The sequence below is a fragment of the Watersipora subatra genome, chromosome 11 (assembly GCF_963576615.1).
Source record: "Watersipora subatra chromosome 11, tzWatSuba1.1, whole genome shotgun sequence".
Lineage (NCBI taxonomy): Eukaryota > Metazoa > Bryozoa > Gymnolaemata > Cheilostomatida > Watersiporidae > Watersipora > Watersipora subatra.
The window spans coordinates 14061708-14177952 of record NC_088718.1 but is presented as its reverse complement, the minus strand read 5'-3'; the positions used below and the strand labels follow the sequence as shown (position 1 = coordinate 14177952).

The 116245-nt window shown below is 37.2% G+C and overlaps 4 protein-coding genes across 4 annotated transcripts; 1 reads left to right on the top strand and 3 right to left on the bottom strand.

The window, feature by feature from the left end:
- Positions 1 to 8437: 8437 nt before the first annotated feature.
- On the bottom strand, positions 8438 to 34227 carry LOC137408202 (deoxynucleoside kinase-like). Its single transcript, XM_068094607.1, has 9 exons — positions 34116 to 34227; positions 33836 to 33909; positions 31227 to 31358; positions 27494 to 27583; positions 17727 to 17800; positions 16787 to 16875; positions 15326 to 15405; positions 11044 to 11143; positions 8438 to 8976 (listed from the first exon to the last, which is right to left on the bottom strand). Exons 1-9 carry the CDS (start codon positions 34147 to 34149, stop codon positions 8867 to 8869), a joined length of 783 nt encoding a protein of 260 aa, XP_067950708.1. The 5' UTR covers positions 34150 to 34227; the 3' UTR covers positions 8438 to 8866.
- Positions 34228 to 44649: 10422 nt separating this feature from the next.
- On the bottom strand, positions 44650 to 73045 carry LOC137408203 (deoxynucleoside kinase-like). Its single transcript, XM_068094608.1, has 9 exons — positions 72828 to 73045; positions 70860 to 70930; positions 66960 to 67091; positions 65641 to 65730; positions 62982 to 63055; positions 51584 to 51672; positions 47379 to 47458; positions 45949 to 46048; positions 44650 to 45180 (listed from the first exon to the last, which is right to left on the bottom strand). Exons 1-9 carry the CDS (start codon positions 72853 to 72855, stop codon positions 45110 to 45112), a joined length of 735 nt encoding a protein of 244 aa, XP_067950709.1. The 5' UTR covers positions 72856 to 73045; the 3' UTR covers positions 44650 to 45109.
- Positions 73046 to 78142: 5097 nt separating this feature from the next.
- LOC137408143 (acylglycerol kinase, mitochondrial-like) lies at positions 78143 to 100396 on the top strand. Its single transcript, XM_068094531.1, has 11 exons — positions 78143 to 80273; positions 81828 to 81936; positions 82459 to 82741; positions 83615 to 83806; positions 83925 to 84009; positions 86420 to 86587; positions 92672 to 92772; positions 93320 to 93520; positions 97990 to 98092; positions 99614 to 99696; positions 99903 to 100396. Exons 1-11 carry the CDS (start codon positions 79823 to 79825, stop codon positions 100047 to 100049), a joined length of 1923 nt encoding a protein of 640 aa, XP_067950632.1. The 5' UTR covers positions 78143 to 79822; the 3' UTR covers positions 100050 to 100396.
- A 686-nt stretch (positions 100397 to 101082) lies between these two features.
- LOC137407832 (uncharacterized) lies at positions 101083 to 107327 on the bottom strand. Its single transcript, XM_068094212.1, has 4 exons — positions 107153 to 107327; positions 104855 to 104971; positions 102261 to 102356; positions 101083 to 101404 (listed from the first exon to the last, which is right to left on the bottom strand). The coding sequence occupies exons 1-4, from the start codon at positions 107325 to 107327 to the stop codon at positions 101127 to 101129; spliced, it is 666 nt and encodes a 221-aa protein (XP_067950313.1). The 3' UTR covers positions 101083 to 101126.
- Positions 107328 to 116245: the final 8918 nt, after the last annotated feature.

The following is a 116245-nucleotide window of genomic DNA, read 5'->3' as shown; positions in this document are numbered from 1 at the left end:
CTATGTTACTCTACTATAGTGTAAGGCTATAATTGTCAGTTATTCCTCACTCTTATATTGATTAAATAATTATTACATTATTTAAGTTTTATAAATTTAGAAGTTTATAATATAAGTTTGTAAAGTTTGTTTTATTATTGTTAATATTTCAGAGTTGAGTTTTTTAAGCACAATTTGAAGTGTTTTAAGGTTAAACATTGTTATTTTTCCTGTCACTGTTATTATCACTTAGTTGGTTTCCAATATTCCTTCATTAATAATATTAATTTATCATCTAACCATGTTCTTTAGACATCGTTTTAATAAAATTTCAATTACCAAGTACTTCCATAGTCAGTTATAGCTTTTACCCAAAATTAATCTGTTAAATACATGTATTCTGAAAAGTTACACATAATCTGATGTCTCCAAAGAAAAGAACCTGCAGTCGTTCAAGTCTTGGGTGGTCTGGTAATGACATATGTCTACAAGTATTCATATCTATAAATAAACAGCTTCATATAAAAGTTAAAATACTTAGTATTTTATGCGCTAAATAAAATTATGTGCAAAGGTTTTTAATTACCCGAACAATGCCGGGTGTTCAGCTAGTTGTTAGTAGATGTATCTACTATATAAACGGCAATCGTTGTCTGTCTGTCTAATTGTGTGTGCGTGCGTGTGTGTGTCCGCCTTATAGAGTACCGTACTTTACGACTATTAGGCTCTACTAGGTATCTTGGGCGCATTAACGGGAATCTCCGGTTAGTGCGCCTTTATACATAACCTATTCATCGTTTGCCGTTTTCACACAAAAATGACATAATAATTACAACTCTATGGCTTTCTTTTAGCTTCATGACACGCGATGCTTTTTTGTCCTCGACATATTAGGGCTAATTTGCTTTTGGCAAAACGATATCGACAATAGACTCTCTCGATATTAGAATTTGGCGATTAAATTTTATTAACTCTATGAAACACGATGCCATTTTTGTGAACCTCTATTTCTGGCTTTTTTGAGGTTCAATTGCTAAATCGCTGTTAAGGTCACTACTTTTCACGCGGACAATTGTATTATCTCGAGCAGGAATAGCATCTAGATTCTGTTGTATAAATATAACACTTACATGAGATTGAAGCGAAGAAAGCCCCAGTCTGGTTCTCCCCACGCTTATATACTCCTCTCGCAACTACCTGTAACTACCATGACCTCATACATTAGTGTAGCCCGAGGCCCCCCAACCCGATTATATAACATGCCCTTTTTCTTTTTGTATGGGCCACTAATCCTTCCAGAACCTAACCTGTACTGCCTTGAGCTCAGACACCAATATAGCCTGAGCCTAACAAATCCCATAATACAACACGCCCCTTTTGTTTTTTCTTTTTGTTCTGGGCCACCCCATCACTACCAACAAGCAGACGTAGTAACTTACCTTACTTGTGTTGCTTGTTACCTGACTCCGTTAGGGCAGTCTCCATAGGCTATGCCTCTGGCTTGTCTGACCCTGTGCCACCGTCTAAAATACCCTCCTCGTTACTGCCAGCTCCATTGCCAGTCTGCACTGGCTTTTACATCACCCTGACCTCCGCCGCTACCAATACTTTTACCGTGACCACTGTCACTACCAACACTACTTCCACTAACATCTCCAACACTACTTCCACCAACCCCGACTAGCCTGGAGTCTTGGTTGGATCAGTAATGACTCCTAAACCTCATCTCCGTCTCTTCCGTCTTTACCTCGCTCTCCCCAATAAGAGGCAGGCTTGACAGGCATTCTGTGAGAGGTCTCTGCCTGGGCTGTAATCGGCTGCCCAGGGGATGGCACCACAGAGCTGGGAGTTAGCATAGGCCCAGACCTATCTAGCTCGACCTTGCCTGCCACCAGTGCAGGTCTGCTACCAGTAATTCTCCTCAGAATCTCGGCTAACTTCTGCACAACTACCCTAAATGCCTTGACATTTTCCAACTCCATGACTGCTGCCTCCCGTATGGCTTGTAGCTTAGCCAATTTCTCCTTCGACTTCCTCCGCACCTCCTTTTTCTCTCTTTCAATCTCTGCTACCTTTCTCTCATGACCATCTCTGTCTAGCATTCCATTGCTGGATGCCTCAGCTAAAAAGAGCAAACCTTTTCCATTACAGATACTGGTTCAGCTGCTTTCTCAGCACCATCACTTACCTCATCATGACTGTGTTTTCTATCATACCCCATAGACACTTGCACCTCTCTGGTGCCTTGGGCTGTCCGCTCTTGACTACCAACTTCTACGTATCCGCTACTCTTTACTCCCTTGGTTTCACAAGTCTACCAATCTTGACCTGTGTGGCCTTTCTTAACATCATGCTCTCTGTCAGACTTATGTGTCAGATCTTGCAACTTGACATCATCTGAAACATAACTTGACCCAGCAATAATGGTTCTCGACGAAAACGGCTCTACTGGCTTAATACTTCTACACTCCTTAACAGGCTCAAACTTACTTTTGCATAACGCGTTTACAACAGCAAATAATTTTAGCTGCTTCAACTCAGTTATGCCCAAAAAGTTTGTTCTCAATCCTTTCACCACATGAACTTCAGCATCCATATGCTTGTCTTTACTTTCCAAATGAACTATCACACTTCCAACCACTTTTAACTCACTACCATCAGCGGTTTCTAAACTGTCAACGGTTTCTTTAACTCTAGGTTCAACTTATTGACTGTTGCCTCGGCTACTAATGACACCTCAGCCCCAGTATCAAACGTAAACTTAACCATTAACCATTAACTTCTAAATACTGCACAATTCTCTGGCCTAGTCATTGATCTTCACCATATTTATCTCTATGGCCAGCAAATCTTGCACTTCTGCCCTTACTATTATTCCGGTACCTTTCGTCATACCGACTCGTCTTGCGCCTCTCTTTATACCTCTCCCCTTCAAGCCTATCCATACTGTTGTCCCTGTACCTACTCAACTTGTCTCTCATCTTGCGGAGGCTTTCTCGGCCCCTGTACCTTTCCCTACTACTATCCCTGCTAACATATCGCTCATAGCTATTCTCACGATTACCCCCTGGCCTCCTGCTGCTACCTTGTCTGTCGTAACCTACATCTCCCTTATTCCTACAATAGCGGGATACATGTCCTCGCTGTCCACAAGAAAAACGTTTAATGGAGGGACAACTCCTCATCTCATGGCCACTACGCTTGCAATTGTAGCATACTCCATCTTCGCTGCCTTCTCTACTATTTGCTCTATATCTAGAGACATGCCTCTCCCTGCTATTGTCTCTATACTTCCTACTGTCACTGTCCTTGTTGTCTCTTGTCCCATACCTACTAGTATCACGCTCCTCACTACTATTACCACAATATCTTCTACTACTCCTAGGGCTACCTCTAGGGGAAGATCTGCCCGCTGACATGTAGCTTCTATCTCTACCATTACTCTGGTACCGCGCTCGGCTATCAAACTCTGACACCTTTGCTACCTCCTTCTTAACCTCACTTTTTAAATCAGTACTTCTACCCTCATTTCTCAAGAATCTATCCGAATTGTTTGCCATTTCATGAGCCCTCAATGCCTCATGTAACAACTCCCAAGTAAGATTGGTGTTCTTCATCAAATCTCTGCTTACTTCTCTATCCCTCAACCCTATAAGGGCAAACCTTACGCTATCATTATTATTAGTCACCTTAGCATATCTGCTCAAACTCTCTACCCGTTGTAAATATTTTCTATCACTTTCTCCAAGTGACTGCCTAGCCGTAAGAAACTTATGCCCCTTTACAAACATACTCTCATGTCTACCATAATAACCCTGCAAAACCTCCACTGCCTCTTCATAAGTAAAATTTGTACCATCTACGTTAAATCCTGCACCCCTCAATACTTCTCTACCGCTGTGCCCAATAGCTCTCAATAGTGGCACTAACCTAGCTCTACCTCTCATAATAGGCACTCTGTTGCCATCTTCATCAGCTACATAACCTCTCCTCTCGACAGCAGTCTCAATACACAAATTCATCTCTTCTATAAATCTTTCCCATGAGCCATCACCGTGCTCACCGAACACCAGCTTCGGAAAACCACTCTCCATCCCAACACAATATATTTCTCGCCACAAATTTACTCTACCCCACTCGTATAAATTTAATGTAATTCTCACCTCCGAACACTTAATAAATATCTACACCTCTCTAATACCGATGCTCCACTGCTACAAAACCTCACAGCCTCACAACACCACCCTACCTCACGTCACCCTATCTGCACGCCCGTGAAAGGGTCTAATCAAACGTTTAACTTACACCGTAACCAGAAAATTATCGCTAATGATAACGCACAAGAAAAAAATTTAGAGCTACGTCAACTGCGCCATGTTGTATAAATATAACACTTAAATGTGATTGATGTGAAGACAGCCTCAGTCTGGTTCTCCCCTCGCTTATATACTCCTCTCGCAACTACCTGTAACTACCATGACCTCAGAAATTAGCGTAGCCCGAGGCCCATCAACCCGATTATATAACAGATTCTCTCACCTTCGATCAGACAAAGACACTACAATATTTTATTTTTACATAACATATCGTTGTATCAGTATCGTCGTATTCAGAGTTTTGATGGATAGCTGTTGGTAGAACAGTAACTTTTTTATACACACACTTCTATGCAGGAATTATTATTATTAATTCAACATATTCACAAATTTTATTTTGTTTTCTCAGTTCGTATTAATTGTATCATTACCGAATCATCTCATATTGTAATCGTAGCAAAATAGACTCAATTTAGCTATTACTTACTAATTATTTCACTGTTACATCTAAACCATTTTATAGTCGTTTTATTTTTAAAATTTATTTGACTTGCACGAAATTTTTTTCATGATATGATGTTTAAAAGTTGTTTGACAAAGTAAGTTTGAAAACCTTTACAGTTGTTTTAGGTAGAATGTTGTTATATGTTAAATACAAATCAATTTTCTGTTCAGTTTTTCATTACCCGGGCAACGCTGGGTTGTACAGCTAGATGTATTACCTTACACATCTTTCCTTTTAAACCTAACCAATTAGCTTTTCGTAATTAATTTCAAATTTTACAACAAACATTTGTAAGATTACTGTAAGATTTATCGTGTAAGATTGCAAGTATCAGTTATTCTCCACTCTCTTATATTTACATATTTTGAGAAATATATATAGATATATAAATTTAAATTCTCTTATTACATTTATAGATTTCTTAGGACTTTTGGAGTTTATAATATAAGTTTTTAAAAGTTTGTTTCATCGTTGTTATTATTTCAACTTGCATTCTTTTAAACATAAATTGAGTATCGTGTTTGAAGTTTGAACATTATTCATTTTCCTATTACCGTTATTATTTCTTGATTAGTTTCTAATTTTTATTATTAATATTATTCTTTTATTCAACCATTTTTGGCAGACAATGTTCTAATAAAATTTCAACTACAAAATACTATGATATTCTGTCATATTTTTTAGTATTGTCGTATTCAAAGAATTTATGAATAGTTTCTGGTGGGACAGTAACCTTTTTATACCCACATACTTTTATGCAAGAATTGCTACTATTAATTCAACATATTCATGAATTTTATTTTGTTTTCTCTGTTTGAATTAATTGTATCATTACCGTATCATCTTTTATTGTAATTGTTGCAAAACCGGCTTAATTTAGCTATTACTTGCTAATTATTTGAAATTTACATCTAATCCCTTTTACAATTGTTTTATTTTTTTAATTTGTTAGACTGGCCGAAAACCTTTTCCTCATGATATGAAGTTTGAAAATTACTGTTGTTTGACAAAGTTTGATAAACTTTACAGTTGTTTTTATTTTCTCTCAAATTATTTCAACTAAACAAAACACTTTTCTCATGATAGGTTACCTATCATGTTTTCTCATGTTACCTATGTAGTTTGAATGTTAGAATGGCAAATGTTGTTATATATGTTAAATACAAATAGATTTTCTGTGCAAAGACTTTTTTCTTACCCGGGTACAAGTACAGCTTATGGTGTGAAATGTTGAAAAAATACTTCACCGATGTTGTTTTCTTGCCTTGGAGCGGATTAAAATTTACATAATTTTATTTTAATGGGAAAAATTGTTTCGGATCTCGAACAACTCGGTTTTCGAATTACCTTCTGGAACTGATTATGTTCGAGAACTGAGGTTCCACTATCCGTTATCAAAAGATATAGGTCGCTGAAAGTTATGAAATTTTAAATTTGTATTGGTTTGAAAACCTTTACAGTTGTTTTATTTATTTTTAAATCAGTTGTCCTGCACAAAACCTTTTCCTAATGATATGAAGTTTGAAAATTGTAGTTGTTTGAAAAGTTTGAAAACCTTTACAGTTGTTTTATTTTCTCTCCTAATTTATTTCAACTACACATAACACTTCTTTCATGATATGTAGTTAGAATGGCAAATGTTTATATATGTTAAATACAAATCAATTTTCTGTGCAAAGACGTTTTTTACTACCCGGCCAACGCCGGGTAGCACAGCTAGGCTTGGCGCCGTGGCGTCACTCGGGGATGCGCGGGAGACCTTTTTCGCCCCGAGTACAGCGAGAGTCTCCAGGTGTGGCTTTCATGATGAATGAGTTGGCTAGTGCGAGGTGATTGATTGCAAAGCGATTGAGTGCTAGGCGATTGATTGCGAGACGATTGGTTGCGAGACGATTGGTTGCGAGTGCAAGGTGATTGATTGCAAGACGAGTGCGAGGTGATTGATTGCAAGGCGAGTGCGAGGCGATTGATTGAGGCGAGTGCTAGGCAATTGAGTGCGAGGCGATTGAGTGCGAGGCGATTGATTGCGAGGCGAGTGGGAAGTGATTGCAAGGCGAGTGCGAGGCGATTGCAAGGCGAGTGCGAGGCGATTGCAAGGCGAGTGCGAGGCAATTGATTGCTAGAAGAGTGCAAGACGATTGATTGCGAGGTGGGTGCGGGCCGATTTATTGCAAGGCGATTAATTGCGAGTGCGAAGCGATTGATTGCGAGGCGAGTGCAAGAGCGCGATCGTCAACTACTCGGCGGGTAAAGACTGATCAGCCGAGGCGGGGGCTCAGCGGCAGAAGTGCACGATCGTCAACTGCAAATATAGACGGGTATGAAGGGATGCATGAATCTAGACACATGAATCTAGAATGTTTACTAGATTTTTCACACATCTAGCTGTAAGACACATTGCAGATTTCCATTGTTCTCCCCAACATTGACATGTGTATGTGCATGCATACTCTAATCAGGACAACAATTTCAGTAGACTGCATATTTGGAGTTGTTTTACAATATGAAAGACAACTCTCAATAAACCTTATGCTGCATGTGAATCTGTTCCTGTAAGCGGGTAATGCAGCTAGTACACTACTAATGGATGTATGCACTACTAATAGATGTATGCACTACTAATAGATGTATACACCACTAATAGATGTATAAACTGCTAATAGATGTATACACTACTAATAGATGTATACACTACTAATAAATGTATACACTATTAATAAATGTATACACTACTAATAAATGTATACACAACTAATAGATGTATACACTACTAATAGATGTATACACTAATAATAGATGTATACACTACTAATAGATGTATACACTACTAATAGATGTATACGCTACCAATGATTTTTAGTTAATTTTCATAGTACCTGTCTGAGTTTGTTCTAAAACAAGGTATCGCTGTTTCCGATATTTTTGGTAATTAGCAGTTTTCCCAAGATAGTCTGTTATCAACCACTAGTTGCTTTTTTGGCTAACATATTGTCTACATGTCTGTTATGTTATAAACACTGACATGCCTTTCTCACCGTTTCTGGAAAAACTCAGTCATGTTTGTTACTGGTAACACCAAACTGTTTTCCAATAATTAACACCTCCCCACATCGTAATGAGCACATGTAGAAGTTTAACACCTTTTCGAGACATCATTATGTTTTATTTGTTTGATGCCTTTTTCAAGCACTTGTTGTAGTTTGACAAGAAGAGATGTCTCCCTGACTGCTCGCAGTTTAGTTTCTACCTCAAGATGGAATTTATGGCATAATCTTCTTTGCCTCAGAGCTTTAAGACATTCAGAATGTCTGTGATCATTCATACATAGATTTTGTTGTCATATGCTTATTAGAAGCACCAAATCAAATGATATTATATATTTAGCTCTGCTGTTTAGTTTTCCTACCAGTCAGTAACATTTACCCCTTTTTTCAGTTTTTATTTGTTGGAATTGCTAACATTTTTGTCACCTTTTTTTTTCCAATAGCACAGCTATTAATCAATCTATCAAATTATTGCATTTGAACATCTAAATAAAGTTTTGCTGAGCCATTTCTTGTGCAGTAACATCGCGAGCTTTGGATTAACTCGGGACCTAACACCTTCTTAAAGAGAGCTGCAATTTGTACAATACACGTGTTCAACAAACTCTATTGAAATCATGAATCAATCGCAATGAGAAACCAAAGAAAAGGTAAAAAAACATTGTCTAAAGATGTTGTCTAAAGATTTTCTGTAAAAAATGTTACGAACTCATAAAGAAACCGTAGTTTTAAAACAAAGAGAATAAATACACTAGAATGTGGCTAATACTAAGTGTACAAAATGCAACAGAAATTGTGCTAAATCTGAAGGCTGCCGTCAAGCAATCCAAGCAGATTGAGAATTGATTGAAGCAAAATCGATTGAGATATCACAAAAATAACTAATGTATGCAGATACAATTAAAACATCAAAAATCATATTTTTGATGCCTACAGAATCTTGAGAGTTGTATACCCGTATTCATCATCTTTCTTTGTGTACTGCATTCCGAAGTTTGCTGCGTTATATGCAGAATTAAAATTCAGCCTTCAACTTGATTTGTGCAGTCCTGATGAAAACCTGAGGAGCCCGCGAGTTTACTTAAAGTATTTGGGATTGTCTCTTTCATCTCCAGCTGGAGCTCCTTTAAATCTGTAAAATAAGAGAAGACCAGAATATAATATCCTTTTATACTACATATATAATACATAGTTTTTATAGTATACTAGAAATTCCCCTGTCATACAGCCCATGACCAAAGTGATATTGGAAAAAAGAAAGGGTACTGCTGGTTGAAAAATGCAATATTAGCAGTCAAATGGCACTGCAGTGCAATATGATAACTGCAATGGTAGCTGCAATGTACTGGGTGTTATTATGTACAACAAATAGCGATAATGAAAGGAAAAGATTATATGATTATATCTCTCCCCTGCAATAGGAGAAGTGCAATATTAGAAGTAAAATGGCAAGCTGCTGTGTAATATACACAGTTTGAAAGTTGGTTGTGTTGAATGTAGAATGGTTTTGACAGCGATCTGTAACAGAAAGCAAACATTAGCATTCACGTGTGTCTGGAAGTTTTTTGCAAACTGAAGCAAAAAGAAGAAATGGGTCATGATCACAGATCATGGTTAAGTCGGGTGCGTGAGTTTTAGAGTTATCTACACTGGCAGAAGGAGAAAATTCTCAGTTATTTTGCGAAAAAATTTGATTTCAGCTTAATTACGGCAGATTTTACGGTCATTAAACTGAATGTATGTTAATCATTAGTGCGAAAACATAGTTTTGAGAAAACTGCTGTCAAAGCTTGAGAAACAAACACCAACGAAATGTACACAATTTTGTTTACATTTCAAAACGTCATAGCAACCAATATCGAGACGTGATATTTATTTAGATTTTTGAATTTATATCAAAAAAATTATGTTGAATTTAAAAATCTAAACAGATTTTAGTTGGTTGTCATAGAAATAGATGTATATCTATGAGAAAATGTAGGCCTATTACTTAATTTTCCAGATATTAAAAACGGCTTGGCAGTACCGCGATATTATTTTTAGAAAAATAATAACAGTAGCATATTGCACACCATCGGTCACTATATACTCTGATCTTGTAAATCCCAATAATTTTTCTTATAATTAAATCTTATAATAATCTTATAAAATCGAATAATTAAATCGAATAATAAGATCGGCAGAAAATAAACGATTACCTTTCTGTACTTTTGCGTTAATTACAGAAACCTCCGGCAATTAGACAATGCCATAGACTGGTGAAATGTGCACGTTTTTCTCGTGAAATGCGCATGACTTAATAGTTCTATTTGTCGCACGGCCTTGTTGGCATTTCGTTGGCCGGTCTTAATTTTGATTAGAAAAGGCTTATCAAGTTTTTATCGCGATTTTTGGCCAAATTAATCTGTCTATTTATGTATAATCCGTTTAGATGGGTTAGCTTTAAGATATTGCGGTAACCTTTCAAAGACTTGGTAACATATTTAAATAGGTTCATATGTGTTTGTATCATTATTATACATAAACGACTCTACACAAAAATGCTTAAATTTGTTGAAGAGATTTCGGTATAAGGGTTTGGTAACGGCCGTTAACGGATAATTTTTCGGGAGTTGTGTGCACATACGCACTTATCATAAATCTCCTAAACAATCGCTTTGCTCGTGTTTGGTCATGGCATAACATAACAATAATAAATATAACAACCATTATAGTTTTTATAGTTTTATGCATATATATCAACTATAATATGTTATAAGAATCATATGTTTTTTATAGTATATGTATATATAACATAACAACAATACTATATATTATAACAGCCATTATATAGTTTTATAGTATATGCACATATAACATAAAAAGAATAATATATATTAATAATCATAATAGGTGAATGAGGTTAAGCACTCCCCACAACGCTGCTACAAGAATAGGTCGTAAAAGCCTTCTTGTTCAGAGGCAAGTAGCACAAATTAGTTGAACAGAAGCAAAGTTAATCACGGCTCAACACCTGGAATATACTTACGTAGGTGCAGCAACAGCCCTAGTCTGTCGTCTGAAGTTTATTGACTCTCTCATTCTTAAAACCAGTGTTCTATAGGCACAAATACCATGACAGGAACAATTATCCGCAAGGCAAGTATTTGCTAAAATAACCTTAGCTCCAAGAATGGTATCTTAAGATGGTGATACACACCTTTGTTAGCATCAATGACTAGCACAGGAGCATCTGGGTGAACAAACTTTCTTTTGATTAGCCAGTCTTCATGAAGTTCGTCCAAGGACTCTAAATACCCCTGTATGGGTGTGAAAGTCACATGACAACCTGAATGATCCCATCTTTATTCAGCTGTTACATAAATCTATATAATGCATTTGTTTTATTATCATGCATAATTTAAAGTTTGACTTACAACAAAATTTACATTACAATTATTTGGTATCAAAATGTTCACCATGTTTTACTCTGCTGTGTTATAGGTTTAAAATATGTGGAAATGTGATTACAAGCTCTTAAAAGCTCAAAAACGAACAGTTAAAAAAACGGCCATAGGTTGGAATTCCTTTATTTTAATGATGTATTGGTTACTGTTTTAGAACATGAAATAAAAGGCCAATAAAAGGCTCAATATAGTACTTCTCGTAGCACTAGTTTATGACAAACACTTCGGGTTCCACCGAAAAGCCTTTATCAAATACAGACGCTCGCTACTTTACAGTTTCGTTCCAGCTTGGTCTAATCATCTAGTCATAATCTGATCATATGACCATGTTTTTTGCCAAATGGCGTGAACAACTTCTGCAGCATTTTTTGACCATCACAGGTGACCAACAAGCTTTTAATGTTTTTTAGAGGATTATATGCACCCCCTCCAGCTAAAGTTAAAAAGTTAAAGTAATTTCTAGGCTAGGTTTTGAGATATCAGTGCTCAAAGTGACAGTTATACAATGATGAGGAAATATACGCGCAAGGACAATAGACGTACATGTAGTTTTATTGAATGCTTGAAGTTTATTTGTGAAAATATTTCGACGAATGAGATTGCATGAAAGTGTAAACAGAAGCACACCGTGTTCAACTACGTCACATTTGAGTCGTATTGAGAGGGATTCCAACCTACAACATTTTTGTGATGGCTGCGGTTAACTGTTCGTTGTTGAGCTTTTAAGAGCTTGTAATCACATTTCCACATAATTTGTACCTACAACACAGCAGAGTAAGACATGGTGAACCGTTCAATACCAAATAACTATAATGTGAATTTTGTTGCAAGTCAACATTTAAGGTAGTCCTTAATTATCTAGGAGTTCCTAAAGGTCATTGGGCTGTGAGATGATTTAAACAATCGATAGTTACTAGAGGTCTTTGGGCTGTGAGATGATTTAAACAACTGATAGTTACTAAATGTCTTTGGGCTGTGAGATGGTTTAAACAACTAATAGTTACCAGAGGTCTTTGGGCTGTGAGATGAATTAAACAACTGATAGTTACTGGAGGTCTTTGGGCTGTGAGATGAATTAAACAACTTATAGTTACTAGAGGTCTTTGGGCTGTGAGATGGTTTAAACAACTGATAGTTATCTTAACACTGAAGTCTGGGCCTATAAAGTAAGTCAGGAATTATCCTCTAGTTTAATCTTATGTCCAAGCAAACTCGGCAGCGTGGTTTCAGGTTGGTTTTCTGTACTTCCGGTTTACATAGGATTACGAAATAATTAATTACTATTATTCCGATTACGAAATTATTAATTACGAAAATGTAATTCTGGAGTTTCAAGTCAACTGGAGCATTAGTTTTTGACATACTGGTGAAATATCAAGGGCATGTTTAACAAACCGAGAAATGAAAAATGGCTGCTGTCAGAACATCAGTTTCTAATGATACTCTAATCGAAATTCTTGGTAATGAAGAATTGAACATTAAAAAGCTATAAAGTTTTTTTTATCCGCAGCAACAAGAGCGTTAAGCTAAAATCATCTGTTTTTCTATTCATAACAAATGTATACACTCTATTAGACTCAGTCTACTGCAATCATTGTTTCTCCAGTTAAAACACCACTTCTTTGAAAAATTGTGAAAAAATATTTACTGTGAGATATTTACTATATTTAATATGAGATATTTACTATATTTGATTTCTAATTTTTGCATTGAGTTCTAGAAGCTTCTAGAAGCTTTGAGCTTTAATATGATATTCAGTTCAAAAGGAATTGTGCTATTTTAAGTACAGTGCACCCTCGAGGTACGATTACCCTGATATACGATTTTTCCACCTTATGAAGTTAAACATTGTGAGATCTTTACTTCATCATACAAATTTTATTTTACCATACGAATTCGAGAAAATTTTCACCCGAGTTACAATTTGGGGGTCGGTGTGCTCATAACCTACATCGAAATAACAAAGACGCCAAAATACAATTTGCCAAAAACAATTTCACAACATTTAGAAGAGAGACGACGACTGACTTTTTTCAGGTCAGCAATCCATGTGAGAAATTTTGTAAAAAGTACATAAGCGAGAACAAATATTCATTTTTAGCGTTATACTCCGTTTCAAGACAAAGAAAAAATGATTTTCATGGCAACAAAATCGGAGGGCGTTAAAAAAATAGGAAGAAGGCGCCCGTATTGTTAATATTGCCAAGGATATGGTCAAAACCAATCAATTGCAATTATTATTATTAAAAACAAGAAATCAAAAAGCAAGCACAAGGAGGAGCTTACGACTGACGACTTGAAGGAGTTGGAGGCCATGCATCGGATCAGCGTTAAAGAGAATCAACCATTTAGTGGTGGCGAGGAAGTAGAAGGGACAGAAAAACCTACATCAGCAGAAAAATTGTAAGTGTTTAATTTACTGATGTGGACTGGTGCATAAAAACAATGCATGTATAATGTATATCATTATTTATCTTCTTTGTGGGGCATGTTTTTCATGTTTTATTCATTTTATGTTTTATTTATTTTATTTTGATTTTATGTTTTGTTTTCTTGTTTAACCATGTCTTTGCAAGCGGGCCTGTTTTCTACTACGTAAATAAAAATCATTGTATATATGTAACTCATATATAATTAGCTACTCAAGATAGTTGACGCATCCACATCACTTTCTAGAACTTGCTAAAGCCCTACCCTTTTAGGGTATAAATAGGCACAAACTTCTGTATGTATGGTTACATTGGTTCTTGTGCACATTTCATACAAGACAAACTCCTGTACAACTTTTTCTAGATCCTTTACAAGCGTTAGCTAGCTATAAATTTTTGCATTGCAACCAGCATTTACAGTGCACCAGCAAGCGTCATCCTCAATAAGTGACCAAGTGGGCTATCTTCTACATTGCAACAAGTTAGCTTGTTTTCTTAGAGCACTCTATGCACCAGCAGGAAAGCTGTGTCTTCTTGGCCATTTCTGCTTTTCAGGACCCAAAAGTGGTAAACTTTTTTCGCTTTTAAAACCAATCAAAACAATGGACAAGGATAGACAACTTCTTTTAGCCTGCTAAAAAATTCCATTTCATCACATATTAAATTTATTTTCAAGTGTACAGTTACGTAATTAGCATTGATACGCTTTTGCCTCCTCTCTGCTCTACTCACTACATGTACCAGCTCAAGTCACGTTACTCCAAAGGTATGTACACCCTGTATAATGAATAAAATTTCATTTTTCTTTTCGATGGCCAAGTGTGGTCTTTTCAAATGGTCAAGTGTGCAAGAGGCCGCTTTTGATAATTGCATCGTTCGGCCTTTGTTGTTGAGTTAGGTTGAAAAATGTTTTAACCAACACTAAATGTGAAAGCGAAGACAGAAACTGATAAAGAATAAAATTTTCGTGATAAAAAGTTGAACTTCAATGAAATAGTTAAAAATATATACTAAAAGTTAGTTTTAAGTGTAGGTTTAGCTAAACTTATTTAAAGTGAATTCAAAGTTAATGTTATGCGTACGTCTGTTTATATGTTTACATCTGTTACAAAGTTTATATTACACGTACGTCTTGAAGGTAAGAACTTCTTACCTTACGTACTGCATTTGGTACACATATTATAATGTTGCATTTTATTGCAGATCATAACCACTAAATACATTAAATCCAATACAGTTACTGCAGGTAACTATAGTTACTAAAGTTAACATACTATTTTGTTACTAATTGTCATTATGTACAGCATTTTTATAAAATTTTGGACGATTTTTACCATTTTTATTTTGCATTGTATAATTACAATGGTTTCTATACCCCTACATACGATTTTTTTGCCATACGATGCCAACCTTGAAACGGATCAATATCGTATTCCGAGGGTGCACTGTACTTTCACGGTCAATAGAAAGTTAGTAATATGGTCTAGGGTAAGGGAAAATGCTTCTATACGCAAGATTAGGACATAGTAGGACATTGAAAATAAAGTATGTCAAACTGGATGCACCAAGTTCAAACGCACCAGTGGTGCATCAATTTCAAACCTACCGGAGGCATTCCAGCTGCTTCTGTCTTGCTACGCTTCTTTAACCGTTCAAGACAGGTGCTTGGGGATACCCTCAGGTAGACTACAAGTGTAATGTCATTCGCTTCAACAAATAATAATTCACGCAACAGTTTGGCACTTCTATGTCATTGTATTAAAATTAAATTCAGACAAAGCATCCACCAGAAAAACATTTCTGTAAAAATATAATCTTATCAAAACCGTTCCCCATCCTGCCTCTAACAAATCACCTGTAAGTACTGCTCAAAAACCGATAGAATAAAGTTTTCACATTTTTACACATTTTGTATGTGAATAGAAGTTCGTATTGACGCGAAATCAAAGCTGTGACTGCAGCCTCATCAGTGATTTATTGTTCACGTAATTATCCAAAGGATGTATTTGAACGAACTTGTGAAACGACAAAGAAACAAAAATTCTAAAAAACGTAATTTGCAGTCACTAAGGTAAGTTATGCGTTTAAAGAAATACATTGATGTACAAGCAAAGGTGATAAAAAAATGTAAGCATTGAAACAGCGTGATAAAGTCTCACCGCCATGATCCTTGTAAAGACACAGTCATTGGGTCTTAGTTTCTTAACTTCGTTTACCTATGAGTTAGTACTGTTAATTCTCTACGAGAGCGAAAAGCCACACCCTCGGTTGCCTACACGCGGTGAGTGAATACACGGCGAGATTAATGAGAAGATGTATCACAGTGACTCAGACTTATCATGGCGATTATAATGATGTGAAAATAGGAGAAGACAACTTTGACGATGTACGACGATTATGAAATGCAGATAAGAGAAGGTAACTGTAACAATGCAAGGGGATAATAATAGTATGAAGAGATATGATTCATCATCCACATGCATTTATAACAGAATTCTATAGGATTGAGCATGCAGCCAGTTGTGAAAACTAACTCATCAATACTATAATACCAATACTAACTATACTAAGACTTGTGTACTACCAATCACGTATTCCATGTATTCTATATACGATCACGTATACCAGCTCACCACATTTCCACCAATCGCATCACAAAATCTTTACACATATTATATTGCCGTATACCAAATTTGCTCGTTTCTGCATTTATGTTACAGTTTTCAAAATCTTGCGTAAACTATGCCCAGAACTTTTACATTTATTTTTCCACAGACATGACAAATTTTTTTTCAAACACCTACATACTCCATCCACCATCGTATGTTTCAGTTTATAAACTTTTTGTTACTATAACCTTTCATTCACTATCGCAACTCCTCCGCAAATCTTCGCAAATAAAAACATGTTTGTTCAGCTCACTCATTAATTCTTTATTTCTGTCTCTTCTCTTTTTGTTCTTCCTTTTGAAATGTAATAAACAAAAAATAATAAACAAAATAAAAAATTCTTTTTTTTGGTGATCATCATTGCCAACGATCAGTTATGTATAAATACATATACTCACTAATAAGGTCCACATCCAATTTCTGACTGTCCTTAAGCCATTGAAACCATTGGTCAAGTATTTCAAACTCCATGTCAGTCATCTTTCCTCTGTAATAAATCAGTTGATTTAAGGTTTCCTTATAGGAAGTTGTGCCCCCTTTCATAGCTGAACAGCATGATCACAATTATGGCAGAATGCAATCATGTCATTCCATTTGAGAGCATCGCATCTTCATATTTCACGCACCTCCTAACATATTCATCAACAGTCACCAATATTAATAATCTCAAGTTGGAATAATGTCAGATAAGTTTTACCCAATTTTAGCAACATTTCATGTCTAAAACCACAACATCAACAGCAAACTACAAATATTCTATTTTAGTCCAACATGCTTTTATCAGCTTTAAAGTTTTAAAGAAATTCTAAATTATGCTGCAATACCTACAATACAGTATCATTGTGAATTATCAGTTGGCTATGTCACAGTTTAGTTCATAATGGCTGCCCATATCACTCGCCAAACAAAGGTTACACCGTAGAAATGTTACAGAAACGTTTAGTGGCTTGTGTTACACCGCTAGTGTACCACAAGCTGTATTACCACAAGACAAAGGATTTGCCAAACTGTCCTTCGAAAAGGATAATAGATGGGGCTGAAGCAGAGGACATAAAAATTGCATTCTCTAAACACACAGTTCCTCCACCTTTTAAAAAGGTTTCTACCGAGTGCTTTCAAATGCTTTCTAACTAAAAAGCTGTAAAAAAATTTCTTTAACGCTACTAACCATGTGGCCTTCGTTCAATTGAAATTAAAATACTCAGCTTAAAAGGAACAAGTTGAAGGTACAATGGCAGCATCTTATTCCATTCCACTAGCTCTTAATATTTATGCATGACAATCATACTTTTTTCTTTACATGAGTAATTATTTTACCTTCTCCGATAACAGACTTACGTGTTATGGAAATTTCGTACAAAACAGTAATGGGCGCTAAAGATTGATCGTTCCATCATCTTCACAGGAGAAGTCTGAAAAACAATTCATAGTATATGAAATAGGAAGATCTGAATCCATCTATTAGCAGGCTTTCAGTTATTCCCGTAAAATTGATATAAAAGGGATCCAATAACCATACAGAAAATTGTGTATTGAGAGCATAACTCCATAAAACTATTTTTCTCCGGTAATGTATTATCAAGGCGTTTACATCTATTGCATGGGGAAGCTAGTGTTAAAAATCCCTGACTATATTTTTAAAATTATCAAGCACCGCTACGCACTTCAAAGGTTGACTTGCAACAAAATTCCCATTACAGTTATTTGGTATGAAAAGATTCACCATGTCTTACTCTGCTGTGTTGTAGGTACAAAATATGTGAAAATGTGATTACAAGCTCTTAAAAGCTCAAAAACAAACAGTTAGTCACAGCCATCACGAAAACGTCGTAGGTTGAAATCCCTTTTCAAAACGGCTCAATTGGGATGTAGTTGAAGACGATGGCTTCTGTTTACACTTTCATGCAACCTCATTCGTCAAAAGATTTTCACAAATATACTTCACGCATTCAATTGTTTATTGTCCTTACGCTTCTATTTCATTATCATTGTGATGCTGTCACTTTGACCACTGATATCTCAAAACCTACCATAAAAATTTGCTTAATTTTTAATCTTAGCTCGAATGAGTGCATATCATCCTCTGATAAACATGAGGAGACTGTTGGTCATCTTTGATGGTCGAAAAATGCTGTAGAAATTGTTTGCGCCATATGACAGGAAATATGGATCCCATGATCAAATTACGACTAGATGATTAGACCAAGCTGAAATGAGACTGCAAAGTAGCGAGCATCTACATTTGATAAGGGTTTTCCGGTAAAACCCGAAGTGTTTGTCATGAACTAGTGCTACAAGACGTTTTATATAGAGCCTTTAATTGGCCTTTTCACTCACGTAATAACATCACGTGTCAAAACAAGAACCGCTTCGAGTTGAGTATGTCATCAAAATAAAGTGATTCCAACTTACGGCATTTTTGTGATGGCTGCAATCAACTGTTCATTTTTGAGCTTTTAAGAGCTTGTAATCACATTTTCACATATTTTGCACCTACTACACAGCAGAGTAAGACATGGTGAATCTTTTGATACCAAATAACTGTCATGTGAAATTTTATTGCAAGTCTACCTTTAAAAGAGAGTGCAAACTTGGGGTTCACCATGTGTGTTTTTGCAAGCATTAATCAGTAGAGTTGGTGGAGAGGATTATGAGATAACTAGAAATGGGTAACGACCACCAGAAGAGCGCAAGCAATGAGTGATCATCAAACTTTACAAGCAAGAGAAGACTTAGAAAGATTGCTGAGGAGGCAGGGTGTGCGAAGAATGAGCAATATCATAACAATCATATAGACATATACATGTAGTTATTGCAACAGTTTCAAAGTCAGCAAAGATTATTATTCAGTTGACTTTTTGTTTCCTTTTCAACAAACTTATTTAAATGTTACAAAAATAAAACACGAAAAATTCTCCCTCTTTCAGCAGTAATAATAAAAGAAAATAGCCTATTTTTCAAATATGTATATTACAATTGCCCTTAGCATTTTAAGGTTCTAAAGGTCTAATTTAAATGGTTTTTAATGGTCATTTAAATAAATATTGAAAGATCTTTTAAATGACTTCTTTAATATTTATTGGCACAAAAAGCGTACCAATATAACTAGAACGCACACAAACATTAAGAAGATAGTCGTACATATGGTTGTTGAAATTCTCATGTCACAGCTTTAAAAATAACTAAGACATTCGCTGACATCTATATCAGAGGTGCTCAACCTTTTTAGAGTAGGGGCCATTATGTAAAGTCAAGCTTAGGCTAAGGGCCACACATTGCTGCTACATATATCGCAAATAATTGAATTACCATAATTTTATATATTGCAAAACATGATTTCATCCATCACATGTAATTCTCATTCTCTACAGTCAGTTTATTTATTTTAACCACATGTAATTACAAAAAACAAATATATCAATATATTGGCTTTAACTACATGTAATTACAAAATTAAAATATCAAAATATTGGTTTTAAATACATATACATGTAATTACAAAAAGCATCATATGAACTTTATGTGCAGTGTTCTTGTTGAAGAGATATTGCGGTGCTATATGTAGAGCTAAATGCTCATCGGTTAGTCGCGTGCGGTATTTGTTTTTAGTATGCTTCAGGTGACTGAAGAACTGCTCACATAAGTAGGTAGAGCCGAAGAGGCTGACCATTCGAAGAGCACTTTTATGTAGAGCTGCATATGTGCCAGCTGAAAAGAAATCATGATAAAACTCTTCATGGTTCACGGTGCATGGATGAGATGTTGTTGTTGTGAGACGTTCGTTAGCCTGCAAGTCAATGAGCTCTATCTGTAACTCGGCTGCTACACTGCTAGAGTTGACAGAAAATTGATCGGCAAATATCTTTCTCTTCTTTTCAGCTTCTGCAAACTGAAAAAATCTTCTTGCAAATTCAGCTGATAGATCTGACACGATGTTGGCGTACTGCTCAGAGTTGACCTCAACGTATTGGCCATTCTGCTGACGCTCTGAAAGAGTTTTGAAGTGAGCATAATTCTCTTCCCCGAGTTGCTGCTCTCACAACTCAAGTTTGGTCCTGAATGTACTAATGCATCTCCAGAGTTGAGATATGTACTATTTCTTTCCCTGTAGCTGAAGGTTCACTACTGACATATTCTCTGTGATATCAGCTAGAAATGCCAAATCAATGATCCAGAATTGATCTCTGAACTCACCACACTCAAGACCCTTGTTTCTCGAAATAAATAAATCTCTGGTAGCAGACTGTAAAACCTTCGCAGTGTTTTAGCGCTGCTGAGCCATATGACTTCACAGTAATATGCTACATCTTTGTATTCACATTCTATCTCCTCAAGTGTAATTTTAAATTGTCAATGGTTCAATTCTCATGATCGAATAAAGTTAACAGTGGATACAACCAGACCCATAACATGATCCATCCTTAGAGTTTGCCCTGCTAAGTTTTCTTTATGTATGACACAATGGCACACCACAAGAGGAACATCCCAGCAGTGAAAGCTGAGCAAAAGATCTATTAGTCCAGTGTTTTCCCTGCCATTGCAGGTGCTCCATCAGTACAAATGCCAGACACCTTTTCCAGTGGTAGGCTGAACTCAGCAAGTTCTTTTAAGAGACTCTCATAGACATCTTTTCCAGTTGTTGTGTCATGAAGACTACTCACTGTTAGGAAATCCTCAGTAACGTTGAACTCATCATCAACGCCCGTATCTTCATTGCAAGCTGAGAAGTGTCAGATCTGCACTCTCATCTAATGCTATGCTGAAATAAACAAACTTCTTAAACTGGGCTTTCATTGTATGCTCAATGTCCTTACTCAGATTTTCCACACTTCTTGCAACGGTGTTTCTTGACAGAGCAACACTTTCTAAATTGCTCTTTTTATCCGGGCAGAATTCATCCACAAACACTGGCAGAACCGAAAAATAATAAAGCAAGGTTAAAATAAATGTAATTGATAGTTACTAAAATATAATAACAATGACAATGGCAAACTACACAAACTTTTGTTGAAATTTTTATTTTAGCTTTAGGTATATCAGTATATGCAAGGAGTTATAACTTGCCTCTGTTTTTTAAGGTCCACAACGCCACACCTATAGTTGTTTTATGCAAATCTTATCCGACATAAATTTCAAAAAATTCTTATCTCCTTAGCAAATTCTCCATGTTGAAATGGTAGTTGTCGTTGACCAGTTAGTTGAGCAATAGCGAGACTGCATTTTGTGGCTTTTTCAATGATCTCTGCATATCTTGTACAATGTTGCTGCTGCTGCTGCTGCTGCAGATTGGATGATAGCGAGTCGTATTTCTCCTGTCTGTCACGACCTGAGTATTGCTCAAATGCGCTATGACAAGTTGTATAATGCCGCCTTATGTCGTATACTCTTTGAGCATAGCAATTACTTGATTGCATATGACACAGATTGCTTGGCTATCCCCTGGTATTTGATAAAGTATTGCAATTTTCAACTGCTATTAAAATATATTAAATACTCTTCCTTTGATGTCAACTTTTCTGCGTGTGGCCATAATTGTAACTGAGCAATATGTATTGAGCTAGCATCCAGCAAGCTGCAGAACATTTCCCAGCTCAGATTGGGGATTCCTGTTTGAGATGTTCAATCAGCTAATAGAAATAAAAGCTGTAAGGGAATTTCCAAAAAGCAGATAATTCTAAATTTTCAATAATATTAGTTGGTGCATGTTTATGTGCACTACCCATAGCTGCGGTGTTCGTTAGCTATAACCTAAGAACAAAGGTAAACTGGTAAAAAGTTTTTTTAATATGCTGGCCTTTGGGGCCTCAAAAAACCAAGCCGAGGCCCTGGTGTGGTCCCAGGGCCGCCTGTTTGACATGCCTGATCTACATTATATATAACAGCAGGTAAAATAGCCACAAAAAAGTTTTAGAAATATTATTCATGTACAAATAAATATTTATTTATTTATTATTATTAAGTTTTAGAAATAAAATTAATGTACGTACGGTAGTCACTTGTGTGCCAACACTTAAGAACTGCCTCAAAATGAGGAATGGCAAGCCATAAATAGTGTATTATGGCTCTTGGAAACTCAAAACGAACAGTTAAAAAATGGCCGTAGGTTGAAATCCCTTTATTTTGATGACGTACTCAACTCGACGCGGTTATTGTTTTAACACATGATATTATCACGGGAAATGAAAGGCCAGAAAAAGGCTCAATATAAAACATCTCGCAGCACTAGTTTATGACAAACACTTTGGGTTCTACCGGAAAGCCCTTATCAAATATAGATGCTTGCTACTTTACAGTTTTGTTTCAGCTTGGTCTAATCATTTAGTCGTAATCTGATCATGTGACCCATATTTTTGGTCAAATGACACGAACAACTTCTGCAGCATTTTTCGACCATCACGAATGAACAACAGGCTTTTCATGGTTATCAGATAATGATATGCACTCCCTCAAGCAATGGTTAAACAATGGAACTAATTTTTAGGTGAGGTTTGAGATATCAGTGCTCCAAATGACAACATTACAATGATAATAAAATAGACGCGTAAGGACAATAGACATGGTTTTATTAAATGCGTGAAGTTTATTTGTGAAAATCTTTCGACGAGTGAGGTTGCATGAAAGTGTAAACAGAAGCCATCATCTTCAACTACATATCATTTGAGCCATTTTGGAGGATTCCAATCTAAGGTGTTTTTGTGATGGCTGCAATTAATTAATTACTAGAGCTTGTAATTACATTTTCACATAATTTGAACTTACAACGCAGCAGAGTAAAACAAGATAAACTTTTTGATACCAAATAATTGTAATAGAAATTTTGTTGCAATCGACCTTTATGGAAAATATCGTTTAAGCACTTTGCAACAGCCAATTACCATGGCCAAAGTGGTGATCAATGCACAGATGTTGTGAATGCTCGGCAAAATATTGAAAAAGTTTGACAGCTGTAATATTTTCGACATATCGGCATTGCCTTGGTGATGCCATCCGTCTACAGTACACAGAGCTGACAAATAATCACCAAAAAAATCTCACAGCAATACAGTGTGTACCAGCCTCAACATATAACATACTAGCGAAATGTCCGATGTTGCACGGGTATTAAAAAATCAGCTCATAAACAAAGAGAGGTGGTAATGAAGTCGCTTGCCTGGTAGCACATTGCCAATACTGCAAGGTATTGGCAATGTGCCATTAGCCTGGCACATTGCCAATACCGCTTCTCATGACGCCATCACGTTGCATCGTGACGTGATAAAGACGATAAAGACTATAGTAGAGATAGAAGCTCTAGAGACTATAGTAGTTCATCTAGGGATTCTGTTAGAGAGAGACCACTTGAATGGCGTAGGAGAAGTAGAGACAGGTATTCCCCGAGGAGATATGATGATAGATCTAGCAAAAATTCTAGACGGTATCCATGTCCAGGAGCAGATAATTGCTATGGTTGTGGAGTGAGAGGACATGAAATCAGATTTTGTCCAGAGGTAAGATGCTTTTTTTTGTGCTACCAAAGGGCACACAATTAAGGACTGCAAGGTACACAGGAGTCAAAGGAGAGATAGGTACGAAAGTAGTGGAAGTAGTGTAGGTAGAAGAAGTCCTACTCCCAGAGTAAGGTTTTCTGAGTCTAGTAATAGCAGCTGACTAGACGGGAAATTTGTCAGAAATTTTCTGTAAATGGTAAAGATATAGAATTTACTTTCGACACAGGAGCTGATGTGTCCACTATGACTGAGAAAGCTAGTAGAAAGCTTGGTTTGAATTTAAAAGAACCCGAGCAAATTTTGAATGGAGCTGATGGAAATAGATTGAATGTTTTAGGAGTAGCTGATGTAGCTATTAAAAGTACTTACAGAGCTATTGATACTTCTGTTTACATACTTAAAGGTTCTAGAAGAAATCTTTTAGGTATGTCCGAGATTAAGAAGATGAATTTGTTAGCAGTTATTAATGCTTTGTGTGCTAATGAATTTGACTCTTTGAAGGAATTTCCTAAGACTTTCGAGGGACTAGGAACAATGCCTAGTATTTTCAGTATTGACTTAAATAGGAATGCTGAACCTGTTAGATTGTACGCACCTAGGCCTATTGCAGCAGGCTTGCGTGAAAAAGCTAAAAAAAGAAATTGATAAAATGTTGGAAAGTAAGGTTATAGAACCTATAGAAAAAGCAACTGATTGGTGTTCTGGTCTTACCATTGCTCTAAAACAAGGTGGTAAGATTAGAATGTGTGTAGATTTGACCAATTTGAATAAATGTGTTAGAAGAGAAGTATATCCTTTACCTAGGATATCAGACATGTTGAGTAAATTGGCAAAAGGAGTTATGTTTTCCAAACTTGATGCTAACTCTGGATTATGGCAAGTTAGACTTGATAAGAAATGCAAAGAATTGACAACTTTTGTAACCCCATGAGATAGATTTTGTTTTAAGAGAATGCATTTTGGGATATCTTCAGCCCCTAAATTTTTTCAGAGGGAAATGGAAAAGATATTGAAAGGCTTAGACGGAATTGTATGTTTGATGGACGAGATTTTAGTTTACGATAAAACTGTAACCGAACATTGGCAACGTTTACATAAAGTTTTAAATAGAATTGAGAAGTCTGGAATGACTTTGAGGAAAGAAAAATGTGAATTTGGATGTACCGAGGTGAAGTTTTTAGGACATTTGGTTAGCAGTGCTGGTGTTAAACCAGACCCAGGTAAAATAAAAGCTATAGTTGAAATGAAGCCTCCGAGGAGCAAAAAGGAGGCCAGGAGATTTACCGGAATGGTTAATTATTTGATGAAGTTTAATAAAAGGTTAGCTGGTTTATGTACTGCAATTTATGGAGTAACTGGGAGTAAATCAGAATGGTTTTGGGGTCCTGACCAACAAGAAGCTTTTGAAACTGTTACGAAAGAAATTTCTAATAGTTCAGTATTATGTACTTTCGAGATAAATGCTAAACATAGAGTTTCCGCTGATGCTAGTAAGAATGCACTAGGTGCAGTTTTGCTACAGTATAACGAGGAAGGTGCGTGGCAACCTGTAGAATACGCTTCTAGAAAAATGACTGAAACTGAAGGTAGATATGCCATGGTCGAAAAGGAAGCTTTAGCTACGACATGGGCATGTGAGAAGTTTGATTACTATTTAGTTGGTAGAAAATTTGAAATAGAGACGGACCATAAGCCTTTAATTGCGATTTTAGGTGAAAAGGATTTGTCTAAGCTACCTGTAAGAGTACAACGTTTTAAGTTAAGACTAATGAGATATGATTATGATATTTTTCACACTCCTGGAAAAAATATGTTCATTGCTGATTTGCTTAGCCGTCCGAACAGTGGTGCTGTTTGTGATGAGGTAAGTAAAGCTGTTTGTAATAAGGTAGAAGCTTATGTTAACTCGATAGTTTCCTCTTCTGCATATGGGGACGTTAAAGAAGAGAAACTAAGAGAAGAGGTTAGTAAAGATTCAGATGCTCTCAAGTGTATAGAGTATTTATATTCTGGTTGGCCATCTGAATTGGATGGTTCTAGTAAAGAACTGATAGATTTATATTTATCTCTAGAAGATACTCTATTTATTTCTTTCTCATTCTCCGAATCAGAGCCAAATACAATATAACATGGCGTCGTAAGCAGGATTGTTCGGAGAGAATTGTGATCAGTGATACTTTATTATATTGTGGTGTAGTGGTAAATAACTAGTGATATCGGCGATCGATAGTGGTGATACAGTGGTTAGTGATTTTTCGTGGTGTATTTTCTGTGATAAGTGGGAGACACTATACAAGGTGAGTAGTGATCACACCGTGTTATAGAGGTTCCGCAGGGTGTTCGGAGGTAAGTTTAAGCTATTTTTGAATATGGCTAGAAATTTGAATTTTAATGACTTTCCGAAACTAGTAATTAATAGTGACGATGTTGGTAGATCATGGAAAAATTGGTTAAATGAGTTTGATCTAAGCGTTGAAATGATCACACTGAGATTAGGTGAAGAAAAAGTTACAATAGAGGGCGAGGAAAAAACTGATGATGTATTTAGAGGTAGAATGAAATTAGTATCTTTGTTGAATGCCGTGGGTAAAGCAGGTAGAGCAGCTTTGACATATTTAGGTTTTGATCATAAAAGTGCAACATCTACATACGAGGGAGCCATAGAACTTTTGAAAACTGTTTATGAATCTGAAGAAACTGTTTATGTTAAAACAATGAAATTTGTAACCGCTAGTCAGGCTATAGGAGAAAATGAAAATGATTATTTATTACAAATTGAAGATTTAAGTAGAAAAATGACTTTTGGAACTGAACATGATGCTTTGAGACAAGAATTTGCTTTAGCTATTGCAGTTAATGGGTTGAGAGAATCTTCTCTTCGATCCCAATTGATGCAACAAAATGACTTGAATTGGACTAAGTTTTCAGGTATCTTGAGAGCTAAAAAATAGCTAGAGATTCGGAAAGAACTATGGAAGCTGTTAAAGCAGGCAATTTTAATGTGAAATTGGAAGTGGATGCAGTAGAAAACAAATCAGAGGGCAAGGATAATCAATTTAAATTTGACTCTGATTCAGAGAATGAGAAAGAAATGAATAGAGCATCTTCTTGAGATAAATATAAATCTAGAGGGTATGGTAAGGATAGGAAGTCAAGTAAATACAATATAACAGAAAGCAATAGCGTATTTGCTCCTAAGTATAGACATATAGCGCCTAAAGAATCCATTACGCTCGTATGGTCAAAATGGTAAGGCATCGGACTGGTCAACTGAAGGTCCAAGATCAAATCTTCTGCGATACGTGTTCTTTTTATCCAAGATATTAATACCTAGCTATAGCTGGAGAAATACCTATACACAAACTTTGTGAAATATAAATATTTAGATGGATCAAATAAATATTGTTAAGGCAAGCAATTATAAAACAAGTCTAAAGCAAACATACATGATACAACTATGAGGTATGTGGAAAGCTTATAACAGTTGTAACGGCTACAATAAACATCTCTTAGAACTCAGTCTCATACTTGTTGCTATAGTGTGGCTAACATCAACACACTCTACATTATAGCCTGTAAGAATTGAATTATTCAAACTGGTGATAAGGGAGAGCAAACCTGAGGCTCCATATGGTGTTGTAACAGGGTCAGCTGTACGTAGGACTGAAATGTCATCGACCATCTCTTTGGGTCCTCGTATATTATTTCCTGTAGAATACACCGTGAATCAGCGTTAGACAAGAAGGTGTGAGTTACAGAGAGCGATCAGCAGTGTTTTCAACCTTTGGACACCGTCTACTCTAAACAGCTTGTAATTGCAACTACAATAAAAAATAGGCTATAATTTAAATTTTAGAATTGGAATGTAAAAAAAACTGCCACCGCTAAATTTTATACATCAATGCAGTGCCGTTTTAATACTCTACGTTTCCCTCAGTGCATCATAGATTTTCAATAACTATATTTATAACATGCATGACAGAGAGAAGGAAAGAGGGATCAGTATAAATTCCCTAGTAGCTGAAACAATTGAAAAAGCAAGTCGTCAGCTTATGTTCAGCTCAAACTAAAAAGAAAATCAAGAACATAGACATTACGTAATGACCTTGTTATTTTTTCTCAAATCCTACATTGGTGAAGGTCATTAAGAAGAATAGTTTTTTACTGCATGATTTCGCTGGAGCATTTTTCTTATTACAGAAAAACTGGACTAACATCCAGTTTGGTTAGACTGCTGTTTTAAGGAGAGGAAGTGAACTCAAAATTTAATCTCGGATTTGTTATTTTAACGCCAACAGGTTCACAACTTATAAAATACAGTTGATTTAGTAAACATTGTATGTAAAAAGGGGGTGTAGTGGTGCTTTGTGGCTATCGACTTATCAGTTGATCACTTTTCGTGGTCAGTACTGGACACTCTAACCTGCGGTGAGGAATCATTTTAACCTAAAGAATGATAATATCTGCAGCTATAAACAACTAACAGTATGATGTAGCCTGTGAACTGAATACACTAAATACAGTCAAACCTTGATTAACGATTACTTAATATACAAATTTGTCTACACTTGACATAACACTCAAGCAAATACCTGACACATCCAAAGAAATTTTCAACAGCGCAGTTTCACAAGTAAAAATAATAAGTTAAAATATTAGTTAAACATAAAATGTATAAAATAAATAAAAATTATATCAGCTACAGTAGATATGTAGCTACTGTCTACAGTAAAGTAACAATAAAAATATGTTTTCATTAATTATCCTTATTAGCAGTATTAATTTAATTTTTTATATTTAACTTAAACTTTACATAGTTTTACATAATAAATTTGTTTCAATGCTATACGAATTTACCTTGAGTATTTATCATTAAGTTTTTGAGCCATGAAAAAATTAAACAAAATACAATGTATTCTGAAAGAGTGTGCTTAGAGACGACGCTGGTAACCTGACCTAGCATCCACGGTTTTCTGCAAGATGGTGATTATGGTTTCACCCACACCTCATCGCTCACACTAAAACAGCTCTCGATATCTTCCTCAGATGCCTTACTGTTGATATCAAAGGGCACTCACCATTGGTATCAAAATAGCACATTCGAAGGAACAGAGGTCTCCTCCGTCTTCTTCCGAGGCGTTACATTATACCAGAAAGTCGCCTCCTCCGGACTGATCCAACCCTTTTCGGCAATCCTCTTGATTGTCCGATGATTTCTCTAACTATTCCATTACCCCCAGAGGCGTAGGCGGCTCGAAAACAAAGAGAAATTTTCCACTTATCGGCAAACTGATGAACAGCTGCTGACCTGAACGCTGCTGAGTTGTCTAGCAACAACTCATAACACGGCCTGCACTCAACCATGATGCTACACAGCTGAGTCACTATCTGGGCTGCAGACTCAGTTTGCAGCTTACGCCAGATGGCAAACCACGACGGGCCACAGTCCACCATTGACAGAAAATGACTGTCACCATAATGAGTCACATCTATAGCAACTCGGCACCAGTTCTCCTCTAGGGCCAAGTTTCCAATGACCACAAATACTCTTGCCCCGCAGTGCAAGGTTAATGCGCTGGCATGCCTTGCACCCAGCCAGGTTAGTCTTTACCTGTTCTCATGACAGATCTTTACGAATCTGTCGTGCGAGGTAAAGCATCCTGTCAACTTCCAAATGGTGTGGCAAATGTGCTGCCCAAATGGCGTCTTAAGGACTTTTGCCGCTGACAATCGCAGCTGACAGCTCAGTTGCTTCGCAGCCAGCTTCTCAGTACTCTAGCCAACGCCTTGGTACCCTGATCATTCAATCAGCTTTATTCTCTACAGAAAGAACAAAGTGAACAGACACTGCAAGTCTATAGTTGGCTATGGTGTCACGGATCACCCCCAAACGACGCTTCACAAGCATCTCCGCAACACCCTTTGATCGGAAGCGGTTTTGTCCATCAACGGTGTTGGTCAACCCGTTAACAACTGTAAGCGAATCAATGGCCAACGTGAAAGTTTTGAACTCTCATGCATATGCCAAATTGATCCCCAGATCAACTGCTTCCAACTCAGCAAGATTGATGCGCTGATGATCAGACTCTTTTAGGTGCCATGAAGCATCCTCCACAATGTTGCCATCGACCTCCAAGGTCACGCCCATGCCTAGCAAGCTTGTATCAGTCCACACTGTAACAGAACCACAAAGGTTTATCCTCCAAACTCCTTTGACTGGGTCTTCACGGCGGGCTCTCGCCAAGAGCTCACCAGCCAGACTGCCGACTGTCTTCTCGACAGGAGAGTCCCAAACTCCACTCCAGCCCAGCCATTTTAAAAAACTGCACTATGCCCAGCCACCCTGCCACAGGGCAGTGGCCAACCAGTTGGCCACATATGGAAAACAGCTTCCTCTTCGTGCGCGCTGACAACTCAAAATGTACTCAGTAAGAGCTGTTCCCCTCGACATCTGCAGATGCTCGCTGGAATCTTTCTGCAAAGCAACACCCAGCAACCAGCATCCATCTAAGGTCTTAGGCTCCTTTGTCTCGAGTCTAAACCTAGCCAAGTGGTCTCTCAATTTTTGAGCACTCAGTATGGACTCTTGAACCACTATTTCATCAATATAGTGATCAGTACCACGATGAACACGTTCGTTCAATGTCAGAACTTTTTTAAGAATTGAGGTCATGAGCCTTGGTGCACATGATAGGTCAAAACCCAGTCGAGTTAAGGCATAGTTCACGCTTTTGCACCTCACGACCTGGTACTTCCACAGGTTCTTGGAAATGTGGATTTGCAAGTATGCGAACTTAAGGTCTACCACTTTCAGCTCGCCCCGCAGCTGCCGCCATTTCCTAAACTTATCAGCGCACACCGCCACTACATCATCACCAGTATGACACTCGACAAATGCATTCAGCTCACAATAATCCATGACTGGGCGCACTTTGTCTTTTCTCGGCTGAACCACTGCCAGCAGTGAAATTATGCTTTCTACAGGCACGTGCCACCGCTTCAGCCGGCCTTTCAAGATCTAGCTCTCTAGTTTGGCGCAATAGCGCTCTCGCACCTGATGTGCCTGAGTAAATTTATTCTCAGAGATCCTATTCTGGAGCCCATTAGGCGCTCCCCAGACCACCGCCAACTAACAGTCCAGTGACCTTTGGCAAACTCGGCGATAAGTTCTGGGTCCTCAACCCGCAGAAGGCCCGTACTGCCGCAGGTTGATGGCCCAGAATCATCCACAGCCTTGCTGGCTGCACTAACAGTGGGAAGCCTCTACTAAAGCCTCGAATATTTACATAATATCCCACATATAAAAATAAATTCAGAACAGAGTTGTAGGAGTTTGGAAAGTTACAAGTACCATTGCATTGGTGCCACTGATATTCTGCCATTTGACCACAGGCTCCCTAAGAGCAGTAACATCTGAGCTTATTTCCTGCATAAACTTCAAGAATGTGGTCTTGCCAGCACCAATGTTGCCTTCAACCAGTACCTATGCAAAACCAAATAAAGTGGTAAGGTGCAAATAAATGTACTTCATGATGGGAGCAGATATTTTTTTTAACGTGATACAGTGCAAACTAACTCAGTATGCCTATAGCTAAAAAATCATATTCAATTTTCAATAAGTGAACACAATTTTGGCATAAACTTTATTGTAAGAGAAAGCACAAAACATTAAACAATATTTAACCAACATAACATGCTTGAGGTTGCGTAGTCACTGTAGTATGTAATAACCAACATTAGAGATACAGAGCAATCGTCATGGACTCATCGATCTGTCCAATTGTAGATGATTATTTCAGACAGCATCTAGCCACTAGTTCAAGCCACTATTGCTCATACATCACTCGACCTTTTTATTGGGTGAATTATCTCCCGTGGACAAAAACTAAAATCCGCATGGATTATTAGTGGCATAGAATGAAAAGAAGTAGGCCATCGCTAACAAACTGACTTGAAAAGAAATTAGTTTCTTTTGGTAGAATCTAATCCAAAAGCAGCCTATCATAAAACCTTTATCTGAATGCCACCTTTATTTAAACGCCATGCCTACTAGAACAACACTATTATAGAGGAATGGTTGGAAAATCCAGAACCACTCTTTAATTAAACGCCACTTTGACCCTCTTTGATCTTTACAAAGCCATAACAGCAAGTGATCAGTAGCGAAGTGTCTACAAAATAGTACTAATAATGACTCAGTTACATCATTAACAATCAGATCTTTTGTTAATGCTGTAGCGGTTGCCATGATTTTAGTGAGAGTGTATCTGAAGAAATCGGTCATCATAATCATCAGAACTACACTCTGATTGGAAGGCACTAAGGTCTAAATCATATCCAACGTTGTTTTCGGATTCGTCAATAATGTGGATTACAATCTTACCTGAAGACTAAAACTTTTTGATGACCGATGAGAACACTCTTCGGAAACACAATTATATATAACAGAATATTTTTGTAACTCTTGAAAGATCGGTATTTCATAACTTATAAATTCACAGATTTGTAGCATAGCATTTGATAACGCCAAGGCGCTGTCTAATCTGGGCTTGCGATCAATCATGCGGACAATGTGGACTCATCGTTCACATTCTACTCCACATCGCAAGCCAGTTTTTGCTGCCTTTGCTGGCATTTATGAACCATGCCTTTGGTAAATAAATTCAAATGGCACAAATTCTTCCATAATCGCTTGTAAACACCAGCAAAGCAAGAAACAGATGACACAAGCGGCACATGCATGAGAATAATGGCGATGCCACATGTTGTCCGGACAATTGAAAGTCATGGAGGTGAAGTCCAAAGACGTGACGTTTGAGTGGACCCTCGCCATATGACATCAATTTGTTTTGGGGTTGGTGTCTTTAGGCAGAAATTTTGTATAGAGAGTGGTATAAAAACCCAAGTAATTATCTAATGCACATATCCCCTGGTAAAAAACGTCAAACTCCGACATGAGTTAAAGTTTATGGTAAATATTATATTTAACGTTAAATTGCACAATAAATTTTCATATCGCTTATTTTCCACGATTTTTTGTTTCACTCTCACAATATCAAGCATTCACGAAACATGAAGAATGTTGAAATGATTGAGAGTGAACTCTTTGAGAGCGAACGATTGTACTCTTTTTAGGCGTTGTGATAGAAATTTTAGTGAATAGCATATTAGCATATTAGTTATTCTGAGAAATTGAGCACACCGACCACCAAATTTGAATTTCGAGAGGGATTCTTGTTGATATCGTGTGGCGAAAAAATGCCGTAACAAGGGGACAAAAAAACATAGTGTTCTCCATCGTAAAATAAAAAAACCGTAAAACAAGGATATCGTAACCAGGGGGTACACTGTATGTGAAAATTCTGCTTATCCAAGCAATACAGAGCCTGATCACACTATATCATAAAGAAGAAAAATTAGCTTTTCCAAAACAATCAACTTTGGTAATCTATCGCTCATCACAGGATGCACCTTTAGAGTCGTGAGCCTAAATTGGCAAATTACTTACAAATTAATAAAATACCAGTTTTATTTGTTGTTAGACACTTAAACATTGACCAATTATATAGTAACAAACCTTACACTATACCTAGAGCTCTAACTAAAGCTATAGCTAGAGCTACAGCTAAGGCTATAGCAAGAGCTATAACTAAAGCTATGCCTAGAGCTATAACTAAGGCTATAGCAAAAGCTATTTATAGAATGTTTCTCTAAATCAAGGGAAGGATGATCTTCAAGAATAGAAATGGCCTTGACCTTGCCAAAGATAAATTGAAGCTTGAAAATACAAAACAGTGTATGAATTGTTTTTTAGCGATCACAGAGCTTAAGAAATTTAGTCTAAACTAACTTTTTTAGTAACTTTTTATCGTTTAGTAACATCCATAGGTTCAATTCGATTAAAATCAAGCACTGGACACATTTGCACAAAATCAACAGAAGGAGAAGAGATTGTCTTACCGTCAACTTTTTGTCCTCTTTGGGGCATTGCTCAGACGGTGAGTTACCGCTGGAGGAAACCTCACTGGCGCATCCTGAAATTCAGTAATAAACGTGTTACAAAACAGCAGAAATGGTGTACGTACAGTAGGTAAACAAGCTAAGGAGCCAAGGCTTAAAATATTCTTCTATTTTGTTAGCATTTGGTGCGTTTACATACTATCTCAAAATCATTATGGTAGTATAATTGAAAAAATTATATTAAATATAAATTAAAATTAATATATAGTCGTGTGTTTACCTGCAACAATGAGAAGTGCGAGCACAGCCTTCATTTTTGCAATAAGCTGAATGGAATTGGCAACATGTTCTTTCTCTGAAATCACCGACAAGCAAATGACTGCAGTCACTGACGTCTGATATTCACAAAGATTGGATAGAAGCTTGGGTGTTTAGCCTTCGTTCACTAAATAAACATGTGTGCTTTCTATATGCAGTGCTGAGTTTATTACGGTACTGTAAATTCAGGGCTAAGCAGAAGTAACACGCAGCAATGGCTTGCTGTATTGTATACAGCTCTTTTGTCCACTCAAAAAGTGTTGTTTTGTAAGACTACACTCAGTGTGCAGTCTGTCGCTGTGCGAGTGCTAGCGATCGAATGCGTAGTTGGCTATAGCAATTATTTACATAACTTCCATGAAAATCAATACTGAATGTTCAAGAGAAAATAGTACAACCCTAGAAGCAAGGCATCTATTAAGATTAGCCAAGGTCCATGCCTATACATGAGTAATGGGGCACGGTTATCCACAGCCTAACTCCTTAAACTGTTGAAACCACGATGTTTCAAAAAAGTTCGAATTGTTGTTTGTTAGAATATATTTCAGGTAGGGTGTCAAATATGTGCTAGAATTTTACCACTTATGATGACATTTTAGTACGACTGTTTTTTACATGTTCCAGTCCATTTTAGTCGATTTGTTACAGTCGATTATCTTATCAGTCTGAATTTGAAGTTTACTTTATCATTCCCAGACACTGGCTCCACCCTACAGTCATACAATTTCTCTATGTGTGGAAGGTTACTCTTCATACAGATGCACTAGTGAACTGCTGCAGCCAGTTTATCATGTCGATGTTTGTATTCTGTTTGTGTAATCTTTGAGCACTTGCTTACAATATAGCTGACTGTGTCGTCCTTGGTCTTACACAGTCTAAATTAGCATCATTGGTGTTCTTCTCAATCCTTGCTTTTCTGTAATTGGTTCACAGTGCTTGAGCTTGTGCTGCTATTATCAGACTCGGTTTCTCTTTTAGGCTTCTTCTTGTCACCCACTTCCTTGTCTCTAATACTGCCTGCTCATTTGTTCACTTTTGGTATTGCCTATTCATCAGTTTCTGTGGCCATTCATCTAGCCGTATACTTTAGTGTTTCTCTCTATTCCGATCTTGACATGTCTTCCTCACTTGTAGTTATCAGTTCACCTGAGTTACATATTGTTCACATCTTCTATTTTACATCTTTACATCTTTACATATTCACATTTTCTACTACATCTTCTATCCCACCAGTATTTCTTCTGGTTATGGCTTTCATACATCAGTTTCCTCAGTACTCATAAGGCCTCTCCCTCCCTTCTTCCTCTCTACATAGATCCTGTCTACATCCGATATAGGGTGCAATCCACGATGCAAGGCATCGTGATAATCGAAAAGTGCTGCAGAAATTATTTGCGAAGTATTGGGTCACATGATCAGATTACGACTTGCCGATTAGACCAAACCGAAACAAAACTGTAAAGTAGCGAGCATCTATATATGATATGGGGTCTTCGGTAAAACCCGAAGTGTTTGTCATAAACTAGTGCTACGATAAGTTTTATATTGAGCTTTTTATCAGCCTTTCAATTCACGTGAGAACATCATGTGACAAGACAATAACCAAATTTCATTGCTACGTCATCGAAATAAAGAGATTCCAATCTACGGCAGCTTTTCGTTATTGAGCTTTTAAAAGCTTTTAATCACATTTTCACATATTCGGCACCTACAACACAACAGAGTAAGACATGGTGAATCTTTTGATACCAAATAACTGTAATGTGAATTTTATTGCAAGTCAACCTTTAAAACAAGTGCCATCCGGTTGGTTGATTTTAGTTTCTTAAAACAAGTGCCAATGGAATTATAGCGATCACAAGCATCAGCGGTGGCAAACTATCTCCCTGGAAGATCCCACGCTTAACACTAACGCTTCTGAGTTGTTTTCCTTTGCTTTTTAAAATAGTATTTTACATTGCCATAATGCTCTTGATGAATCTCTCAGCATTCTCCAACACTTTGCATAAGTTTAACACTGATATTGTCTATGTGTAGGGAACCATGTCATATGACTTTTGATAGTCTATCCAGCCGATTACCAGGTTACTTTTTCTTGTGCTATAATCTCTCATTACATTCTCATCTATTATCATTATTATTACTATTATTATTATTATGGTCTTTTGTTCCTCTGCTCCTACCTTGACTGCCTTTTTGTTCCCATGATATTATATATATTCTGTTGCTTTAAGTAGTTGTATTTGCTTTCTGAGATCATCGCAGTCAGTACTTTATACATTATGGGCAAGCATGTTGTCAGTCTGTAGTTAGATGCATAGAGTTATCTCCCCCCTAGAGTGATAACTGTGCTATCAACAACACGAGCGTTTCCGGTGCCAACAAGGAGCGTTTAGGCCACGCCCCTTTTTTGTGCTAGTCAATCGCAGTGATTGACAGAACGATAACATCAGCCATGAGAATGATCATGAATTTCCACAGTTAAGATAGTAATTATTATTCATATTAAAGAAATGATGATTATAGTTTATTACTCTAATATATGCTTATTATTTAAAGCAATTCAATACCTACATGCATTGCAAAGGCACTGAATAGATAGTGTTAAGTAAGTGAGTTAATGCAATCAGTTACTCCAATGATATACAGCCCCCACACATGGGGGGCTGTATATCATTGGTTACTCATAGATAAGATAGATAGTCATACTGGGGTTGTATTACATTGGTGTGATGGGAAGCTAATCGACTGCCATCAACTGAAAGTATTGACATTGTATGGTGATAGAGTGATTCATTGACACCACAGTTCACAAACAGCCCTTGCATGTAATATTAGATTTCAATACATATCAATTAAATACATACATAGAATAGCTTAAAGCAAAGATGTCCATTAGTTAGTGGACATCTTTGCTTGATGTAAGCAAGCAAAAAGTTTGAAAGTTAGACTGGCAAATGTTGCTATATGTTAGATAAAAATAAACTATACTTAATTAAACTAAATTATAATTATTTAAAAATAAAAAAGACTTTTTTATTACTTTATTTATTAAATAATTTTTTATTGTAATCATAGCTAAACAGATTATATTTAGCCATCACTTGCTAATTATTTCACATTTACATTTAAACACATTTGCAGTTTCATTTTTCTTCCTAATTCATTTCAACAAAAAACTTCTTTCATGATATGAAATTTAAAAGTTGTAGTTGTTTGAAAAAGCTTGAAAACCTTTACAGTTGTTTTCTTTTTCCTCTTAATTCATTTGAACTGCTTAAAAATATTTTCTCATGATATGAAATTTAAAAGTTAGAATGGTAAATGTTATATAAAAATAAATTTTCTGTCCAAAGACTTTTTTATTAGTCGGGCAACTCGGGTAGTACTGCTCATAGTTGATGGCAGTCGATTAGCTTCCCATCACACCAATGCAATACAACCCCAGTATGACTATCTATCTTATCTATGAGTAACTGATTGCATTAACTCACTTACTTAACACTATCTATTCAGTGCCTTTGCAAGTCAAGTAGGTATCAGGGATTACGTGTATGTCACAATTTCCATTTCCATAATTCATTTCCATTAAATTTCCATAATTTATTTTCATATTAATTCCATTTTCATAACATTTCCATAATTCATTTCTATATTATTTTCATTTCCATAAAATTTCCATAATTCATTTACATATTATTTCCATTTCCATAACATTTCCCCACTTCATTTCCATATTATTTCCATTTTCATAACATTTTCATAATTCATTTCCATATTAATTTCATTTCCATAACATTTCCATATTATTTTCATTTCCATATTATTTTCATTTCCATAACATTTTCATAAATCATTTCTATATCATTCCATTTCCATAACATTTCCCTACTTCATTTCCATATTATTTCCATTTTCATAACATTTCCATAATTCATTTTCATATTATTTCCATTTCCATAAAATTTCCATAATTCATTTTCATATTATTTCCATTTCCATAAAATTTCCATAATTCATTTCCATATTAATTCCATTTCCATAACATTTCCATAATTCATTTCCATATTATTTCCATTTCCATAACATTTCCCTACTTCATTTCCATATTATTTCCATTTTCATAACATTTCCATAATTCATTTCCATATTAATTTCATTTCCATAACATTTCCATATTATTTTCATTTCCATATTATTTTCATTTCCATATTATTTCCATTTCCATAACATTTTCATAAATCATTTCTATATCATTCCATTTCCATAACATTTCCCTACTTCATTTCCATATTATTTCCATTTTCATAACATTTCCATAGTTCATTTTCATATTATTTCCATTTCCATAAAATTTCCATAATTCATTTTCATATTATTTCCATTTCCATAACATTTCCATAGTTCATTTCCATATTATTTCCATTTCCATAACATTTCCCTACTTCATTTCCATATTATTTCCATTTCCATATTACCTCCATTTCAATAACATTTCCATATTTCTAAAATAAAATTTCCATATCCATCTCCCTAAAATTATGGAAATATTTATGTTTATGGAAACAATGATATACAGGGGCTGTATAACATTGGCTGTATATCATTGCTGTATGGGGCTGTGGGGGGCCGCATATCATTGATGGAAATGGATATGAAAAAGTAAACATTTCCATAATATGTTTAGCGATCCCTGGTAGGTATTGAATTGCTTTAAATAATAAGCATATATTAGAGTAATAAACTATAATCATCATTTCTTTAATATGAGCATTAATTACTATCTTAACTGGAAATTCATGATCCTTGTGTAACCCTTTTCATGGCTGATGTTATTGATCTAGTCAATCACTACGACTGACTAGCACAAAAAAGGGGCGTGGCCTAAACGCTCCTTGTTGGCACCGGAAACGCTTGTGTAGTTATCACTCTAGGGGGAGATAACTCTATGGTTAGATGGTACATTCCTTTTCTTGGATGCTCGAAGATTAGCACAGTTCTACCAGTTGTCATCTACTTTGGTGGTCTCCCTTCTTTTAAGCATTCACTGACCTGATTCACAATTCTATCATGTAGGCTAGTAAGGTTTTTCAGCTTGTATCCTTGTACTCCGTCCGGTCCAATTGTCTTCTATGGCGCTGACATGCCTAGGACTCTTTTTAAGCTCTGCGCTAATCTCCATGTTGTCTTGCTGTTCCATACCTCTCAAGTCTTTCTTTGCCTCTTTCATTCATCCAGCACCTGGGTTTTGTACTTGATCCTGTCCCCAAATGCCACCCTTGAACTTAAAAGCTGCGCTCGGTTTAAATAGAGGTACTTGTACTCGGTCTTTTCCCATTAGACTGATAGAATTTTCCCAGTCCATTCTCAAACAGTTGGCTGTCTCGAAACTGATTTACTCTGTCATTATGTCTCTTTAGCTTGGCTTCTGTGGCTTTCAGTTTTTGTTTCATTTTTCTGATTACCTGGTCTACATTTGGCTGAGGAGCCTTCAATGATTGTGTTGCTTTTTAACAACCTTCCTTGATATTGATCATTATGCCAAGGTCTTCCCTTGTCTCTCCCACTTTTTTAAGTCATTTTTTCTATGGTAACTCTCTCTTGTTGTTTTTATTTGGTTTGTTTCCCTTCAAACATTTTACACAAAGTAAGCTCTAGCAAAAACAAGCCTGTTAGTTTCGCCAGTGTTCGCGGCCGCCATGAACCTTATCGCTTTGTTGATATCTGCCATTTGCTTACGTAGCGTTTCATTTGGTATTTTTGTGAATCTAGAAATCGTGAATTGTTCTTCAACATTAGCCCTGACATCATCCAGTTTTCTGATAATTTCCTTATCCTGTTCTGTTAGGTTCTCATTTCTGTTCTCTGCTATTTGATGTTCTGGTGTTTCTATAGTCTCTTCTGCTTGTTCATTGTGTGTGGTGTTAATTTCATCAAGGCCTTCTTTTGGTTCTCAAGTCTCAATTGGTGTGATATTCAGGACTCTATTCTCAATTTCTTCCATCTCTGGGTCTGACAGGAGTCTATTTCTTTTGATCACTCTAACTTGGTCTGCGATTCTCCAACCAGTAATGCTGCAGTCTCCTATTCTTCCAGATCTGATGCATTCTCATTATATACCCTCTCCTCTCAGGCTCGCTAAGGCAGTAACACTCCATTATATACCCTCTCCTCTCAGGCTCGCTGAGGCAGTAACACTCCATTATATACCCTCTCCTCTCAGGCTCGCTAAGGCAGTAACACTCCATTATATACCCTCTCTTCTCAGGCTCGCTAAGGCAGTAACACTCCATTATATACCCTCTCCTCTCAGGCTCGCTAAGGCAGTAACACTCCATTATATACCCTCTCTTCTCAGGCTCGCTAAGGCAGTAACACTCCATTATATACCCTCTCCTCTCAGGCTCGCTGAGGCAGTAACACTCCATTATATACCCTCTCCTCTCAGGCTCGCTAAGGCAGTAACACTCCATTATATACCCTCTCCTCTCAGGCTCGCTGAGGCAGTAACACTCCATTATATACCCTCTCCTCTCAGGCTCGCTGAGGCAGTAACACTCCATTATATACTCTCTCCTCTCAGGCTCGCTGAGGCAGTAACACTCCATTATATACCCTCTCCTCTCAGGCTCGCTGAGGCAGTAACACTCCATTATATACCCTCTCCTCTCAGGCTCGCTGAGGCAGTAACACTCCATTATATACCCTCTCCTCTCAGGGTCACTAAGGCAGTAACACTCCATTATATACCCTCTCCTCTCAGGCTCGCTAAGGCAGTAACACTCCATTATATACCCTCTCCTCTCAGGCTCGCTGAGGCAGTAACACTCCATTATATACCCTCTCCTCTCAGGCTCGCTAAGGCAGTAACACTCCATTATATACCCTCTCCTCTCAGGCTCGCTGAGGCAGTAACACTCCATTATATACCCTCTCCTCTCAGGCTCGCTAAGGCAGTAACACTCCATTATATACCCTCTCCTCTCAGGCTCGCTGAGGCAGTAACACTCCATTATATACCCTCTCCTCTCAGGCTCGCTGAGGCAGTAACACTCCATTATATACCCTCTCCTCTCAGGCTCGCTGAGGCAGTAACACTCCATTATATACCCTCTCCTCTCAGGCTCGCTGAGGCAGTAACACTCCATTATATACCCTCTCCTCTCAAGCTCGCTGAGGCAGTAACACTCCATTATATACCCTCTCCTCTCAGGCTCGCTGAGGCAGTAACACTCCATTGTGTTTATGTTATCCTATCTGTTCCATTTCTTTCTTGTGTCCCCAGTAGCCTAGTAGTATCAATTCTAGTAGGAACTTGACGGCGGTTCCATGACTGGTCTCCCACATGAGAACTGAAAGGCAGTAGTTGATCTGTCTTAAAGGTCCGCTCCGCACTGTAGGGTTTTCGTTTGTTTGTATACTCGTCAAGAAGCATGAGTGTAGTTTTCTGTTAGGGTCAGCTCCCTTAGCCCTTTGAATTCTCGCTGGACAGCAGGGTTTTTGCCAATATTTTTCTCCCTTAGCCTTTGACCTTCACAAAGGTCCATCCCGAAAGTCAGTGAAGGTCTAGTGAAGTGACATGTACCATGCCGGTAATAATGAGTCCCTGTTCATTATTATAATGACAATTTTATCATAATAATTATTCTATGCACTACTGGCACCATTATTATTATTAATATTATCATTTTATTGCTATTACTAACAGTATTATCATCTTACAATTTTTATTAATAACAAATGTTATTTATATTATCATTATTATTTTTATCACTACCATTATTACCGTTATAATGAATAATATGACTATTCCCTTTTGTTGATTTTCTCAGTTTTTAAAATGGTTTGAATTTGCGTTTTGTTAAAATCCCTAATCTTAGACATCCAACACCTATTTTGGGTTTTTAACCTGGAAGCAACACTTCGATAAAACATTGATTGAAACTCTACAAAAATCTTTATCTCTCGACACTTAGTTTGCAACTAAAGAAACGAGACACAGCATGTTTGACAACTTTATACAGAATTAATTTTTTCTTTCTCGGAGCAAAACCTGTCTTCATTAAATACTAACATTAAGTTTTTCTTAGCATTTTTCTTCACATACCTTAGCAAAAGCTTGTGATATTTACTGAAAGTTTATTTTAAATATTTTTATAAAACCTTATAAGGATTTATTATCAAGTAGCCTATACACACCTTAAGCTTGTACACACCTAAGTCACAAACTGTTGCGTTCTCTTTTGGTTCACTATTGTTGCTAGTTTAACATGTTTTGCTTGTTGTGAGAGTTTGGCTAATTATGAGAATTTTTTTAGTTGTGAGTGTTTTGCTGGTTGTAAAATTTGTCTAGGTTTAAAAGTTTTGCTTGTTGTGAGGATTATGCTGATTGTAAAAATTTTGTTTATTATGAGAATCCTTTTTAGTTGTGAGTGTTTTGCTGGTTGTAAAAGTGTGTTGTTTAATAAAAGATTTGCTACTTGTTAGAGCCTTGGTAGGGAGAGTTTTCCTAATCATAAGATTTTTGCTGTTAACGGGAGAATATGAGAGTGTTGCTAGTTCTGAAAGACCTCCCAATATTCATAGGTTTTCATGAATTGAGCCTAAATTTTCCATAGGCAAACAACAGGCTTGCTTCTGTCATTACTTTGTTCAACAGCTGGCAGTTCTGAGAAGTAATACTTTGTCAATATTATACTGATTACAGGACTTCCTAATGTAAACACAACGCTAAATACCAGCTCCATAACTACAGTGTTATTAACAACTATGACTACCTAACAGCGTGCACCTCAGCGCATGTTCTTAGCTGTGTGCTTTCAGCAAAAGTTATACAGGCTGCAAAAATGGACAACTTTTCATTAATAAAGATTTACTTCCTAGTAAAAGATCATTATTTTTTATCAAAGATCAACACAAAATTTATTTTCTCGACTAATGAAATATTTCTCTCTTTTTGCAATTCCTTCAGTTGAACCAAAATGCCTGCTTGCATATCGGTGTGTCTTCAGATGACTCCATGACCGAGCGTGATATGAACCACAAACCTACTGACAATAAGCAAGCATGCTAACCACTAAACTATGGCTGTTTTTTGATGAGTAGAAAGCTTCATTACTAGGCAGGGCCTTATTACCACCTTATTTTTTCTTATCTTTTTCTTTTCTTGGTTCGTTTGCCGATCTTAATTTTGATAAAAATAAGGCTTGTCAAGTTTTAATGACGATTTCAGGCCGAATTAATTTGTATATTTATGTATAATCCGATCAGATGGGTAAGGTTTAGGATATTGTTTACACTTTTCAAAGACTTGGTAACATATTTAAATAGGTTTATATATGTTTTGTATCGTTATTATACTTAAACGACTCTATTGAAAAATGGTTAAATTCGTTGATGAGATTTCGGTACAAGGGTTTGCGACAGCCGTTGAATAATTTTCGTGAGTTGTGTGCACATATGCATTTGTCATAAATCTCCCAAACAATCGCTTCGCTCGTGTTTGGTCGTGGGACTACTAATAGATGTATACACTGCTAATAGATGTATACGCTACTAATAGATGTATATGCTACTAAAAAAAGATGTATACACTACTAATAGATGTATACATTACTAATAGAAATATACACTACTAATAGGTGTATACACTACTAATAGATGTATACACTACTAATGATTTTGGGTTAATTTTTATAGTACCTGTCTGAGTTTGTTCTAAAACAAGTTATCGCCGTTTCCGATATTTTTGGTAATTAGCAGTTTTTCCAAGACAGTCTGTTATCAACCACTAGTTGCTTTTTTGGCTAACATGTTGTCTACACGTGTTGCGTTATGAACACTGACATGCCTTTCTCACCGTTTCTGGTAAAACTCAAATAAGGTTACCAAGCCTCGTCATCCCAGATTTTGTCTGCAGTCATGTTTGTTACTGGTAACACCAAACTGTTTTCCAATAATTAACGCCTCCCCACATCGTAATGAGCACATGTAGAAGTTTAACACCTTTTCGAGTCATCATTATGTTTTATTTGTTTGATGCCTTTTTCAAGCACTTGTTGTAGTTTGACAAGAAGAGATGTCTCCCTGACTGCTCGCAGTTTAGTTTCTACCTCAAGATGGAATTTATGGCATAATCTTCTTTGCCTTAGAGCTTTAAGACATTCAGAATGTCTGTGATCATTCATACATAGATTTTGTTGTCATACGCTTATTAGAAGCACCAAATCAAATAATATTATATATTTAGCTCTGCTGTTTACTTTTCCTACCAGTCTGTAACATTCACCCCTTTTTTCAGCTTTTATTTGTTGAAATTGCTAACATTTTTTTCACCTTTTTTTCCAATAGCACAGCTATTAATCAATTTATCAAATTATTGCATTTGAACATCTAAATAAAGTTTTGCTGAGTGATTTCTTGTGCTGTAACATTGTGAGCTTTGAATTAACTCGGAACCCAACAGCTTCTTAAAGAGAGCTGCAACTTGTACAATACACAGGTTCAACAAACTCTATTGAAATCATGAATCAATCGGACTGAAAAACAGAAGAAAAGGTAAAGAAACCTTGTCTAAAGAGGTTCTGTCAAAAATGATATGAGCTCATAAAGAAATCATAGTTTTAAAACATGAAAAAAGAAAATAAATTCACTGGAATGTGGCTAATACAAAGTGTAAAAATTGCAAAAGAGATTGTGCTAAATCTGAAGGACTGCTGTCAAGCAATCCAAGTATATTGAGAATTGATTGAAGCAAAATCGATTGACATATCACAAAAATAACTAATGTGTGCAGATACAATTAAAACATCAAAAATCATATTGTTGATGCCTACATAACCTTGAGAGTTGTATACCCGCATTTATCATCGTTCTTTGTGTGCTGCATTGCAAAGTTTGCTGTGTTGTAGAACAAGAATTCTGCCTTCAATTTGATTTGTGTAGTCCTGTTAAAAACTATGAGCCAGCGAGTTTACTTAAAGTATTTGGGATTTTTTCTTTGATTTCCAGCTTGAACTCCTCCAAATCTGTAGAATAAGATGAGACCAGAATATGATATCATTTTATACTACTATATAAAACAGTTTATATAGTATAAGTATAAGACATAACAATAATATATATAATATAACAAGCATATAGTTTTTATAGCATATGTAACATAACAATAATATACCGTAAAACCTCTGATTGAACACCACGGCGCTCTATTTTCAACCCTTCCTGTACAGTTGCGGTCAATTGGAGACAGCGTTCAAATAGAGGCTGGCGGTGATTTTTCAAATGGCATGTGAGAATTGTCGGAAGATAAATTTAGCCCCATTACGGGCAAAGCAAATTTCGCCTAAATTTTGCTCTTTTTTCAGGTGGAGCGATATCAAACCCTTTGAAGGGAATAAATCTGCTAACTTATCTCCAACTTGTCAAAGATCTCTTAATAAATAAGCATCAACCGAATAAGCATAACCATAACCAAGAAATATCTCTACCAGTTGATATCTATTGCTTGCAATTGACCTGCGTTCATGTTATAGCCTGTGTCCTTCTTCGCAATCTGTTGGCATTTGCAATTTCTATTTCTTTCTAAATTTGAAGACATTTTTATTTTATATTTAATCCTTTGGCTGGAAAGACGACAAAAATGTTGTTTATCGGTTGCGTAGGGAAACGACTTTTATGTCACTTTCGGTAGATGTTTATAAAGCTGTCACCTGGTAACATTAAACAAAAGATATAACCTTTGTTCTAAAATAACCTTAGTTCCATGAACCCCATATTGAGATGGTGATACACACCTTTGTTAGCATCAATGACCAGCACAGGAACGTTTGGGTGAACAAACTTTCTCTTGGTTAGCCAGTCTTCATGCAGTTCGTCCAAGGACTCTAAATACTCCTGTATGGATATGAAAGTTTCATGACAACCTGAATACTCCTGTATGAGTATGAAAGTCACATGAGACAACCTGAATACTCCTGTATGAGTATGAAAGTCACATGACAACCTGCACACCCCTGTATGGGTATGAAAGTCACATGACAACCTGAATACTCCTGTATGAGTATGAAAGTCACATGACAACCTGAATACTCCTGTACGGGTATGAAAGTCACATGACAACCTTAATACTCCTGTATGAGTATGAAAAACACATGACAACCTGAATACTCCTGTATGAGTATGAAAGTCCCATGACAACCTGAATACTCCTGCATGGGCATGAAAGTCACAAGACAACCTGAACACTCCTGTATGGGTATGAAAGTCACATGACAACAAACTTTCAATTCACGCGATAACATTATGTGTCAAAACTATGACCACATTGAGTCGAGTACGCCATTGAAATAAAGGGATTCCATCCTACGGCGTTTTCGTGATGGCTGCAATTAACTGTTCGTTATTGAGCTTTTAAGAGCTTGTAATCACATTTTCGTATATTTTGCACCCACAACACAGCAGAGTAAGACATGGTGAACCTTTTGATACCAAATAATTGTAATGTGAATTTTGTTGCAAGTCAACCTTTAAAAGTGTAAAAAAATACTTATTTTATTTACTAAGAGATATTTTTGCATTTACTATCAAATATTTACTATATTTCATTTCTGTATGTTTTCATTGAGTTCTAGAAGCTTCGAGCTTCAAGATGATATTCAGTGCAAAAGGAATCATGATATTTTAATTGTTTCACAGTTGATGGAATGTTTGTAACACGGTCCAGGATGAGGGGAACTGCTTGTATACAAAAGATAGAATATATTAGGACATTGAAAATGAAGTAAGACATGCATCAATTCCAAACCTACTAGTGGTGCATCAATTTCAAACCTACCAGTGGTGCATCAATTTCAAACCTACCAGTGGTGCATCAATTTTAAACCTACCAGTGGTATTCCAATTTTAAACCTACCAAAGTTGCACCAATTTCAAACCTACTAGTGGTGCATCAATTTCAAATCTACCAGTGTTGCACCAATTTCAAACCTACTAGTGGTGCATCAATTTCAAACCTACCAGTGGTGCATCAATTTCAAACCTACCAGTGGTATTCCAATTTTAAACCTACCAATGGTGCATCAATTTCAAACCTACCAGTGGTGCATCAATTTAAAACCTACCAGTGGTATTCCAATTTTAAACCTACCAATGGTGCATCAATTTAAAACCTACCAGTGGTATTCCAATTTTAAACCTACCAATGGTGCATCAATTTTCAACCTACCAGTGGTATTCCAACTTCTTCTGTCCTGCTACGCTTCTTTAACCGTTCAAGACAGGTGCTTGGGGATGCCCTCAAGTAAACTACAAGTGTAATGACAATGTAGATCCCGAACTCGAACTTCACGGGACCGAGCGAAAGTGTTCGAATTATCAGAGCGTTCAAGTTATCAGAGCACTGTCACAAGTCCATGTATTTACTTATTTATTAGTAGATAAATGTACATATACAAACTATAATATAAATCAAAAGCACAAATGGCTTGTTTCAAATTAAATGCTTCTAATGTAAAGTTTAAAACGTTTTTATCAAAAAGTATAGAGATTTTTCTATCACTTGAGATTGGTTTGTTGTTTGAGGTGATGTTATTGCCAGGACGTTTTTTAGATTGACATTGGCAAAACTTGATCGTTGTTGAAATGCTCAAAAGAAAAGACATCAGTACATATACAAACTATAATATAAATCAAAAGCACAAATGGCTTGTTTCAAATTAAATGCTTCTACTGTAAAGTTTAAAACGTTTTTATCAAAAAGTATAGAGATTTTTTTATCATTTGATATTGGTTTGTTGTTTGAGGTGATGTTATTGCCAGGACGTTTTTTAGATTGACATTGGCAAAACTTGATCATTGTTGAAATGCTCAAAAGAAAAGACATCTTTTTCTTTTGAGCGTTTTACTCACGATCAATTTTGCCGATTTTTCTTGAAGTTTATGCAAAGATTACCTCACTTTACCTTGCTTCCGAAGGGCGATCGCTAATATAATATCGCTAATATAAGCAGATGTTTGGTATAAATCAAATTTCACCAAACCTTTAGAAAAGTCATCGACAAAAATATTTTGCCGATGGTGGTAATAACGACGCTTATGAATTACGAAAAGTTGAGGTTTACCTCTATGGCTTGGAATAAAGTGATTTTCTAAAGCGATAACAACCGTTTTGGTAGCCGTTGGGAAAAAAACAGTTCAAGTTAACAGTGTTGAATTCGAGTTATCTAAAACAATTTATCATTACGTGGGAACGGACCAAAGAAACCGTTCGAATTAACCATGTGTTCGAGCTATCCGTGAGCGAGTTATCCATGTTTGACTGTACTAATTCATAGGTAAAAGAAGTTAAAAAGCTAAAACCAAGTGATTGTGCGCCTTTACAAAGGGTCATAGCGACAAATAATAATTCACGCAACAATTTGGCACTTCTATATCTATATATATTTCTCAAAGCTGGTCGTGTGTGTATATGCCGTTGTGCATGTCCAGCTATAGCTATTGAAAGCTTAAGATTAAAATTCCGTTTTCTGATGGATTTGAACTCACAGCGAATTTTTTATCCGCAAGTTTTTTATTCAGGCGCTCTACCACTTAGCTATATGTGGCATATTGATCCATAACGTTATCATATACCGCATGCACACGCTAAATGACGTATTATCTGAAACTCTATGAATTCTATTGAGTCTATGAAACACGATGCTTTTCGTGTTTTCTTGAACTTCTAATTTTGTGTTTTCATGAGGTTCTATTGCTATACCGCGGCCAAGGCCAATTCTTTTCAAATGAACAATTGCATAATTTTCATCGGAAGAGTCTCGGCATTCTCTCTCCGTTCGGTCAGACAAAGACAGTACGATATTTCATTTTTATATTTGTACCAGTATCAAGAGGTACCACTATGATCGAATTCAGAGTTTTGATGGGTAGCTTCCGGTGGAAAAGTAACATTTTTTATACACACGAACTTCTATGCAAGAATTGTTATGGTTAATTCAATATATTCAGGGTTTTTATTTTGTTTTCTTAGTTCGTATTAATTGTATCATTACCGAATCATCTTTTATTGTAATTGTAGCGAAACAGACTTAATTTAGCTATTACTTGCTAATTATTTTGAATATACATTTAAACTCTTAACATTTTTTTCCTGATATGAACTTTGAAACTTACAGTTGCTTGACAAAGCCTGCAAACCTTTACAGTTGTTTTTATCTTCCCTCTTAATTTATTTCAACTGCACGAAACACTTTTCTCATGAGGTATAGTCTGAAAATTAGAATGGCAAATGTTGTTATATGTTAAATACAAATAAATTTTCTGTCTAAAGGCTTTCATTACCTGGGCAACACCGGGTGGTACAGCTAGGCATTGTATGAAAATTAAAATCAGGCAAAACATCCACCAGCGAAACATTTCTGTAAAAATATAACCTTATCAAAACCGTTCCACATCCTGCCTCTGACAAATCGCTTGTAAGTACTGCTCAAAAACCAATAAAATAAAGTTTAACATTTTCACACATTTTTTATGTGGATAGGAGTTCGTATTGACACAGAAATCAAAGCTGTGACTGCAGCCTCATCAATGGCTATTCACATAGTTATTTATGGTGTATTTGAACGAACTGAAAAAACCACAAAAAAAACAAATAACGTAATTGCTTATTTGCAGCCACTCCGGTAAATTAAGTGTTCAAAAAAATACATTGATATACAAGCAAAGGCGATAAATAAAAAGTAAAAACTGAAACAGCGTAATAAAGTCTCACCGCTATGACCCTTTGTAAAGGCGCACAATCACTTGGTTTTAGCTTTTTAACTTCTTTTACCTATGAATTAGTACAGTCAAACATGGATAACTCGCTCACGGATAGCTCGAACACATGGTTAATTCGAACGGTTTCTTTGGTCCGTTCCCACGTAATGATAAATTGCTTTAGATAACTCGAATTCAACACTGTTAACTTGAACTGTTTTTTTCCCAACGGCTACCAAAACGGTTGTTATCGCTTTAGAAAATCACTTTATTCCAAGCCATAGAGGTAAACCTCAACTTTTCGTAATTCATAAGCGTCGTTATTACCACCATCGGCAAAATATTTTTGTCAATGACTTTTCTAAAGGTTTGGTGAAATTTGATTTATACCAAACATCCGCTTATATTAGCGATATTATATTAGCGATCGCCCTTCGGAAGCAAGGTAAAGTGAGGTAATCTTTGCATAAACTTCAAGAAAAATCGGCAAAATTGATCGTGGGTAAAACGCTCAAAAGAAAAAGATGTCTTTTCTTTTGAGCATTTCATCAATGATCAAGTTTTGCCAATGTCAATCTAAAAAACGTCCTGGCAATAACATCACCTCAAACAACAAACCAATCTCAAGTGATAGAAAAATCTCTATACTTTTCGATAAAAACGTTTTAAACTTTACATTAGAAGCATTTAATTTGAAACAAGCCATTTGTGCTTTTGATTTATATTATAGTTTGTATATGTACTGATGTCTTTTCTTTTGAGCATTTCAACAACGATCAAATTTTGCCAATGTCAATCTAAAAAACGTCCTGGCAATAACATCACCTCAAACAACAAACCAATCTCAAGTGATAGAAAAATCTCTATACTTTTCGATAAAAACGTTTTAAACTTTACATTAGAAGCATTTAATTTGAAACAAGCCATTTGTGCTTTTGATTTATATTATAGTCTGTATATGTACATGTATCTACTAATAAACAAGTAAATACATGGACTTGTGACAGTGCTCTGATAACTTGAACACTCTGATAATTCGAACACTTTCGCTCGGTCCCGTGAAGTTCGAGTTATCCATGTTTGACTGTACTTTTAATTCTCTACGAAAATGAAAAGCCACACCCCCGGATGCCTACATGCAGTGAGTAAATACACGGTGAGACTACGCAATTACGAGGACATCTATTGCAGCTTAAATGTATGGTGATTATAATGAAGCGAAAATAAGAAAAAACAACTTTAACCATGTATGATTATGAAATGAGGATAGAAGACAACTGTAATGATGCAAGATAATAATAATGATATGAAGAGAGATAACGATATGAAGAGAGATAACGATATGAAGAGAGATAATGATATGAAGAGAGGATTCATCATCAAAATGCATTCATAACACATTAAATCTATATATATAACTCTCAGTGTTTGTCTGTTTGTCTGTCATCTGTCTGTCTTGGCATTCATGTGTCTAGTTATAGAGATAAAATTATGGGAACAAAACTCCACATCGCGTTTGAATTGAACTCTGAACCTCCAGGTCTGCATTCATAACAGAATTCTATAAGATTGAGCATGCAGCCAGTTGTGAAAACTAACTCATCAATACTATAATACCATTACTAACTATACTAAGACTGACTTGTGTACTACCGATCACGTGCATACACTCACCAATAAGGTCCACATCAAATTTTTGACTGTCCTTAATCCAGTGAAACCATTGGTCAAGTATTTCATACTCCATGTCAGTCATCTTTCCTCTGTAATAAATCAGTTAATTCAAGGTTTCCTTATGGGGAGTTGTGCCCACTTTCATAGCTGAACAGCGTGATAACATTTATGGCAGCATGCAATCATGTCATTCCATTTGAGAGCATCGAGTGTTCATATTTCATGCACCTCCTAACATATTCATCCCCAGTTACCAATAATATTCTCAAGTTGGAACACTGTCAGATAAGTTTTACCAAAGTTTAGCAAAATTTCAAGTCGAAAACCATAACTTCAAACTATAAATATTCTATTTTAGTCCAACATGCTTTTATGAGTTTTGTGTTGGATCCTGCGACCAACACGTAGAGGCGACCTGGGTCGGCTTACTCTACCGGTCTGCATTCACTCTCCACAGGGGCTGTGTAAGTGTTGCCCGTTGACCAACACGCGGAGGCGACTAGGTCGGCTTACACCACCGGTCTACTACAACCACCTTACACGGGGAATTGTTCCCTGAGTGATATTATGCTCGTTCGACAAGGTCGACCTGAGGTCGACCGGGGTCGACAGTGTTTCTATACTCTACTCCCTAAGCACAGTCCGTAGACTGAGGCTTGGAGTAAGTAAGTGCTCAGTGTGATTCTGTTATTGCGCAAGGTAACAGAAGAGTGTGGGTCCAAATGCAAAGCATGTATTGAACGATTTAACTGAGCCGAAGCTCGGCCTTAAATACAATCAAATATGTAAATGAGGTGGCAAGGGCCAGCCTCCTCTAGGGGCGTGGCTACATAAAGGAAAAAGGGAACACAACTCTAACGACAATCAGAAAAAGGAGATGGTAACGCATGTTTCCATTACACACGCCGCCCCTATAGACGACCACCGGCTATATAAAATCAAAAGAAAAGAAAAGAAAGAAAAATACAAGAAATGTAAGAAACCACCAACTAGCTACAACACACAAAAACAAGAAGATATAATAATATGAGAGACACCAATTACTAAAACGTACCAAGAGAAATAATGATAAACAATGTCGATCGGGTCATTTATGCGGTCGACATGCGGTTCGCCAGGTCCTCCAGACGACGAGCTGCCCGTCGGAGGTTGGAGGCCTCTTCTCACAGGGCGTCCACCGTGACCCGGGGTCGAATGTTCCCCAGTCGGCTCTGGATGCTGCCTATCGTAGTCAATTTTCTGGGAGCTGGAACCGGTCGTTCCAGCTTGGGCGGACTGCACCACTTCTTCTTCGGGGGAGAGGGGAGAGGTGCCTGGGGTCCTCTTCGCGTAGGCGGCTTGGCTTTAATTGGCCCATAGGGTGTGGGTTTTTCGAAGGTTGGAGGATTAATTAGTCGGACCTTCTGGCTCCATGCTGGGTAGCTAGCACGGTCGACTTCGTAGATGGTAATACCTTTTCCGCCGTGAGCCTTCCGTACTTCTGCGTCTTTAATTCGAGCCTGATGCTTTGAAATGGTATCTCTGGATGTGGAGTTTCTCCCACACTTACAGAAGAAGCGTGTGAAATGTTGGGCTATATGTATTCTGCGCCGTCGAGGGGTAGATAATAGTTGTTGGCATAGTGGGCAGCTAACACCCTTCTCCCGACATAATTTCGAGATCGTCTTAGCTGTATCCTCCGAGATCCATTTTGTCGGTAGTGGGGAGTGTGGAGCGTGATTCTCCTTCAACGAATCCGTCTCCGAGTCATCCAGGGTCTCGCCAGGCGCTGGGTGGAGCTCCAGTGGCGTGGTCGTCACTTCAGACAATAAGGGTAATGCTCCGATGATCGGTGAAGCCTTCTTCACTGTTTCTTTAGTAATTTCCATATTTAGAAGAGATATAGGTGCGTGCGCTTCGAGTTGACAACAAGTAATGAGCGCGCTCTGTCTGGGGCCCAAGATGGCCGCCTCCTGACCTTGAACTCTGATGGCTTCTCCCGATTGGACGGCGCTAGTGTCGTAATCAGCCAAATACGCGGGAGGCCTCCTTATTCGTTGGGGCCGTGATGCATTCCCAGCCTCGGTATTACTAGTCTGGGCTCCCGTATTTTCCGTGGTTCTTTCCTCCTCGGTTGTCAATTCGCCGCCAGGGTCGGGGTCAGCCATCGAGTTAGGGTTGCGTTCCCCTGGGGGGACCAAGGAATCTTCGCTGGGAAATCGAAGTGCTTCTGACCTTCCTGGCGACTGGGGTATTCGTAACTCCGTTAGTCGGCTAGGCAGGAGTGGTTCTGGAATAGCGGCCTCCGGATTATGGTTTCCTCGTGAGATTCGTCTTCGGGGTTGACCCCTCATGTTAGGACGTCGAGCAGGCTCGACTTCAACTGGGGCTCGTCCTTGTTGCACCGGACTGGGGCGACAGAGTCTTAACCTTCCCTCAGCTTGAATGGATCGCTGTCCATACCTCTCTATTTCGTAAGTATGATTTTCTTGACTCTTTAATACGCGATAGGGTCCCACGTACTTGGCCGCTAGCTTCGGGTTTTCCCCTCTTCTCCGCCGCTTGCTTAGTAACCACACGAGGTCACCCTCATTGAATAGCGGAGGCTCCCTCACATCAGTTGACACAATTTCCTTCTGTCTATCTCGGAGGAGAGTGTGGGCTTGCATCAACCGGTCGTGGACAGTCTGAACATACTCATGTATGCTTGTAAATGATTCCAGCCTGTTTCCGTACAGCAACTGGTCAGGAAGACGTAGCTCTCGACCCAACATCAGATAATTGGGTGTTTCTTTAGTGGCGGAGTGTGGTAACCCTCGCAGCGTCCGCATGATTTGTGGCAGTAACTGATCCCAATCTTCCTGTCCTCTGCCCAGTAAGAGGGCTCGTAGGGAGTCACCCAATACACGATTGTTTCTCTCAACCACACCATTCCCTTCGGGGTGGTACGGAGTGGTCCGAGATTTATCGACTCCCCACAAGTCACATAACTCCTGGAATAAAGAGGACTCGAATTGGCTCCCCTGGTCGGTGTGGATAACTTCGGGTAGACCGAAGTAGCTAAATATCCTCTCGTCCAGGGCCTGAGCTACCGTTGGGGCCGTAGCGTCGGGGATGGCTAAGGCATCTGACCACCGAGTGAAATGATCAGTGAGCACCAACACCCAGCTATTTCCTCGAGGGGTCTGAGGTAGGGGTCCCACTAAGTCTACGGCTAGTCGTTGCCATGGCCTCCCGGCGTACAGCCGTTGTCTGTTCCCGGAGGTCCGGCCTTTTCCTGTTTTGGCCCTCTGGCAAACTTCGCAAGAGAGAACTGCCCTCCGGATATCTCCAGCCATACCCGGCCAATACCAGTCCAATTGGACGCGTTTCAAGGTCTTCTCCACCCCGCAGTGCGTTTGCTCGTGGGCTTTCCACAGGATTTCCTGTCTCAGCGTTTGCGGGCATACCACCACCACCCTTTCTCGCCCATTCTGGGTGAGATGAAGGGTCAATACACCCGACTCGTCGAGCTGGAGCTGGTGGAACATCCGGGCCAATCGCTGCAGCTCAGGGCTGCCTACTTGCAGCACGGCCTCTTCCACTCTCCTCCGGTTCCTGACGGCCTGGTAAATGACCCCTAGGTCGGTAGCGGCTCTCTGTTGTAATGCCCGCACTTCATCCAGTGAAGTCTGCACCACCGTCAACCGTTCTGGAACCTTTGGGACCGTGTTTTCACCAATTCCCTCAATGATTCTGGTTTCGCCTGTTACCTTGATGGCCTGTAACCGAGGATCCTGAGGCCTTCTGGGAGGGTCGTCCAACACTCCGGGTGACCCCGCACCGCCCGGCAGCCGTACTGAGACTGGACTAGCTGGTGTGGGAGTCGGGAGGCCGGGCCCTAAGGTAGGTCCGCTGCCAGGTAGTCGAGGCCATTCATCTTCATCCAACTGGCGGAGGTTGGGACTGGATGTTCCTGTGCCTCTTGGTGGCTGTACCGGACCCTGGTCCATGGGCACAGCAGTTTCCCAATTTGTTCCTGGGGTTACTAAAGAGTCGCACACTTGTGACCTCGTTGGCCCCTGATCCCGCTTCTCAATGGCAGCACACTGCCGGCAGTCGACGCACTGTCGTCGACTCAATCCATCGGCGTTCCCATGCTTAACGCCTTTTCGATGGATAATTCGGTACTTGTGCTCGGCCAGGCTCTCCAGCCACCGGGCCACCTGGCAAGAGGGTTCCTTTCTCCGGTGCAGCCAAACCAAGGAGGCATGATCTGTCCGGATGGTAAACTCTCTGCCATATAGGTAGGGCCGGAAATGCCGGACAGCCAGCACAACTGCCAGCAACTCTCTTCTGGTTACGCAGTAATTGCGTTCGGCGGAGGAGAGGGTCTTGCTGTAGTAGGCTATGGGTCGCTCCTTGCCCTGCTGGACCTGGGATAACACAGCCCCGGTCCCTACGTTACTAGCGTCGGTATCTAGCACGTAGGGCAAGGAGGGATCGGGATATGCCAGTACTGGAGCGTGTGTCAGCTACCATTTGAGCCTAAGGAAAGCTTCCTGTTCCTCTTCTCCCCATTTCCAGGGGACCCCTTCGCTCGTCAACAAGGTGAGAGGTTTGGCGATCGAGGCGTAGTCAGGCACGTATCTGTGATAGTACCCAGTGGTACCCAAGTATGACCTTAACTGCGTCACATCCTGGGGTGCTGCCCATCCGCTTATGGCCTGAATCTTCTCAGGGTCGGTAGCCACTCCCGTGTCGCTGACTATGTGGCCCAGGTACTTGACTTGGGTCTGGAACAAACTGCATTTAGAGGGCTTTAGCTTCAGCCCGGCCTGTCGCAATCGCTCTAACACCTCTGCCAGCCTAGTGACATGACTAGAGAAGTCGGCTGACATGACGATGATGTCGTCTAGGTACAGCAGCAAGGTTTTCCAATGTAGCCCTTGGAGGACGCGCTCCATCAGCCGCTGGAAGGTAGCCGGGGCGGAGGTCAGTCCAAAGGGGAGCACCTTCCACCTCCACAACCCACTGCGTGTGGCGAACGCCGACCGCTCCTGGGCCTCCGCGGAGAGGGGTACCTGCCAGTATCCGCTCATCATGTCCAAGGTACTGAAGAACCTACTGCCAGACAAGGCGTCCAAGCTCTCGTCAATCCGGGGGAGGGGGTAGGCGTCCTGGCGAGTGACACTATTAAGTTTTCTATAGTCTACACACAATCGCCACGCCCCGTCCTTCTTCCTCACCAAGACCACCGGAGAGCTCCAGGCCCCGTGAGCGGGCTCAATCATGCCTTGCTTTTCCAGGGCCGAAACCTGTCGTTCGATTTCGGCTTCTTTCCCGTGTCCTACACGGTACGGGTGTTGACGGATGGGTTGTGCCTCTGGGAGGAGGGGGATCTCGTGTTGTACCAGGGTGGTACGCCCCATGTCTTCACTCCCTTGGCTGAATACATCCGCATAACGGATCAAAAGGTCTTCCATCCTTCGGTGCTCGGTAGGGGACGAGCAATGTGGTGCCGCCTGTTGGAGCAAGTCCAGCATGTGGGGAGGTACGTTGGAAACAGGAGGGGGAGTTTCTTTGGAAATCTCGGCTTCTCCCTTCGCTGTCCAGGGGACCCCTATTTCGTCCGGCCCGACTCCAGTGTATTGTCCCACGACCGTTCCTGCCGTCACGCTGACGGGATGGTCGGTGGGGTTCATACAACGGATGGCCACTCTCCCCTTCTCACCGGGTTGGTGTAAGCTGGCGGCCACCATATATCCGTTTTTTGTTCCCTCGATTAACCCGACTGGTTGATAGGAGGAGGACGTGAGACGTCCGGCAACCAGGACCTCGGTTCGAGGGGGAAGCGTTGTGGCTCGCATTATTTGAACGCTGCTTGTCAAAGGTCGACCCTCTCGGTCAGTGCAAGTCAACTTCTGTCCATTTAACACCAACGTGGGTTGCTGAAAGTTCATCTCACAGTGGTGGTCGACCAAGAAGGGCATGCCCAGGATGGCGTCCTTCTTCAGGGCACACACCACGAGAGATACAGTAACCTGGACACTCCTGACTCTGACCGGGAGAGTGATGAGTCCGTGAAACTGCAGCCGGGTACCATCTGCCATTCGTCCATAGTCCTCCCGAACCTCTAACTTGCTTTTGACATCTTTAGGTAATCGCTCAAAGACATGTCGTCCCAACAAATTAGAGGTGCATCCGGTGTCCACGAGGAATTGGACGGGCTGACCTCCGATGCGACCTGGCAAGAAATAGCTGCTATTATGCGGCTTCCATGATTCGTCTCCGTGAGTCCGTCTGGCTTTGCTCGTCCTCTGGGGGCCTTTTTTGGAAGGCCGAGACGGCTTGGGCCAGACGTACGTTTCGTCCTTGGCTTCTGAGGGTGGGAGACCTGCACACTCAGGTAGGGGTTGATATTGGTTATGCAAGGGGACCGGTGGCGAGCAGGGGGGAGCCTGTGTCGCCTAGTCCGTCGTGGCCGTTGCCACTGGCCTTGCAAGGGTATATTTGATCCACAGTCAGTACTTCCCCCTACTGCTGTGGATGGTAACCGTTTCCCGACCTCGTGACTTGAGGCGGTTGTCCTTGGGAGGCTTGGGGGCACCGGCGTTGGGTGTGCCCTGTCTGGCCGCAACCCCAACAATTTGGTCCCCTTTCTTCCACTCCCCGTTGTCCCAACAGCTTTCCTTCCCTCAGTCCATCCGCTAATCCCTTTATAGCCATCAGGACGTCGTTCAAGGTGGCTGATGGGGGATCCGAATGGACGGGGGCGACTGTAGCGGGGGTAACCTCCTCCTCCTCCACCGTCATTATTAGGGGTCGGGCGCCAGGCCGAGGAAGAGTGGGCTGGATTTGCAGGAACTCATTCCCCGCCTGCACTGCTTCCTCCAAGCTCTGGGCCTTCATTGCTAACAGGTGGCGTTGGAGGGGCGTATTTCCCAGGGTCAGAGAAAACGCATCCATGGCCATACTAGACTGGTAGGAGTCTGGAAGGTCAGCGTACGCTATCTTCACCAGACGCTCCATCTCTGTGGCATGTTCTTGGAGGCTCGTCTTTGGTTCCCTCTTGAGGTGGAGCCTACTCTTAGCCTCTCTCGGGGAGAGTCCGTACTTCGTGCGTAAAGCCGAGAAGATGGAGGCAGGCGAGTCCCCTCGACTACAGCTTCTGGCTCCCTCCTTCAGAGTCTCCCGCAGGTGGAGGAGCGTGGCCTTCTCACTCCACTCATTAGCTTCCGCAACCTCTTCGAACTGGGAGATGAATAACTCTACATCTTCACTCCCATCGAACTTCGGAGGCTTGAAGCTAGCTTCTCCTCTGGGTATTTGTAAGGCTCTAGTGATAGCCTCTGTCAGCTGCCCAATCTGGTCGACCTGCTGTAACTCGGCCTCAGCCAGATCTCTGGTAGCATTCCGTCGGCTGTTTGGCATGGTTACCAGGTTCGTCTTATAGGTCCTAATTACCGCAATTAGATCCCACCGCTGCCACCAGTGTGTTGGATCCTGCGACCAACACGTAGAGGCGACCTGGGTCGGCTTACTCTACCGGTCTGCATTCACTCTCCACAGGGGCTGTGTAAGTGTTGCCCGTTGACCAACACGCGGAGGCGACTAGGTCGGCTTACACCACCGGTCTACTACAACCACCTTACACGGGGAATTGTTCCCTGAGTGATATTATGCTCGTTCGACAAGGTCGACCTGAGGTCGACCGGGGTCGACAGTGTTTCTATACTCTACTCCCTAAGCACAGTCCGTAGACTGAGGCTTGGAGTAAGTAAGTGCTCAGTGTGATTCTGTTATTGCGCAAGGTAACAGAAGAGTGTGGGTCCAAATGCAAAGCATGTATTGAACGATTTAACTGAGCCGAAGCTCGGCCTTAAATACAATCAAATATGTAAATGAGGTGGCAAGGGCCAGCCTCCTCTAGGGGCGTGGCTACATAAAGGAAAAAGGGAACACAACTCTAACGACAATCAGAAAAAGGAGATGGTAACGCATGTTTCCATTACAGTTTAAAAATATAAATTATGCTGCAATTCTTACAATACAGTATAATTGTAAATTTTTCTCGAAAAGATGGAGATGTCAAAGTTTAATTCATAATGGCAGCGTATATCCCTCACCAATTCATAATGGCTGCGTATATCCCTCACCAAAGAATGGTTACATTGCAGAAATGTTACACCGCAGAAATGTTACACCGCAGAAATGTTACATCACAGAAATGTTACACTGCAGAAATGTTACACTGCAGAAATGTTACACCGCAGAAATGTTACACCGCAGAAATATTACACCGCAGAAATGTTACACCGCAGAAATATTACACCACAGAAATGTTACACTGCAGAAATATTACACTGCAGAAATGTTACACCACAGAAATATTACACCGCAGAAATGTTACACCGCAGAAATATTACACTGCTAGTTAGTGCTGGGCACGGGTAGTAATACTCGTTGAACTCGCGGGTTTATCTTCTCTCGAGTATCGGGTAATAGAGATTTCGGGTATTCCGGTCCTTCGGGTTCGGGTTTTGACTTTCAAGTTCGGGTTTTGGAACACGGATCCGTCGAGTAGTGTTAACAGAAACTCGGTCTATTGCACCCTGCGCTCTTAGTCTGGGGCCACAGGGCATTTCTGTGTCATTTTTGCTAAGGAGGCACGGCAATGGGGTTTAACGAGTCTTTAATTTAATAGATAGAATAAAACATATCATACCTTATTTACTAGAAATTCCACTGTCATACAGCCCACGACCAAAGAGATGGCCAGAGATATTGGCAAAAAAAATAAAGGGTACTGATGATTGAGAAATGCAATATTAGCAATCAAATGGCTCTGCAGTGCAATAGGATAACTGCAATGGTAGCTGTAATGTACTGGGTGTGGGTGTTATTATATACAACAACAAGCAATAATGAATGGAAAAGATGTTTATATTTTCCCCCTGCAATAGGAGAAATGCAATATTGGCCAATATTAGAAGTAAAATGCACTGATATTCTTAGAATAATCAATTTTATTAATATAGTAATAATAGAAAAACAATACAGTACACAATTTTGTTTACATTTCAAAACGTCATAGGTAGCAATATCGAGAAGTTGTGGTATTTATATAGGTTTTTAGAAAATTTATTTAAAAAGTGTTTGGTCATGACAAACAACAACAATGAAAGGAAAATATTACACGTTTATATCTCTCCCTTGCAATAGGAGAAATGCAATGTTGGCCAATATTATAAGTAAAATGCACTGATATTATTAAAATAACCAATATTGTTAATATAGTAATACAGCAATAATAGAAAACCTATGAGCGTTCATGCGTCTCGAAGATTTCTGCAAACTGCAGCAAAATAAAAGCTGTTATAAAAGTGTTATAAAGCTGTAGGCCTAATTTACTGTAATGTATGTAATTCAACAACAATAAAGAAATATGTTTATTATAACTCTGAAATGCAAAATTAGAAGTAAAATGGCAAGCTACTGTGTACTATACACAGTTTGAAAGTTGGTTGCGTTGAATGTAGAATGGTTTTGATAAGCGATCTTTAACAGAAAGCGAGTAAGAGCATTCATGCGTATAAAACTGTAGCAAAATAAAAAATGTTCTCGTCATGAAGGGGCGTTGTAGTTCGGCCCTAGCTTGTACATAAGTTGTAAAGAATTTCGGCTAACGTTTCAAATAATGAAACCTTCGGTGATTGGACAAAAAACCCAGGCTGATAAACTGTGTACCACAATTTCGTACCTGTAAATCGGTCTACGCCTCAAACGGTCTACGTTTATTACAGAAACCTTCGAACAAATTCAATTACAAGTGAAAAATGCCATAGACTGATGAAATGAGCACGGTTTTCTCGTGAAATGCGCACTGCTAAATAGTTCTACAATCGGTCGCACGGCTTTATTGGCGTTTCAATTTTTGGTCTTAACTTTTATTAAACCGAGCTTTTCAAGCTTTTTGTGGCAATTTTCGTTCAAATTAATCTGTCTATTTGTGTATAATCCGATCAGATGGGTAAGTTTTAAGATATTATCGTAGGTTTACAAAGACTTGGTAACATATTTAAATAGGTTTAAATGTGTTTTGTATCGTTTTTATACTTTAACGACTTTAAATTCCGATGCTTAAATTTTTTGATGAAATTTCTTGACGAGGGTTCGTCTCATTGTTGATGAATAATTTTCGTAAGTTGTGTGCACATGCATTTATCATAAAACTCTCACACTTCCGCTCCGCTCGTGTGGTCGTGGGACTATACCTACTAAAAATATTGTAGTCAAGCAGTGATTGCTTGTCATTAAAAGGTGAGAAGAAATACATCAAATTTTATTTGCGCAATTAGCCAAATCGGCTTCGTAAACAAACCTATGCCTTTTTAATACTGCGGGCGTGGGTTCGCTATCACCGATAACACATAGGTCCTTAGTCTGTTTCCGCTATCGCCTTGTTAGAAACTGCCAGCATCGTTGGTAGTAGCAGTGAAAATATAATAACTCTGTTTAAATTGATTACCACAGCTAGCTATTATGGATTACATAATTCATTATAACCAAGTTTTACTAAGCCAACAAGCCTTACTAACGGAAAAAGCCGATAATGTAAAGTTTTTTTATGAGATTTGGAGCACCATCTACAAAAAGTCAGAGAGGTCCATAAAACATGCTTAAGTATTAAGCTACCATAGACCCTATCTTCTGCCACTTGTTAACACGAAAATGCCTTGTGGCCCCAGACTATCTTGACTGTTTAACAATCCACCTGTTAACGCTGCGAGTACGAACGTCAGTCGATAAAAACTGTGAAAAATGATAAATAAATTGGAAAAAAATATAATTGCTTTGTAAATTTGAAGATATCTGTTTAGAAAATTTAAACATAAAATCCATATCAACAAACCCGATACCCGAAAAACCCGTAGGCAAAGAAATACCCGAGCCTAGCACTACTAGCTACCCGATACTCGAAAAACCCGAACAGAAGGGGGCGGGTCTAAACCCGTTGACCAAGAAAGAAGTACTCGTGCCCAGCACTACTGCTAGTGTACCACAAGCTGTGTTACCACAAGACAAAGGATTTGCCAAATTGTCCTTCAAAAAGAATAATAGATGCGTGCTAAAACAGAGAACATAAAAATTGCCTTCTCTAAACACACACAATTCCTCCACCTTTTAAAAAGGTTTCTACCGTTTCCACCGAAAGGGTTTCCGTATGTTTTCTAACTAAAACGCTTTAAAAAAATTTCTTCAACGCTACTAACTATGTGGCCGTCATTCAATTGAAATACGCAGCTTGAAAGGAGCAAGTTTAAGGTTCAATAGCACCATCTTATTCCATTCCACTAGCTCTTAATACTTATGCACGGAAATCATACTCTCTTCTTTACATGAGTAATTGTTCTATCTTCTCTGATAACAAACTTACGTGTTATGGAGATTTCGTACAAAACAGTAATGGGCGCTAAAGAGGGATCGTTCAATCATCTTCACAGGAGAAGTCTGAAAAACAATTCATAGTATATCAAAGGGTGAGAGCTGAATCCAATTTATTAGCAAGATTTCTGCTATTCCTGTAAAATTGATAAAAAAGGAGATGTAATAATCATACAGAAAATTTTATATTGAGAGGATAACTTCACAAAACTATTTTTCCCTGGCATGTATTATTAAAGCATTTACATGTACATCTAGTGCACGGGAAAGTCTAGGATTAAAAATCACGGACTAAATTTTCACACTTGTCAAGCACTACTACACACTTTAAAATAAAGCCCAAACTTGGGATTCACCATGAGTGTTTTTGCAAGAATTAATCAGTGGATGGTAGAGATGATTAGGAGACAATTACAGATGAGTAACCACCAGCAGAGCACAAGAGCACCAGAGCACAAACTATGAGTGATCATCCACCTTTACAAGCAAAAGAAGACTTAGAAAGATTGCTGAGGAGGCAGGGTGTCCAGAGAATAAGTAATATAACAACAATCATATACATGTAGTTATTGCAACAGTTCCAAAGTCAGCAAAGATTATTATTCATTTGACTTTTTGTTTCCTTTTCAACAAACTTATTTAAATGTGTTACGAAATTAGAACATAAAAAATTCTCCCATTTTCGGCAGTAATAAAAACAAGAAAACAGCCATTTTTCAAATATGTATATTACAATTGCCTTCAAAATTTTAAGATTCTAATGGTCTAATTTAAATGGTATTTAAAGGTCATTTAAATAAATATTAAAAGAACTTTTAAATAACTCCTTTAATATTTATTGGCACAAAAAGCGTACCAATATAACCAGAACGCACACAAACATGAAGAATATAGTTGTACATATGGTTGTTGATATTCTCATGTCACAGCCTTAAAAATAACTAAAGACATTTGCTGACATCTATATCATATATAACAAACAACAGGTAAAATAGCTATAAGAAAGTTCTAGAAAGATTATTCATTTTATTCTGTTCAATAACATTAACAGTATGGTGGTCGCTTGTAAACCAACACTTGAGAACTGCCTCAAAATGAGGAATATCAAGCTATAAATACCACAGTGTGCTACTTAGGCTAATAACCAGAATATTATCAAAGCATTTATTATTCGAAGCACTGATGAAAGTTTACTATCAGAATATGTCTAGGAAACAAAATCAGTGATACAGGATGAGGTCGTCTCTGGCCATTTCATTCAAGTTCACCTACTAAATCTGCCCACCTACTAAATCTGCCCACCTACTAAATCTGCCCACCTACTAAATCTGCCCACCTACTAAATCTGCCCACCTACTAAATCTGCAAACAAACACAGTAAATCACTAATTTTAAAGTCGCCAACTAAAATGCTGCAAATAAATCTCATTTAAATTACTACAAACAAATATTATTTATTATTCCTTCAAGATGTCCCCAAGTATGCTTAATTTTCTTTTTTGTAAGATGACATGAGGTTTAAATATATGTCTTTCGCAGCTGGTACACACTATATCACACGCAGTGTATCAGTGTATCATGCACAACAGTTCGCGCTAGTGCTGGGCACGAGTACTTTTTGGCCAAGGAGTTTAGACTCCATCCCCTTCCGTTCGAGTTTTGAGTACCGGGTTGCTGGTAGTGCTTGGCACGAGTACTTTTTGGGCGACAAGTTTGTTGATACGGGTTTTATGTCTAAAATTTCCAAACATCAGACATACCTTAAAATTTACAATGCAATTATAATTCTATTCAATTTATTTATTATGTTTTACTATTTTCTATCGACCGATATTCATGCTCGCATCGTTAACAGGCAGGTTGTTAAACAGTGCTTAGAGCTCATTAGACCAAGTTTTGTCCACTCTACTCAACGGATTCGTGAAAATTTAGTGACGGATTCGAAACCCAAACTCGCAAGTCAAAACCCGAACCCGCAAGATCGAAGTGCTCAAAATTTCTATTACCTGAGACTCAAGAGAAGATAAACCCGCGAGTGCAACGAGTTTCATTACCCGTGCCCAGCACTAGTCTGTGCAATGAGCGACACTTTGGCTATGGTGATTGGCTGTTGCAGAGTGCTCAAACTATACTTTTCTTAATATTAGTTGCTGCGGTACTAGTATTTTATCGTTTCAGAAACTTCATTGTATGCTAAGAACGCCATGCCACAGACTATCTAAATGCAGATGGATTTGTGATAGTCTGAACAATGTTATAGCAGAGCATCTCTACTGTAAGATTTACTACTGATATACTGCAATACAATGTGTACCAGCCTCAACATATAACATATTTAGATATATATATAACATATATAGTATAAATATGTAGATATATATAACATAAATATTTAATAATATAATTATTTAGATGGATCAAATACATACTGCAAGCAAGCAATTATAAAACTAAGCCAAAGCAAACATATGCATGATGCAACTCAGAACTATGTAATATGCGGAAGGCATATAACAGTTGTAATGGCTACAATATACATTTCTAAGAACTCAGTCTCATACTTGTTGCTATAGTGTGGCTAACATCAACACACTCTACATTATAGCCTGTAAGATGTAAATTATTCAAACTGGTGATAAGGGAGAGCAGACCTGAGGCTCCATGTGATTCTTTAACATAGTCAGCTGTACGTAGGACTGAAATGCCATCGACCATCTCTTTGGGTCCTCGTACATCATTTCCTGTAGAATGCATCATGAATCAGCTTCAGACAAGGTGTGAGTTACAGTGAGCAATCAGCAGGGATACTGTCTACTCAAGACAGCTTGTGATAACAACAACAATAAAAATTGACTATAGTTGAAATTTAGGAATTGAAATGTAAAAAAACTACCACTACTAAATGTTTATACATAAACACAGTGATCTTTTAATACTCCACATTTCCCTTCGTGCATCATAGACTGTCAACTATATTTATAGCATGTATGACAGGAAGAAGGAGAGCGGGGTCAGCATAAATTCCCTCGTAGTTGAAACAATTAAAAAAGCAAGCCATTAGCTTATGTTCCGCTCAAACTAAAAAGGAGATCAGGAACATAGACATTGCCGAACGACCTTGTTTTTTCTCAAATGCTACATGGGTGAAGGCAATTAACAAGAATAGTTTTAATCGCATGATTTCGCCTGAGCATTTTTCTTGTCGCTGAAAAACTGAACTAACAGACAGTTCGGTTAGACTGTTGTTTTAAATTTAAGGAGAGGGAGTGAACTCAATCTTTTAATCCCAGATTTTTTATTTTAACACAAACAGTTCACAACTTATAATTTCAACTTTATTTTTACAAAGCTAACTGGACACTCTAAACTGCGGTGAGGAATCATTTTAATCTAAAGAATGATTATATCTGCAGATATAAACAACCGACAGTATGATGTAGCCTGTGAACTGAATACACTAAATACAGTCAAACCTTGATTAACGATTACTTAATATACAAATTTGTCTACACATGACGTAAAACTCAAGCAAATATTTGACACACCAAAGAAATTTTTAACATTGCAGTTTCACAAGCAAAAATTAAAATAATAATTAAACGTGAAATGTATAAAACAAATAAGCATGATATCAGCTAAGATAGCTCGGACTTCAGCTAGTTAAAGATTAAGTTACACAGTGCTGATCCGGCACTTCGGTGATTACGTGTCTACAGTAAAGTAAAAATATGTTTTCAATAATTATCATTAATTATCAATTAATTATTGCTGTATTAATTTAATTTTTCATATTTAACTTAGATTTTACATAATACATTTGTTTCAATGCTATACGAAGTTAGCTTGAGTATTTATCATTAAGTTTTTGAGCCATGGAAAAATAAAACAATATACTCCGAAAAAAAACTTTGCCCAAACATATAAAATAAATTCAGAACAGAGTTGGAAGAGTTTGCACAGCTACAAGTACCAGAGCATTGTTGCCGTTGATATTCTGCCATTTGACCACAGGCTCGCTAAGGGCGGTAACATCTGAGCTTATTTCCTGCATAAAGTTCAAGAAAGTGGTCTTGCCAGCACCAATGTTGCCTTCGACCAGTACCTATGCAAGACCGAATGAAGTGGTAAGGTGCAAATAAATGTACTTCAGGATGGGAACAGATATTTTTTAACGTTATACAATGCAAACTAACTCATAAGGCCTATAATTAAAAAAGTTACATTCAATTTTCAATAAGTGAACAAAACTTTGGCATAAATTTTATTGTAAGAGAAAGCGAAAAACATTAAACAATTTTAAACAACAGAAAAAGCTTGAGGTTGCGTAGTCACTGTAGTGTGTAATAACCGACACTAAAGATACAGAGCAATCGTATTGGACTCATCAATCTGTCCAATTGTAGATGATTATTTCAGACGGCATCTAGCCACTAGTTCAAGCCACTATTGCTCATATTTCACTCGACATTTTTATCGAGTGCATTACCTCTCGTGGACAAAAAATAAAATCCACATTGATTATGATTGGTGTAGAATGAAGAGAAGTAGGCCATTGCTAACAAACAAACTTGAAACGAAATTAGTTCCTTTTGGTAGAATCTAATCCAAAAGCAATCTACCATAAAACCTTTATTTGAATGTCACACCTAATAGAACGTCACATCTAATAGAACGCCACTATAGAAGAATGGTTGAAAAATCGAGCACCACCCTTTAATTGAACGCCACCCTTATTTGCCCGCCACTTTGAGCCTCTCTGATCTTTACGAACCAATAATAAAAAGTGATCTGTAGAAAATTGTCTACAAAATAGTACTAATAATGACCCAGTTACAAAGATAACAATCAATTATTTTGTTATTGCAGCAGTGGTTGCCATGATTTTAGTGACAGTGTATCTGAGAAAAGCGATAATCCCACGATCAAACACAAGCGAAGCGATTGTTTGGGAGATTTATGATAAATGCATATGTGCACACAACTTACGAAAATTATTCATCAACACCGTCGCAAACCCTTGTGCCGAAATCTCATCAACAAATTTAACCATTTTTCAATAGAGTCGTTTAAGTATAATAACGATACAAAACACATATAAACCTATTTAAACATGTTACCAAGTCTTTGAAATTTGTCGACAATATCCTAAACCTTACCCATCTGATCGGATAATACAATTTGAGGATTATTTGTGGATTATAACCTTTGTCTAGACCAGTGGCTCTTAAAGGTTGACTTGCAACAAAATTCCAATTACAGCTATTTGGTATCAACAGGTTCACCATGTATTACTTTGTTGTGTTGTAGGTGCAGAATATGTGGAAATGTGATTACAAGCTCTTAAAAGCTCAAAAACGAACGGTTAACTGCAGCCATCACGAAAACGCTGTAGGTCGGAATCCCTTTCCAAACGGCTTAAATGGGACGTAGTTGAACACGATGGCTTCTGTTTACACTTTCATGCCACCTCATTCGTCGAAATATTTTTACAAATATGCTTCACGCAATCAATAAAGCCATGTCTATTGTCCTTACGTGACTATTTCATCATCATCATTGTGATGCTGTCACCTTGAGCACTGATATCTCAAAACCTACCATAAAGACTCGTTAATTTTTTAACCTTAGCTCGAAGGAGTGCATATAATCCTCTAATAAACATGACAAGCCTGTTAGTTACCTGTGGTAGTAAAAAAAATGCTGCAGAAATTGTTCACGCTATATGGCAGGAAGTATGGGTCACATGATCAGATTACGACTAGATGATTAGACCAAACTGAAGTGAAACTAAAGTAGCGAGCATCTATATTTGATAAGGGCTTTCCGGTAAAACCCGAAGTGTTTGTCAAAAACTAGTGTTATGAAACGTTTAATATTGAGCCTTTTATTTCACGTGATAACATCACGTGTCAAAACAATATCCACGTCAAGTTGAGTACGTCGTCGAAATTAAGGGACTCCAAACTACAGCGTTTTCGTGATGGCTGCGAATAACTTCGATTTTAGCTTCTACAAGCTTGTAATCATATTTCTACATATTTTGCACCTACAACACAGCAAAGTATGACATGGTGAATCCTTTGATACCAAATAATTGTAATGGGAATTTTGTTGCAAGTTAACCTTAAAGTTTGGGTTTTTAACCAGGGGGAATTCCCCCAAGGGGGAATCTTTATCATAACATCCGTGAGACACATTTATGAGATCTACAAGGCTAAGCATATGACACAAACCTTATAGGTAGAACTAAGTTTGCTGAGCTTAGACCTGCTCAAGTATGTCCTCTAGATGATATGCCTCATAATGTTTGTGCATGAGAATATTTTGATGTGCGTTTCTGTGCTAAGAACCATCTAGTGGTAGTGAGTTAGTGAATACCATTGTTTGTGATCATACTACCAAAAATTGTATGCACATGCTTGATACCCAGTGTAGTGATTGTAAGTCAATAAAAGATTTCCATTTAGTTATCGTAGACAATGTGGGCACGCAAGTAGTTTGGTTTTAGTGAGAAACAGCTGACAAAAAGATACAAAAAGACATGAAGACCCTGTAAGACATGACAAGGTAGATAAGCTATTTAACATTGCATATTTAAAAACATAAACGATAACAGCACCAGCTTGTGATAAAATCCCGCTTTTTGAGCTCATTTTTTTCGGCGTTCAGCCTATTAAACATCCTGTAACAAGCTACGAGCAATTTTAAATAGCTCATCTACCTTTCATAAAAAAGTGATATTATTTTGAAAGCTGAATTTAAATAATGGGTTTTAAGACACCCATCTCTATCATTCTAAATCGGACTAAACATCCCTAACTTCCGTTCCTAAAAAGCTAGGCTACGTCACATATTTATGGACGGAGCTTGTTGTGCCGATTGTGTTGTTTTCGAGACTGATATTGAAACGCCTTAAAAAAGCCTTCATGACATTGAAAATTAGTGGACCAATCTTTATTTTGAGTACAAAATCGGAATTAGCGTGTCTGGATTACCTAGAAAAAACGATAACAGTTGTACGTGGCAGTTAAAAGGGACACAGCTAATTCGCCATCTTATTTCAACAGGAACTTATAAAGTTGCACATGGTCGGGATAGCGAGGATGTGCAATTGGTGTGTCATAGCTTTTTAAGATTTGTCCAAGTCTAAATAAACGCGAACAGTATATTTTAATAGAAAACTCGGAACTCGTTAAATAGTTTTACTACTTTGTTTCTCCCAGTAAAACATACTGCTTTGTAAATACATGCTGCATTTTTTTACTTGATAGTTTTAGTAGAAACATGTATTTTTATTATTTTATTGTATATTGTCACTACAATGTATTACATAATCAATAACAATAGTATTATGCTCTTTTTCTTGTATAATTATGTGTGTTTGATAGTTACAATAAAAAACATGGACATAGTTCTTTAAGTAACTTGATATTTGTAAATCATTTTTCAGACATGTCCCATCATTCACATCTTCCAGGATAGCTGTTTGTGACATTTAATTAGGCAAAGCTAAAGACAAAGTTAATCAAACCACCTGCATATGTGGTCAATGTGCTTTGAAAATCTTATGCTTTAAAACTCGGCCAACTCACAGAAGTTTTACAAAGTTTAATACAAGGTACAAAAACAAAATTTTGTGAAGTTCCATCATTTACGCATGTTGCACTTCATAGCCCCGGAACTACTATTTTGAAAGCAGTAGACTTTATATTATCCGAAAGCCGATGAAATACTGCATCAATTAAATTCAAAGAATTTTATAATGGGAACAAACGCGTATGTGTAGTTGGCATCAAATAACTCAAAATGTCCCATCATTTATGAACACGCCCATTATACAGTAATGTACGTATGAGTTAAAGTTTCTTACCGTCAACTTTTTGCCCACTTTGGGGCATTGTGCAGATGAGCTACTGCTGGAGGAAACCTCACTGGCGCCTCCTGAAATTCAGTAATAAATGTGTTATATAACAGCAGAATTGGTTTACGTAGATAAACAAGAGCTTATTTATCTATCTCTTGTTTATTGGCTCCTCAGCTCAGGAGCAAATACTAAAGGTTGACTTGCACCAAAATTCACATTACAGTTATTTGGTATCAAAAGATTCACCATGTCTTACTCTGTTGTGTTGTAGGTGCCAAATATGTGGAAAAGTGATTACCAGCTCTTAAAAGCTCAAAAACGAAAAGCTGCCATAGATTGGAATCTCTCTATTTCTCTGACGTAGTCATGAAACTTATTTATTGTCTTGTCACGTGATGTTCTCACATGAATTAAAAGGCCAATAAAAAGCTCAATATAAAACTTATCGTAGCACTAGTTTATGACAAACACTTCGGGTTTCACAAAACACCCCATATCAAATATAGATGCTCACTACTTTACAGGTTTGTTTCGGCCTGGTCTAATCGGCAAGTCATAATCTGATCATGTGACCCAATACTTCACAAATAATTTTTGCAGCACTTTTCGATTATCACAGGTGACCAACAGGCTCGTCATGATTATCAGACAATGATATGTACTCCTTCAAGGTAAGGCTAAAAAATTAAATGAATTTTTACGGCAAGTTATAAGATATCACTGCTAAAAGTGACAGCATTTACAATGATGATAAAACAGACGTGTAAGAACAATAGACATGATTTTATTGAATGCGTGAAGTATATTTGTGAAAATACTTCGACGAATAAGGTTGCATGAAAGTGTAAACAGAAACCATCTAACAAAGCTACGTCACATTTGAGCCGTTTTGGAAAGAGAATCCAAACTACGGCGGTCTCGTGTGGCTGCGATTAACTGTTCGTTTTTGAGCTTTTAAGAGCTTGTAATCCCATTCCCACATATTTGGCACCTACAACACAACAGAGTAAGACATGGTGAATCTTTTGATATCAAATAACTGTAATGTGAATTTTGTTGCAAGTCAACCTTTAAAATATTCTTCCATTTTATTAGCCACAAAATTGCAGAGTTCCAATCACTCTTACCTATCGTGTCAGTTTCAATTAAACCACTCAATTATAATTTAGTAATCGATATTCCCTCCCTGCACTTCAATCACAAGATTTACCATACAGCTTTTTTTTAACCATTTGTACTTTGTTAACATACTTTATCAAATGAGGGACCCAAACTTCCCTTGCATACTCTAACAAAGGGCGACACAGGGTGGTGTAGGCCATGTATCTCACGTTCTTGAGTGCTAAAGATAACACTGTAGACGCTCCTATAAGATATTACGGATTATTTACATTGTAGGAACGCCTACTGTACAGTACTGTCTTTAATAATTCTAATCCCTGACAAGCACTAAATTTAATCTTATCGAGGTTTGCGTCCCAGGATAGATTGTTTGAAATTTCGATTCCTAAGTAACCAAAACTCTCAATAAAGGAGTCAATATGGCATCTTTTAGTATTAAAGGACATTATTTAATAGAGAAATGTATTAGATAAAACCTAACAAACTTCAGAGAAAGGAGCTAAGCCTTTGTGCAAAAGCTTTCGATGACTTGTTTGGTACAGGTAGTTAAAGAAATGCTGCATTTACCAAGTGATTGATAACAATTAACAGGGTGAATGCGTTTATCGATTATTTTCTCCGAGAGAATGGCACACGCTCAGACGTGTTCGGGCAAGTTGTGCAGTTTACCACGTGAAGGCGCGTCAAAAATAGTTGTGTTTCCTAGTCTAAAATGTGCTTTCGAATTCGTGGGCATACGTTTCCATGTATTAGTTGTTTACGTAAACAAACTCTGAGGCTAAATTTGGCATCGCAACAAAGAAAGCAAAACCTATGAAATAACTTTAATATTTGTGATTTGTTTACACTTACCAGTTGGCGAAAAGTTTGAAAAATCCATTTAGTAAAACATAAAAAACAGACTGATATAGTTGATCAAATTAGTGATGAATGGGTAAATGTTAGGCGTTGTTCCTACGCCCTTACAAGCTAGTCATCTATCAAAACGCGTATAAAGATTATGCAATTCAGCCTGGTGAAAGATGATTGATTAAAGCGTCAAAGTTATGGCCAATCACAGTTCAGAATAAATTGCTAGTATTCTGCCTTTTAACTTATCGGAAGTATTTCTAGTACACTGTACGTATGTACGTGTACGGTAAATCTTTCACGGTTAACGCGAGAGTCCGTAATCGACGAAGTAGCGAAGCCACTTAGCCTTTTAGTTGATTGTCAGGCTGCGCTCACATTTTGGTCGCAATATGAGGTTATAATATACAGCTAGTTATAAAAGATTATATAATTGATTCATTGTGAAATTAAATGTTATACAGTCATGATGAGTGTCTGCTATTTTGATTACTTTTATATGTTTGTTGTGTGGTATGCTATACATTACGAAGTTGCGCGTGGGATCTGCTTCAATCTAAAATTTCACAGAGGTCAACAAATGAGGACTAGCTCTTGATCTATTAATGTTGCACTCGTAAATTCGTTGCATATTTGTTATAGGTTAGGCACATTGTCATTCAAGTAAAATAATATTTAGCAAATATTTCGATGATCACGTCCACACTTATAAGAATCAGAATGGAGTTTTCTCACTAAGATCCTCAATACGAGGCAAAAAGCGTGAGAACTCATGTATTAATATGTCATAACTTTTTTTTTATATATATTCATGTATATTTACCTATTATTCTATAACAAAAATACAAAAGCCACAAGTATATACATTATTCAGTGCAACCTACGACCCCCCCCTCGGATATCCCTTATAGTACGAGGCCAAAAAGAGTTAAAAAGTGCGTTTGGTTTAATCGTTGGTACAAAAAGACCCGAAGGTTGACGTGTATCATATGAGTGTTTTGGTGCGTTATTGTATGTATCTCGTATAACCTCACTAGATTTTACTCTAAAAAACAAAGACACTTTTTTTCCTTCTCCCTGCTAATGAAACAATGTCTGTGTCTTCCCTTAGCTTTGAAAAACTAACCTGACCTCTCAATCTAAATATGAAGCGCAGTGCCTTGTTTTGCATTTTTTCCAATTTCTTTTGTCTCTAGGTATGGTTCCCAAACATGGCATCCGTATTCTAGTCCAGGTCTTATCAAGGTCTCATAGGCAACCTTTGTTGTTTTTGTGTCTGCAGTTTTTAACATTCTGCGCAACATGCCTAATAGTCTAGAGGCTTTGGCCTCTATGTTGTTTATGTGTCTATCCCATTTAAGGTTACAACTAAGTTCAATGCCTAGATATGGATGTGAATTTACATTTTTAAGCCTTACATTATGTAAGTAAAATTCCTGTTGAGAATTTGTTTCTCCCACAGAAAGCACTGAACATTTTGAGGAATTGAAAAACAACTGCCAATCACAGGCCCAAGATTGCAGTTTATTGAGGTCATTTTGTAAAACTAACGATTTTGCTCTAGTGTTGTACAGCAAAGCGTCATCCGCTAACAATCGACATTCGGAGGTAATTTGCGAAGGCAGGTCATTGATATATAACAAAAAGAGAAATGGACCCAAGACTGAACCTTGAGGCACACCAGACAAAATATCACACCAAGCAGACTCTTCTCGATCGATCACGACTACCTGCATGCGATTTCTGAGAAAGTTTTCAACCGAGTGGACAATCTGTGAATTTATGCCTAGTTTATATAATTTAAATATCATCTTCCTATGATTGACATAGTCAAACGCTTTGGAAAAATCAAAATTATGACATCTGTCTCTAGTCTTACCGATTGGCTTTATGTTCGCAACGTGCGCGGTAGTATGGTTTTAATAGATTGCAATGCTGAGGCAGAGTTTTATTTATTATAAAGTTTTTATTCTACTTGACTGACTCCCTAGTCTGTAGAATTGCAATTTCTGTAGATTTAAATGTATATGGCAAACTTAATTGTGACATCACTTTTTATCCTTCGTTTCCCCGTCAGTATCCATTTTCTGTTCTCTTTTTCTATGTTTCTCTTTTTGTTACATAGTTTGCATGTAAGCAATTGAGAGTTAGTAGTCTATAAGTCACTAGCATTTGGGAAGTCTTACTGAGATACAGAATGTTGGCTGTTGTTGTTAGTAGGCCTATGCAGTAGGGGAGGGTGAGGCACGTTGCAACAAAAAATTCATTTTTGGCTATAAAGTTTTACTAAAATATTGTAATATACACGTAATTTAAATAATCACGTAGAATGCAGAAATATTTTTTACATATGTATGCCAAATGCCAATTCTGCTGTTTTTATACTTTGGAAAATATCCAAATGTACCAATTGCATAATTGGTGTTTCAACGTGTCCTATTAGTGGGTACATTGAAACACCCTATGGGGCATGTTGAAAAGTCTTTGACTTTCATAATAAATTTTAGTTTTAGAATTGCGTTTTCTTGAAATTTATTTTCAGCCAAACAATTCAAATTTCCACTAATTATCTGAGCAAGAAAAACTTGAAAAGAGTTGGCTATGAACTTCAGAACACTGTGTACTACAATCACGACAAGCAAACTTCCACAGTACAACAAAACGTATATGCATGTTGTTCTAAAGATCAAACTTTTCTTTCTATATGTTAGCATTTGCAGTCATTGTATCAATATTGGCCAGAAATTTAGGGGTTCATCATGAACATTACCTTTTAGCTATGTCATCAAGGTTTGTATCAAACCGCAGCTTCAATGCTACTCGAGCTGTTCCCCCTATAAGAATAGAGGGCATGTTGCGACATGTTGCAACTTTCCCTTCTATTTTTATCATCAAAACGTGTTGCAACATGCTCCATACCCTTTGTGTTTCAACGTGCCCCAAGTGACACTGAGTAACCAAAATGTTCATACAAACTTAGGATGATGTAACATCATGAAGTTCGTGGGTGCATTGTGAAGAGAACATGTCTTTAGCTGCCTCCACTGACTTTCGTTAACATGGGATGATGTACAAAGAAAATATACAATTCTCTAAATTTGGATGTAAAATAAAAGGGCAAAAAATTACCAATAAATTTTACAAAATAATGGCTCACCTAAACTGCTCTTTTCATTTCATGCAATCAAGATATATCGTAAGATGACATAAAAAGCTCTTTAGTTGGTGAGGTAAGAAGTCAAAATGATGTAAACAAGCAAGAAATCAACAGCAATGCCATACTCTCCCCTATTGTCGATATTGTCACATATTCTCAACTGAGTTCTGTCAATAGCGTTGCTTTAGCATAGCTTGAGATGCATTAAGAAAAGGATTAGTTAGAAAAACTCATTGTTTTGAGAAGAGAAAGTTTTATTCTGTGTCATTTTGTCATTTTAAGATGGCGAACTTGCTAACTGAAATGATTTGACAAAGCTTCAACAACCCACTGTGTCATATTCAAGAGAAATAACAAATTCTTAATTTTATCTCTTAGCAGCAGACACTCCATAATCTAACCTGCTGTCGAGCAAAAGATGAAAAAAGTTTCATCATTTTTTGTCGTTAAAAATTCTCTGGCTTTGCACACACAACAAGCATGAAAATAATTATACGTGTACATATGTTAACAGCTGTTTCTAATTACATTTCAAAACGTAACCTGTTGGAACCTACCTCATTAGGCAATTTGCGTTCCAAAACTCCAAGTTATGAATCATGAAGCCACTAATATCCAAATAAGAGTTTTCAACACCAGGTTGTCAAACTGCTTTTCTGTTGTCCATTATATTTTTCAGGTTCTGTTTAGGATTTTTTTCATTTTTGTTTTACATTTTTTTAAAATATGATTTTTTGTTCATGCTCCTTTTCTATAATTCATAACGCAACAAATACCACTGCATCGTAGGGCAACTTAATAGACTCCAAAAGTTTCTGTGTGTCCTAGTTATTTGCACTTTATGATTGTTAATAGTGTGGTATACACCACTTATGTAATAAGTTAGCTCCAAATTTGTTGATTACTGAGTATCCACTTTTTACCATGTTGGAATTTTTAAGACACATTGAAAGCCTCATATAATATCGTTCATGCGATGGTTCAATGCAAATCTTTCAAAAAGTAGTAAAACATTCTTGTTGAAAGTATTTTAGCAAGGCTATCTGAAGGCATCTGTTTATGAAAGAACATTGTTATTTGAGGCAGACAATATATCAAATACAGTAATTCCTCGCTACTACACTGTTTAGCTTTCTAGGCTTCAGTACTTTTTGGAGTAAAAATAGTCATTCAAAAATGAAATAAAATCATAAAGAATTAACAAAGCTGACATATTAACTAACTAACATACAATAATCTCTCATGCTCATTCATAGTGAGATTCTTCTGTAAGTATAATTGTGATAGCAGTTGTCGCGATTCGCTTTTTCCTGTTAGGTTTTGTGAAGTCTAAAGGTGCAAATTGCTTGTGACAACCTTCATGCTTTTTAAATGCCCGTGATTCTCAAAATCGTCTATTGATTGTAAGAAAAAGATGAAAATGTTGGCAATCGATGAAAAAGTAACTTTAAAAGTTTTTATTTCATGGATTTTTACTTTTCTTGACTCCCGATCAACCATGCAATATAAGGGATCACTGTGTATATAATTTAGTTTACATTGTTCTATGATTTTGTGCTGATTTTGAGACTGCAAAATAAATTGAAATAAAGCCTATTAGTATTAGTGCTTCTAAATCATAGTCATTACATATCCATTGCTTTTGGCAGTGTCACGAATGGACATGTGGTTTGTGAAGATCTGTTAACACTCTCAAAAGATATTAGGAATCATTTACAAAGAGTCTTATACATGTTAAAGTTTTGTGAAAACCAAAATTTCTCTCACTACTTGCTAGAAAAATTCACTACAGTATTTCATCTTATAGAAGCCCCAATTGTACCCTTTTTGACTAATTACCTAGCAGTATTCATAGTGTTGGTTTTACTGTGATGTCAGCACTTCCGATAAAGCTGTCAGCCTTATTGTCTTATTTTTTCCTTCAAGTTTTCACTATACTACGTCTAAAAAATTATTTTGTCCATGACAGAACCTCCAAGATTCTGTCATTGGTGAAATTATTTTCTACATTATGCTCTTTCCTTGATAGTGTAAGAACAAAAGTTTAAATTCGCACTAATAATTGTAAGGGGCAACATAGTAACATAAAAAACACACATATTCTTCCAAATCGTCAAAATGTGCTAGTATCAAAATTGAACTGACAAATCATCTGATAAATTCAGCTCATAGAAAGTTAACTAAAACCAGTCATAGTTTAGTTGAGAGCAATTACAAAATGGTTCACTGTAGGTAATTTTCCAACAGTAGAACAAAGCCAGTTTTGTAGGCTCAAAAACTGTTAATGGTTTCTCTAAAGCAGAAAGAAGAAAACATTTAATGACGGTACTAGTTTGAATCAAATCCATGGGTTTGTAGACGAAGTCTATAACGATGGCCCAGACACAGACATTGTGTAATCACAAGACAACAATCACAAAACAAGATTACACAATGCATCATGTAATCACTGTACCAGAAATATAAACGAGTGTTGTGTTATTTGTTTTAATAGTTTAAAGTTGAAAGCAAGAAAGCCAAACCACCTGGTTGGGAAATGATTTTGAAGCGGTAATGCAAGTTTGGTGATCATGATTTGACAAAGGGCAGGTTGAAGATTGTAGATACTGCCGATGGATTGCTAGTTAGATGTCAATGTGAAAACAAACTATTGCATATTAAATGTTGCTATATATTATTTAAAAAGTTCAAAGGCTTATGCTAACTGTTTTATAGGGCATTAAAACTATGTTTGGGAAAACACCAGGGAGACACTAGGTTAAAGGATAGTCAAGATGACCAGTTTTTTTCAGATGGGCATGGTGGCTCTCCATGGGTCCTTTCAATTGTCATCATAATTGGTCTAGTTAACTGTTGGTACTACAAAGAAAATTGAAAAATGCTTTAAATGAAATTTAGAAATTAGTTTATTTCATGTCTTATGTTTCATTTCTTTTGTGCTCCACACTTCCTACCAGAGTCGGTCCACTCCTTGTCAAACACTAGTATGAACATTTAAAACCAATGACAGTTATTAACCTCTTTGCCATGTTAAATTATTTTACTTGACTGGCAGATCTGTTATCAAGAATGCTATTCATGATCTATGTTAACTCAAACTATGATAATGGTGTTTGACCAATCACTCATTTCTTGATATATTTTTATAGCATGTAGTCGTAATGCTTTTCTGAAACGCAGGATGTTCTATATTGGATTTATAGCCAGTTCACAAGACAAATATAAATTTTGTGAAGGAAGATATTAGCATGACAAGCTAAGTAAATGCTAACTCATTTGCTTAGCTAAACCAGATTGGTTCTCGTAGAGATGTTTTGGACCCTATATAAAACAGCTTGGTGCTAAATCCACAGAAAAAGATTTGTGACTATTTGAAGCACAAATGATAAAAAGATCTTTTTCACTAGGTCGATAAGTTAAACAAATTTGATCTGTCATCGGAATATACATGTAACTAAATTTATGTATGGTATCTCAGCAAAATACCAAGTAATCTGGTTAAATAACAACTGAAATAGGATTGATTCTTACTACAGAGCACTGCTTTTTTATGTACAAAAACAAAACTCCTAGAAACTTCCTGAATGGATATGTTTACTCTACATTAAATACGCATTCATGATCACTGCATGATGAGTCATGCAGTGATCATGTACACAGCATATTTGAATAAACTTTGCAGTAGTCGCAGCAAACCATGTTGTATGCTCACAAACAACACAGAGTGTTATCTACACAAAATTAAATTATCAAACACAAAGATGAATGGTAATAAACACATGTACTATCTCTTCTTTTTCGATTCTTATTCTATTGTTTTCTTTTGCAGTTCATCGTTCAAATGGCTAAGGTTTTTAAAACACTGAGAAATAACTGGAAAAAAAGTATATTTTTTTCTGGTTGCTTTTTATACGCCGCAAAATATGCTTTGAAATGGCGTAATGAAGATCTGCTTATGAAGGACTATTGCAAAAAAGCTCGCGAATTCGGGCGACAGACAATTTCTGCTTCTGAAAGACCGAGAAAAGCAATTATTTTTCTTAATCCTGCTGCTAAGGATGGAAAGACGAAATATCTACTTGATAAACACGTGTTGCCCCTGCTTCATCTCGCTGGTATCGAGATACATATTGTGAGAACCGAGCATGAGGGGCAGGCAAAGGCGTACATGGGTGTCCTTGACAATAGCATCGTTGACGCTATCATTGTGGCTGGAGGGGATGGTACTATCTCGGAGATCGTAACTGGACTACTGAGAAGAGGAGACGGTATAGCACAGCGAGTTCCTATAGGTATATATGATGGTCGTAGCTTTTCATTTAAATCTAGCGTATTGTCACTGCTACATCTGTTTACTTCGTTTACCAGTAAGTGCTTCTCTGTATGTTTCACATATCACATATATATGCGTGTGAAATCATTGGTTCATTATATCCTTGCCAACAATACAACAATGATTGTCTGTGATAGCAATGTTCACACTGAAAAACGCTTCAGCTTTTACATCAACGCTTATAGCTTTATATAATTATATACATGTATGTATATATGTATATGCATTAATATGTGTTTATATATATATATATATATATATGTATTTATATACATAAACCTCAAAGTTTGTGTGTCTGTTCTTCTGTGATTCTGTACTTCGGTGTCCAGCTATATCTATTAAAATATGGGAATGAATATCTGTTCCGCGCTGAATTTGAACTTACGAATATTGGCAACCGAATAATTGTAAACCAATTCTCTAAACTACAAGATTCCACAGCTCTTATTATGTACGTACTCCGTATCCTTTTCACGATTGCACACTAAATGTGCACTTTATATCATTAATTAATATTATCTTTTGCATTTGTTATTTTTGAAAAAATTTAAAAAAATGTAATTTTCTGCTGTCATTACCTTTTTTTTATTATTAATTTTCATATAGCCATTTCAATTGTGCCGTTATAATCCTATTTCCGGTTTTCCCTTACGTTTGTTTGCCAGATCTGTAGTTTTAATAATTTTCACACAAACAATTGTGCCATCTCGAGTAGGAATAGCCTCTACATTCTATCTCCATTCGGTCAGACAAAGTACCAGACAAAGACAGTCCAATATTTCATTTTTACATTTGCACCGGCATCGATAGGTACCAGCACCATCGTATTCAAATTTTTTATGGATAGTTTTTGCTGCAACAGTAACATTTTATACACACACACTTCTATGCACTAATTATTGTTATTATTATTAATTCAACATATTCAATATTTTTATTTTGTTTTCTCAGTTCGTATCAGTTGTATCATTACCAAATAATTTTTCATTGCAATTGTACCAAAACAAACTATATTTAGCCATCACTTGCTATTTCGCATTTATATTTAAAACTTACAGCTGTTTTATTTTGTTTTTTAATTTATTTAACCTGCACAAAACATTTTTCTCATAATATGAAGTTCGAAAGTTAGAGTTGTTTGACAAAGTTTGAAAACCTTTACAGTTGTTTTTTTCCTAATTTGTTTCAACTGCACATAACATTTCTCTCATGATATGTAGTTTGAAAGTTAGAACGGTAACTGTTTTTTATATGTTAAATAAAAACAACTTTCCTGTTCATAGACATTCATATTACCCGCCTTTATATTACGCTTTTACATTACGCTGAATGCCTGGCATTGCCCAAAGGGAGGGGCAACGCACTTTATTTATCCTACAGATATATTGGAAAGTTAGTGTTACTCACGGTCATTATTCGTAGATAAAATATTAGTGTTTTGATTTTGTATAATTGTTTGTAATACTGTGTATTACAAAAACACATTCTACATATATACGTATATCCTCTTCAGGGGTTTTGCCTTTCGGAACTACTAACACATTTGCTTCTAGACTGTTTCCGAAAAGGGAGTTGGAAGTTGAGAGATATTGCCAAGCCTCTATGGCTATCATCAACAACAAGTGAGTGGTCCTCAGTGTTAAAAAGATAATAAGTGTTAATAAATAGATAATAGTCTTGGTCTACTAGGTTAAAGGTCAGGATTTAAAGTCAATTTTGGAAATAAAGGTGTTTTACATATAATCGAAAAAAACTAAATTCAGAATGTTGTGAACAGAGATTTTTTTAAATGTAATAGGAGAAACTAAACACAAAAACAAAATACAGCTTATGGGCCAACTTGGATTGTGTTTGATAAATTTACTTGTTTGTTTTTGAGTAATTGATTTTCAAGAGAATGATGGCTAGAGAAAGTGTTTTCTGGTCAATTGATTTCAAGAAATTCTCTTGATCCCCAATAATTTATAACAACACCCAGTTAGTAGTTCACTATTTTTCAAATGGTTTTTGTCATGCAGTTTGTTTAGGGTACTCATATTCTGCATTCAGTTGTGCAGCTTTTGGATGCCCCTTCTTAACACTGACAATCCTCCACTAGAGTAGCGTTTGCTTCTTGTTATCATTTACCTCATTGGCTAATGCAGGTGCTCTCACGCCGATGTTATCGAAGTCGAGCCACTGGGCACTCCACACGAAGGAGAAGAAAAGTCATTAGGTGATGTGAAAACATCTTCAGTCGAGTCTGTTAATGAGAAAGCTATATCTGCAGATAGCCCAGCCAATGTGAGTGGATTATCGGCTGGTAACAAAAACATATACATAATGTCCAATCTCAAGTGGGGTGTCCACTCTGACATTGATCGAAAGAAAGGAAAGTATTGGTACATGCCCGGGCCTCTCAAGGAGTATTATTGCTATCTGAAGCAGGTGGGTAAGCAGGACAACTCTTAATTTAGCCGTACTTCTGCAATCTCTTATTTCTATAGTCATTAATGAATCTAGTGACCATATGTTGATGAAAGCAGCCACGATCAGTTGAGGCTAGAGATGCGCCAATCTTTGAACCGACCAATATTTAGAATCTGAAACTTAAAATACTTTCTACAAACCTACTATTGATCATTTTCATAGAGACTTACCTACCACAAATATGTAGGTCATGGTTCTAGGACTTTTATTCAGATTAGTAGGAACTTACCTATCATACTACAAACTAAATTGTTAAGTTTATAATAAGTTTAATTAATAATAAGTTTAATAAGTTTTTATCACTCATGTAAATATCTAATGGATCAAATCAGTATCTCAAGGATCGAATAAGTATTTGGATCGGCTTGCGTAGTTTTAAATGGCGCATCCCTAGTTGGAATGGCAGCTGTATGCAGCTTGCACAGGCAACTTTTATTTAATGCATTATTAAACTTTTTCAACTTGTGTTGCTAGTCAAAGTCAATATGGTGTCTGTCTATAGGTACAGCCACACGTAACGATTTTTTTGTTGGTTCTGACCAAAATCACGAAATGAATGAAAAACACAGAATTATTCGGCCGAAATACACAGACTTGTTCAAGCTGTGCATGCGCACCGAAATCGTCGATGAAACGCTTTTAATTGGCTAAACAAATTATTAGCAAGCACTATTCTAACAGCTTTTGAAATTTGTATAGTCTGAGGCACATAACGCGACACGCAAGAAAAATACTAACGCAATTTCCCATAGTAAATACAACGCAATTGACTTGATTGCGCTCTCTGAATAAGTTATGAATTATGAGATATTTTATGGATGTTTTTGTCAGGTGTTGTTTGGAGAGTGGCCAGCATTGGTCAGTGCACAGTTGGAGTTTTCCCCTCCTTGCGAAGGCTGTAAAAATTGTCTGGCCCCACCCCCTGTCACTGCTTTACAGCCAGTTAAGAAGAGTGTTTGGTGGTGGCCAACTGACAATAGAAAAGTTCAACCATCTGCTCCTGCTCGTGATCCAAGGCTTGAGGTAAATTACCTGCTTTACTGATTTTTGTTGACATTGCTATCCTCTTACCAATATACGTTAGCGTAAAGCATTTGATTGGCTAAAATATCTCATATTGTATGCTGTTGATGGCTTGCAGAAAGACAACCCACTATGCGGAGTAAAACAGAGAAAGGAAGTGTGCGCCTCACAACTTGACCTTGAATCCATAGCTACAAAATCAGGTTAGTTTCTGGTCGTTTCGTAATGACCGATGGCAAAATTTCATTGGGCTAGGGTTGTTATTTGTGACTTCTGGTGCTGGGTGAAAGGTCGGTTTGGAATAAGGTCATTTTTGAAAGTTTTGCAGAGCAATAGAATTATATTACAATATAATATATTACAATAGAATATTGTTTTTTCCATTTGTGTATCATGATTAATAATATGAGTTTGGCCTGGTTAGTTATAACATATTTCGATTGCTAATAGTAAAAAATCTCATGAAATATTGAAAAAAACTGTTGATTCTTTTGTTAGTCCGGGCTTTCTCCGAGTGGAATATAATATCTCATGAAGAAGTTCTGAGATTAGTATTGCGGTTGTGGCTTTACCAATGTGTAGTGTTTTCGGCGACTCTGTTTTAGTGTCCCAGAAGCCGCTAAACCCGAGTACTAATACTTGTGTAGAGAAACCCTCCCTTAGTATCATATCCGTGTGAAAATTGGTTTTGACATACAATGTTAATCTTAACAGATGACATCCGAAATTACTTAAGATATAACAATTTCATTAATAAATGTAAGAAGAATGGTAACAATTAAAAATAAAACAAAAATAATAACCTATATATTAATTGATATGAACTACAAGTATATTTATTGTAATGTAGAGTAAGTTACCATGTGTACGTGTATTCCTATCATTCACTCTACCACCAGACCTATCCTTCCGTTCAGTGACAGAAACAGTAACAGAAACCTTTTTATTGCTGTTTATAGTTTTATATATTTATCTTAAATTTTTTACAGCTCTATAGAAAGCGTATATTTTAACGTTACATATATGTAATTACTCGAAATATTTACTAGAAGTCCCACTGTCATACAGCCCACGACCAAAGTGATATTGGAAAAAAGAAAGGGTACTGATGGTTGAGAAATGCAATATTAGCAGTCAAATAGGATAACTGCAATGGTAGCTGTAATGTACTGGGTGTGGGTGTTATTATATACAACAAACAGCAATAATGAAAGGAAAAGATTATATGTTTATATCTCTCCCCTTGCAATAGGAGAAATGCAATATTAGAAGTAAAATGCACTGATATTATTAGAATAACCAATATTATTAATATAGTAATAATATAAAACCAATGCACAATTTTGTTTATATTTCAAAACGTCATAGCTAACAATATCAAGGAGTTGTGATATTTGTATAGATTTTTAGAAAATCTGTTCTACGTAGTCATTGTTCTGTAGTCATCCAAACTTATAATTAAATATTGTAATAATCTCACAAGAATCGTTAGAAAAAAACATCATCGTCATTTCCTTTACTTACACTGCGTTGGACATCAGTTAGAATACCAAAGTACTCAAAAGTGTCTAAAATGTCAGTTACTTTGAAATCGGCAAAATGAAACGATTTCAGTACTCCGACGTTAATTACAGAAACCTTCGGCAATTCGACAATGCTATAGACTGGTGAAATGTGCACGTTATTTTTTTGTGAAATGCGCACGACTTAATCGTTCTATTCTGTCGCTCGGTGTATCAATTTCCGGTCTTAATTTTAATAAAAGTAAGGCTTAGCAAGTTTCAATAATGATTTTCGGCCAAATAAATCTGTCTATTTGTGTATAATCCGATCAGATGGGTAAGTTTTAAGAGACTGTCGACAATTTACAAAGACTTGGTAACATATTTAAATAGGCTTATGTGTTTTGTATCGTTATTATACTTTAACGACTCTACAAAACGATGGTTAAATTTGTTGATGAAATTTCGAGGCAAGGGTTTGCGACGTTGTTGATGAATAATTTTCGTAAGTTGTGTGCACATGCATTTATCATAAAAACTCTCAAACTTCGCTCCCGCTCGTTTGATCGTGGGATTATAGCTTCAACTTATAATGGTTTTGATGTGCTAAATGAGGATCGAAAAGGAGTAATTCAATTACAAAGTATTCTGATGGGAATATTTAATCTAACATATGATGGTTTCAACATACAAAGAAGGTCCCAAAATGGATTAACTATGTATGTAATTTTATCCAACATATGATGGTTTCAACATACAAAGAAGGTCCCAAAATGGATCAACTATGTATGTAATTTGATCCAACATATGATGGTTTCAACATACAAAGAAGGTCATATGATAGTTTCAACATACAAAGAATGTCATATGATGGTTTCAACATACAAAGAAGGTCCCAAAATGGATTAACTATGTATGTAGAGGTTTGACTCTATAAAATTCACATCTACAAGACTTTTAGGTCGACTATCTAACGATCAGGTGCAAAGCTCCAGTCATTAGCGACAAACCTATCTTTGTGTATGTTTCGCTTCAACAGATGAAACACGATAAGTCTATGAAGATTTCCGCATTTGCTTGTATAGTGAAAATAGTGTGATTCCTTCTGCAGGAACAAGCTGTTCACATCTGGAGTTATATTTGACGCCGGTGAGCACTAGCAAAGGAGACCTATTAACCAAGCCAGTAGTCCCTGAAGAGCCAATTCCTCTTTCGCAAGTGACCATAACTCCTAAGTCTAGTCTTCCCGTTTATATAATGGACTCTGAGGATTTTGAGGTTATTCCAGCCAAAATCACTCTTTTAAAAAATAAGATAAAAGTGTTTACTTCGTGATGCCAAAAGGAACAATCAACAAATAGAGCAGGTGTTTATCTATTGTGACCAACACAATTCCATGTTTAGGTCGGAGAATTCAAGAGTTGTTTCTTGAAAGTGTCAGATTTGAAGTTGTGCTAATCAGGAAGAAGGAACAGATGCAATATATTCATATGATTTGTTCTATTTATTCTGCTTACATGATTACGGAATGATATTACTAGTAATATTATCATAATAATAACCACAATGTTGTGCGCTCTCATATTAAACGTTGTGATTTGCCAGTCATTAACTTGTTCATAAGATCATAGGTAAGCTGTATCGTAGGTGCGCTGTATCGTAGGTATGCCTTATCATAGGTGCACTGTACCACAGGTGCACCGTATCAAAGGGTGCAGTCTCAATTCCGTGGTCTATTTCTGTACTTAACCAGTATATAAGGTGTACCATATTATAAGACACATTTTAAAACATGCGTAACAATAACAACATCAAAACAATAACTTTAGTCAACTTTATTGTATGAATTATTTACACTTTCCACAAAACAATTGAGGTTCTAATACTCCGTATCCGAATTAAACAGCTGAACTATTTCACTGTCGCTGTCATATATCGTTTCACATGTTACTCTACTGATGCCATTTTACAGGGTTTCGTAAACAAGTAAATAGCAATCGGCTTTCATTGTTTTAGCAAGAAATGGAGTTGTATATGTTGCTTTTATAGTTTTATCATAACATAATCTCTGGCTATTTTTCACTTTAAGCGACTAGCCCATCTTTTCAAATCCACCAAACATTTGTTCACATGTTAGGAGTTATCCCATTAACTGTTCATGAGAACATAACTCTTTAGTTTTTCCTTGTTGGTGCTACGCATGATGAAATTGTGTAATAATCTAGAGGCGCACAGATGACCATTAAGGATGTAAGATTCAATTTATTTCAAGCAAAGTCTTTGTGATTAACATCAGGATTCACATTCACATGATTCGATACAGATTTTTTTTTCGACGACTATACTGTTTGAATACTGACTCGATTTCTCCATAAGAAAAGAAAATATGTCGAATAATACATTCCTAGGCAATATAATGCATACATATCAGGAACAAAATAGTAAATTAATACAGTATTTAAAACAACAAACTAGTAACCGAAAGTTATAAATGTAAAGATAAGAGACTCTTTTCATCAAACTTTCAACTCAATTGTGGGCCTATTGGTCTGGAACCATGATTATTACAAATCAGTCACACAAAAAACATAAAATAAAATTTTTTGCACTATGTTCAAATCGTAAATCCATCCTCGTTTACAGGCCAACTTAAACTGATGCTATCGAACAGACGCTCGCTTGACTGTTCGAATTTCAAATATATTTACGAGATCAAAACAAAATATTTTTGACTTTTCCGTCTGAGTTCGAAATCATTCGAGTTTGGAATCATCCGAGTACCAAGGTTCCGCTGTGCATAGAGCAATAAATTAAATGACAATTACCTACAAATCAGGATCATGCAAGTGGAGTTAGTTCTCTAATTTACCAAAAAATAATCTTTTTGTGTATCAAAGTTGAATGAATGACAAAAAATTATATGATCAGAACTGCCTTCAACAGCTCATTTCCTGTTTAGTCCTCTTGTGTTGCTCTTAGCCATTACAAGTTTCATTTAATGTTCGCATCACCTGCTGTTGTCTCCTGTGTTCATCACCTACTGTTGTCTCCTGTGTTCATCACCTACTGTTGTCTCCTGTGTTCATCACCTACTTTTGTCTCCTGTGTTCCCCAGACCCTTTCTTCAATCCATGAAGTCATTTTGCCTTCTTGTTATGAACAAACTGTTCCAAAGATTTATCTTTTTGCCTTATTTGTTGAACTTGTACTTGTTTTTATTCAAGGCTTCGATAATGTCTTTGCTGGTCCTTCTCAAACAACTGTTTCAGATAGAATTGTTCAATTCTGCGGTCGTTTTTTGTTGTGGCGATGTCTATGCCTTGTTGCATTTCTTTGAATTGTCCAACTTTTCATGGTATTCCCTCAATAGATTTATAATAAGAATCTTTCAAATAATTTTCATTGCAATTTTTTTTTAATTGAAAGCCTTGAGTACGAAAAATGGAAAAATGACCATAGACAAGATTCACGGGTAAAAGTAAGTCGGGTATAAATAAAATAACCTCTGTGATCTCTTTGGATAGTTCCAATTTTAATGGGTTTTAGTAAGTCTTTTCCAGCTTTGTTATAACTAGCAATAAGCCCCGTGATGCCAGGGATTTCATTCATGTTTAATCAGAAAGCCTGCATGTGGGTGTTTAAGATGCTGGTTCACAGGAACCCGATGGAGTTTTAATACCAAATATTTTAGTAACCTGACTGAAAGCATGGTGCGTGTGAAGTTTGAACCAATTCAGCCAAAAATGTGAAAATGCATAGCATTTACGCAAACTAACACGCAGACACATAGTCACACATAAACACACATAGATACATACCACAGACACATACAGATACATACTACACACACAGACACATACCACACGCACACATAGACAGACACATAGACACACACAGATACATACCACACACATAAACACACACAGATACATACCACAGACAGATACATACCACAGACACATAGACACACACAGACACATACCACACACATAGACAGACACATACCACACACACAGACACATAGACACACACAGATACATACCACACACATAAACACACACAGATACATACCACACACACACACAGATACATACCACACACATAAACACACACACAGATACATACCACAGACACATACAGATACATACCACACACATAGACAGACACATATCACACACAGACAGATAGACACACACACAGATACATACCACATAGACACTTACAGATACATACCACACACATAGACACACACAGACACATACCACACACATAGACACACACAGATAGATATCACACACATAAACACACACAGATACATACCACAGACACATATAGATACATACCACACACATAGACACACACAGATACATACCACAGACACATACAGATACATACCACACACATAGACACTTACAGATACATACCACACACATAGACACACACAGACACATACCACACACATAGACACACACAGATAGATATCACACACATAAACACACACAGATACATACCACAGACACATATAGATACATACCACACACATAGACACACACAGATACATACCACAGACACATATAGATACATACCACACACATAGACACACACAGATACATACCACACACATAGACACACACAGATACATACCACACACACAGACACATAGACACGCACAGATACATACCACACACAGAGATACATACCACACACATAGACACACACAGATACATACCACATATACAGATACATACCACAGACACATAGACACTCACAGATACATACCACACACACATAAACACACACACACAGATAAATACCACAGACACATACACACAGATACATACTACACACACACAGACACATAGACGCACTTATTAATAGATATAAAGTTTTACAATCTATGACAGCCTTTTTGTCTCATTCCAAACTTTAAATATTAGGCTGATGCAGATATTTTATTTGTTCATTTCCTTTATTGTTATTTTATGGGGTGGCTTCGCTTTGGATTTTCAAAGCTTTTGTTTTCATGTTTGTTGTGTTTTGTTGAAAAGAGAGGGAGACCGATATGAAGTTGATGTACAAAGTTAAATAAGTGTGTATGCGTATACTGCCTACATAATGCAGTCTCAATCCAGAGAGCTTACTACATTTAAATAGTTCTATCAACTGGTGACATGCAGCCTTTTATATATATTAGATAGAACATATGTGCGCTTCAAGCATGTAGCTATTCGTAACAGTGCTCCGGTGTGTTAATTTTGCAATACTAGAATGTGGGTTTCGTAAGTCGAATATATTAAAATTCTAGATTCTTGTCTACAATGATGGTGTTGTTTTGTGTTGAGAACTAGTGAAAATAGTTGAGTTACATGATATACAGAGATTAGATCCAGCTTAATATCCAGTGGTCTACGATGGTCTGTGAGATAAACTGGGCCCTTTGTTGGCAAACTAAAATTCTCATTTACAACATGGATGCTCATAGGAAATTCAGTTAATAGCCATAAATTATATATTAATTTAATTCTCATTTTTTTCTGATTTCAATTACGCAAACCAAACAGCTGTCAGCTTATCACTCAAAACCATAATTTTACAGCTTTTTGGTTTACATATTTGAAATCGGGATAAAATGATAATTAATTTAATACATAATTTATGGTTATTGACTAAATTCACAATAAGTAATAATGTTGTAAATGAAAATTCTGGGTTTTTAACAACGGGGTCTAGTTTGATTCACACACCACTTTCAGTCAGGTTACAATGCAATGCCAATACTCATCAAGGAATCTTTTCCTAGATTCCCTGTGAGAAGACATAATGAAACTGATCAGTGTCGACACTTCATGGTCAAGGTCAGCTAAAAATAATTGATAAAGTTCTTATCTAACACTCATTCATATCTTTAGAGCTGGCAGTAGGAGTGCCCAGTTTAGATTCAAGGGGTCGAGGATATGAGTATTTACAAAATGATGTTAGAATTTGGGCTATAGATCCTGATAATACTTGGCATTGAGCATAATGGCATTGTGTAGAAATTTCATTAACAAATCTTTATCACAGCATTATTACGTTTCGGTCTTTGATGGTGTTAGTATTATTACTAGTACCTTGGGGTCTAGTAGGTCATGAGCGACAGTCAATTGTGCCAGTAAAGTGCAGATAATAAGCACAATTATTCTGATGCATTCTATAGTGGTTGATTGGCTCAGTTATTAGATTGTTGGTCAACTGTGCTAAAAGTTCCAAGTTCAAATTCTGTATGATGCAATCTTTTTCTCCAACCGTGGCTTCAGACAGACGGATGAGCTCGACGCTTACTAATAGTAAAGATATATTTGATCGCGTTATTATATCAAACATATTTTGGAATGCTTATATTTATGTTCTGCTACACAAGCCTACCAAGTCACTCTACTTCAGTTATTATTTTGCTGCTAAATATATTTGTTAGTGCCAGCTCTCAAACCCATCTCGTAAAATCGCAGGAGTCTTTTGGTATCTTGCATAGACAACTCATTTTATAGTTGTTTTATATATTTTACTAGTACTCTGGTAATCTAGTTGCTGTGAGAGATCACCATGTGCAATAACTTAATAGATAAAATTATGCCAATGAGTATTGCAATGAATAGGATAGTAGTTAGCGTTGGTCTCCCAAGCTGGAAGCTGAGTGTTCGAATCCCACATGATGCAATTTTTTCCCAGCTTTTAACTATAGCTTCAGTCAGACGGATGAACTAAGACATGATGTAGGAAATTGTTAGGTGTCCCAATAGCACAGAGAATAAGTATGCGCATAATTATTCCAGAATGCTACATGGCGATTGGTTAGCGTAGGTGTCCGAGTGTCAGGATGCGGGGTCTGAATATCATGAGTTTGAATCCCATCCAATACAATCACTTTTCTTAACCTCCGAACATGCTTTAAATGGGCAGACACAGCTCTTAATATAGTAAAAATTATAGCAAAGGTTTACAGTGCATATAACAGTGCATACAGCAGTTTGGCTGGCCTGTCCTTGTTAATAAACAAAGAGAAAGACAGGTTTAACCTTTGATCTTTAACGCACGTAATCTTACAGTGGCTATGTCGACCCTCACTAAACAGTTATTAGAATGTAAGCAACAAGTCTCTTTCTCTTACAATTGGCTGTTTCGACAATGACTGTCTTATAGTTTAGGCAAAAAGTACATGAAGTTGTTCTACCGCCTATACACTTGTACATACCGGTATGTATAACAGTGTAAATACTGGTAAGAATATGTTAAACAGCCATTTCCTTTGTACTTTGTACTTGCAGGTCCTCTGACTGTACTGAAAAGATTTTGTGGGCATCCTAGCCTTTCATGCTGCTTCAAAATGTACATGAGGGGCTTGTCCTCCCCCCAAACTGTGACAAAAGTCTCGAGTGCTCTGGCTACAGCTACTATCACTATGGATGTGATGGGTTTGATGATTCGGTTGGTTGTTAGGCTACATTTTAATATCATTTTTGGACTTGATTAAAAATTTTAAACTTAACCATTAAATTGCCCGAATCACAAATAGAATTCCACTGCAAATCCTAGTTTTGATGGTGTTTTTAAGGTCAGACTTAAGTTACGGATAATGTCCCTATTCATTATATGTTGTTACAAAGCAAAGCCAAGTCTTCTCTTTCAATGTCAAAATCTTGAAAAACTTGCTTATTAATTTAGGTAAGCCACGTTTCAGCCATTTACGTCTACTTACAGAATAATGCATTAAGTCACTGAACTGACAACTAGTATCATGTATTTTGGATTATTGCTAGCATGTGTCTGCATGTTCCAGTCATCATGACGAACAAGTGACAGCAAGTGCTTTTTATTATAGCTAACAAAACTAATCAGCTGTGATCACTTTGATTGTAACTCACAAGTTAAGCATTGAATCTGTTTAAAAGTTTAAGACTTGACCTACATGTAAGTATTGCTATGAATTCTTTTAGTCTTAAAAAAATAGAAAATAGATTGGGTTCTATTCCAGGGCTGGGGCTGTGGCTACAGAACATTGCAAACAATCTGTTCTTGGATTCATTCGCATGCAGAAACTGATGTCACTGTACCCAACATTCCAGAAATACAGGATGTACTTGTCGCTATGGGAGACAAAGATGCGAGCTTTTTGGGGTCTAAGCAATGGATTGGTAGTGTGGAAGTGGGACTTGTTGTAGACAAGCTCTTTGATGTAAGCTTTTTTATATTCTGTTTGTAACTTGCATGAGATCTTGTCAGGTGTAAACATACTAACAGTAGCATTTCATTTCATAAGAAGTTGTCATGCCTCTATAACAACATCCTTTAACAACATATTTTTATCAAACAACGAGTATACCTGTGAATAGTGTTTCATCTTGTACAATAAGAACACTTGTCAACACCAGGTCACTATTGTATTATGAGAATGTCTGAAATGGAACTACATTGGACTATAATAATCTACACCTTTTATAATGTAAATTCCGCTAAACATAAAAAGTTTATAAAACTTTTTATTTTGTATTACGTAAAAAATTCCATACAACGTAAAGTTTCAAGTCGATACAAGTTCTCAGATTCAATTTGAATAACCAAGATAGCAACTATTAAAATTTACCGCAAGACAGTCGATAGGTGCAGGTGTTACATTAGGGGTTCACCAGGGGGAGGAAATTCCCCAAGGGGGCAATTTTGAATATACAAGGGGGAACAGAGAGGTGTCTGGTTTGTTAAATTTTCAATTTATGTCCTACAGTGCCGTGTGAGTTTGGGTTTCGTCATTTAACATTTTGGTTTTATCTATAACACTAGTTGCTAATAATGAGCTACTAGTCAGAACCCAGATATATGTGAACACATTCATCCAGATTTTTATTGGGTCGTAAGTTAACATAGTCATAAACCAATTCACCTCCATGCCAAAGGTCATGTATTGTTGTGTTGTATGCGTGCTGTATAAAAATTAATAATATGTTGTTATATGTTTAGATATTTACAATAAAATGGGATTATAATATGTATCGGTTGTTTTTGATCATGTGAGTTGAAAGTGTGGGGGAATCAAATTTATAAAAGGCATAAGGGGAGAACTGAATGAAAAAGGTTGGGAACACCTGTGTTAGAGTGTCATGTACAGAGATGGGAACACCTGTGTTAGAGTGCCACGTACAAGGTTGGGAACACCTGTGTTAGAGTGTCATGTACAAGGTTGGGAACACCTGTGTTAGAGTGTGATGTACAGAGATGGGAACACCTGTGTTAGAGTGTCACGTACAAGGTTGGGAACACCTGTGTGAGAGTGTCATGTACAGAGATGAATGTTAAGAGTTTCAATTCCATTAAAATCAATCTTTTATCCTAACCTCTAACCCTGGCTTTGGATAAATGGACAGACAGACACCACTTTTATTATAGTAAAGATATCTTTTTCTTTATTTTAGACATATATCCAATTTTTCTCTCTTTGCAGCGTCAACCTTGCTGTGGAGAAAAAAGTAAGAATATTGATTTAAATGGAAATTGAAGTTGTGCACTCTCTTAACTTCATCGTAAAATTATCATAATCATACAGATCATGCAGGTCCCAAGTGTGTAAGTAACAAGAATAAAGGGAAAAGTTGTCCATAAAAACTAATAATACCACATTTACTGTATAGTTTTTAAATTAAGAAGTTATGTTTAGCTTTTTTTTTTCAAAGATAATAAATAATAATATAATAATTATTTTTAATAGATTCGGCTGTTTACGTGTATTTTACCTTCATATGTAAGCATTCTCAGACGGAGTATTTGTGTCACAAGAGTGTCCACTGTAACTATAGTTCTCAATTAATGTAAGATGTCAGCTTTATGTTTTTCAAATGAAAGGTTTAATTACTACAGTTACCCCCTAGAATAGTTCTCCTAAACCATGCGGCAACTGACTGCCCACTGCAAGGATTTAATCCCATGCCATTGATATTGGGAAATCCATGTTCGAGTCATTGAGGAAAATCTTGTGAATTAATCTCTGAAAAAAATCTGAAATGCTTGACCTGTTGACCGAGAATTCATGAAGTTTTTTGAGGCACATGGTGACTGGTGGACGGATTGTGAATCTATTATAAAAAATTGTACCATACTAGCTACAAAATACAAAATTAAGTATTGTCTCCTTTTCATCATTAAAAAAACTATTTGTTTTGTAAGTTTGTTTGCTTGTAAGTTTTTGTTAAGCAAAAGTTTTGTCATATTTTATCATAGATTATCAAACTTATTTGCCTGCTTTTTTGAAGCAATGTTTAAATTTATTATAATATTTTAATATTCCCACGACCAAACGAGCAGATGCGAAGTTAGGGAGTTTTTATGATAAATGCATGTGCACACAACTTACGGAAATTATTCATCAACAATGAGACAAACCCTTGTATGAAAATTTCATCAACAAATTTAACCATCGTTTTGTAGATTAGTTAAAGTATAATAACGATACAAAACACATATAGGCCTATTTAAATATGTTACCAAGTCTTTGTAAATTATCGAAATTCTCTAAAAACTTACCCATCTGATCGAATTATACACAAATAGACAGATTTATTAGGACGAAAATCGTCACAAAACGCTTGAAACCCTTGGTTTAATAAATGTTAAGACCGGAAATTGAAACGGCGGGCGACAGAGAATAGAACGATTAAGTCGTGCGCATTTCGCGAAAAAATAACGTGCACATTTCACCAGTCTATGGCATTGTTTACTTGTAATCGAATTTATTCGAGGGTTTCTGTAATAAACGTAGACCGTTTGAGGCGTTGACCGATTTATAGGTACGAAATTGTGGTACACAGTTTATCAGCTTATGTTTTTTGTCCAATCACCGAAGGCTTCATTATTTAAACCGTTAGCCGAAATTCTTTACAACTTATGTACAAGCTAGGGCTGAACTACAACGCCCCTTTATGATGAGAACATTTTTTTATTTTGCTCCAGTTTGCAGAAAACTTTCAGACGCGTGAACGCTCATACTTGCTTGCTGTTAAAGATCGCTATCAAAACCATTCTACATTCAAAACAACCAACTTGTGTTGTCAACCAACTTGTCAAACTGTGTATAGTAGTACACAGTAGCTTGCCATTTTACTTCTAATTTTGCATTTCATAGTTATAATTAAAATATTTCCTTATTGTTAATTGTTGTTAAATTACATTATTAAATTAGCATTATTAAATTAATTATATTACATTATTGTTAAGTTACTTATTGTTAAATTACAGTAGGTTAGACCTACAGCTTTAATTGATATTTTTTTCAACTCTCAAACTTAACTTTCAAATTAACTCTCAAACTTAACTTTCAAATTAACTCTCAAATTAACTATCAAACTGTCAGGAGTGCTGTTTGTTTGCATGGCCACTCAGCTTACCAAACCTTTGATAGCGCGTTCTTCTTAGCCCAATGTATGCGCCAAGCAAACGATCTAATCTTCCGCGATCTATTACTAAGATTCCGTGATGGAGAGTCGACCGAGCAAGACTATGAACTCCTGTCACGGCGATTTCCTGGCATTGCTGATCATGATCCCGTCTTCGATACTGCTACTCGTCTATAGCCAACATGTGAATTGGTCCATGACTACAACTCAAACAGACTTTTACTATTTGGCAATCCCATTACACAGATTAACTCAAAACACGCTGGCCGCAATGCCCACTTGGCATCTTCTAATCTTGCATGCGGTCTTCAACGCACTGTATTTCTATCAGTCAGTTCGCGAGTTATGCTTAGAGCAAATCTTTGGGTTGAGAAGGGATTAGTCAATGGTTCAATTTGTACTGTCTTGCGTATCATATACTGTGCAAATCAAGGCCCACCTGCATTACCTGCTTTCGTTGTCTGCATATTTCCAGATTATACTGGTCCAACATTTCTTCCCGAACACCCCAACAGTTTTCCAGTAATTCCTATCAAGCATACTTGGACTGCTGGCCATGCCACTCTTAGCCGTACAGGCATTCCTCTCGATCTAGCAAGGGGTTTGACAATATACAAGAGTCAAGGTCTTACCATGGTTAAAGCTGTCATTGATATAGGCCACCACAAAATGACCGCTGGAATATCGTTTGTTGCTCTCTCTCGAGTTCGAAACATCAATGACTTACTTGTTAACAACTTTGCTAGGGAGCGCATCACTCGATTAGTACTCAATGACCAAATCTTACAACGCAAAAGAGAGGAGACTAGACTGCGCGACCTTTAACAGATACTGTATACTTATAATAGATATTGCAATATCAACAAATAACCAATTACTCGTATACCTGGTTTCAACCCAACTTTACCTCCAAAATAAATTGTTAGTTGCACTTTTTTAGAGTCGTACTCCCTCAAATTTATTTTATATCATCTCAAACAAGTCTCATTTACACTATACTCTGTCAATTCCTGCTGAGAACTACTTTTTCAACAACCAACAGTACCCGTTCTTTTTTCCATTATCACTTTGGTCATGGGCTGTATGAAAGTGGAATTTCTAGTAATATTATAATATTATTTAACATTGTAATATTTTAATAATCGTGCCCTTCATGCATTCAGTGAAAAGGCCTCAGGTTTCCTTAGTGCATTAAGCTTTTAATACCCTTACTAAGCTAGATAACTGAATGTATGTGTAGCGTTATCAGATATGTTTATTGCAGGTGCCATGTAAAATCCTACACGTTCAATCCGGCTCGCAGTTGTATCTGCACATCCCTGAGCTCATCACACATTTTTCTAACCGCAAGTCTCCCATAATGATGGGTGAGTTGGTGATGTTGAGTTGGTGTGGGGTGGAGAAAAAGTTGGAGAGATTTCTGAAGAATCTCATCAAGGAAAGACAAGGACAAGAAGTAATGAGCAATAGAAGATAATTACAATGTTTCCATGATGCGTCTAATCCACAAGTTAGCTCGTCCACAAGATTGAAACGGCAAAAACCAGCATGTTAAGCGAGTTTTGTTACTCGCAAATTTTCACCAAATATTTCATGTTTGCGAAAGATGGAAACAGCGCTTACGAGTTACGCTTACGAAAGAAAATTCCGTACAAGCTATTCCATTTTAAATATTTTCCATGCTTCAGTCATTCCAATTTCGAAAGCGCACTGCTAAGCAAGACAGAAGTGTGCCACAGTGACCACTGGTGAAGAATTCCTTATCTTTTTTATCAAAGCACGCATGTTGATCAGCAACACGCAAATGTCCATAGAAATACTTATCACATGGTAATTCTACGTGCACACAATTCAGAATCCGCGCCTTGGAAACATAGTGGAGAGGGTAAAAAATAGTTTCTAGAATTCCTAAATACTCTGGAACATTTGCTTGACTTTTCTACCATTGTTACAGATTTCCTGTAAGAATCTGATGGCTATAAAAGCAGTATAATCTAATGAACTTGTTTAACTCAGTGCTAACCGCAATTTTTATGATTTGCATTTTTTTAAGATTTCGAGTTGGAAGTTAAAAATGTTTCTGGAAGATTGAAAATTATACTACAGGCTAACGATAAGGAGGGGAAGACATAGGGAGTGATGGGAAGCAAGAGAGAGAAGGGTGAGAGAGACATAAAAACAATGATGGATGATAAGGATGGGTGGATGATAAGGAAAGGGGTATATGGAAACAAGAGGCGAGGATAGCGAGGGTGAGAAATTAGGTATAAGTGGACTAGAGTAAAAGAAAAAAAGGGTGTCAAAAGAAATGGGAGGAAGAGGAGTGGTGAGGAGTGAGAAAAAGGAATGCAAGACTAGGAAAAGGGAGAGAGATTGTATGATGAGAAAGAAAGGAGAACAGGATGAAAACACTAATAGAAAGAGAGAGGGGAGAATGATGAAAAATGGAAGTCAAGAGACTAAAAGTGAAAGAATGGGAAGGATGAAACAGGAAATACGGGAGGAATGAGGAACAAAAGAGAGAAACGAGTGGAGGACAAAGGGTGAAAAGAAAAAGTAGGCCAAGGTCTTAGAGATCTTACTTACTGACCTAAGCTGGCATAATGGTCGGTAAAAACCCTGTTAGCTAGGGTGAACAAAGACACTAGAACAGAGAAAATAAGAAATTGGACTACTTGAAAACATAACGGGGCAAAAGCATGCACTGAGAGAAAGTGCTTATGAGTAGTGCAGAGTGTATCAGATCTACCTATTTTCAATATGTTGTTAGTGATCATTGAGTCTTCATCAATGAACAAATAAAAAAACGGCTTTCTTAGGTGTTGCTAAAGACAAGCACTTTTTGTATTTTAAAAACAAATGTATTCAATACATGTATTCTTTACCAGGAGGTGAGTCCGATACTTCTTCCAAGGGAATTATTGGAGTTGCTACCTCCTCTAGCAATGATTCCACCTATTTACTTATCCTTGTAAGTCAGTGCATTTCTTATTTTCACTTGGGGAGTTGTCTCCTATTATTTTGCTAAATAAATGGACCTCACTTTATAAAATTATGGCATTTGTATATCAAAACACAGAATTTGAATGATTTACCACTTTTGTGGCAAGTGAATAATTTTTGTATTGTTTTGGGCTGGCTGTTTCGGCAATATGATTAATTATTTGTTATTCATAGGATCCGCACTATCTCGTCTCCAAAAACCAAAGAGCACTGAATCTGAGCCAGCTGCAGGAAGATGGGTGGGTTAAATGGGTAAATATCAACAGCTTTCATCAGAATACATTCTATAATCTTTGCCTGCCTATGACTCAGCATTTGTGATTACTGCCAACTTTAAGGAAAGGATATTGCTAACGTGACTTGTGCCTCAGAAGCTACCTAGAATTAGAGGGTGTGAAGGATTATTAAAACAGTAACTGCTTGTTCGCTGTGTCTATATTAGGAGTGTGCAAACCTTTGACCTCATACGTCAAAGGTCATGAGGTCAAACAATACAAAGCTTATAGAGTGAGCTTATCTCAGCTTTGATCTGTCAACAGCAGAAAAGTCATTCTAGCTCTTTCATGATTGTTCGATTCTATTTTTACGTTCTGAATAATCAATGTGTCGAGCATAAAACGATGTCTTTTTCGCTGTGAGAATCTGTGTCTGATAAAATAAAATGAGTGTTGTAATCGGTAGTAAGATGCTATCCAATCAAATGTGAGCTTTAATTGTGATTAATTGAACAAAACTGAGCGTGGCTGAAGCTATTCAATTAATAGTTAGAGCTCTTTGGTTACTTCAGCTGCATCTCTCAACTCAAAGCTACGGCCTACTATTCTTGTGAAGAAAAAAGTGAATATTGGATTCGGTAAAAATAAGTTGTTCAATCACATGTAAGTTCTCTGTTGTGTCTAAGTTAAGCAAGTTGAGCATTTGTATTTATATACATGTATATATCTTAAAATATCATGTCTGAGTTCTTCATCCTAAACTTTTCTACAAAAACTACAACCTACGACTTCTAATGATAGAAATCATAATATGGTTGTCTGCAAATGTATATTATCATCATAACAAACCAAATTTGAGTTAAGAATGTCTGAAACAAAAATATTAAAAAAGAAAATTATAAACTAGGGTTAAATATAATAAGATCTGGTGTATAATAAAGAAATGGCATGATCAAAGTATTTATATGCAAATCATAAATTATAGAACCAATGTTTAATTACAGTTTGTAGAGCATATATATATATATATATATATATGAAGCCCATATTATGTAAATTTTCAAAAAATAGAAGACGAGAATTTAAAATGACTCAGGGAAAACTCAAATGCTGATTATAAAAATTATACATTTGAAATGCTGATTATGCAATTGATACATATTAAAGTGTTTTTTAGTTATGTTCAGTATTGTCGGCTGTATGTGCTTTTATCAGCGCGGTAATACACCCAAAATATTGGGCCACATCTGCAGCATCCAATAGCAAATGTCAACGCTATGAGGACCCAGCGAACGATCGTACCTTTAAACACCATGGAAAGTATGAGAGCGTCGCAGTAAACAGGAGTGTCCAGATACATAGAGTTTGAACTGAAACATATAACTGTTCCATTCGCTGCAATTCTCTCCGTTATTTGAACCGCCGTCATGCATTGTGTCGTGCTAAATATCCAAACATTACCTGCAACATAGAACAGTGTGGCTTTATTGGTCTTAGCACCAGTTCGCCTGCTAGGAGCTAATGACAGCTACCATGAAGAAATGCCTATAGTGTGCCAATTCTATAGCCACTATAATATTGGGACACGATGGTAGTCAATTCTGTAATTGGCCACTACATAACTTGGACAAATTGTCAATTATCCTCTCATGATTAAATCTTTTGTCATAGCGTGACAGAATGTGCTGCTAAAAAACATAAAAATGGAATCATCATTTTTTTGACAAATATCAGTTTTTACCACTTTAGAGCAATACTTACTATGTGTGGCATTAATGTGAGCTTTCTCAAGGATATATTTCTTACAAGGAGTTGTCTGCACATGATAAATGATTTGTTTGCAACAAAACAGAAGAAATACAATTTGTTGTTGTTTGTAGGCAACTATATTTGAGTATATTCATAGATGAAATTGTTACACATATGTTGATAAGCAAATGGAATCTTTAAAAAAAAATGCATGTATAAGGTTACAGTATCATGAGTTATCATAATCTGCAGTGATACAAATTTAGGAGCTCTATTTCATTCATGATAATGATCTTTTTGAAGATGTCATCTTCTATAGACTTGATCATAAACAATTAAAAGGTCTATAGAAGATGCCATCTTCCAAAATATCTCTAACATGAATGAAATAGACCTCCCAAAGTTGTATCACTGCAGATTATGATAAATCAATCATAAATTATAAGGCTGTGAATGCAAATACTCTATGATGAGCCTGTGTAACTAATTAATTCTAAACACAATGTCCTTGCTGAACATCAGCCTGTCTAGCTCACACTTGCTTTTACTACTGAAGTAGAAGGCTCACCTGCTATGAACCATCCAAACATCAGTAAAAGAAACAGCCCTTGCACAGCATTTCCAACGATGGCGCGGTTTGAAGATTCATCTGATGAATCCTCTTCTGTAACAGGCAGAAACATTAACTAATCTACAGTGAAATTATGAAACCACCCAATAATTCACGCCTTTGTTCATCTTGGCACGTCTGCTGGAGCCATATTAATCTATTTAATTACCACATATTGCGCATCATTAAATGAAGAAATTCCTCCAACAGCAACATAAAACAGAAGCCTTTCAGTTTCATTTTATAGAAGAGGTAATGAAATTAGTGTTATCATGTTATATCTGTAATATTGGTAATCTAGCCACTTTACACATCCCAATGACCCTTTTTAGAGATGCAAATTATTACAAGAAATGTTTAAATTACCATAAAGCCTCTAATTGCACGCCACCTCTATTTGAACGCCAACTTTATTTGAACGCCACCTTTATTTGAATGCCACCTCTATTTGAACGTAACCTCTATTTGAATGCCACCTCTATTTGAACGTAACCTCTATTTGAACGCCACCTCTATTTGAACGCTACCTTTATTTGAACGCTACCTCTATTTGAACGCCACCTCTATTTGAACGCCACCTCTATTTGAACGCCACCTTTATTTGAATGCCACCTCTATTTGAACGCCACCTTTATTTGAACGCCACTATGAGAGAAGGGTTGAAAAATAGAGCGCCACTGTCTATTTGAATGCCACTTTGACTATCCTTGATCGTTATGTAAGTATAATATCAAGTTATCAGTAGAAAGGTGTTCGCACAATCGTATTTATAATGAATCGTTTGCATTAATAACGATCAATTCTCTTGTTGTTGTCCAACTCTAAAGCTTTCTGATTATTCATTTAAACTTTGAGAGCAATAGCATAGAAATAATCAATAACAGTTTCAGGTTATTAGTAGTTCCTTGTTTAGTGCGGTCTTGATACTTCAAAGTACATATATTAAACATCGTTTGCAAATTTCGGAACAAAGGTAACGGTTAGCAAACAAGGCTTTTATGCGTTGCAGCTGTGCTAAATCCAGCGCGTAAAAGTTTTGCTCTGCCAAAAAAATTGTTTCGGCACTATTATTGACTAGTTCAGCAGTGCTGAAGAAGAGTTGAGGTCAGAAGATATTGCGGAAGGTATTGGACAACTAGAAGATGTTTGTTCCATCGAAAGCAACAATCAAAATGCAGCTATCCGACCAAATTAAGGAAATACTTGTTTTAAAAAAGTTAATTTTTGTTTCTGCATGCAATTTAAATGTGGTTCATTTATGTCACTTGTTCATTAATATATATTTGTAGCATTTGGTAGATTATCCTTATATAACTTATAAGTTTACAAATTTATAGCATATTATTTGATAGCATGATTGCGGTAATCTGTTCATACAATTGATCGAAGTTCATAACTCTTCGTCTATTGCACATAAAAAGCTAGTTTTGGCAGCAAACTGTAGCAAACATATCATTGGGTGCAATGAGTTTTTATGCTACATTAGTAAATATAAATATAAAATAGAAATATGTTTTCAAATTTAGAATGAATTAAAAATTGGAAGTGCCAACAAATTACAAAGCAGGACACAGGCTATTCCAACACAGGTCAATTGCAAGCAATAGATATCAACTAGTAGTGATATCGCTCGGTTTCTCAATGCATATTTATTAAGAGATCTTTGACAAGTTGGAGGTAAGTTAGCCGGTTTATTGCATCCAAAAGGTTTAATATCCTTTATTAAACCTTTATCGATATTAAACCTTTTGGATGCAATAAAAATCCACAGGAAGAAAAGAGCAAAATATAGGTGACATTCGCTTTGCCTGTAATAGGGCTACATTTATCTTCCTAATATTCTGATGAGCCATTAGAAAAAAACATCATCAGCTTCTATTTGAACGACGCCTCCAATGGACTGCCACTATAATACAAGAAGGGTTGAAAAATAAAGCGCCATGGCATTCAATTAGAGGTTTTACGGTATGTTGCAGAAGTGTCACAACTTAATTAGTTGAGATTACAATAAACAAACAACTAGGTTATTGTTTAATTTTTGTCGAGGTCAGCTGCATACGTTTTTTTTTCTAAATCGATCGCCAATTTTTGCTTGTAAACTCATGTCATATCAATCGTTAAAAAATTCTGCATCTGCATGGTATCTTGTTTGTGGTGGTGTCTAGCTCTTAAATGTGAGGTAGACTCATAATTTGGGACGACACTGTACTTGCAATACTACTATACTCACAAAACCATGTATTTTGTTTATCAATGAAACATTAGCTGATTTTAGTTATTCTTTCTTTAAAAATATGCTGATATATAGATTTAGCTTCACCGATACAATGTATATGTAATAAAAGTCAATATTTTATGAACTTTGGTTACACAGACTCCGTCTAGTGACTCTAGCTCAGCTAATGTGAACTTATTACTGCTTGTTCACAAAAGCAGTTCTTAGAAATACTAAACGTTCTTTGTTATATTCACATAACCTTTGATGTCTATGAACAAATAAATCTGTCGCAATTCTCTGCAGAAGAAAAGCTCATCATCTCACCCAAACTTACTCATTAAAAGCTTTATTGCGGCATTCAGACTTGTGGAAATAATGCTAAAAATTCCAATGCAAAGGCAGTAGATTGGTATGAGGTTTTGTGCTGGGCATTCCTGCAGTTTTAGACTTCCTAAAAAAGAAGAGTTTGGTCAATGTCATTATTAGGTACTATTATGGTTCCATGAACTTTTTAGAGGTGGTTTCAGCAGTTATATAATTTACTGAATATATTCGACACTACATTGTATATATACTTCATTGCTGCATTGCTGCTCACCAAATATTTGAGGAAATCAATGATTGTACAGGTTTATGAATGCAATTTTTTTTCATGCAATTTACAAAAATATTAGAACAGAAACTAACATTGTGACCAAACTAGTCTACAATGGCAACCAATCAAAAACAAGCTCATAATAACTAGCCAATTGGATTAGATATAACTACACTGTTCATTGCTCACCACCATTTTAATATTAGGTACTGACTTGCTGTCAGAATTTAGATGTTTGTTACTCGATGTTATCTAAACTTTTATGTGTATGTGTGCGTATGTGTGTGGGCTTCGTTATTAATTAGTCAAAATATAACAATATGTAAAAAATAAATATAGTTACAAAATTGATTAAAAGATAAACTGAAAGCCTGATTTTACATATTAAGGTATGATGAGGCCCACATAAGCACTGCAGCTAATCGAGGCGTTGGGCCCACATAAGCACTGCAGCTAGTCGAGGCGTTGGGCCCACATAAGCACTGCAGCTAGTCAAGACGTTGGGCCCACATAAGCACTGCAGCTAATCGAGGCGTTGGGCCCACATAAGCACTGCAGCTAATCGAGGCGTTGGGCCCACATAAGCACTGCAGCTAGTCGAGGCGTTGGGCCCACATATGCACTGCAGCTAGTCAAGGCGTTGGGCCCACATAAGCACTGCAGCTAGTCGAGGCGTTGGGCCCATATAAGCACTGCAGCTAGTCAAGGTATGATGAGGTCCCCATGAGCAGTAGCACTGCAGCTAGTCGAGGCGCTATCCCACAAAAGTTAGCACAACTCAGCAATGAAGACAACATTAGCAAGAAAAGTAGGCCTTGCTTAATTCATGTTTAACAAGTGGCTCTTAAAATTTTGCGTCAGTTTGGCAGTATTGGCAGGCTGTCCCATTGTAATGGAGCTTTATATTCAATTGTTTCTGTCTAGAAGCACCATAAAATATTGGTAATGATAAACTGGTTTTCAAAGATCTAGTATTATAGCGAGAATATTTTACTGTATAATTATCTGGATGAAATTTTAAATGAGCTATCAAGAGAATTTGGTACTAGTAAAGTTTATTAACAGGTAACACAGAGTTATAGGTGAGAAACAGTCAAATTTTTCGAATTCTGAATATTTTAGTAGACATGTATCTTTGGTAAACTTGATGAAGCACTAGGCTGTGTGGTGTTCAGTCAGAAGAGTGAAATTGCATCTTATTCCCATTGTTTTTAACAAATGTAACCCATTAAACCACATTTTCTATGTCGGCTTAAAACATTAGAGTGGTGTGCACGGATTTGTAAATGACCTGATTGTTTCACGGAGCTGATAGAAGTGCAGGTAGAACTGCAGGTAAACTGCTTTACTGGCTGAGTGAACACCCTACTAAGCACAAAATAATCAATGCACCATTACCAAAGTAATGTTCACAGCTCTGTGTAACGAACTGTGAACATAGCCATGTTAATCATTGTTTTTGCAAAACGAATTTTGGAACAGATGTGCTTGATAAACATTAATTTATTATGTTAGCTCTCACATAGAGCAAAGGTTTATTTTACCAAATGTTCTACATAGCATGAAATCATTAAAAAAAATTTCTAGTATGCTACGTTTCGAGGCTGTCCTGCTGCTAGTCTCGAACTATCGGACAGTCCCTTTGGCTTTATTTTTGTACTTTTTGTTATTTTTTAGACTTCACCTATAAACTATACACAATGAAACATCACACACAAGTTTTAGGACAATATGTGACCAGTTCCAATTCAAGGATTTGTTTGCTCTTCTGATGGTTAGAATTAATGAGAAGACAATTCTTAATATAATTTTATCACCAATCGTATACAGGTGCAATATACTTGCCGCCCCTCACTGAAGTTTTACCTACATCTAGACTGGCTAAGAAAAGTGGCTGTCTTGCATTCAGTGATAGGATATAGTCAGATTGAGATTATAATCAGATAGGATATTTGTGTATTGTAGATGATGAGTATATGTTATCGACAATGATCTCCGCAATAGGTCCTGGAATGAAGATGAGTATATAAATGTTACCGACAACGATCTCTGCAATAGGTCCTGGAATGAAGATGAGTGTGATAATAAGTACGGCAACAGGTTTGGTACTCCATTTACTCCTCTCTTTATAGTAGTTACATGAGCTGACGCAAAACTCTCCAAAACCGTCACTCGTAGCCTCTCTTTGTTTTAGCTCTTCCAGTAATCCCATTTATTCTGAATTTTGCTTTTCTCTAACACTCTGTATATGACAAATGTATGAGGATTATAAAAAGTTTTTTGTTTTTACAAAATTCTGAGATTGCAGGCTGAAACATGAACGAGTTAACTTGATAGATCTTTCATTCAGCATGAAGTCTGCTAAAGGTCTGAATAATAACACACTGTTTATGAATCTTCTAAGTAAAACCTTGTTTTTATGTGAGAGGCCTGGAGTTATGCGTACCCTTTTAATCGTACAGTCTTATGTTGAATATGGCAGTCTGGAACAACCACAAAGTTGCTTTGGCCAATCCTAGACCAAAGCAAGACTTACTAAAAAGCGAAAGAGAGGTAACAAAAAGATGACTCGCGTGATGAGGAGAGGGTGGGTAGAGAAGGAAGGGGTGAGGTTAGGGAAGGGGCGAGGTTAGGGAAGAGGCGAGGTTAGGGAAGGAGTGAGGTTAGGGAAGAGGTAAGCTTAGGGAAGGGGCGAGGATTGGGAAGAGGCGAGGTTAGGGAAGGGGCGAGGTTAGGGAAGGGGCGAGGTTAGGCAAGGGGCGAGGTTAGGCAAGGGGCGAGGTTAGGCAAGGGGCGAGGTTAGGCAAGGGGCAAGGTTAGGGAAGAGGCGAGGTTAGGGAAGGGGCGAGGTTAGGCAAGGAGCGAGGTTAGGCAAGGGGTGAGGTTAGGCAAGGGACGAGGTTAGGCAAGGGGCGAGGTTAGGCAAGGGGCGAGGTTAGGGAAGGGGCGAGGTCAGGGAAGGGGCAAAGTTAAGGAAGGGGTGAGGTTAGGGAAAAGGCGAGGTTAGGGAAGGGGTTAGGTTAGGGAAGGGGCGAGGTTAGGGAAGAGGTGGAGTTAGGGAACAGGTGGCGTTAGAGAAGATAAAGGGGAAGGAAAAAGGAAGGGAATGAGAATTATAGGCCTGTAAACACATAAAGCAACAACTTATCAGATGTTGTATAACGACTCGACTCAATACGATCACATTAATATTGGCTGAAATGAGGTTCACTGTCTCATAACTGATCTTTTATCGCAGAACCTAAACTGAAAAAGTAGCGAAATGTGACAACAAAGAGGGAAGTATATTTAACCAATCAAAGGTGATAATCATGATATTTTGCCTTTTGATTGGTCAAATTTACCCTTTTGGTATTACATCAGAGCTTGTTTGTTTGGGCAAACCCTCGAAGATAAAGTATGACGACTCCCTATCTTACTGCAAGCAGAGGCTGCGCATGTCTTTAAGAGCATTGTTGTTGTACAAATAATGGCTCTGTGATATTGACTGGACATATCTGAGTGCCATGGCAAGAGAACCTTGACTACTAGAGACATGCCCAGTTGTAGAGACCAATTTATGTTTGGATGGTCACCCCCAGTGACCTTTCTTTTTGGAATTGAACCCCAACTTGTTGTTTGCAGATCAGGTGTTTTAGAGCACAGTTGCACATCACAACAATCATTGCAGGTAATATTTGGCGATAGAAAACTGCACTGTTCAATGAAATGGTTGAGTAAGTTGTACTCTGAAATCAGTACAATTGTCACCGCTTTTTAGTTTTATTGAAGGCGAACTGTACTTTTATACACATGTATAAGAATACTGATGTACAAGAGGTATGGCAACTAGATGCTATCATCTGGAACAGTTGTAACGTGTTTTACCAATAATACCTGATTACTCAGATTGTCTGACAGCTTGTACCGAAGATTCTAATAATTGTAATACAAACATGTAGAAGGTCTAATTTAACACCATGCCTCTAGAAAACATGCTAAAGATTTGAAATTAATTAATTGAACACATAGAGTTATCTCCCCCTAAAGTGATAACAACACGAGCGTTTCCGGTGCCAACAAGGAGCGTTTAGGCCACACCCCTTTTTTGTGCTAGTCAATCGTAGCGATTGACTAGGTCACTAGAATAATAACATCAGCCATGAGAATGGTTAAACAAGGATCATGAATTTCCACAATTAACTCTAGGGGGAGATAACTCTGTGAGTGAACATCTCCTAAGTAGCATTATACCCGTAGCTAAACACATGAAAATAAGTTTCATACAGAATGTTTTAAACTGTGAATAAAATATCAAACAACCCATAATATTTTATCCCTAGTGTAGGTTGCAGAAAAGTATAGTTACTGGTTGCATATAGATTTGAGATAAATTAAGGCAAGATATTTCAAAAACGCTCAAAATGCATTGGCTTGCAGTGAATGAAATAAACATGTTAGGCAAATGAAATTTTCCTAACATCCTCTGCTGATTGCTTAAGCATAGACCTGGTTTGTCATATACCAGTAACAGTAGTATACAGTCCTGGGTAGGAAACAACTCCGTAAATTAACTCTTTTCTAGTAGTCAACGTCTATGAACCACCAAAAAGCTCACTCACCACAACGAAAAGCGGTCCCATATATTTATAGTAGATGACACTCCGCAGGCTTCTACACTTATGCTGAGCCTGTCATTTGCTAAGCTGTGTGTTTGCCATAAAGATCTTACAGATAAGATAGGCCCAAGGAAGTGTTGCAAGCAGTGAGATAGCTGTTGAGACAACAATACCATTATTAAAGCCACCTTAAAGTTTGATAACAGATAAATAGATAGAGATACAGAATTACTAACAAACAAAATTTTTTGTTAATGGTAATGCACAAAGATTTCTCTATAAATGACTACAGCAGGTGTTTGCATGTTCTTATAAGCATTGGTTTTATAGTAGCTAAAGTAGTGATATTATATATCATTATTTCATTTTCATAGCAGTAATAAACAATCACGTCATGTTTAAAGTCTAGGCGTAATGCTTTTATCCTTGTCATACCGGTTATACTTTGCTCTAAAAGTTTGCAGTGACGCTTGCTTCGCGCCAACCACAGGCATGCTCATAAATATTAGATGTGAAATGTATAAGAACAAGCCTAACACACATTACTTACTACAAAATACTTGGAAAATAGCATAAAGTATATCCATATCTTTTGTGAAAACATAATAGGTATTGTCTGGCCTCTAAGTTTCTTTGTGTTCGAATCTGTTAATTAAAAACTGAAATCAACAATCGTCTTTTTCGCGGTTATTTCATATCATTAAGTTACTTTATCCATGAATCCTTAAATAGCCTTCATCTATATTTCTCAAAGTATGTCTGTCGTATGTGGATCTGTTTGCATTCCGGCTACAGATCTTAATATCGATACTAAAACTCTGCATCCTGATCGATTTGAACTCACGACAAATGCATCGATAAGTAACTTTTCCAGACGCTCTACCACTGAGCTAGAGCGCTCTGTGATCAAATCAGCATCCATATAAAAAAGGTGCCTGCACACTAGAAGCGAATAAGGCGAAGCTGTAGCGGCTGAGGCGTCAAACTAATGTCACTTCAAAGCACACTTGGTGCGATATCATTCGCGTCCATCAGAGCGAATTTATGACTTTGACCTATCACAGATGAATCACGAATCACAGATGAGACCTTGTTTTGCTTAGCCTGTCTTGACAAGCTGTTGTTTTTGCGTAGTTGTCCCCCCGTCGAGCGGCGAGCAACAACAGCTTGTCACAAGACGTACTGCACCTGATGCATCAGCTGCACTTATAGGGAGTTATTCTCTTCCGTCTACGCGGCTTGGTTGCGATGTTATGTCGATCGCTCCATTGGTAATCATAACGAATTTTGCAAAAAAATTTATGTAGAAAAAATAAGATTATAACGTTTAACCAGCGACCAGTCCCTGCGGTAAACTTTAGTAGAACTTGAGAACTTAGGTAACAACAGCGACTAAACATGTCGTTATTTGTGCGCTCAGTCAGTTTTATTTCTATTTTTGTATCAGTCAGTTTTATTTGTTCTAATGGATTTTATTTTAAGTTTATTTTATTCTCAAGTTTTACCAAAGTTTATCACAAAAACTGGTTTTTGGTTAAACGTAATCTTGTTTTTTTCTACATAAATTTCTGCGTGAAATCCGTTATGATTACCAACGGAGCGACCGACATAACATCGCGGCCAAGCCGCGTAGACGGAAGAGAACAACTCCCTATAAGTGCAGCTGATGCATCAGGTGCAGTACGTCTTGTGACAAGCTGTTGTTGCTCGCCGCTCGACGGGGGGACAACTACGCAAAAACAACAGCTTGTCAAGACAGGCTATGTTTTGCTGCGAGCCACTGCTTTCAGGTGAAAACTGCAAATATGGAAGAGTTAGCTGCTATTGCGTTTGGCTATGTTTATATGAAAAGGAAAACAAAAGTGAAGAGAAAAAAATACTGGGTGCATCCAACGCTGTTGGGAAGATCTACTGAGGGTGCTTGGACTTTATTAATGAAAGAATTTCGTGAAAAATACCCCAAAAACATAGAGAATGTATGAGAGTTTCTGTAGAGTCATTTGATCATATACTAGGGATAATAAGGCTCCACATTGAAAACCTGACACTAAGCTTAGAAAAGCCATTTCATCAGATCAACGACTGTGTGTGACGCCGACTTTTTTGGCAACTGGGGACGCGTTCAAAACTCTGCAAATCTATTCAGAATGGGACAGTCAACAGTTCAGAGTATTATATACGAAACATCTCAAGCCATATGGATTGCTATGAAAGATTTCTACCTCAAAACGCCAAGTACTGAAGAAGAGTGGTTTCATATAGCTAAAGGGTGATTATGATTATTATATTTAAATAAACTTGAGTTTATTTATTTGCTTAGTAAAAAACTATTTTATTTGTTATTATTTTTATTAATTAGTATTATTATATACATTTTACCAAATAATAATAATTACAATAAACAATAATGTGTTAAATACTTAATAACATGCTCTATCAGTTGTTAGTATAGTATTACAACAGGTGATAAACTAAGAAGGAACTACAAGCTTCAACATTGCACTCTTGACTCAAAATTACCTAGAATGTAGACGGCTATGCTATTATAACATTGTTACATGAATACTACTTTCAGTCAACATCTATTATTCTTCTCTGTGACTATTCATTTAGATATGAGAAGAATTGGAATTTTCCAAATTGCATAGGTGCTGTAGACGGAAAACACTGTGCAATTCAGGCTCCCGCATATTCCGGTTCTGAATATTTCAACTACAAGAAACATTTAAGGTATTTAATGATAAAACATATTACATTGACTAATCATTGTCAGTCGATGTGCAATGTGACAAAATATGCACTATTGTCTAAATTTTTGTAATTAATGTTATGGCTGGTTGTTTGCAATATTGTCTTTATGGCCATGTGATGTGATGCATCATGCCGTTTCACATATGTGGATGTTGGTACCTCTGGTCGGTGGTCTGATGGTGGGACTTCCGATAATTGCTCATTAAAACATGCAAGCTATTGGTAACCTGAATGTTCCAAATAATTGTCCACTAACAGGTTAATTAATCATCTATTCACTTAGCCTAGAAAAAATATTAGTGTTCATCATTCCAGATGTATACTAGTTACAGCGGAAGAGCTTAAAATCTATGAAATACATGCAATGTTATGCTGCTACTAACACCACCACTATTAATATTAATTTATGTGTCAGTTGAAATATGCAGTACGCAATGATGTACATGCTGCTGTTGTCAAATCCACCATATTATATTCTATTCTTGCTAATAAAAGCCTTCAGTTCGTTGACTGATTGGTTAAACTGTAGGTACAGAAAATCTCAACGTGCCGTTTGTTTTTGTTGGTGACGAAGCATTTCCTTTGCGGAAATGGCTGATGAGACCTTATCCTGGACGTTCATTAGACACATTTAAGAAGCGTATTTATAATTACAGACTCTCAAGAGCTCGAAGAACGATTGAAAATACCTTAGGGATTATGGTGGCGTTGTCTCCGTCGTACTCTACCATTGACAGCAGAACATGCGCACACTGTAGTTTTGGCGTGCTGTGTCCTGCACAATTATATGCGCACAGGATGTTGTTCTAGTTACACCCCCAGGTGCCTGTGATGTCAATGACAGTGTTGCCGGGACACTCATCAATGGAACATGGAGAGCTGAAGGATATGGAATTATTGGTGATGTTGCACCTGCTACAGCCAGAAACCTTACTTTATCTGCTACTACAACTAGAGAACATTTTACAAATTACTTCAGTACTGCATGAACATTAGAATGGCAAGAACACTACATTCATCGAACTAATTGAAATTTATTAATTTTTATTAGTATGTTATTAAGTGTTTACACAATGTGGTCACGATGTATATTTTGCATACAAGAAAATATGTAAATAACAATTTTAATTTTTTATGTGAAATATACAATTTACATTATATATGTATACGCTTATTTAAAAATAGATTATGCACTTTCTTGTATTGTTAAGTTGTTGTGTTATGGTGTCTTGTGTAAGCTTGTTATGCGTGAGCCAAATCGAGCTTTGAACATTATTTCTCTAATGTCTCTCATCATAAGTTGCCTTTCAAAATCATCTTTGATGGCTCTGCATTGCTCAGCTACCTCCTTGCCAAAACGACTGCAGTCATTGTCCACTTCTGTGACTCTTTGAGCTTGTAACTGTTCCCACCTGCAATTCCACAGAGCTGCATGTAGACGCTGCACGCTGTAATTATACAGCGTAATATTTTATAAATAATTATGCTGCAAGTACACATGTGTCCTGCTGCATAATAGGCTTACTTAACTAGCAAAAAATTCAGTCTCAAACTTTGCTTCGGCTTGCTCTTTCTTTACTTTTTTCTTTGGTAGTAGTGTACTGACACATGAATCAGCATCACTGATGTGGCTCATTGATGTTGAGGGAGTAGATGGAGGCTCTACATGCCCTATGCTTTCTGTGTCACAGACTTGCAGCGTTGCAGATGGGCCCGGATTAATAGTGTCCACAGCTTCTAATGAGCTTTTTGACCTGAAATTATATAACATGATTCATTGCATATCTATATCTTGTCAATAAGTCAGCAAATTTTAATTGATATCAGGTAGACTAATACTTTGGCTTTTAGTAAATTAGTACTTTTGCCTTGCCAAGTATGGCTCCAACCATGTCTAATAGTCCCACCTCACCCATCTTGGAGTGGTATTATCAGCTGCAGCTCCCGTGGTTGCTTCTGCTTGTTGCGTTTTCTGACATAGCTATCCCTTAAATTTTTGAATTACTTTTTTGCATCATCTCCATCTAAGCAACAAAAATTGGTGTAAACATGAAAGACAATAGGCTCTAGAGTACACATTGGTATATGTGGTGACCAGTAATAGCAGTGGCAGTAGAGTATTCAATCAATGCAGGAAAAAAGAAGCAGTCGGCACGTAGGATATCATAATGTAATAGCAGTACTACAACTGTGTACTGAATTTGCAATGCAAATGTTATTGTTCATACATGTATTTATATTATAAAAAACAAATACAATACACAGTTTCGATTAATAAAGTGGTTTGATTAGTGATGTAGTGATAGTTACGTTACTTACATTAATTTAAATTTGAATTAAAATATACTAATTATTAGTATGATTTATTTACTTACCAGCTAGCTTCAACTCTTTTGCGATTTCTCGCCAGTTATTCCTCTTAATTTCTACGTTTTTATAATTTTTGTTTTTTAAGTTATAGAGGCATGGCCTCTCTCTTACTAGCGCAATAAGTTGTTCTTCCATAACTTATTACGCTACTATTAATAATAACTCAATTTATTATTATTAAGTATTATTTTTAATAAGTATAATTAAGTATTGTTATCAATAAGTGTACATTAGTGTTTGATGCGACCGCGCTTGCAGTTTTCGCTGTCTATGACCTCGGAACAGCCAATAGCGTGCAAGAGGCCGCGCTCAAAATCAAACACATTTGACCGCTCTAAAAACACCCCAATCTTGCCGCCGCGGCTTTGTCGCATCGCTTAACTTTCGCGTGATAATCGCTGTATGTGCGCGTGATATACGGCATGCGCGTGGTAAGTATTTTAGCTTTGCGTCCACGAGTTACGTTGCTGCTTGTCAAAAATATTTTTAGATTTAAGTATATGTGCAATGCTTATTCAGTTTTTTTCTTTTACACGGTATATCCGGTATCCGTTAAAATAAAAACTTTTCGCAATGATAAAGTTAATGTTTAATTAATTAACATTAATTAATGTTACTAAAATACATGCTAAAACTTCTTTCTGTGGTAGCCCCGGAAGTGTGACGCAGCGGGGGACGATTCAAGACGCTCCAGCTCGTTCTCTCTGATCTGCTAGCGACCGAGAAGGACGTGCCTTGACCGACGCTCCGGCTACAATCAGCTATACTGCAACGCACTACCAGGTATAGTACATGGTGCCAGATAGCGGACTTCAATACTTACGCGTGTAAAAAAAATGAGGCAGCCGAGGTTTGGTTGAACCTGTGTTTTCGAACAATAGTATTAGCATTTAGGTTAAGGATTAAACAATAATATACACTAGCTAGTGTGGTCCTTTCTCAATTCAGAGAGCGCATTGTTTATTTACACAGCACTGGGTTGAGTAACTGGCAAAAAAATACATTGTTGTAATTGCAACAAGTTTGATTGTTCTAATACTTATAATCCATTGTTGATCTGCATTTTCTCTGTGGTACGTCAGTGTCCATCTGTTAGGTTGAGTTTGGTTGAACTCCCTGGTCACTGGTGAGCGTTAAACATCCACAATAATGGCCGAAGACAATCACTCTAAGGATGACCGGTTTGTGCAGAGATTGAGATGGGCTGATGGAAATTTAGCAGCAAGTTGGAAGGTGTTCAAGGGACAACTGTCAATTTACATGATTGCAAAGAAATTCAGTACAATGGACGAAGATGATAAAATTGCCAATGTATTGTTGTTGATGGGTCCGGAGAGCGTTCCTATTTATGATCAGTTTGTGTTTAATGAGGAACAAGAGGCACAGAGGAAGACCTTGACGAATGTGTTAC

Coding starts and splice junctions, on each gene's coding strand:
- LOC137408203 (XM_068094608.1), bottom strand. CDS start 72,855: ATGGATTTTTCAAACTTTTCGCCAACTG. Junction 65,731..66,959: donor TCAACGGCAACAATGCTCTG/GTACTTGTAGCT, acceptor TGCATTCTACAG/GAAATGATGTACGAGGACCC. Junction 45,181..45,948: donor GGTCATTGATGCTAACAAAG/GTGTGTATCACC, acceptor CTTATTCTACAG/ATTTGGAGGAGTTCAAGCTG.
- LOC137408202 (XM_068094607.1), bottom strand. CDS start 34,149: ATGAAGGCTGTGCTCGCACTTCTCATTGTTGCAG. Junction 17,801..27,493: donor AACACCATATGGAGCCTCAG/GTTTGCTCTCCC, acceptor ATTGTTTTTCAG/ACTTCTCCTGTGAAGATGAT. Junction 16,876..17,726: donor GTACGAAATTTCCATAACAC/GTAAGTCTGTTA, acceptor GATTTATTACAG/AGGAAAGATGACTGACATGG.
- LOC137408143 (XM_068094531.1), top strand. CDS start 79,823: ATGGCTAAGGTTTTTAAAACACTGAGAAATAACTGGAAAAAAAGTATA. Junction 80,274..81,827: donor AGCACAGCGAGTTCCTATAG/GTATATATGATG, acceptor TATCCTCTTCAG/GGGTTTTGCCTTTCGGAACT. Junction 84,010..86,419: donor ATCCATAGCTACAAAATCAG/GTTAGTTTCTGG, acceptor TTCCTTCTGCAG/GAACAAGCTGTTCACATCTG.
- LOC137407832 (XM_068094212.1), bottom strand. CDS start 107,327: ATGGGATTACTGGAAGAGCTAAAACAAAGAGAGGCTACGAGTGACGGT. Junction 104,972..107,152: donor TATTGCAGAGATCGTTGTCG/GTAACATTTATA, acceptor CTTCTTTTTTAG/GAAGTCTAAAACTGCAGGAA. Junction 102,357..104,854: donor CGCAATAAAGCTTTTAATGA/GTAAGTTTGGGT, acceptor TGCCTGTTACAG/AAGAGGATTCATCAGATGAA.